The sequence below is a fragment of the Rhinolophus hipposideros genome (genome assembly GCF_964194185.1).
Source record: "Rhinolophus hipposideros genome assembly, chromosome: 19".
In the NCBI taxonomy this organism is placed as follows: domain Eukaryota; kingdom Metazoa; phylum Chordata; class Mammalia; order Chiroptera; family Rhinolophidae; genus Rhinolophus; species Rhinolophus hipposideros.
In genome coordinates, this window is record NC_138065.1 from 5254700 (window position 1) to 5376595 (window position 121896).

General features: G+C 45.7%; 8 protein-coding genes and 2 pseudogenes across 19 annotated transcripts; 8 read left to right on the plus strand and 2 right to left on the minus strand.

Moving 5' to 3' along the window:
- Positions 1–28406: 28406 nt before the first annotated feature.
- Positions 28407–33302, plus strand: HJV (hemojuvelin BMP co-receptor; the record flags this gene model as incomplete). 3 transcript variants are annotated; one of them, XM_081025281.1, is made up of 6 exons in its annotated part: positions 28407–28540; positions 29770–29956; positions 30312–30886; positions 31359–31598; positions 32402–32456; positions 32650–33302. In XM_081025281.1, exons 2-5 carry the CDS (start codon positions 29860–29862, stop codon positions 32441–32443), a joined length of 954 nt encoding a protein of 317 aa, XP_080881407.1. In that variant the 5' UTR covers positions 28407–28540; positions 29770–29859. The 3 variants fall into 3 exon arrangements, with proteins under 3 accessions (XP_080881407.1, XP_080881406.1, XP_080881408.1); XM_081025280.1 differs by lacking the exons at positions 32402–32456; positions 32650–33302 and having other exon boundaries at positions 31359–31982; XM_081025282.1 differs by lacking the exons at positions 28407–28540; positions 32650–33302 and having other exon boundaries at positions 29612–29956; positions 32402–32618.
- A 5383-nt stretch (positions 33303–38685) lies between these two features.
- On the plus strand, positions 38686–39297 carry LOC308487249 (mitotic spindle assembly checkpoint protein MAD2A-like; annotated as a pseudogene). The gene has a single exon. The product of its transcript is annotated as a mitotic spindle assembly checkpoint protein MAD2A-like (transcript).
- Positions 39298–44350: 5053 nt separating this feature from the next.
- On the plus strand, positions 44351–49400 carry TXNIP (thioredoxin interacting protein). Its single transcript, XM_081026453.1, has 8 exons — positions 44351–45133; positions 45625–45697; positions 45822–45969; positions 46174–46276; positions 46403–46659; positions 46761–46917; positions 47022–47173; positions 47304–49400. Exons 1-8 carry the CDS (start codon positions 44884–44886, stop codon positions 47337–47339), a joined length of 1176 nt encoding a protein of 391 aa, XP_080882579.1. The 5' UTR covers positions 44351–44883; the 3' UTR covers positions 47340–49400.
- A 7546-nt stretch (positions 49401–56946) lies between these two features.
- On the minus strand, positions 56947–64046 carry POLR3GL (RNA polymerase III subunit GL). Its single transcript, XM_081026923.1, has 8 exons — positions 63935–64046; positions 61441–61608; positions 60976–61105; positions 60045–60113; positions 59642–59698; positions 59348–59421; positions 59103–59216; positions 56947–58796 (listed from the first exon to the last, which is right to left on the minus strand). Exons 2-8 carry the CDS (start codon positions 61564–61566, stop codon positions 58710–58712), a joined length of 657 nt encoding a protein of 218 aa, XP_080883049.1. The 5' UTR covers positions 61567–61608; positions 63935–64046; the 3' UTR covers positions 56947–58709.
- Positions 64047–65988: 1942 nt separating this feature from the next.
- Positions 65989–69178, plus strand: ANKRD34A (ankyrin repeat domain 34A). Of its 3 annotated transcripts, none has more exons than XR_013991812.1 (3): positions 65989–66185; positions 66734–66895; positions 67707–69178. XR_013991812.1 is itself a non-coding variant. In XM_081026924.1 (3 exons), the coding sequence occupies exon 3, from the start codon at positions 66850–66852 to the stop codon at positions 68332–68334; it is 1485 nt and encodes a 494-aa protein (XP_080883050.1). In that variant the 5' UTR covers positions 66011–66185; positions 66286–66349; positions 66734–66849; the 3' UTR covers positions 68335–69178. The 3 variants fall into 3 exon arrangements, 2 of the variants coding, with proteins under 2 accessions (XP_080883051.1, XP_080883050.1); XM_081026924.1 differs by adding an exon at positions 66286–66349 and having other exon boundaries at positions 66011–66185; positions 66734–69178; XM_081026925.1 differs by having other exon boundaries at positions 66734–69178.
- Positions 69179–70639: 1461 nt separating this feature from the next.
- LIX1L (limb and CNS expressed 1 like) lies at positions 70640–89209 on the plus strand. The gene is made up of 6 exons (XM_081024716.1): positions 70640–71020; positions 79262–79425; positions 81857–81997; positions 86178–86273; positions 86590–86667; positions 87011–89209. Exons 1-6 carry the CDS (start codon positions 70729–70731, stop codon positions 87251–87253), a joined length of 1014 nt encoding a protein of 337 aa, XP_080880842.1. The 5' UTR covers positions 70640–70728; the 3' UTR covers positions 87254–89209.
- A 2707-nt stretch (positions 89210–91916) lies between these two features.
- Positions 91917–93745, plus strand: RBM8A (RNA binding motif protein 8A). Of its 3 annotated transcripts, none has more exons than XM_081024787.1 (6): positions 91917–92046; positions 92320–92379; positions 92506–92583; positions 92758–92894; positions 93303–93439; positions 93550–93745. In XM_081024787.1, exons 1-6 carry the CDS (start codon positions 91980–91982, stop codon positions 93593–93595), a joined length of 525 nt encoding a protein of 174 aa, XP_080880913.1. In that variant the 5' UTR covers positions 91917–91979; the 3' UTR covers positions 93596–93745. The 3 variants fall into 3 exon arrangements, with proteins under 3 accessions (XP_080880913.1, XP_080880914.1, XP_080880912.1); XM_081024788.1 differs by having other exon boundaries at positions 91944–92046; positions 92509–92583; XM_081024786.1 differs by having other exon boundaries at positions 91956–92083.
- A 95-nt stretch (positions 93746–93840) lies between these two features.
- Positions 93841–99086, minus strand: LOC308487250 (gonadotropin-releasing hormone II receptor-like; annotated as a pseudogene). Its single transcript has 4 exons — positions 99072–99086; positions 98367–98870; positions 94662–95067; positions 93841–94540 (listed from the first exon to the last, which is right to left on the minus strand). The product of its transcript is annotated as a gonadotropin-releasing hormone II receptor-like (transcript).
- PEX11B (peroxisomal biogenesis factor 11 beta) lies at positions 98913–104714 on the plus strand. Of its 2 annotated transcripts, none has more exons than XM_081024784.1 (4): positions 98913–99567; positions 100370–100485; positions 100896–101097; positions 103510–104714. In XM_081024784.1, the coding sequence occupies exons 1-4, from the start codon at positions 99512–99514 to the stop codon at positions 103913–103915; spliced, it is 780 nt and encodes a 259-aa protein (XP_080880910.1). In that variant the 5' UTR covers positions 98913–99511; the 3' UTR covers positions 103916–104714. The 2 variants fall into 2 exon arrangements, with proteins under 2 accessions (XP_080880910.1, XP_080880911.1); XM_081024785.1 differs by having other exon boundaries at positions 99390–99567; positions 100324–100485.
- Positions 104715–105577: 863 nt separating this feature from the next.
- On the plus strand, positions 105578–120653 carry ITGA10 (integrin subunit alpha 10; the record flags this gene model as incomplete). 3 transcript variants are annotated; one of them, XM_081024783.1, is made up of 30 exons in its annotated part: positions 105578–105629; positions 107103–107214; positions 107435–107544; positions 107756–107847; positions 108060–108174; positions 108885–109012; positions 109165–109313; positions 109989–110139; positions 110344–110509; positions 110626–110699; positions 110917–111061; positions 111249–111397; positions 111617–111760; positions 111897–112100; positions 112915–113045; positions 113450–113616; positions 113716–113858; positions 114218–114331; positions 114527–114612; positions 114763–114904; positions 115079–115171; positions 115331–115407; positions 115553–115642; positions 116027–116111; positions 116262–116375; positions 116610–116690; positions 116834–116947; positions 118290–118385; positions 118664–118777; positions 119052–120653. In XM_081024783.1, 30 exons carry the CDS (start codon positions 105578–105580, stop codon positions 119115–119117), a joined length of 3504 nt encoding a protein of 1167 aa, XP_080880909.1. In that variant the 3' UTR covers positions 119118–120653. The 3 variants fall into 3 exon arrangements, with proteins under 3 accessions (XP_080880909.1, XP_080880908.1, XP_080880907.1); XM_081024782.1 differs by lacking the exons at positions 105578–105629; positions 107103–107214; positions 107435–107544 and having other exon boundaries at positions 107762–107847; positions 111900–112100; XM_081024781.1 differs by lacking the exons at positions 105578–105629; positions 107103–107214; positions 107435–107544 and having other exon boundaries at positions 107838–108174; positions 111900–112100.
- Positions 120654–121896: the final 1243 nt, after the last annotated feature.

The window sequence follows — 121896 nt, forward strand, 5'->3', positions numbered from 1 at the left end:
GAGATGAGACCTTCCTGAGTGTTGTTCCCAATGGCCCATAAATTATGAGTAATCCAGTCCAGCTGGTAGGAGCGAATATGACTTCCTGTGTGATCTCAGCCTGTGGAGAAGATGTAGGAGATAGATCATGATCATTGTCATGGGCGATTCTGGATCTAAAGGTAACCTGAAGTGGGCTTGGTCTTTAATGTGACTCAAAGGAGCAAACCGAGTCCTGCTTCGTTGTGGTGAGTAGCCTTTCAGGTAACAGTAGGACTCCAGCCATGGTTTTTCCGAATGGAAAAATGCGGCGTGGCACACTCCCCTTTTTGGTTCCAACAATAAATTTCGCGAAAATAACAGGCTGTTTCCGCCCGGTTTCGAACCGGGGACCTTTCGCGTGTGAGGCGAACGTGATAACCACTACACTACGGAAACAAGGCTTACGAGCCGTCCTAACGCTGTATCCCTGAAAACTTTAGGACCTGTCACAACTACCGTATTCTGGCCCATCTTTTTGAAATGAAAAACGCTCGAAGTATCGGTGATTCCTCAGACCAGGAGATGGGGGCTCCTGAGAGGCCCTTGATTGGGGTTCCGCGCCTACCCCCGAAGCAAGGACCCTGGGGACCTCTCAGTTTGGCTTTGGGATCCCGCATCGAACGTGGGTTTCCATTCCTGAACTCATCCCGGTGGTGAGGGGCACAAATCGCCCCCGCTGGTGTCTCGGCTCCCGGCAGCTGCAGGAGCCAGCGGGTTGGGTGCGTCTGAGTCCCAGGCGCACCCGCGCCGCCCAGCAGTGTGGACACCGCCCTCCCGGGCTGGGGCCACACGCCGCCCGGGCCCTGTTCACGGCGCCGGCGGTCAGAGCTCCTGGCTCTTGACGATCGGCCGGTGCCTGCAATCTACCCAGGAACCGGAGGTCCCGCTCTCCCCGCCCTCCTCTCCTCTGCTAAGACGCGCGGGACCTGCGCGCTCTTTCCACGCAAGCCCTTGCGCCTCTGTGCTTCTCCGGAGTCCTCTTGACAACAGTATGTGTGTGTGTGTTGGGGGGGGGTGTCTATTTGGTATACTTTGGGTAAAACGGACCCCTCCCGGTTCCTTCATGGGCTGCTTGCTCTAAAGCCATTGACAGAGGCCTGTGGCCATGACCATCTAACAGATCCAGTAAAATCTAGGGCAGGGAATGGAGGCATGGAAAGCAAGCACAAGAAACCGTTTTAAATGGCACAGAGCTAAAGAGTGGCATAGCCGTGACTGGGAAGGGAGGGTTATCACCTGACACTCCTCATTTCATAGGCACCTATTCCTACCTGGAATTTCTGAGTCTGAGACTTGAGTGCGCTGCCCTGGAGTAATCCTCTTTGGCTCTGCTGCCAGACCTGAATAGGCTAGTGGTGACACTTGATGTGACCACAGCCACCTTCATCGATGCAATTAAGAATTTAAAACAAGGTGAAGACAAAAGCCCTAGAAAAACAGATTTTTTTTAGGTTGTTTCCTCTTTTTTTCTTCCAAACAAGGCACAACTCAAAGTGGCCCATGCAGGGATCGAACCGGCAACCTTGGTGTTAGGGAGGCTCTCTAACTAACTGAGCTATCCCACCACTCTTAAGTTGTTCTCTCTCCTACGTCTGAATGCATGTATTACTGTGTGATATTGATTGGATTGTACTTTAGCACAACCACTTTTCTAATATTGGGCAGTTTCTCTTTATATTTTTAAAGTTATACCTTCCGTTACCTGGTAATATTACTTCTATTTACTTCCCATGAAAAATGAATGTGTGCATCAAAAAAGGAGGTTCTACAAAAACATAACAATGCCATTTGTAGTAGGCAAAAACTGGATAAAACTCAAATGTACATCAACAGGACAAGTGATATACAAACTATTGTATATTCACATGATAGATCAATACTCCCTCGTTAAAACAACCAACTATGGATCAGACAATAATATGGATAATTCCCTTCAAACAGAATGTTCAGCAAAAGATGGCTATCAATAAATATTTTTGCATTATGCTAAATGAAATAAGTCAGTTGGAGAAAGACAAATACCATACGATCTCACTTATAGATGGAATCTAAAGAATTGAATAAATGAGCAAAGTAAACAAATAGTCTCAGAGATACAGAGGAAAAACTGATGGCATAAATTTTCAGTTCTTTAATTAGGGATTACACAGCACAAATTCGTAAGTAAGTACAATATTACCATGGGGATATGAAAGACAGTTTGGGGAATGCAATCAATAATATTGTAAAGATTTTGTAGGTATCAGCTGGGCGCTTGTCTTATTAGTGAGACCTCTTCATGGATGGTGTAGATGCTTGACAACTGCACTGTACACCTGAAGCTGAAAGCTGAATAATATTGTATGTCAGCTATAATTTAATATATATATAGTCACAGGATATGGAGTATAGTATAGGGAATAGAGTCAATGGAATTGTGATAGATATATATGATGTCAGAGGGGCAATAGATTGGGGAAGGGGGGTTATCACTTTGTGAGGGATGAAATGTCTAACTATTGCATTATTTGGTACACCTGAAACTAATAAAAAATAATTATTTTTGAACACTTAAAACATATCTATTTTAATGTACCTGTCTGATAGTCCTATGTGATTCCATGTCCGGGAAGTATCAGAATAAAAGAGTGATTCCCTCTTGGAGATATTTTGACGGGAAACTTCCTGGGTTGATAGAAATGTTCTATACACCCATCTGATACTTACAAAGATTTATACATTTATCACATTTCACTGTATACTTTTTATATTTATATTTTTGACATAAAAAATAAGGTCAGTTATTTTTAAAACTAGAGAATTCTCAAAAAGAACAATTGTTTTAGGTTTTGGTTTTACTCTGAGATATATGTATATGTAAAATCTGTGCAAAAGATTTTGATATAAATTAGAACTTTTTACATCTCCTAGGCAATGCTAGGACTTTGGGACATCTTAATTCCACTTATTCTCCTCCTAATTTTTGAGCTATTGACACTGATTTTATTTCAACATATATGTATTTAAAATCACATAGGCATTATTCTTATTGTTCAGAGGGCAGTATTTGTTTGCTCATATTTGACCTATCCATTGCTCTTCATTCCTTCCTTCCTTTTTCACATTTCCCTTAGGATCATTTATTAATAACTTCTGCTTAAAGAGTGGCCTTTTGCATTTCCTTTGGTTAGGGCCTGCTGTTACCAGGTAAGACTTTCATTTCACTTTCCTTTGACAGGTACTACTAGGTCAGGGATTAGGAGCCCCATGGTGGGCTGGAATTACACTACGGTAGCCCTTTTAAATACATTTTTGTTTTATTCTGGGGAATGTTTAAAGTCAGAATGTTGTAATGAGAACGTTAAGATCTACTCTTTCAGTAACTTTAAAGTATACAATACAGTATTATTAGTTACATGGCTATACTGTACAGTATACTCCCAGGACTTATAAGTGAAAGTTTCTACCTTTTGATCCCCTTTACCCACTTTGACATCTACCCCCACCTCACACCTTTGGCGACAATGAATTCACCAATTGAAGGACTAGGAAATAGATAGGCGTGGGAGAATGCATTCCCTGAGAAACATCCTTCCCCTCCTGCCTCGTCCCACTTTTCTTCGTACTAGAGGATGTTTCGAGATGTGCTGTGGTCACACAACAGCCTAGCCCACTGTCCCTTCATGTCTTACCTTAAGGAAAGAAGAGTCTGTGAGATTGTGCCTTTCTGGGACTCTGTTCCATCCTTGAGTTTACACATTATGTCTCTCTGGTCCCCAAAAGATGGTTTGCAGCCAAAGCCGGGTAAGATATCTCACGGGAGATACAACCTAAGCCATGCGGAACCGAGTGGGAACCCCCAATGAGTTGCCTTAGAAGAATATGGGAAAGGGCCTTGTCTCCCCTTCCTCCTACCTGGGAAAGTCTGTTACGGGCCCTGGCTTTTCCCTCGCACCTGTTTGTGAGAGAAGTCATGAGGACAATAAAGATCAGTTCTCTCCACTTATCTCAATGGAGCTGTTACAATATGAGAGACTTGACCCTGAGAGGGTACATACCTTAGGTAAGACATCATGGGACCTTGTGCTTCGGCTGTTTACAGACAAAGGGTGATTGGAATAAACATATGTCTACTATGACGTATGAGTCTCACAGACCATGTGAAAAACAATGTCACTTTCTTGTAGTTGTATACCTGTCAATAAAAGACTTCAGTCGGCCTTATTCTGGGCTCCAGTCCTCTGAGACTGAGAGACCCCTGGCCTTCTGAGAGATTTAACAGCATTAAGTCTCTGTTTGTTTCTTTCTTAAAAACTTAACCCAAACCGCCCCTTCTCGCCTCCTCACTGCCCTTGTTGTGCCAGACGCGACAATGTGCATGTTTTCTTTGGACCTGAGCTTGTCTGCAGTACCGGCAGGATGTGCCCACCCCTGTGCGCCGTTCTGGAGGTGGCCAGGACAGCCGAAGTGCTCCTTCCCGAGAACCACCGCCTTTTTCTTGGTTGAGTAAGGATTTCAGCCGAATTATTATACATTCCCCCAAACTTTGTCGGTCAAATGTGAGTGGTGCTAGAACGGAGGTTCCTTAAATTTAGTCACCACCACCTCGGGGTCGTTCTGGGTCATCCTAAGGCCTGCACTGCCCAGACGTCGAGGAACCGGCTGTGGACGCTCAGCAGCCCCACGTCGGAGCCATCTCATTCAGTGTCCTCACGACCCGCAAGTCTCCTCCTGACCAGAGAGAAACGCATCCGTGCATCCGTGCTTCTTGCGTTGATGGAAAAATATACTCTGATCTTCCTCTGAGACTGTGGAAACCCATTAGAATGTTCTGCTGGCATTCATTACATGCAACGGGCGGAGGAGGGCAGAGGAGCGATAGGAAGGAAAGATGGTGAAGTGACGGGCTGGGGCAAAGGGATGAGGAGAAAGAGAGCAAGAAAAGAGAGGAGATGAGAGAGAGGTGGAGCAATAGAATGGGAGGTGGAGGGACAGGGAAGAGGAGGAGGAGGAAGAGTGACATTCCCAAGGTAGTTCAGTTCATGGGCCCCATCACAATAGCTCCCACCACCACCACATCCCCACCTCTGACCTTGGGCTCCCAGACCCGACAGGCCCCTCAAGGGCAGTCTCCCCATCAATCGCAGTTCTCACCTCATTGTATTCTCTCCCTGAGAGAGCCCGGTTCTCCGACTTTCCTGGCCATTCTGTGATCTTTCAACACCCTTCCAAGAGATTTATTTTCTTCTTAAATGAACCAGAGTCCATTTCTGTTCCTTGCAGTCATAAACCTTGACTGATCTTAAAGTTCTTTTGGAGAAGATCTTTGTGGTTTGTTATTGCTCCACTTCTTGGTTTTCCAGAAGGAAATTTCGTCTTCTGCAAGTTTAAGGAGAAAAAGTTCATCTCCATAACAAGAGTAGCCTCTGTGCCTTCTTCCTCCTTGATTCAACCTTCATCTAGTCTCTAGGAACAAAATACCTCTTCCAGTAACACCGGGTGTCTTTCTGTTTTTTACTCAGCAGATTTTTCTTCTTTTAATGCTAATTTTTCTGTTCTGTGTACTAGGTAAGGGAAGAAATGGCTTTGGGATAAAATAAGTAAAGGCGAAGTGAAATACACAGATTATTATTTTGAGATATAATGTAAATTTATATCTATTATACATGTAAATATTTAGATTGGTGTATTTTGTGTACATAAGTATTATATACACTGTAAGACAGCTTAGGTATACATACCCTATGGCCCAGCAGTGAATTCCATGAGTACCTTATTTTAAAAAATAACGTTCATTTTAAAAAAACAAACATGCAATTTTCAGGTCATGATGTATTGAGAAATTGAAATGGAATTAACTTGGCCAAGCTCTCAGAAAACAATCTGTGGCTGTATAAAAGTTGATGGTATGTAGTTGTTTTTGAGTCACTACAGGAGAGTATGGCCTGGTTTGTCTGAGTGTTTTATATGAATGTTAAATGGTTGTGGGGACAGAGCCAGGAGTGCAGTTTCCAGGCTCTCAGCCTCACGTGGAAAGGTGCTGGCTCAGGTAGTAAATGGCCATCAACTGTGATTGGATGGCCATCATCTGTGGCTAGTTGGCCATCAGCTGTAACCAGTGAGCTGTTGGCCACTAATATAACTGCTGTGGCTACGCTAGCAGAAAATGGGGGCTAGCAAGAAGATGGTGGCTGAGCTAGCAACCTCGGATTGTGAGAGGCGGATGCCGCCAGCGAGAATGTAGTAGTGTAACTCCCCATCTATGGCTCCGTAGGTGTTCCTTTTTGGCCTAGCCATATCCTGTGTTCTTGTGTGGGGAGCGGGAGCTGAGACCACGCAGGCCGTCCTGCATGACAATGGTTGATTAAATTGCATTGTAAATTTAACAAATGTACATTTGTCATAAGAAAAAATTACAATTAAAAAAACCCAGACATGTATGAAGAACTCTGCCTCCTAATCACTCTCCACTGCCGACACACCTTTATATATCGCACGTAGGCTGTTACGGTGGCTTTAGAGTATGATGCGTGTTATGTGGCCAAGGGACTCAAGAAGTCCCACGTCCTGCTCTGGGACAATCATCTGCCCTCTCTGGGCAGTGGGAAAAGTCTGAAAGCAACGAAAAGGAAAATAGCATTATTATTTTCAGAAAGTTCACCTCAGGACAGGAAACTGGTAAACTGAGGCAGAATATGTGATTTATGGTGGAGGCTTAACGGGCTCTTCACTGGCCCTAAGCAGAGAGTGAATTTTACCTCATTTCCTGAAGTGCAAGTGAAATGACAGAACTCAAAGGAGAGAGGCAGAGGAAAAGCAAGTTGATAATCACCCAGGCAGGTCAACTTACTTAAGTCTTGTCTAATCAGTAGAAGCAATGCCTCGGAATTGTCAGTAGAAACTATGGGTGCTAAACACAGTAACTGCTTATACATGTCTGGTAAGTAAACAAAGGGCTCCTGACAAAGGTGGTATTGCATAATGGTAAGCGTTCTGGACTCTGAGTTCAAAGCTCGGTGGGGGCCTTTCCCCTTAGTTAAAATAAGGACTACTTTTTACTTCTCAAAGAGGGCCTTGCCTTTTCGCCCCCGCGTCCACCCTCGGGTCCTCTTTCAGGGTGTCCTCAGAGTGGCGCGGTCCATAGGGACATGGCTGGGAATGCCGGTGACCGAGCCTGTGGGGCTTCATGCAGCTCCGCCTGCTGCTGAGCAACGGAGGCTCCAGCCTAGCCACCGAGCTAGTGCCAGCCTGTCAGGGTCACCCTCAGGCCTCGGGGATAAAAAGCAGGGGCTGCGTCCACTGAGTTCTGGCCCGCGAGGGGTCTGCACACGGCACATTGTTTATTGCGCAGATTGTCTACGAGTATATGGGAAGCTTGAGACACTGTGACCTGGCAGTGCTATCATTGGTGACTTTAAGTTTGGGAGTCCAGGATTCGAGACGTAAATTGGAAGTACGGTAATTTAATTAAATGACCTATTTTGTTCTGAATTTTAACTTATTTTATTCTGATTTATTCAGATTTTATTCAGACTTTCTAGCCCTTAGTCTCCATTGGACACTAAAGCCACCATCACACTAAACTTGGTAACCTGACTCCAGGCCATCTCATCTTTGGTCCCCAGCTTGGGGACTATTATAAACAAAGCTGCTATGAAGTCCCTTTTGTGAACATGTTTTATAAATTCCATTTTTAATTCTTTAATACTAACTTATTTTGTGAATGGATGTTCCATTGACGATACAAAACTCATTTAAATGTTACAAAAGCCTGAAGCAGAAGTCTACAATTTTTTGTTATATTTCATAATGTAAACAATAATATAAATGGAACTGGAGCTGTCTTACCAGAACCATCTTGTACATCTTATGTCTCAAATCTTTAGACTGTTAAAACAGCAAAATAACCTCTGGGCTGGGCCTAAAGCAACCTTGTGCCTTGCAAAAGAACTGTTCACAAAGAACAAGAAAGCAGATATATTATGATTACTGGAGTGATGACTACTGAACTGAAAATTTAAAACTTTGTTTAGAATTAACATCACTATATTATGTGTGTTATCTGCATCAATAGAAATTTCTTCCTTCTATTGATGGAATTGTTCCCTTTCATTTCTCATAAATACCATTGCCTTTGTCTTCTAATTGGAACATTGTTTGGGCTTCTGCCTGACTCAATGATTCCTGAAGAGCTATTTGTATTGATCTCAAATAAATGCTTGTTTGCCTCTGACTTTGAAAGGCCTTTTTATTTTTAGGTTAACAATAATTAAAGGGAAAAAGCTTATTTTGGATAGTTTCCTATCAGCACATACTTAATATAAGCCATACACTATGCTAGGTGTATTATTATTAGATTATCTCAGATAACCTATGCAATTGTACGAAGTACTTAATATTGTTATTTTCATATGAGACTTGCAAAACTGAGCCCTAACATTAAGGACCTGGCCCAAGGTCAAACAATAGACAAGTGGTGGAGCCAGGACTTGAAAGGAGGCCTCCCAGAAGTTGTGCTAACACAAACCCAACCTAATGTCTCTGTAATGACCTCAGGATGTCTCACAGGCCTGAAAACCAATATCCAACCAGTATTGGTCTGCAACTTTTGGTCAGAAACTCCTCCATCAGGGATCCGAAACATAGTGCAGACAGCCCCAGGACTGAGGAAATCCTTAAAAATCCTAAAAACCCAGTGTTCTCAGCAGTAAGGCACTAAATGTTGACTTCTCGGTTCAGATTTGTACATATTACATGAACAAGGAAACCTCCCGCTGCTGGGAGTTCATGCTCTTCATCACACTGGATAGGTCCATAGGACATACAGTTTTCTACTGGCAATGTCCTGAATACTCGATAGGCTTCCTATGTGTCTTAGTTGGTTTTCTTTGGACTTACCCTTATGTGCCACCCGTTCCACATCCCGGTGCCCACTCCCAGACCCGCGAGGGTCTCAGCAGTTTCTGGGGCTGAGCGGACCTAGGGGTGCCGTCTGCGAAATAGCCACGAGGGGGCGCGATAGTCCCTCCTGCGTTCCTTCTTTTCTGTTTGGACAGATATTTTCTATTTGCTAGGACACAGTGGATCAGAAGAAAGTGAGGTTAAGAGAACACACCCCGGGAAATGCCCACAACTGCCAATACTGGACCTGAGCTTTTCTTCTAAACTAGCTCAATATTCCGACATTTTCAGATAGGAAAAAGCTAGTTATTTCTCACAGTGAAAAGAAAGGTGTTATTAAAATTTCTACTGCCATTAAGAAGGGATATTAAGGAAACTTCCTAATTTTGCCAGGCTACTGATGCATGTCAGTGCAATTTGGAGTCTGAGAGCGCGCTACTGTTTCCTGCTTGTGAAAGTCATGGGGAGGGCCTGAGAGAAGAGGTGCGGGGAGAGGAAGCTGGAGCAAGAAGCATGAGGAGGTTGCTTTGGGGTGGGAAGGATGAGTGGGCTGGTGTCCAGGGAACTGGCTGGCAATGGTGGTAAGGGTTCTGGAAGCAAGACATCAAGCAAGGCGGCTGACACTCAAGAAAAAAGCCCGAGAAAAGATCAGACATTTAAAGGGCAAGAGTTAGGGAGAAAGACCGCCCAGTTGCAGCCTCTGCACAAGGTAGGCAGGTGAGCATCTGGTCTGGCTCCTCGCAGGACTTCCTGTCACATGTTTCTGGGAGTATCCCAGGGAATTCTGTCAAGACTCACATCTGACTGCCACTCTGAGCCGCTTGGCCGGTCCCGGGCACCTGGGTCGGGCTGCTCCCTACTGGGCAAAATGTACGTGTTGTGTTTCCGCGTGAACTTTCCTTGGGCCAACGGCCCTCTAGATGCTCTTACCAAGCTTTCCGAGTGAAAAGCACTGAATCCCGCCGTGCGCACAAATCGCGAGTATTAGCTCAGACGAAACAACCCAAAGACACCCTGCAAAAGCTTCGCGAGAGTGACTTCGCAAGCAATAAGCACCTGCAGTACAGTAAGTCTGTCTTTGAACCTCAAGATCAGGGGAGAGCGCGAACGCAGTCCCCCACTACCACAAATTATGCAGTCGAGTTTCCCACATTTGGGGAAATCGCAGGGGTCAGCACATCCGGAGTGCAATGGATAAGCCTCGCCCTGGGAAAACCACCTTCGTGATCATGGTATCTCCCCTGCCAGGTAAGTATGAGTTGTACACCTTCCGCCCCAACACAGCCTCATACCCTTACACTGTTCACGCACGGTCACTTTGCTCCCCGCACCCCGGAGCCTCCCTAGCCCTTCCGTACAGCTAGGACACGCAGTTTCAAGCAACAGTCCGGGACTCGCTCCCGCAGCACGGGAGATCGTGCCGTGTTCAAGCAGCAGATGCCGAAACAGCAGCCCCCGCGCTGCCACATCTACATAGGGCACGCCCTACCCGTCGCGTCACCAGTACAGCCTTTCCCTTTCAGCCCACGTCCCGCCCTTGACCGCTGCTCTCTCCTGTCACGCCGGCCACCAAACCAGCTGGCCAAGCAGTTTCAAGAAAGACATCGGCTTCAACAGTCTCGGACAAAATCCTGCACAGGACAAAAAGGCAAAGAAGCCTGGCAGAGAGGGTGGGAGGGAAGGTGGGAGAGGCTGACGTCACTTCCCCCACCGGCCTGCCGAGGGCCGAGGGCCACGAGCAGGGACTATTCCGGTGACGCGACGGGTAGGGCGTGCCCTATGTAGATGTGGCAGCGCGGGGGCTGCTGTTTCGGCATCTGCTGCTTGAACACGGCACGATCTCCCGTGCTGCGGGAGCGAGTCCCGGACTGTTGCTTGAAACTGCGTGTCCTAGCTGTACGGAAGGGCTAGGGAGGCTCCGGGGTGCGGGGAGCAAAGTGACCGTGCGTGAACAGTGTAAGGGTATGAGGCTGTGTTGGGGCGGAAGGTGTACAACTCATACTTACCTGGCAGGGGAGATACCATGATCACGAAGGTGGTTTTCCCAGGGCGAGGCTTATCCATTGCACTCCGGATGTGCTGACCCCTGCGATTTCCCCAAATGTGGGAAACTCGACTGCATAATTTGTGGTAGTGGGGGACTGCGTTCGCGCTCTCCCCTGATCTTGAGGTTCAAAGACAGACTTACTGTACTGCAGGTGCTTATTGCTTGCGAAGTCACTCTCGCGAAGCTTTTGCAGGGTGTCTTTGGGTTGTTTCGTCTGAGCTAATACTCGCGATTTGTGCGCACGGCGGGATTCAGTGCTTTTCACTCGGAAAGCTTGGTAAGAGCATCTAGAGGGCCGTTGGCCCAAGGAAAGTTCACGCGGAAACACAACACGTACATTTTGCCCAGTAGGGAGCAGCCCGACCCAGGTGCCCGGGACCGGCCAAGCGGCTCAGAGTGGCAGTCAGATGTGAGTCTTGACAGAATTCCCTGGGATACTCCCAGAAACATGTGACAGGAAGTCCTGCGAGGAGCCAGACCAGATGCTCACCTGCCTACCTTGTGCAGAGGCTGCAACTGGGCGGTCTTTCTCCCTAACTCTTGCCCTTTAAATGTCTGATCTTTTCTCGGGCTTTTTTCTTGAGTGTCAGCCGCCTTGCTTGATGTCTTGCTTCCAGAACCCTTACCACCATTGCCAGCCAGTTCCCTGGACACCAGCCCACCCATCCTTCCCACCCCAAAGCAACCTCCTCATGCTTCTTGCTCCAGTTTCCTCTTCCTACACCTCTCAGGCCCACTCCTGACTTTCATAGGCAGAAAACAGTGGCGCTCATCCTTCTCGGAATAAGGCTTTTAATAATATAGAACATTGAAAGTTACAAGATAAATTCATTAATTTCAAATCCGAAGGCTACCACAGTCTGATGGCCCGGAGAATGAGGTAGCTAATTCTTAAGCTGGTTGGCTGAGCTTATCCCAACCCACCTCGCAGGCCTGTACCCCAGAGGACCCTAGAGTTGACGTGGACAAAAACAAGAAACCCTGGGTTCCTCCAGTCTCAGAGAAATTGAAACTACTGGACATTATTATTCCAAACAGAAAAAGTAGTGGTCCCTGGGCCAGTTCCAAAAGGAAGGACTACGCGCCCCTTCGTGGCCACCGCGGGTACCCAATCCAAAGAAAACCTAATAAAACGCAGTGGCCGCTGGGTCACGCTCAAAACCTTGAAATTAGGAGTCGTGCGCTCTGCAAACTGAGTTTTGGATGACGCGAAGAGGGTGAGCTTTTCCCCCTTGCAGCTTGGGGTCAGTTGCCCAAATGTAAATTATCTGAGCCCAGACAGAAAGCAGACTTGGTGCATTGCTGATGAGGAAAAAAGATTTGTACAGTTTGCTCCCGCCCGGGCCTTCTGATCAGCACTAAATCACTGTCCAGGCCTGCGATCGTCCTACTTCTGAGTTCAAGCAGAGACCCGAGTGGTGAACTGAAACTGCTGCGCCCAAGTGAGGTCGGGCCTTTTAGAATGGGCTCTCTTAGTGCTCATTTCCACCCAGACGGACCCTCGGACGTTCAAGAGAAAAGGATCTGTTTCAGTCCATCCCAAGAGATCCCACCAAGACTTCCCACGGATCCACCTCCTTGGTCCTGTAACTGGAGTTTTCCAACTTTCCACGACAATCGTGGGTGCTTTTCTCCAGGGTCTTTAGGCACAAGAGAAAGTTCATAGGGCGCCAAGTGCACTTTCTGTACCTCAGCCCTGCGCGTTCTCGCCTCTTCTCTAGGGGCTGTTGGGGAAATGAGGTATCTAGACTCAAAGGAACATGCATATGGATAGGGTACTAGCTAAATTTATTATTGGAGTAAAAAGTATCAGAATGCACGCCTGCTGGCAGCCCGCACGAGGCTATAAAGCTATAGGGGACCTTCAGCTCTATTTATGTGGAATTACACAGTTGTCATCGTCCTACTCTTAGTAAACAGCGTTACTCAGCTTGCACCAGTAGTGACATTCAATTTCCTCTGACGTTCTGTTCTGTACAATCCTTTATTACGTAGTATCTCTTACAGTTCCCTCCAATAGCACGTCTAGATGGTACAAATGGTCTTGTCACTTTCTTCAACAGTCCCCTGCAAGGCACGCCCCGGGGGGGCTGGGGCGGAGTCAGGGTCCCCCTTGAGGATGCTTTGCAGCCTTTCCTCCCCTCCTGCGGTACCCCGGCATTGTGCGTCCGCAACGCAGGATCGCAGGTGCCTCGCCCGCCTGCTCGGAGGTATGGGCTCCGGAAGTCGCCAGGTTGAAGGGGTGACATCTCAAGGCGTTGCCGTCTTTAACCACGCGAAAAAACATCGTGTTTCGGACTCGAAAGCATACACCGTACACGCTCACGGTCGGAGCGGTGGTAGACAAAAAGACGGCAAGGGGCGGGTGATCGAGTTACTTAATAAAATTGGCATGTTAGGGTTTTTGTTGGCCTTTTTCTTTAGTGGCTAGAGCGCTCGCTCGCTCTCCCTGCCCCTCACCAGCCCCCACTCCCCGCTTTCTTCTCTGCTGCAGTTTTCCCTGTTCAACACCCGCCCCCTTGCACCCCCCACCACCCCGAGGACCGACGGTCCCAGACAGAGGCAGCGTCACGGTCTAGGGTAGGGAGCTCAGTTCGGTCCCAGCACGCACGTATCCAAAGTCGGGACCTTTGCTGTGCTCTCAGTCAGCTCCGGGAATAAAAGCGTGTCTGCCTTGGAAAAACCTTTCTGGTTTTCGCATTTCGGGGTTCCTCGTAGAACTAAAAAGCTCTTGGTTTCCCTAGGAATGCATTCTTCCTCGAGCATTTATTGAGCGCCAGACTCTCCTCGGGGAAAGGGGGTGCGGGGGCGGGTTTCATCGCGAGCAAATCCCAGGTACTGCTGGCTGGAGTCCTAGAGGCATCGAAGCCGGGAGAGCGGGGGTGGGGGGAACGGCACAGGCCGTTGGTGTCCTTCCCACCCGCGCCCGCCAGGTCCTGCGGGGACCCACTGTTGGCGCGAAGGGTGAAGCGAAGCTAAGAAAGGGAGATGAATGACTTCAGCGGGAGAGGCTGCCGTTGTCACCTGGGGCCCGGCGACTGAGGCGGCGAAGAGCGGGCGGCGAGGTCGTGGATCCCCCAGCTGACTCCCGCCAGGTATCAATGTCCAAACGTGCTCAACGACACGACTCTTAGTCTCGGCGTCTGCCGCGACCCCGATTTCTAGAGTATTAGAATGAGGATGTCCCCGGCCAGGAGTTGGAAAGAAATTTATGCGATCAGGGAAGGAATTTGAGAGGCCAGTGCTTTGTGTCTCTGTGGCGCAATCGGTTAGCGCGTTCGGCTGTTAACCGAAAGGTTGGTGGTTCGAGCCCACCCAGGGACGGTCCCTTTTACTTCCTCTAAATCCTTCCTATTTGCAATCGTAGGTACTAATCTCTGAGTGACTTTACGCTTGGAGTCCTCTGGACCTCTGTCCGCTTTAAATCACACTCCAGATTATGCGGTCCCAAGACGCAAGTTAAAAAAAAAGTGCCTAAGAAGGAATTTTTCAGCAAAGGTTTTTTTTTCAAGGGAACGGTGTCTCGGGCTTCAGAGCTTACACCCCAGAGCCACTGCGCTGATTCCCTCACTTCCTGAAGCTGGGCTTTTACAACTGCACATTCTGAAACCTGAACTTCCTAAGAATTGGGAACAAAACCCCAGTCTTCACTTGTGGTGAAGCTTCAAGTTATGGGTGGAAATTTTGTTTTTTCCACGATGTGATTTTTGACCCAGTTATTGAATTATCTGTGCCTCAAGTTCTTTGTCTATAAAAGGGGGCAAATAGGAGTACTTCCCTCATGGGTTAATCTAAACTTTAATGAAATTGACACATAAAGCATTTGACTACTCATTAAATATTAGGTACTATAATTCTTTTCAATGACATCTCATCACTATTTTCATTATTTACTTCCTCTTTTTAAACAACTGCATATCCTTTTGTGGTATCGATGGCCCATTATTAATTTAAACATTCCTCAATAAATGGTCATGACATTGGATCTAATGTTTATTGTTACAATAATTCCTTAAGAACATTTTTATACAAATATCCTTATCACTTCCCTAAAACCGATTCCTGGAAGTGAATTTACCTGATCAGAGCATTTATGCGTTTCTAAATTTGCTAATTCCTGACTACCCTGCAAAGAAGTTGCACCTAGTCACATTCACACATTCACACATTCTTTGGCAACCCTACCTGGCATGTAATAGTACAAACCCATCACTTTGCTGGGGGAATGTATTGCTTGTTGGTCCCACACATTGCTCTGACTCTTGTAGGTGAGGGGCTGGGGCTGTGATGGTCTCCTTTGTTCTCTGGATCCCTGGGGATTCTGGGGAAGGGGTTCCAAGGTCGGAGTCAGCAGACTGTAGAGGCGCTCGCTGTCCCCAATGTTCCCATGACAAAGAGCCCAGGCTTGTCCTGCTGAACAAGAACCCAGAACAAACTCTACGGAGTGGGACCTTCATGGTGGGTCCTGAGCCAAATACAAACTGGAAGGCGGGTACTTGTAACATTTTCCTCAGATTGAGATGTTAGATAATGGATCTGATTTTCTTGTGGCGGCTCTTCATAAGACTCCTACTGTCATGTTCTGGGACGGTCACAAGGCCCTCTGACTTGTAGTAAGATTCAGAATAGCTTCAGGTCAAGCCTTTGCCTGTGTGGTCTGTGTGAATATATACGAGATCACCTGGGCTCCACAGCAGAGCCATTCCCGATAGGAAATTCGAAAGACAACAAATTGGATTTATTTGTTATCAAACTTACATATGCACATAGGTTAGAGTCAAACACGCTTACAAAGTTTGTAATGAACAACAGTTCCCTGACTCCCTCTCTGACTTCCTGCTTCCTAAGGGTAACTACTTTAAATTCTTTTAATCAATGACTAGCTATTTACTTCCATTTCTGTAAATAAATATTAATTCTTGATTTTCTAGTTTTAGGCAATTTATCTCTGCATACTCCTCCTACAATTACCACTCCATACACACACACACACACACACACACACACACACACACTTCCCATTCCTCTGTTTTCCCAATTGTGATGGTTAATTTTATCAGTCTGGATGTTCTTGTGAAGGTATTTTTTAGATGAGTTCAACATACATCTTGGGTCATGGTCCCCCAGTCTCAAGGACCTGTTACTCGAATCCTTGGCCCGGATTACTCTTTTTTGTGAATAGAGGTAGTTCCTGAAATCATTTACAGAAGTTTAAAACAATAGTGACCACAAAGGCTAGTTAGAAAGCAGCTGATGTCTGTCGGAAATTCAGTAACCACACGTCGGAAGGAAAAACGAACTGCGCCCAACGTGGGGCTCGAACCCACGACCCTGAGATTAAGAGTCTCATGCTCTACCGACTGAGCTAGCCGGGCGCCGCTGGGAAAACCTTTCTTTTATTGGTATACCTTCTTTTAAGGGACCGGATGTGCAGTCACGATGTACACTGAGTAGAGTGAAAGAAATCTCAGGATGCAGAATTTTGTAGACGCAACACCAGCCTTTACCACCAAGGAACCCGAAGTTTCGACAGAGTAATGGGACTGCGCAGAGCCAGGCGGGCTTGCGGAGGACGCAGGGTCACTGGTTCCGACGCCTCGATGTTTCCGCCAATTTTTTTGGACGCGGTCACTTTGAGAAGAACCTGGCATCTGGGACCCGCAGTCCTGAGGAGGCGGCGAAACCGCGCGAGGGAACCGGGATAAGAGGCGCGGACAGCCGCGGGACTCGGAGCGGCGCCGGGACTAGGGCTCGCAGCCTTGGGGCTGCATGCAGGCCCTGCTTCCTTCTTCTCCACCCGAAGCCCCTTTTCTCTCCTAATCTTGACGACCTGGGGTGTTGACACGACACTGTGGAAAACAGATCCAATTCGCTCTTCATCTGGGGCACGAGTTTGGTTTTAAATACCAGAATTTTTAAATACCATGTTCATTGCATGCGGAAGTACCGCCGATGTAAAGGCGGACAGGATTCAGAGCCGCAGGCGCCCGGGCTCGCGGGAGGTCTCCCCTCCCCCAAGCGTTCCTTTCCCCAACCCCTGGAAGAGGCGCTGAGCGGGGCGTCCCTGCTCCGCTCAGGTGAAGCCGAAGGTACCTGACTCTGCAGCCAGGCTCGCCGCTCCAAGGCCCGGGATCCCGCCCTGAACACTCTCGCCAGGACTGGTTCAGTTCCCTTAGGTTGGCGAGCCGCGGCGTGAGCCGAGTGGAGACAATTATTCACCCACTGCATTGGCTGCACTTCTGGGACGCTGCCTCGCGCAAAAGCGGAATTATAAACGTTTCCCACCCTTAAAAAGTTAAAATACACAGCCGCCAAAGCCAGCTACACCCATGTGCCGTGACTCGGATTCGAACCGAGGTTGCTGCGGCCACAACGCAGAGTACTAACCACTATACGATCACGGCGCGCCACCCGCAAAGCGGCGGACTGGGGCTGGATTCAATGCCTTTTGAGACAAGTACATACTTTGCGCTGCTATTTTACCTGTTCAGTTCGAGAGATCCGTTTAGGTCAAGATCCCATACAGACGTTTCCATTCTGCAATCTCCAACCCCCGACGCCTGAATCTGGTTCTGAGCCCCTGAATCCCGCGGGGCCGGCGCCAGCATCACCCGCTCCGCGGGGCGGCGGCGCGCCCAGGTCCTGACTGCGGCCTGAGAGCGGCGGCTGCGGCCGGGGGACAGCGTCCCCAATCGCCCCTCCTCATGGATCTGTCTCCTCTCTATCCCCTCCAAAGAATCAAACCCACCCGGAGGATTTCCCTATTTACATCTCCAACTTGGACTCTGGACTTGAGACGTCTGTCCCCGGAATGGCGGACCCGGAAAATAAGTGGAGCTGGTGAGCTGCGGAAGGGGGTGATGGCCACCCTTTATTTTTTCTTGCTTCCCGAACTGCGGCAAGGAACTCCGCGAGCTCTGTCTCGGGAACGCGGGCGCTTGAGCTGACTTCCTTACTCTGACTCAATAAAACAGAAACTTTGCCTCCGAGAATTAAGTAAAACAGACCTGACAATCCTCTATTGCAGAAACTTCCTTAAAGACCCCCCCAAAAGACAATTATCATAAACTGGGGCGAAGCCAGCGGCCGAACTCAGCAGACGGACTTGACTTGGGGGTGCAGCTACAAAAAAAACTGGAGATTCACTCTCGGAAGAGATTCTCGCAAGGACGCACAGGGTGGTCAAAGACCTTTTTTGGGGGGGTCTACTCAATTTGTGAGAAAAGCGAAAAGCTAAGGATGCGTTGGCCGGGAATCGAACCCGGGTCAACTGCTTGGAAGGCAGCTATGCTCACCACTATACCACCAACGCACACAAGAGGCATTGTTGGTGTGATTGCTTATGAGGACTAGTTCGTCAATTCTTGATCCCACTTTTCTTTCCTATTTTGAGATTCATGTTAAGAGGAATTTTCAACACAGAGCCAAAGAAAAAGAGAAAAAGAAGCTCTAGAATTTCTTTTATAATCCTAATGAAAATTCTGTGGTAGTTTCTCATTTCACAGGTTTAAGGAAAGTCAATTCTAGTTTATCGTTTGAAGGGGATCTCTGAAACCCAGGGGAAGAATTAAGGCTCTACTGCACGCGAGTTATTTCTGTACACTTGTGGTTACGCATTTGAGAATGTTTTCTTAGGACAAATGCATACTGGTAAAGTTTCAGTTGAAAACATATGCACATTTTTAAGCTTTAGATACATATTACAAAATTGCTGGGTGGCGAGAGATCACCAATTTTCACTATTCGATGAAGTATTACCAAATTACATCAGTCAACTGGATATCGTCACTCTTCATCTTTACAAAAATGCAAGATAAAAATATGGAGTGCCATTTAATATTCATATATTCTATTACTATTGAAGTTGATCATTTTTCATACCTTTACCAGTTATTTGTATTAGTCTTCACACTTACTAAGTCATATGCTTTGTCTATTTTTTCTATTGGGTATTTGTTAATATAATTACATTTATATTACTGATTATACCAGTTTATCATTTGTCTTTTCAGATTATTTATAGGATTTTTAAATAAGCAGAAGTTTCCTGTTTTTATGTGCTCTGATCTGTCAGTTTTATCCTTTATAATTTCTGTTTGCTTTTTTATCTTGGAAAAGTCTTCTCTGGCCCAATTTTAAGTAATTAATCCTTTTTTTTGTAGCTTTTGTTTTAGTTCTTGCATTTAATGCTTTAAGCCATTAATATGAAGTAGTAATTCCACTTCAAAGAATTTTAAAAAATATCTAAGGATACACACAGAGATATAGCTACACAATGTTCATCTAAGTGTTATCTATAAAAACAGAATTTTAGGGGGTGTGGGACCTAAAAGTCCAAAAATACAATTGAATAAATCAATTTTGATGAAAACCCACATGAGTTTTTTTTTTTAATGATTTTTGACATTGTCCATTGCTGGTGGGAACGTAAATTGGTCTGACCTCTGAGGAGGGCATACTGGCACTATCCACAAATGCGCATACCTTTTGAACCAGCATTTCAATTTCTCACATGTATTTCCCACACGTGCAAAATGACATATATGCAAGGTTATTTATGGCAGCATTGTTTGTAATAACAAAGGTTTATAAAGAACCCAAGTGTCCATCAATAGGAAGGTGGTTCGATTAATTATGGAATATTCATACAATGGAATACTATGACATGAGACAGAATGAGGAAATTCTTTATGTCTAACCTGGAATCAGTTCTAAAATACATCATTAAGTGAAAAAGGAAAAGTGCAGAAAAGAGTGTATAGATTTGATATCATTTATGCAAGAGGAGGAACATATTTAAATATACACGTATTTATGCAGGTACTCCATTTACATAAAATATTAACGACATTATACTTAACGAAAAACAATACTAATCATTTAAAAGGAATGCTATAGATTAGTATAAGAACAAAAGAGACTTGTTCCCTGACCGGGAATCGAACCCGGGCCGCGGCGGTGAGAGCGCCGAATCCTAACCACTAGACCACCAGGGACGCTGGTGGCAGCCTCTGATAGAGTGTATATAGTTTCAATTCTGTGTTTCCATTTGTTCTTGCTGATATTATTTTAATTAGGTAGGTTTCTGAGATGTTTTTTTGTAATACTTGGGCCTTCCCCGTGTCGAAACTTTCTCCTATTTCTTTTTTGGAGTAGAAACCCCGTGACAGAACTGCTAGGCCTGGCTCCCAGAGCTGAGGGAGGATCGTGTACACATGATCAGTCCCCACAACCAGAGACAAATGTTCGGAGAAAAGAGCAAGAAACTGAGAAAGGAAGCTCTCAGCTTCACGTAGTTGCAATGATTCCCTGAATTGTGATCAGCAGGAAAATAAAGGTCTCCAGTTGGGGCTTTGACAATTGACCAGGAACTTTTCCTTAAGGAATATAAAGGCTGTTGTGTGAGTGACACTGGGAGAACCAGGTCTCACACCAGCTTTTTTCCATCTGCTGTGAATTTAGACCAAATTCTGTTGGCCAAAGCGATATTGACAAGTGAAGTTGCTCATCCTAAGGATGGTGGTCAGCAGGATCTGAACTTTTTAATTAAGAAGAAGGAAGAGAGGGAGTGAAGAGAAAGAAAAGAAAACTGGGGTGCATGTAGGCATGTAGCCTGGGGAATGAAGGAAATTTTAAGACCAAACCCATCAATGTATGCAAATTAACTTCATGAGAGAGAAAAGAATGCAAATGTGGAACAATGTTAGCTATGAATCCAGAAGGAAGATGAATAATGAACTAATTAAGTGTTCATTAGTCTATCCTTTCAGCTTTTCTGTAGGTTTGAAATTTTAAAAAATAAAAAGTTGAGAAAAACAAAAATGAAACAAATAAACAATCAAAAGTCTCCATTAAGGTCTTGTTTGGTCAGATGACTGCACTGTGATTAACTCTTTGCTCGAGTTCGAATACAAATTTTTAAAGGCAACATGCCCCCCACCTTAACATCAGAAAATACTTTTGATAATAAATGAAAAAGAGGATTCACAATTAAATCATCAATGATGTATACATATCAGCAGGACAAAAAATGGGTGGTAAGATTATGGGGTCTTTGTGGGAATTTTTTGTTGTTTTGTTTTGCTTTTAAAGTATCAATGTTAAAATTTTGTTTAGGAAAAAGTAATCCTCAAGTCATCCAATCTTCACCTTCCTATGGGTTTAAATGCCAAAAATTAGGGAAAAGAGTAACTAAATGCTAGACATTTATTTTCACAAAAACCAAGTTATCCTGTTGTTACATGTCACCAAGGAGCCTAAGAGAACCTACCTCCTCTTACTCCAGCTCTGTTCCCACTGGACAGCTACCTGTAGCCCCCGCCAAAAAAAAATGCATAACCTTCAGAGTTGCATCTTGGAATTGTACCCAGGCCGGGTACAAGGTAACAGAATTTATTTCCCCATGTCAGAAATCAGCCTCTTTAAGTTGTGGTTCATTTTCATCGATTATTCTGCCACCTGCTGGTAATTTTTGGTAACACATGAGAACCTAAGAAAGCTCTGGGAGCTAGACCCTTTCAACATCAAAGCACCAAGAGTAATCTCATCATTCCGGATGGGATTTAAGCCTCCTCTTCCTGGCACTGCACACCTAAAAATGGATGAGGGGGAGTGTGATTCATTCATTTTATTCCACCATCTGTTTTATTTTTTCCTTTTTTCAAGCATTTACAGGTTATGTGCCAGACTAGGTACTGAAGATACAAAAATATACTTAAAAGAGCTCACAATCTAATGGAAAACAAAATAAACAAGTGAATAAAAGAAAACAGATCAGGGAAGACTGATTAGATATATTTTTCTCTAGTCCTCTTACTACCATGTTTCCCCGAAAATAAGACCGGGTCTTATATTAATTTTTGCTCCAAAAGACACATTAGGGCTTATGTTTAGGGGACATCATCCTGAAAAATCATGCTAGGGCTTATTTTCTGGTTAGGGCTTATATTTGGAGAAACATGGTAATACAATGAAAAACTCTGGACACTCCATATGAAATAAACATAAGAGACTCTGAAAGATGGAGAGAAAGAGGAAGACCAGCTAAGGGCCTCAGAACTCAAGGAACCACACAGTGGTGATTTCCTGGGGTTGGTTTATTGTTTGGTTTTTTTTTGTTTGTTTGTTTGTTTTGCCTCATATATCCCAGACTTGGAGCTGACGAAGCCAAAAACTTGGAAATGTAATGGGTACAGCAAAAAAAAAAAAAAAAAAAGAAAAAGAAAAAAATAGAAAAACAAACAAAACAACGAAAAGCATGCTCTCTCTAGCCAAAGGACCAGGAAATAGACAGCCTAGCAAAACTGAAAACTTTTAGATAATAATCACTCTACTCCAGCCAAACACCACAGAAAAAAATGTGGCTCACCCCTACCCACACCAGCAAAAACAGAATGGGGTGCCTAGACTTCACCCTCACCAGGCCTATAAAGAGATGCTTCTCCCCTTCCCTGCTGGATTGGTATCCAGGGAAAATTAGTAGAGAGTCAATACTTTTACCAACACCTGGTGATAACAAGGCCACCCCCATTCCCCAGTCAGTGGAGGCCATGTAGGGAGCAATAAAGAGGCACTCATCTCTCTCAGACAGGCTGGTATCAATGAAGGCCTAGTGGGGAGCTGCAACTCCTACTCTGCCCAGCAGTAATAAGGAACCCCTCTTCTCAGGTGTAAATGGAGGCCAAATGGGGAGCCTGGACATCTACATCTACCTGGCACTCCCTTCCCCGCCCCCAACACACACATTTCCTCTGCCTAGGCAGCATCAGAGAAAGCCAACTAAACCTAAACTTTTAAATATGATCCAGAGCACAAAATGCTCAGGTTTTAATTAAAAAACACTCAGCATACCAAGAATAAAAAATATCTCAAACTGGATGAAAACAGACAATACCTATATGAAAGAGATGTTAAAATTATCTGACAAAGATTTTAAAGCAGTCATCATAAAAATGTATCAACAAGCAATTACAAACATGCTTGAAATAAATGAAAAAAATACACTGGCCCAGCAAATAAATTAAAAGTTTCAGCAAAGAAATAGAAGATATAAAGAAGAACAAACTGGAAATTTTAGAACTGAAAAATTAAAAAACATAAACCCACCTCAATGGATGGGCTCAACATCAGAATGGAGGGGACAGAAGAAAGACTCAGTGAACTAAAGACAGAACAACGGAAATTACTTGATCTGAACAACAGATGAAACAGAATGGAAAGAAAAGAGCAGAGTGACAAGGACTTGTGGGATTATAACAAAAGATCTAACACTTGTGTCATTGGATTCCCAGGAGAAGATAAAAAGAATAGGACTGAAAAAAGACTATAAAAAGTAAGGCTGACAACTCCCCCAAATTTGCAAGAGGGACAAACCTACAGATTCAAGAAGCTGTGGAAACCCCAAAGAGGATAAACCCAAATAAATTCATGCCAAGAAACATCATCATCAAATTGCTGAAAGCTAAAAACAAAGAAAAAATCTTGAAAGCAGTGAAAAATGACACCTTATCTGTGGGGGAAAAACAATTTGAATGACAGCAGATTTCGTATCAGAAATATGAAGGCCAAAAGAAGTGGCACAAAATTTTTCAAGTGCTGAAAGAAAAGACCGTCAACCCAGATTCCTATACCAGCAAAAATATCCTTCTAGAATAAAGGGGATACAACTCAAGAACAAAAAGACAAGCAATTCATTTTAAAAATGAGTAAATGATTTGAATAGAATTTCTCCAAAGAAGATATTCAAATGACCAGCAAGCACATGAAAAGAGGCTCAATGTCATCAGTCATTAAGGATATGCAAATCAATACCACAGTAAGATACCACTTCACACTTTCCAGGATGGCTGTAATTTTTTTTAAATGGAAAATAACAATGTTAGTGAGAATGAGAAATTAGAACCTTTGTACATTGCTGGTGGGAATGTAAAATGTTGCAGCTGCTGTCGAGAACAGTTAGGCAGCTCCTCGATAAGTTAAACATAGAACACAATCCAATAATTTCACCCCTATGTATTTATTCCAAAGAACTGAAAACAGGTACTCAAACAAATAGTTGTACATGCACATTTATAGCACATGCTATTCACAATATCTAGAAGGTAGAAACAACCCAAATGTCCATCAAGGAACGGACGGTTAAAAAAATTGTAATATATACATGCAATGGCATATTTTTTGGACATAAGAATGAATAAAGTACTGACATGCTACAACTAGGATGATATCCAAAGCATTATGATAAATAATGAAAGAAGCCAGACACAAAGGTCACATATTATATGATTTCATTTGTATGAAATGTGCAGAATGGACAAATCCATTAAGACAGAAAGCAGATTGGTCATTGCCAGAGGTCTGGGTGTGACTGCATAATGGGTACATGGTTTTCCTTTAGGGCGATGAAAATGTTCTGGAACTAGATATTGGTGATGGTTTCACATTTTGAACGTACTAAATGCCATTGAATTGTACACTTTAAAATGGTTAAATTTATGTTATGTGTATTTTACCACAATAAAAAAATTAGTAAAGCGAAAATCCTAGAAAGATTTCTTTTTAGATGTAGACAAAATTATTCCGAAAGTTATATGGAAAGGCAAAGGAACTAGAATAGCTAAAACAAATTTTGAAAAAGAATAATTAAGTGGGAGGGATCAGCTTACCTGTTTTACTCAGGATTTTACCCAAGACTTATTAAAAGGCTACACCTGTCAAGATGGTGTGGTAGTGGCAGAAGGATAAATACACAGATCAATGAAACATAACAAAGGACCCAGCAGTAGACCTACAAAAATATGTGCAACTGATTGTTTTGTTTTACAAAAGTACAAAAAGTAATTCAATGGAGGAAGAAGAGCTTTTTCAATACACATTGCTGTAGAACTTGGACATCCATAGGCAAACAAACAAAAAACCCTCCCTAAGTCTCAGAGCTTACATAAAAACTAACTCAAAGTGGATCACGAACTTAAACGTGAAGCGTAAAACTTTTAGAAAAAAACTCTTCATGATCTAGAGCTAGACAAAGATTTAACATCAAAAACATTGTCTGTAAAAGGAAAATCTTATAAAATAGACTACATCAAAATTAAAACACATTTGCTCTGCCAAAGACCGTTATGAGGATGAAAAGACAAGCTAGTGATTGGGATAAAACATGTGTAAACCACGTATCTCAGGAAGGAGTACTATCTAGAATAATATATAAAGAACTCTCAGACTCAACAGTAATAAAACAACCCAATAAGGAATGAAGAGACATTTCACCGAAGAGGATATATAAATAAATAAGCACATGAACAGACATTCAGCATTATTAGCCATCAGGGAAATACAAATCAAAGCCAAAATTAAATATCGTTACACACCTATCAGAATGGCTAGAAAAATACTGACAACATCAAATGCTGGTGAGAATAATACAGAGAAGCTAGATCATTCATATATTGCTCGTGGGACTATAAAATGGTACAGCCACTCTGGAAAACACGACGGAATTGAGTTCTACCCAAATAGTTAATAGAGAGTTTTCCCCTCTGCAAGACCTCAAGATAGAAATAAACGTAAACCAAATAAACAGAACAAAATCTATGAAGGCACACAGTGTAATGGAACTACTTGATGGTCAGAATAGAATTACTTCAAAGTCAATGTGAAATACTCTTGGAGCTGAAAGAGCAGAATCTGTTTGCCTATGGTTCTATTACAGCTCTGAGCTAAGTATTCACTGAGTACTCAAGGTCGATTTAGCAAATGTCTACCTTGCCCTCACTGCTAGCCACAGTAAAAGGTGGTTCCCCGGTGATGCAGTGGCTAGCAGAGGTGCCCTCTTCATCTTTTTTCTTTCTTCCAAATTACTGTGTTAATATAAGTCCCAGTCTAATTTTACTATAAGACTGGGTCTTATATTAATTTTTGCTCCAAAAGATGCATAAAAGCTCATGGTCCGGCTAAGTCTTATTTTCGGGGAAACACGGTCTGTTGAAGAACCCAGGACATTTGTGCTCTAGAGTATTCCCACAGTATGGATTTGCACCATTTGATGTCTCCTGTATTTCCTGTAAATTAGTAGTTAGCTCTAGACTCGAGCTTGATCAGATTCAGACTGAAGGGTTTCTTTACAAGGGTACCTCATAGGTCGAATTGTTTACTGCACCTATGACCAGCAGGACATAATGTTTGTTGCTTCTCTTCTGATGGATAACAGCCATTGTTGATCATTGCCTAGCATCATTAATTCAGTAGAAGTTACAAAAATACTGATATTCTAATTATGCCATTTCTTCTTCATTCGTTTGCTGGAAATTTTCTATCAAGAGAAATTTCCCCCTCATCTTGAGTTCTCACAGGGAAAAAACAGGATCGATGCTTGATTCTTTCCAATTACTAGCAGTTTTCAAAATAATGAGTTGATCTCCTAGCATTCTCCAACAGTGACTAATAAATTTGTATTTTTAAGTATCACTGTGATCTCACAGATTTAAACATATCAAATATGTTGCTGATAGTGTCCATTTTGACACTCAAATTGCCCATGTTTGGCTAGTGGAAATTATTCTAGAAGCTTCTGAGTCCTTTTGATACAATTTTAACAGTCCATTGAAAGCTTCCTTGCTTATCTTGGACAATTCCTGCCCCACACCTGAAGTTAGTCATTTCTCCAAGAGTTCCTTTTAGTGAGAAATAGTATTTAGATAGCTCAGTCTGAACACTAGGCATGTTCATTGCTGAGTTATTATTTTTAGACCTTTTTAGGATAAAGCTGGGAAATGCTTTAGGATAAAAACACCATGAGCTCCAAGTTATATTTCCAATTTAAATTCAGAATTATAGACTTTTTACTTACTTTCATCAACCATAAGTCTGTGTCTCTTTATTCTACACCAAAAATCCTAGTTCACAAAGACACTAATATTAACACTCATTCATTTTACCCCACAACACGTCCACAATAGTTTCAGAATAATAATACCAACACTACCACCAACAATGTGACTACTTTAAAATATTTTCACATTTCTTTTTGTCCTTGGGTATATCTCACTTGGGACGACATGGTCAAATTATTGTGTTTTGAAGTCACTTCAATAGTTGGACTGGGGGGCATTTTACATTTTTGTGATAAAAGCCTTATGATATGGCCTCATGTGGTTGAGAGAAAAACTATATTTGTCAGATATGTATGTATAATAAAAAGAAGGGACTTGTGTGGGCCTCTAGATTCCGAATTAAATGTAGAGTCAATTAATGCAGCGGCCTTAGTGACACTTTCTGGAATCAGCCCTTGTGTTAATTTCACTTGGCAGGTACTAAGAGATGATCCCAGATGCCTATGGCTGCAAAAATATGACATGGCTGAATTCTTTGGGTTCAAGTAACTTCACAAAATCATCTTTCTGAGTCTCGTTTTCTCTCAGTTTATCTTACCAAGTCCACTCCCCTGTGAATTAGCAACCTTCAGAAAATTATATCCCTATTCCTTCTCCACCTCTTTGCCCCTGTTAGTCTCCCCCTACCCTCACTCCTAGCCACTCAGAAGGTGTGTGTGTGTGTGTGTGTGTGTGTGTGTGTGTGTGTGTGTGTGTGTGTTGGTGAGCAGGAGGGAAGAGAAATTTGCTTTACAACTAAGGGAATGAAATGGAGGCAGTAGGGGGATAGACAGCTGCAAGGACCTGAGCTGGTGGACTGAAACAAACCCTCATCTTAAACAACTTACAGCTCAGATTTCTTCTTTGGACAGCTGGCTTTTCCAGTCATTCTGCAATATTCTGCAAAGATGGGGGAAGGGCTGTGAACTATACCTCTGCTACCGTGTTTCCCTGAAAATAAGACCTAGCTGGATAATCAGCTCTAATGTGTCTTTTGGAGCAAACATTAATATAAGACCTGATCTTATATTATACTAAAATAAGACCGGGTCTTTTATTAATGTTTGCTCCAAAAGATTCATTAGAGCTGATTGTCTGGCTAGGTCTTATTTGCCGGGAAACACAGTATCAATCGTATTTAAAGTCAGCTACCTCCTAGATCTACTCCGTAGAAAGTAAATGCATATTCAATATAGTAAGAATGACAGTGGTGAACGAAAGGCATACAAAATTGCCCACTCTAATTTTTAAAGGCCGGGAGCTCACTATTGACCATGCTGGAGGGCTGCCTGGAGTAGGCAATGACTAGTCTCATATAAGTTGGAATGAGATATCTGACTTGCCTGTCCTATTTCTGTCCTCCTTCCCCCGTGTGGCACCTTATACTTCATATTCTCTCTAATCCTCCCATCCTCCCCACTCCCACACCCTACCCCCACCAACACTCCTGGAATTTTGGACTTAGCTATTTTTAAAACAGTCAACTCAGTAGCCACCTCCCTCCCCCACTCAGCTGTCCAGTGCTCCTGCCAGCCATATACTCCCCCTTCCCCCCCACACCAGACCTCCTCTGGCTCCCTGACCTCACTGAGATTGCAGCCGATTTGGAGACCTGGGGGAGACATGGAGAAAGACGGGGATCCCCTGACTGGAGATGCCTAACAGAATAGGCAGTCATGGCTGGAGAACCGGATATCAGAGTAATGTTTGACCTCTGGAAACAGTAAGTCAAAATGAAATTGCAATTCCTTTAATAAGCTTTTGGTTTGAAGTTAAGACTTGCATAAAATTGCGACATCTACCTGGATGTCTCTGGTCCAAAAGCTAGGATCTCTTCCATGCTAAGGTGCCCCAATCTCCATTTCTCCTTCTGTCTCCTTTCTTTCTGGCCTCGGGCCTCTGCCCATTTGAAGTTTAATCCTCCAGTTCTCCTCTGGCAGTCTGAGCTCTCTTCTCATCTTGTTACCTCAAGACTTCTGATGAAGTGTCCTTCTTTCAGAGGAGTTTCCCACATCCCCCAGTCTGTGGTTTTCTCACCAAGGCCAAATATAGCCTCAGATGATTAGTCACTGATACTCTACCTTGCCCCTGCTTAGCAGTGCCCTCCACTTTGGGCTTCTGAGGGTGGGGGCCACTCCTTGTTGTAAATGATTTCTCCCCACATTCTAGTCCTGCCATCGTATTCTCCCTCCTGCATGACTGTTCCCCCCATCATTTCCTTACCCTAAGGGAGCTGGCAGGAGTGAGCTGACCCCTCCCCAAACTCTGTCCCCATCCAAAGCCTGAGAACGTCCAAATTTTCCAAGGGAAGATTAATGGAAAGAGTGATTCTTCCTGTCAGGTTTGAAATATTCAAGAACTGCGTGCTTGGGTTGCATCCCATTATCCCGCGAGAGAGGGAGACTTATACTTGCAGCTCTCTAGAATAGATGAAAGAGATTGGTTCCCTTTTCATTTGAATACGGAGGAGATGGCTATTCCACCCTTACTCCTTCTTGCTCAACATTCTGACACAAATGAATAAAAGAAATGAATGTTCCCTGGAAAGTGTCCCCTCCTGATGGGGAGGAGCAAATAAGAGGTATGTTTCTGAGGTATTTCCAGATCTTTATTCTACTGGGAAACCCACTGGAATGACTGAGATCTGATCGGTCCCCATGATTCCTCCTTTTTTGATATTTCTGCTGTTTGGTAGCTCAGAATGGGGCAATACAGTGGACTCTGCCCCTCCAGTCCACTCAACGTTCCTTCCACCCCCACCTAGGGGTATTGCATAAGGGACCTGAAAGTGGCCACAAGAACAGGGCACAGAGGCTTAACAGCCACACTTACAGTCTGCTTAACCTCTAGTCTGTTTATCCTCTTCCTGATCTTTCCAGATTCTCTTCACATCATCCTGAACAATCTTCACCTCTCCCCTTTCCTCATGCCCAGCCAAATTTCTTTTTTCAGACACTTACAGGTCGGCGGGTCAAAATTCACTAGGTAGGAGGGCCATCAGCTGGAAAGAACTGGAGCCCGGGGGAACCTGGCTGGACAGGTATGGGGGAGCCAGGCCAGTCCCCTAGTCCGCGGTCCCCCCATGGCAGTCCCCCAACTCTAGGCGCTCTCACTCTCCTGCTGCTGCTCTGTGGACATGGTAAGGCAGGGCTAAGGGAGGGTTTGGGATGCTAAGGGTAGGCTGTGTGGAGGGGTGGGCGTGCGTCAATTAAGAGATGGGTGCTGAGGTCTCACGTGCCCCACTCTCAAACAGGAACATGCTATTTCCCATTCAACTTGGGGAAGGCCACTAGGAAAGACCTGGGTGGCCAGGGACAAGAGATCTAGCGGGTTGACACACTTTTAGCAAAACTGAGTGAAGACAGGACTAGGGAGCTGGGGAGTGGGGACGGGAAGACCTTCAGTGGTTCTCGGAACGGATGGAACCCCCTGATGAGAAGTGGGAGAGCAGGGACCTGGGGACCGTCTCACCATCCTCTCCCTCCTACCCTCAGCTAATTCTCAGTGCAAGATCCTCCGCTGCAACGCTGAGTATGTATCGTCCACCCTGAGCCTCAGAGGTGGGAGCTCCCCAGGAGCGCTGGGAGGCGGAGACGGAGGCGGCGGCCGGGGCGCAGGGATGGGCTCGGGCGGCCTCTGTCGAGCCCTCCGCTCCTACGCGCTCTGCACGCGGCGCACGGCGCGCACCTGCCGCGGGGACCTGGCCTTCCACTCGGCGGTGCACGGCATCGAGGACCTGATGATCCAGCACGGCTGCTCGCGCCAGGGCCCCACGGCGCCGCCCCCGCCCCGGGGCCCCGCCCTGCCTGGCAGCGGCCCGGTCCGCTCGTCCGGCCCCCCCGCCCCGGACCCCTGTGACTATGAAGGCCGCTTTGCCCGGCTGCACGGTCGTCCCCCGGGCTTCTTGCATTGCGCCTCCTTCGGGGACCCCCACGTGCGCAGCTTCCACCACCACTTTCACACCTGCCGTGTCCAAGGAGCTTGGCCCCTGCTGGATAATGACTTCCTTTTTGTCCAGGCCACCAGCTCCCCCGTGGCGTCGGGGGCCAACGCCACCACCACCCGGAAGGTCAGGACTCGTGCTCCCCCAGGCCCTCGCATGGTGCCCCCACGGTGCCACTCCCTCCCACCCCCACTGGTCTCCAGCAAGGCTTCCTCCTCAACCACTCCCGCGTCGGGAACCACTCCCTCCCGCCAAGCACTTGCTCTTGCAAATCACTTCCCCTTGGTGGGAACTGCACTCAAATTCAGAAAACACTGAACAGAAAGTTGGGTGGGGGGGGAGCTGAGGAGCCCTGGGTTGGCGTTCCAGAAGGAAACCTTTTCCTTCTCCTGTGGGAGTGGCCCAGCGGGAGGCCAAAAGGCGGAGAGGGGGGTGAGCAGGGATGCGGCAACACTACAGCAAGAAAGAGAAGAAGGGATCCGGAGTGAGGGCCGTGCTAGGCCCGGCAGCTCTGCGGGAATCGGACCCCTGACTGGGGGGAGGGCAGGGCACGATGCCCTGCGCCCAGAATGACCTGCTTTCCCTCTTGCCTTCACAGCTCACCATCATATTTAAGAATATGCAGGAATGCATCGATCAGAAGGTCTACCAGGCAGAGGTGGACAACCTTCCTGCAGCCTTTGAAGATGGTTCTGTCAATGGAGGTGCCCGCCCTGGGGGCTCGAGCTTGTCCATTCGAACTGCTAACCCCGGGAGCCACGTGGAGATCCGCGCTGCCTATATTGGCACAACCATAATCATTCGGCAGACAGCTGGGCAGCTCTCCTTCTCCATCAAGGTAGCAGAGGATGTGGCCAGGGCCTTCTCAGCTGAGCAGGACCTGCAGCTCTGTGTTGGGGGGTGCCCCCCAAGCCAGCGACTCTCTCGCTCAGAGCGCAATCGTCGGGGAGCTATAGCGGTTGAGACTGCCAGACAGCTGTGCAAGGAAGGGCTGCCAGTCGAAGACGCTTACTTTCATTCCTGTGTCTTTGATGTTTTAATCTCCGGTGACCCCAACTTTACGGTGGCAGCACAGGCAGCTCTGGGGGATGCCCGAGCCTTCCTGCCAGACTTAGAAAACCTGCATCTCTTCCCCTCAGATGCCGGGGTTCCTCTTTCCTCAGCGACCCTCCCAGCCCCACTCCTTTCCGGGCTCTTTGTTCTGTGGCTTTGCATTCAATAATTAGGCCAAGCCCATTTGGAAATGATTTGGGGGAAGAGATTGGCAGGGAAGAACACAAAGAATCACTGAAGGAAACAGTGGGGCCTAGGAGACGCATGAAACAATGACATGGGTCCAGAGTCAGATAAGGCTGCAGCCCGGGGTGAAATGACCACAGAATAAGGATTCTGGATAAGGTTTCTGCATTCCAGACCTCTGTAGGGATTCTCCACCACTTTCCCCAGGCCCCTTCACAATAAGCAAATTGTTCCAGTCCATCCACTCCTGAGCGTACCCCTAGAAGTTAAGAGGTTATGGGGGTCCTGATGATCAGCAGAAAATGGAAGGATGGAAACTTTTAAGGGGAAAGAACTGAAAGAGGAACACACGACTGTTACCTGTAAGAAACTCAAAATCTAATGAGATTTTTCTCTTGGAAGGTGGAAAGAGGAGGAAAGGATTCTGGAAAAGAGTCTATTTGATGAACATATGTGGGTAAGATGTGTTCTGCTCTCTCAGATCAGAAATGCAGTGGGGCTTGTCTGGGTCTTAGGTGGAGGGAATCTCTGCCTCTGGAGAATGGTACAGACAGGAGAGAAACTACCATCCCCACCTCTAACTAACCTGTTATTAAAACTATGAACTCTTCACATCCTCCTCTGTTGCCTTATGTTGAATCTCTTTACAGGTGCTTGGCTTGGAGTGAAGGCAATGGATTCACTCCACTAAGAGGGCTGAGAAGCATCAGATACCGTTTCTGCCCTCAGAAAGGTTACCAGCTGGTAGGGAGACAAAACTGACGCACATGAAGGAGGGATGAGTGTGTAAATTATTCACTAAATTCTACGCGACTGAGAATTCAGATGGGAAGATGGTGGATGAGAACTCAAGAAATAATAAGTAATAAGAGGTGGCTGAGGAGATGGGATTTGAAGTGATCTTTGATGATTGGGGAGGGTTTGAATTATTAATATTAAGGACCTTCCAGGCAATGGAAACCTCTGGAGTTATGAATAGATCCATGACCCAGTGAGGAAACCCGCAACACTCAAATGAAGTAGAAAAGAAGTAATGGGATGGAAGGGCAGAAGCCTGATTATGAAGCTCCTTGAAAGTGGGGCCAAGGAGTTTAAATTCAATTAACAGCTAACATTTACTGAGAGCTTAAAACCTGCCAAGCAATGTTTTGAACACTTTTAAATTATTCACTCATTTAATGCTCACAGCTCTCTAAGGGGGTTAATATTCTCCTCTCAATAGAAGGAAACTGAGGTACAGGAAGATTAAGCAACTTGCCCACAGTCATACAGCTAATAAATGGTAGAGCCAGAAACGAAACCCAGCCATTTGGCTCAAGCGCCTTAACTCTTAACCACTACACTACCTTGTCAGGGTTCTCTGTCATGCTTGTAGAGCTGGGCAGGAAAGGGGAGCTGCAGCGGTGGCTGCCACCACACAAAAGCTGCTTTTTCCTTGTCATATGAAACCCAAAAGGGAGAACTCAGGGGCGGGGAGGGAGGGGACCCAAAATTGAAGGACTCGAGTTTGTAGAAGAGAAGACTGAGAGTAGAGGCTGTTCTAGTCCGAGATGCTCTAGAGTGACAGTGCTCTCTCTATAAGACTACGAAGGATGTAACTTGCACATTCAGTATTTCCCCCTTTTTCCAGGCCTCAGTCTCCCCCTTCAGGGACTCCACCATCTAGGGCCTGCCCTTCATCTAATCACATACTGACGCTTATCTTCGCCCTCTTCTCTCAGTCTCACTCAGCTGACCATATACACACTGTCCAGTGCTTACCAGACAGTGGCACGCTACCTGCTCTGCCACTTCAAATTCCCTTTGCAATTCTTCATCCCCCACTCTCTCCTCTCCACGTCCTCTAAGGACCACAGCCACTCTGCCATTTCCTCAAAGCACAGTCTCTCTACTTTCTGAAATGATTGTCAGCTAATCTAGAAAACAATCTGATGGAAGAAAACGGGAGGAAGACTACCTAGGGCTCTGCCCCCTTCACTAACAGATAACATAGGCATTCTGATTCAAAACATCTTTTTTCAGAAACTGCTCCTTATATTGGTTCTCTTAACTCAAAAGTAATTTTATCCCTCAGGTGTAGGAATTTCAAGTAAGTTAAGAAGAATTCATAGCCAACTGGTGAATGAGATTCTTTTATGGCACCTGTCATGTAATACTGCTTCCTTTGCCAACATTTAGGGTTAGCTCTGTTACCAATGGAGCATTTAAAAGGGGTAGCTCAAAATAAGTTACATGAAAAGATGCTCAACATCATTAGGCATTAGGGAAATGCCAATCAAATTAAAACCACAATGAGAAAATACTACAAAACCACTAGAATGGCTAAAATTAAAAAGCTTGACCATATCAAGTGCTGACAAGATATGGAGCTTTCACATGCTGCTGGTGGGAATGTAAAACAGTATAACCACTTTGTGAAACAATTTGGCAGTTTCTTTAAAAGCTAAGCATACACTTACCATACATTCTAAACATTCCACTCCGGAATATTGGCCGAAGAGAATGATGACATGTATCTGTACAAATGTTCATAAAAATCCTGTCTGTAATTAACCAAAAACCGGAAACAAGCCCAATCTCCATCAACAGGTGAATGGATACACCTGTTGTAGCAAATCCATACGGAGAATACAACTAAGCAATAAAATGAAATAAACTACTGATATACAAGTACACAACAACATGATGAATCTCAACATAATGAGAGTGAAAGACGCCAAACAACAACCAAAAAGAGTACATACTGTTTGCTTGATATAAAATCACAAAAAATGAAAACTGTAGTGACAGAAAAGAGATCAATGACGGCCTGGGGTTGGGTGGAGAGAGGGGGGAATGGATTACAGAGGGACATGAGGAAATTTGGGGGAGTAAACATTGTTCATTATCGTGAGAGTGGCAACAATTTCATGGGTATACATATGTCAAAACCCGTGACATTATACGCTTTAGACAGTGTGGTTTATCATACATAATGTATGCCCGATAAAGCTGTCATTTTTAAGAAAATGGGCAGCCCACCTTTCCCTCTTCCTTTGGTGGGTCACAGGAAGGCTTAGAATGACCGGAGCATAGAAAGAAAGACTAGAACAGACTTTCCTTCTTCTAGGAAAACGGAAAAGAAGGGGATGACGGCGTAAGGGCAGAGAATGTTTAATGATTTTACATTCTTTCTATCACAAGGATTATATTCCTTTCTCCAGACTGTCATTCTCTAGGTCAGAGACCATAGAAAAGACATATTCCGGTTTAAAAACGTGCACCCTGTGCCTCATAATTCTGTCTTTCCACTCCACCAACAGTCAGCAGGTGGCGTTGGTGACTAAGAAGAATTAGTGGGGATGGAGTAAGTCTCCAGGAAAAAGAAAATTAATTTCTTAGCTTATCTGATATGTTGCCCATTTGAAAGAAAATATTAATAAGCATTTGGCAGAATTGGCATTTCAGAAATAAACTGAAGATAGGTTCATAGGAAACTAAATGAATTGTTTAAATAAATTATAACTTCACAACAAAGGGTTGTTCAAGACACGAAACAATCAAAATACTCTACCTGGCTCCACATGGATATTATTTACACAGTGACAATAATGTAAACACTGCCTATTGATTTAGTCAAAATTGTGATATAACGATTGGGAGGATGAGGGAAGAGAAAAGGGAAGGTAGGGATACAAGGAGATGTAAAATGCTTAACATTTCAATTACTATAACAAACAAAAAAACAATAGACATATCTAATATTTCCAAACTAAGAAATGAAAGAAGGAATATATGGTTTAGAAATACGAAGTAAATACCGGATGAAAAAGCTGAAGGAACTGGAAGAGATGATCTCAGTCAAGGTACCGGAAGACTGCTGGTTTTTGTATAAGCATTAAACACTACGTGATTTCAACTACATTATAGTAAATTATTTTGACCTTTAAAAGGGAGGGTATTTCCACCTTGGATGTCCTGAACTTTTCCCCTTCACTTCTTAAACTTGTGGCCACCTCAACCACTTCTCAGATCCACCCAACCCTTCCCAACTCACTTTACCTCACCTTGTATGCTTCATGGCAAGTTCTTTCCCACATTTCTTCTCAAGGAAACAGAAGTCATTTCCATGGTCTGCAGCAGCACCTGAGGAGAGGAAAAGAAGGCAGAACATTACAAAATAAAAGGCCTTCCTTAAGTTTTCTGCCTGCTTCCAAACCAAGTTATTCCTCATCCTCCCAACAGTTAAAGGGAAGGAATAAATTAAATATGTTTCCTGAGATAAAATTTGTGTGTGAATGGAGAGTGGGAAAGTGAAAGAGAAATCAGGAAGGATAACTAGATTCTCCACTATGGGCTATTTTGTAATCATTCTTTGCTAACGCTGTATCAAAGAACTAATATTTTTAATATCCAGCGTTTTGTGTAATCAGTCTTTGATACAGCACTTTTCTTCTACTCTGACCTCTGAGAAATTAGTAAGTCAGATTTAAAAAAAATTAATCAGCCTTTTCATTTTGCCTTCTCATCCCACCTTACCCCAGCCAAGAATTGAAAGGCCGTTTACTGAAATAGAAAATGTTCTGTCATGGTTTTATGTTCTCTTTATGGAGGTCACTGACCTGGACCTACCACAGCCAACCCTACAGCCAGGGCAGTACCGTCAGCTTCAGAGAGAAACCAAAACCAGAAGGATGAGCAATGGCATGGGTTATTTATGCTACACATTAGCTGATCAGGCTAAAATAATCCTGTGGATTGATTTTTGACCCTTCTGTAGAATTTTTGAAGCACCTAAACTATGCCAGACCCTAAGACAACATGGTTCCCACCTTTGGGGAGCTCAGTTTGCTGGGAAGGAACAGACAGCTAAACAGATAATCACAAGATAAGTGATCAACATCATAACATACAGAAGTATGTCCAACATGCTGTGGGAATATAAAAACGGTAACAATTAAATCTGCTTGGAGAAATCTTTACCAAGGAGATGACTTTTTAAGAATCAGAGCTGCTCTAGTGGAAAGATCTGTGAGCCACAAATCAGATGATTTTTGTCCTAGCTGTGTGAACTTAGGCAAGTCATTTGAGCTCTGTGAATCGCAATATACATTCTACAAAACATCTGCCTGCCTATCTAGTGAGAATCAAATGTTTGTGCAATTGCATCATAACACACATGCGTAGCTGGCTCTACGTACACTGTAAATGTTAACAAAGAAAGTATTGTTAAATGTTAGTCTGGATAAAAAACAAAAAACTGTTTTAATATGTGGTTTCTTCCTCTCAGTCGTAAACACCACATTCCTTCCTCCACTTCTTTTTCTCCTAATCAAAGAATCATCTTCACCACTCAGAGGAGCAGTTTGGGTCAAGTTTCAGGTCTCAGAAAAGTTTGTGTGTTTTTGAGACAATTCTTGGACGAAGGATCTTGACAGTACATTCATTTACCCACTGGGTGGCAGGGCTGAGCCAACTGGATCACTGAATTGTGTAAGAAAGAATTTCTCAGAAAAAGGGAAGTCGGGCTAAGTACGAAATGTACCATTTTCCTCATATTTATAAACATCAGCACAGTCCAATTTTCCCCTCATAGAAAAACAAGTCATTACCTCTCACCTCCTTACCGCCCTAGGCTTTGAAGAGGGACTGGTTATAAGTTACAGTATAGCAGAAGGAACTCAAATTCAAGTTTAAAGCCTAACACTGATAAGAAACAATACTAAATTCTGAATGAGTGGCAGATTCTACTCCCGACACATACCTCTATTTATCAATTCGATTTGTAGTTAATAATATATTTACTCTATGAAATGTACTCTGCTAGATGCTATGAAGAATACAGAGATAAAAAAAAATACGGACATAGTTCCTGCTCTCTAGGAATTCCTTATCTAAGAGAGAAAAGGAAATTTACATGTAAGTTCTATGTGAGAAATATAAACAACGTGCTATCGAGTACTCAAAAGAGAATGAGATCCTATTTGGTCACAAGGTGAAAGATGAAGGGATTGGGAATCGAGAAAGGTTTCGTAGAGGAAAAGTCATTTAACTGTCTACTGAAGAATGGGAAGGATTTCAAAAAGCAGAGATGGGAGGAAAGTCAGGCATTCCAGGTACAGAGAACAGCATTTTTAAAAAAGGCAGAGAAGGATATATTAGGGGAACACTGAGTACTCAGTGTTAATAACATTTATAGTGTATGTGGAGCCAAACACTGAAGTTTGGCTGAGACATAGGGTACATACAGGAGGAAATAGTGGAAAATGAGACTGAAAGTTCCGTTGATGCCAACCAAATGTGAAGGCTTCAAATGCCAAGTTGAAGTATTTGAATTCAATTGTTAAGCAATGGGTTTTCGAGCCTCGCAGAAACAGACTGGAACTCAATTTTGTTAGATTAGTCATAAGGCTATAAATTATAGCAGAAAGATCAGTTAAAAGCTATTAAAATAATCTCGGCAAAAACTAACAAGAACATGAACCAGAGTGGTGGTAGTGGAATAAGAAATCAGAGATGCATTCTAGAAACACTGGAAAGGTGACCTCTACAGAATTTCCTTTGCTAGTTGACTGGATGTGGGGAATGTCAGAGAGGAAGGCATCAAAGACAACTCCTGGATTTTAAGCCTTGATAACCGAGGGAATGTATAATAGTTCCATTTGAAAAACAAACAAAGCAGGGAGCCCTGCGGTTGCCATCTGCTCATGGGGCCTGGCCATGGCACTGTAGCTCTCCTGGGAGCAAGGCATCACACCAAAATCGTAGCAGAATTCTTCTCATTTGGCATCAACGGCATTTTAGATCAGTGTGACATACGCATACGTCCATCTGAAACCTTTACTCCAGTGCAGAAATACGGACTCACCTTACTTGTAACTACTGATCCTGAGGTCATGAAATACCTAAATAATGTGGTGAAACAACCAAAAGATTGGTTACACAAGTGTTCAGTTCAGAAACTGGTGGTAGTCATCTCAAATACTGTAAGTGGTGAGGTCCTTGAAAGATGGCAATTTGGTATTAAGTGTGACAAGAAGTCAAAGAGGACAGTGCACCCAGAGAAGTCTCAGAAAGCTATCCAAGATGAAACCGGTTCACTGATCAGACAGATCACAGCTACCGTGACATTCCTGCCACTGTTGGAAGTTTCTTGTTCATTTGATCTGATTTATACAAAGATTTGGTCGTACCTGAAAATGGGAAGAGTTGGGACCACAGTTCATTACCAACTCTGAGCAAGTCTGTGTTCCTTCCTCGCTACCACAATCCACAGAGTAAACAGCATGGTGACCTGCAGAATCCCTGTGAATGACTGAAGATGAGATGAGAACAATAATGCAATTCTCAAATGTGCTTTTCCTGAAACCAAGTCAAATGTAGTTCATATGTTTTATTTCATTGGTTAATTTTTAGATGTGGAAAACTTAATGCATTTTACTGAACTGTGCATAACTGTCCCATTTTTTGGTACCTGTTTAACTTTCCAGAGTGTTGACATAATTTTTTGTATACTGTTCAAAAGGGAACCAGCAGATTACATCAGCACTGTAATGTCAATTCCTTTTAAAGGTGGTCACTATAGACGGAACTTTTCCTATAAAGCTAAATGCCTTCCTAAATCAGAACTTATGGTTAAGTAGTTTGACTCAGAATATAGGTAGGGAGATACCTAAATATGAAACACCACAAAACAAGTCTGAATATTCAGAATGTTTGTTTAGGTCCTAAAGTAACAGATAAGCCATAAATAACAAAATATTGCTATTAGGTCCTTTTGTCATTTACTTCATTTGTATAGTTTCCATATTGAAAAAACACCTCCAGTTATTTGATTTTAATTTATATAATTACACCTACAAAGCTATCAATATTTCTGCTATTTAAATTCTGGTGATACAGAACTCAAAAATGTCTTTTTGTTTTATACAATCAAGCTTTAAATGACAATGACAAATAAAGTTAAATATGTATGTTCAAAAAAAAAAAACAACAACGAAGGGAAGAACTGAGTTTGAGCACAGGAGGAAGATTATGAATTCCATAGTGGACAAATTAAGTCTGAAATGCCAGCTGGAATTTTGGAGACAGACTAAAGGTATAGATTTTATACAAGTGGTGTACAAATAGGCTGTACCGAAGAGCAAACTTAAAAACAAAAAAGGGAGAAGGACCAAAGACAAGCCCTTGAGTAAAGCTTTCAGGGGGCACAGAAAAAAGGAATTGCTACAAAAGGAGAAAAGGATAAAATCCAAAATTTTTGAAAGATGGCAGTTTTCAAATTATACAGGAGTCAAGGAGAATGAGGCCTAAGAGACCACTCTGGTTTCCTCTGGAAACCCTGAAAAAACCATTTCAGTGGTAGAAGTCAGACTACAAAGGGACAAGTTTAATCAACAGAGAAAGTGGTGTAAGTTATTTATTCTCTTAAGAAATGTTACAGGAAAGAAAACAGATGTCGCGATAGCATTGAGAAGGTATTAAGATTTTTTTAAATATAATAAGGCAACTTTAACAAATATCTTAAATGAGTCTGCAATAGTTCTGAATAAATTAATTCATCTCTTCTCCCCAGCTTTCTCTGAAGTGGGACAACTCCTAGACCTCCATTCTTTCCTCACCGTAGTAGAGAAATAGACCCAATACACATGAAATTTGGTCTTCCAAATGAGGTGGGTTTTTCGGGGGTTTTTTTTGGTACAGTAAACATACGTATTAGTTTCAGGTGTACAACATAATGATCCAATATTTATACATATTGTGAAATGATCACCACAATAAGTCTAGTTAACATCTGTCAATATAATTACCGGATTTTTTTTCTTGTGATGAGAACTTTTAGAATCTATTCTCTTAGCAACTTACAAATATGCGATGTAGTATTTTTAACTGTTATACATTACATCCCCAAGACTTATTTTATAACTGGAAGTTTATGCCTTTTGACTTCCTTCACCCATTTCACCCAGCAGCCCCCCCCCCTCCTGTGGCAACAACCTACCTGTTGAGATGAGGTTTTTAATAATTAAAGCTAAACTGAAAAAATAAAAATACCCTCACAAAGTATCCTAGAGACAAGAACTCTAGATTAAGTATTAAGAAGCCTGGGTTTGGAGAGTGACTCCACGAGCTGTTTGTCCTAGGGCAAATCGCTTAAATAAAATAAGGGAACTGTTGTTGTTTTTTAAAGAATGTTAGTGTCGTCTTTATCTCTAGAGCTTTATGTCTTGCCCTGAATCCTTTATACTGAAGATCAAACAAGATACCATGTGCTTGAGCACTGCTCAGGTAGGACAACATATTGAAAAGAGTACATCCAGTGCTTTAGATCAGACACACCTGGGTTCAAGATCTTGCTCCATTTACAAAATCTGTGACTTCTGGCAAAGTACTTAACCCTTTGAGCCTGAATTAATCACCCCTGAGTCACAGGGTTATTGTGAGAATTAAATGAACAGTGTAACCTTAAATCCTTTCTGGAACAACATGACAGATGAACTTACAAATAAAATATCATTGACATAATTATGTAAAGGACTTTGTCCATTACAGGTGCTCAATAAATGCATTTTGAACTCAAGATGCCACACAATTATTAATGCATTCTTATTTGTCTGAGTTAGAGGCACACACACACACACACACACACACAGTTAGGGAGTCTCAGTTCCACACTACCTTTCAAACCTTTATTTGCCTCATATCTGGAGGTGACAGAAGTGATTTAAAGGACAAAGAAAGGGGTTTGTTTTGCCTTAGGAACCGAGTCTTTAGAGGTCTTAAAGGTTTTCAGGCCAGAGGTTAAAGAAAAGAGAAGTGCAACCAGCCTCTTGTCTCTAACTGGTGACAGAGTGCTGAGGGCACTTCCCTCCCTTTGGCTTCACAACTCAATCACCTCTGGGAAGGCAAACAACAGTCACCACCTTGTTTCCTGTTGGCACTGGGACTGAAGAGAGTGGGGAAGGAACAGGTAAAGATGATCTCACTTGCAAAACTCCTGCACTCAGCTCTACTTAGCTCCTGTCCCTTTTCTCCCCTGCACCCCACAAGTGTTTGCACCCTATTTTCAGGACAGGAGTTTACAAGATTCCTTCTTCCTTCCAATCAGGAACTGAGAAAGAATCAGGGGGCAGGCTTTTATCAGAATACCGGGCTACTAGGTGAAAGGTCGTGAACAACCCTGTCCAAGAGAGCTCCATTTCAGAACATGCCTTGGCCACAAGCCTGGTAAGGCAGCTGCCCGCTGCCAAAACAAAATAGTTTTTTGGCATTTAAGGGAACCCAGACATAACAGAGAGCAAACAAGTAATCTGTACTGAATTCTGCAAAATGGGAAAGAAAGAAAAAACTGAAGCCCAAGAGAGGAGCTTAGAGCAAGACAGAATCATACTCAGATTTTTTAAAACTCAAAAATTCAGCATTCAGAGATGTGCCCAAATAAATATCAGCATTCACTTTTTCTAAGATGTCCCAAATCAACATCACCCTGATCTATTAGGTTGGTGCAAAAGTAATTGTGGTTTAAAAGGTTAAAAATAACTGCAAAAACGCAATTACTTTTGCACCAACCTAATATTACTACTCTGGCTCTCCTCCCATCCTCTCAAAATGTACATGGGTACATATCACAGAGTTTAACAATATTGAGTCATGTATTTCTTTGTAAATATTGTGATATTTCACATTTATGTACACTTTCATACCCATCAAACTAAAAATTCTCCCAGAAGCCATAATTTTGAATTTTAAAAATTCCTTTGGTGAGTTCCATCTTCCCTGCTCCAGAAAATTCAGTCAGTATTGCATACTGATTGAAAACTCAGGCTTCACTGGTTAATTGTCTAGAACAGGGTGTTGCCTCAAACCCCCACACTCTAAGGATCAACATGTTCCCTTTTCTGTTGGTGGTAATTGGGGTGTGTGTGTGTGTGTGTGCGCGCGCGCGTGCGTTCTCCAACAGTTTTGATGCCTGATTCTTGGGCTTGCTTAATATTGGGGTTGAGCTATAACTTGTTAGCCATAGGGTGTCCACCCAGTAGGAGGTGTGAAAAAGAAGGATCTTTAAGAACCACCAATAGCCTTCTTTTTGCTGAGAGGGTAGGATTTCTGTATATTTTAATGCTTCTTTACTTCCCCATCTTCATTTTGGGGACATTATCTTCCTCTTTCCAGAACAAGAAATGAGGTAATAATCTCCTGATGCCCCACACAGAAATGAGAGGGGCTCAGGAATCAAAGAAAAGGAGAGGAAGAATCCCTGTATCTCTGCAACTGTCACCTTCCTGCATGTATGAATAAGTTCTCAGGAGTCAGCTCCCAAGACATCTCATGGCGAGCTAGGGGACAACCCTTCTGACAGAAAGCCAAATGACAATTGCACAGGATGAGTCAGGGTCTCTTTTAATTGGAACGTATGATGTTCTAGTGACCCACCTCTCTTCTTTCATTTCTTACGGATTTCTAAACGGCTTAGGGAGAAAAAACTTGGAAAAGAGAGGGAAGTTCTTCCTTCAAACAGGAACACAGCTATCTCCCCACTGACACTTGTTATAAACAAGAGACCCTTCCTGCTTTTAATTAGAAGGCTGAGAGGTGTGAGGGCTACAGATACACACGTACATGCCATTGATGTAGTGAGTTGGAGAGGGAATGAAGACAAAGAGTGAAAGAAACTCGGAAGAAAGTGAAAAGAGTGAAGCACCCATCCCTCCCTTCCTTGAGATGGGGGCGGGGGGGGGTGGGAGTGCGAAATAATCAAGTCTTCAGAACGCACCTTACTAAAGAGGTCAAAAGGTAGTTAGGGGAACATAAACAATGTGTTCCCCAACTATGCAGGTAGAAACTGAAAAGATGAGGGAATAAGCAACAGGATGTGAACACGCCCTTACTATTTCCGTTCGAGAGAACAGTCTGGAAAGTACAGGGTGGGGGGGGTGAGAAACAGCACAGGCAAGAGGGCTAGAAAGGGAGGCCGATCATTTACACACAGCCGCTTTCCCAGGAGGGCTGAAGAGAGGCTTCAAATCTGGGACCAGTTCTGCTTTGTTTTGTTTTTGAACACAGATGCGGAGCAAGAGGACAAAGGGGGACCTTCCCGAGCAGTAACATCAACATTCCCTGTCCTCCACCCCATCCTCAAGTATTCTTGGAGCTCTGGGGTTGTTTTTCACACGACTAGCGATTTGTGGGCCGGGAATAAACCGGCGCTTCTACATTAATTGTGCTGGTTAAGGCGAGGCACGAAATCCCTCATAAGCACCTTCTCCTTTTACCTTCAAACACTGCTCCCCGCCCTGCATCGTCTGCACCCGCCTTTCGAAGGCCCCTGGCCCCGGACACATTTTTTAGGGTCATTGAGGTCCTCCTTCCTCCGGGACCCAAGGGAAGCCGCCCCGCAGCCCTCCGCCCCCTCCCGCCTGCGAGGCAGCGATGCACAACAACCATTTTCCCCGCCAGGAGCACACCGTGTCCACGCGCCGCTGCGACGTCGCTGATTGGCCGGGCTCCTGGTAAACAAGGACCGGGCAGCCAATGGGAGGGCTGTGCACGAGGGCAGCACGAGCCTCCGGGCTAGCGCTCGCGTGGCCCAGCCAGCCCCGCTGCTATATAGAGCTGTTTCCGGATCTCGGTTGGAACTCCCCTCTCATTTTTGCAGACGGAGTGTCCTCAGCCAGCCGGCCAAACCCAGAGCGCTTCTCCAGCTATTGGGGAAAGCAAGCTTCTTTTTCTCTTGAAATTCCGTGGCATACCCAGCCGCTTACGTTGTTTTTGACATCTTTTCAAAAATTGAGTAGAATCGAAGAGGGAAATAATCTTAGATTATTGCAAAGGGTTCTTGGATTTAGGATTTGGTTTTTTTTTTTTCCTTCTTTGGTTTCTAACCCTTAAGCCAACCCAGCCCAATCATGGTGATGTTCAAGAAAATCAAGTCTTTTGAGGTGGTCTTTAACGACCCTGAAAAGGTGTACGGCAGTGGGGAGAAGGTGACCGGCCGGGTGATAGTGGAGGTGTGTGAAGTCACTCGAGTCAAAGCTGTCAGGGTTTTGGCTTGCGGAGTGGCCAGAGTCCTCTGGATGCAGGGATCCCAGCAGTGCAAACAGACCTTGGAGTACCTGCGCTACGAAGACACGCTTCTCCTGGAAGACCAGCCAACAGGTGAGTAACCCAGACATGCTCTGCTGGAGGGTGAAAGCTGATTTGAGAAGAGGATTGAAATGAATAAATGGAGCCTGTACTAAATATTTTAAGTGGCTCAGGTTGAGTGCTTTTGAGTTCTGTGCTGCGGCTCTCTTTTAGTTTTAATTTGCAACCACCCCGAAAAAGTGATGAATACAGCTTCTTAGGGTGCCGTGTTCTGGACCTGCAAGGATGTTGCCTTAGGTCTTTAAAAATATTTTTTGTGTGTGCACATAAGGTGCTTATTCTTTGTTTCCTGTTTGAGGTGATAGTAGCTTAACCCTCAACCTTGCAGGGCTTTGCAATTTTCTGCCCAACAACATGTATCAGAATTTCTCGTTTAAAAATAGGAGGGGTGAAAACTAGGGTACTACAATACTCTTGCATGCCACCTAAGAATTCCTGATCACAGAGATGCATTTTAAGTGTAACAAGAAACCTAATGGCTACTCACTTTTCTCTCCCTTCAGGTGAGAATGAGATGGTGATCATGAGACCTGGCAACAAATACGAGTACAAGTTCGGCTTTGAGCTTCCTCAGGGGTAGGTATCAGCTAAATGCATCTTTGCACTTTCAGTCTGTGAAAATCTTCCCCTCCTTTGATCATCTTCTGTTCTTGGAGAGCATATTTAACTTAATTATAATATTTGTTTTTACTTGACACAGGCCTCTGGGAACATCCTTCAAAGGAAAATACGGGGGTGTAGACTACTGGGTGAAGGCTTTTCTTGATCGCCCCAGTCAGCCAACGCAAGAAACAAAGCAAAACTTTGAAGTGATGGATCTAGTGGATATCAATACCCCTGATTTAATGGTGAGGTTCATTTGAAGATTGTATGGGTCTCAGGGATAAGTCAAATGTCTTGGGCATTAGATTGAAGCACCTCAGGGAATCAAGTCCTAAGTCATCAAGGTGGGAGGGTTGCCTACCCTAGGTAGGCAGGGGAAAGGAAAAAGAAGCAGAGAAAAGAATCTCTAGAAATTCTCAAAAAAACCTTTTCTCCTCCATTCTACTTAGGCGCCTGTGTCTGCTAAAAAGGAGAAGAAAGTTTCCTGCATGTTCATTCCTGATGGGCGGGTGTCTGTCTCTGCCCGCATTGACAGAAAAGGATTCTGTGAAGGTAAAAACCTAGAGCTTAAAACAGTAGACTGATAGAACAGAAACCATGGGTTTGGGGGTGAGGACAGGGATAGAAGAAAAGTCATTAACTTTACTGAGCATCCATTTTTATTTTTCTGATCGCTAGGTGACGAGATTTCCATCCATGCTGACTTTGAGAATACATGTTCCCGCATCGTAGTTCCCAAAGCTGCCATCTTAGCCCGCCACACTTACCTTGCCAATGGCCAAACCAAGGTGCTGATGCAGAAGTTGTCATCAGTTAGGGGCAATCATATTATCTCAGGAACTTGTGCATCATGGCGTGGCAAGAGCGTTCGAGTGCAGAAGATCAGGCCTTCCATCCTGGGCTGCGACATCCTTCGAGTTGAATATTTCTTGAGGGTGAGTGAGTGGGGCTAGAGAGAGAAATTGTTCATCTGTCAAAAGACAGGGATGTCTTCTCTAGACCTGTAGTCTAACAAAGTGCCTTCTTCCTTTTATAGATTTATGTTAGCGTCCCTGGCTCCAAGAAAGTCATTCTTGACCTACCCCTGGTAATTGGCAGCAAGTCGGGTCTGAGCAGCCGGACGTCCAGCATGGCCAGCCGTACCAGCTCTGAGATGAGTTGGGTGGATCTAAACATCCCTGATACCCCAGAAGGTGAGCCAGACATCATGTCTTTTCTTCCCCTCTGGCCTGCTTGGGTTTGTAAAATTGTGAAAATTCTTGGCCAGGCTTCTTATCCCCATACTTTTTCTCTCCAGCTCCTCCTTGCTATATGGATATCATTCCTGAAGATCACCGATTGGAGAGCCCCACCACTCCTCTGTTAGATGATACAGACGGTTCTCAAGACAGCCCTATTTTTATGTATGCTCCTGAGTTCAAGTTCATGCCACCACCTACTTACACTGAGGTGAGAATTGTCATTTTACCACTACGTTTATCCCAGGCCTTCTATAGGATGATAACTTGGAGGGATTGCTAAACTGGGGTTTTCTTTTATTTCTAAAACTAAAGGATCTTTTGTCTTTTTCTCCCTGCAGGTGGATCCCTGTATCCTTAACAACAATGTGCAGTGAGCATGTGGAAGACAAGAAGCAGCTGTACCTACGTGTTTCTTTCCACCTCTCTTCCTGGACTCGAACTTTTTCAGAGACTGAACTGAACAGTCTCTACAATGGGCGATGGGTCCACCCTAACCTCTGACTCCCGAATGTAGGAGATCAGCAGGCAATCTCCTGGGCCTTAAAGGGTGTGCACTCATCCTCAGCCAGCGAGATGTGATATCGGGGTGTTTGCTAGGTGGGTTTAAAAACGCTAGAAGAACTCAGGCCCACCCCTCCTCTCAGATCTCCTTGAAAATTGAAGCATCTTCAGTAGTTTCGAATAAGGGGTAGAAATGGCCTTCTGGCATGGTCTTCCCAAGTTTTTTTGGAGGGGAGTATCGATCGTTATCACAATATCAGATCTTGAACTTTGTACCATCAGGAGCACGGCCAATTTAGCAAATGGGGAAAATGAAAAAAATCATGGCCAAAACTTTGGAAAAGGAGGTTCTTAAAATCATTGTTGCCCTTTGTTTCTACACTTACAGAAAAAGAAAGAAAAACTTGGCCTAGACTTGGGGGAGAGCTTCTTATGTGAATTACAGGGAAGAAGCTCTAAGGTTGTCTTTGCTTAGAATGTACTTTAATCTGGTTTAAAGTAGCTGTAACTATGCCCCACCAAAGGTCTTAAAAGCCATTTTTAGAGCCTGTTGCACTGTGTTCTCCTGTTGCAAACATCTTCCTGTGGGAGAATGTGTTTTTCTTACCATGTGACTCCTTGGAATTGATTCCGAGGGGATGTTTTTAGCACTTTAGTTCTTGTCATATATTTTTTAAATTTTTTTTTACTATCTCAAATGTAAGCTAAAACTGGTCTACTGTGTCTCTAAGGGTAAGCACACGGACAAAAAAAAAAAAAAAGTATTACGCATTACTTTTGAGACTCCCAGTGTACAGAATTCTGTAATTGTGACTAATGTTATGAGAAGGGTTGCTGCTATCAGCCATCAGCTGTGCCCACTGTGACGTCTCTAAACCTTAGGAGGAACTCGAATCAAGATGCTCCAACACTGATCCTCCAGCCTTGCCATAAGAAACTAGAGGGCAGGTGTTCACAGAAGCCCCAGGGACCCTTTCCTGCTCAGTGTTAGGGGGCCTGGGATGTTGACAGCCCTCTCATTGCAGCCGCTAGCACTTGGAGTCCCCCTTAGCCTTAGCACTTTGTTCACTAATCTGTGTCAGCACTGAGCTTCCACCCTTTTCTGAGAAAGTATGTGGGCTGAAGGTGGTTTAGTTTTTTGTTTGTTAATTGTGTACCTTTTTGTATGATAAGAAACTATATTTTGTACTTTACCAGATATATTTTCACCCCAGGTGGGGGTATTCTTTGTAAAAAAAAAATAAATAAAAATAAAGGTGTTTTTTTTAATGGCAAAAACTTGTTTTTTTGTCTGTGAGATGATGCTGGAGAAGTTTATTAGCAAGTGTGCCCGAAGGAGCATTTCCCTATTTCACAATTCATTCTTGAAAATTCTGTAGAGAACATTACAGAATTAATCCTAATGATTCTAGTCAGTGAGGGGTGGAAGGTGGAAAGGAGGAGGAATCTGAGCTGCATTTAGTCTTTCCAATTCACTAAAGAACTAGCGGGATTCTGGTGGTCTCAGCTATTTTCTACATCCATAGCTAATCATTACTGAATTCCTTCAATTGGAATGTGTGAGCTGACTTCTTTAAAAGGAGCTCTTGAAATACAGGGAAATGAGGTTTGTGAGGGTGTTTGGTAGGAAAGGTTTACGGTTCCATGTTTTACAATTTGGCTTCAGTTTCCAGTGTAAACCTGGTTTATACACAACAAGACGAGGTAATTACTTACGACTTGAGGATTTAGAGTTAGGAGTATTAAATTATTTGAAGGCTGCTCCTGTTTTTATCTCTGCAGTTTCTACCACAGTTCTATCTAAGCACATAATCACAACTCAGTAAATGTTTGTTGAATATTCAACCACACCCTAATCCCTTAGGATATGTATGCTTCTGCAGTTCCTATTTCTTCCTTGTAGGGTAATAAAAATAGGTTGATACCACAATCCCACCTCTATTTGAAATGATTTTTATTCCTAAAGGAGTGACTAGGATGAGAAACCCTGAGATGGCAGGAGTTAATGTACTTTCTAATTTCTGAGTCGTTTAAATGGGAGATCCAGTCCTAGTCCTTGAGTGGGGTTTGGCTTTTCTGTGGGCCTCCACATACTAATTCCAAACATCAGACTTCTGGAAGTTCATAAAATCTATGTGAATTGAACAGAAAGTGAAATTGATTCTTTTCCACTACTATCTTTGTTTCCGTCTCATTCTCAGTACCTCTTTTGCCCTTTCCTGGCTCTTTGTCGGTTTTTCCTTACCAAGGTATCCCAAGTCTCTAGCTCTTACCACCATGATGACTCTCACCTTTACTCTCATCTCTGCTTCCTTCTTTAACTTACCTATTCAAGAATTTAGTAGCTCCTCCCTTTTCAAATCTGTGACCAGGAAACTAGGTCAAAGTTGTTGGAAAAGTTTCTTTCTGCAGCTGATTTTGCAGAGTCTGGAGGGGTGGAACAAATACAAGAGCAAGCCAGAGGGCAGGACAAAGGGATGGAGACACCATGGCATAAATTGTTGTGTGCATGGCCTAGCTACTGGTACTTGATCTGAGAAGAGGATGGCATGGAGAGGGTAGATAACATACACCCAGGTCTGCTAGAGATTTGATCCTCCAAGGGCCAGAACATATGCATTCTCTCCTGATACCTAATACCTCAAATCCAGTACCCTATGACAGAACATTCGATGGTGATGGAAATGTTCTATATTTGCAATAACACAGTAGCCACCAGCCACGTGTGGCTAATGAGCTCTGAAATATGGCTGCTGTGACTGATGCACTGAATTTTTTTTTTAATTGGGGAATATTGGGAAGTGTTCTTTTCCAGAACCCATCAGCTCCATGTAAAGTCGTTTTTCAATCTAATATGTTTCCCCCAAAAATAAGACCTAGCTTGACAATCAGCTCCCATGCGTCTTTTGGAGCAAAAATTAATGTAAGACCGAGTATTATATTAATTTTTGTTCCAAAAGACGCATGGGAGCTGACTGTCTAGCTAGCTCTTATTTTGGGGGAAACGTGGTAGTTGCGGGGGAGCACAGCTCAGCTCCAAGTCAAGTCATTTTCAATCTAGTTGTGGAAGGCGCGGCTCACTGGCCCATGTGGGACTCAAACCGGTGATCTTGGTGTTAATGAGCACCACCCTCTAACCACTTTACCAACCTTTTGCCCACCTGTGGCTCAGCTCCAAGCTCCAGCCGTTGCTTCTCACCAGGCCATGTGGAAATCGACCGGCGACCTTGGTGCTGTGAACACTGTTCCCTAACCATACAGAGCCAACCGGCTGCTCTGAATTTTTATTTTTGTTCAACTTCATTAATTTACATTGAATAAGCTCCATGTGATTAGTGACTACCATATTGAACAGTGCGGCCAAAATCTGAGGAAGGAAATAAGTAGCTCTAGCTGTTCACCCAGAGGAAACTCACCCTTCCTTTAGAGCACAAAAGGCCCCACTAGACTTTCTTTGCCTCCTATACACAGCTTCTACCTACCCCAGGACTTTTCTTGCATATATGCTCACTTAAATCCACTTTCCTGGGTACTGGCCCGGCGGTTTCTCCACTACCGAAAGTGGGCAGATATTTTGGATCTTCCTTCTCCATGCTCTTCTCATATGCCTTTTAATTTTTAAAGTGCTATCACTGGCATGTACAGCCATTAGAGGAGATCCAGTTCTTGGTATCATTTATTCATTAGGTCCAATCTGGTATAGGAAGATTTGAGAGAGGACAGGAAGAAAATTACCTAAAGAGAGAAGAGAGCTAGAGAAAGTGAAATGAACAACAGAAGGGTAGATACTTCCCCATCCCGGGTCCTTGGCTACCTGGATATTCCAGAACAGACTGGAAACATAAGGATGTAATAACTTGGCTAAGGCACAGGGAGACAAAAGTGTGTGGAAAGGATCTGACTGAGAATCTGGTCAACAAAAAACAATCCTGGGAGCTGAAGTGTACAAAGTGGGGTGAACGAGTGACTTTTGTGCAGTTCTTTCAACAGCATACAGCGCTTTTCCTGGCATTCTTCCTTGAACCATCTCTAGATGACGGAATGCATAAGATGGACATGGAAAATATTTTACCGACCTTCCAACGGCTGAGTCCCTGTCCCAAGCACCCCGACCTCAATAGTTTGGGACTGAGAGAGCAGAAACTTGTGTCCCATTCTCTGTTCTGACTCTACATCTGCTTCCCTTTCCTAAGCTGAAAACACAACAAAACAAAAACTCCTCAGAGATGGCTGCAGATCCAATAGATAAGTCTATAGCCTAGAAAAAGTCCAAGGATCAGCCTTCCTATGCTGTTAATATTAAGGAGAGATAGTGTAGTATGGTAGTTAAGCACATGTACCCTGAGGCCAAACTGTCTAAATTCAAATCTTACTTCTACCACTTGACAAGCTGTATGACTTTGGGCAACTTTTTAAAGCTCTCTGCTACAGTTTGTCTGTAAAACGGGTGATCGTTACAGTACCTTCCTCATAGATTACTGTGAAGATTTTAAAAATATATGTGAGGTGTTAGAAGAATAGCAAGTACAGTGCTTGTTATCTAAAATAAAAGAGGAGGGATACCCACCACCACTGGTACCTTGATGAGTTCACTCCCAAATTGTTCTTCCCAAATTGTCCCAAATTGTTCTTGCTCTCTGACCTGTCAGAAGCAAGGCCATTCTTTCCTTGTTCCCCTGGATTCCCTTCTTGTGTTTGGGGGACAAAACAGTCTGAGAAGAGGTATAGAAGCTAACTCAGCCTGGAGTTTATTTGGTAGGGGACAGGTCGCCCACTGTTGGGACTGCCATCCCCAGGCAGGGATGGGCCCTCTACCCACCCCTGGCATCTCATGGTATGTAGATCTGGGGGCACTCGAGTGTTCTCTCTCATACTCCCAGTGTGCTTCTCAGGCCCCTGGGACCTTCTGAATTTAACTAAGCTTTCTTAACTTTTTAGTGTACAACTCCAGGGGAAAGCTTCCCACCATTTGGAGTGATAAACTGAGGAACAGAGAGTGTTGCTTATACAATGTGACACTACAGAGAACTCTCAGACTCCTTATTTGAAGGTATTGCATCTGGTTGGATTTTCCCCCCTGAGGTGGACTAGACTGAGAAGCACAAAAACCAGTGGAGGTGAGCCCACTGATGAGACCCAAGTTAGCCTATTTAGACTATTTCTGTTTTGTCATGACCTTGCCCTGGGCTTGACCCTGTTGTACTCGCCATTGGGCCTGTTATGTAAGAAGAAAAAAAATAAACAGACTCTGAAGGCTGGGATTTTTCTGATTACCAAGTGTTTGGTCATCTCCGCAATGAAGTGATGGGAGAAAGAGGAGGACGGAAAACACAAGACATCATTGTGAATCCCACGTGCTTTGAGCTCTGGGATGCCAAGCAAGGTCTATTCTCATTCCTTATTGGATGACGAAGCTGCTGACTATCTTTCCAAGTCAATCAAAGGGTCAGTAAACAGGTTCTTGGAAATGTCTGGCTGGGCGCCTAGTTTGGATATTTTTAACCTCCTGGACAGATGGACAGATGAAGGGTTTCGGTTGCTGGGAGGGGAGGTGGGGTCAGGGTCGTGAGAACTGTGTTTCCCTTTTATGGCTCTCTGGCTCAAGTGCCCTCCATCTCCACTTCACCTGACTAAAATTCGGACTTCCTCCTTCATTTATCCAGACTCACAGGATTTCTCTCCATTCCTGGTTTTTCATGCTTGACTCTCCTTCCCACTGTGAGGAATCTTTGATTTCTGTTACAGACCACAAAATATGTTTTCAGCTCCCTATCCGTGTAGATCAAGGAAAGGGTGGTTGGGCAGTGACCCATGCTCCTTTGCTCCCCTGGATAAAGGTGTAGCCTGTCAGAGGCTTCTCTTCAGCTCTAAAATCTCCAAATTCTCCTGCAACCTCACGCACCCCACTAACTCCCAACTCGTGGGAACAGAATTTGAAACCTTGGGAGCCCAGATTTGGGCCTCATATTCCTTTGGAAAGTAGAAGAAATGTTGGTAGAGGTCAGAGGCAGCAAACAGGGGGTCCATAAATGGAATCAGCTTGCAGACATTTAGAAACCTGTACAGTTTCTCCCTAAAAATTTCAATTCGTTATAAACATTGAAACACCAAATTTCACTAAACTCTACTGTTCGGGCTTCTCTTAAATGGCAATCATTTGCTAACACTGAGCCCACATTCCTTCATAGCATCAACCTGCGGGAGCTGAAGGGGCCAGGCAGGCTCTTATTTACAAGTTCTCACGGCTCCCTGCTGCGTTGCACTCACCTGCTTCACTCCTTTGTACCTACCTGCCCGACTCCTGTCTGGTGCCTTAGATTTGTCTTAAGTTGTCACCTCTGCTCTAAGTCATGCTTCTCAAATATTTCCTCTGAAGGACCCCTAAAAGTAGGGAGAATGAACTATTTTCCCCGGGGCTTCCAGAGCAGTCCAACGTAGCCTGTCACAAGCCAGAAATGTCTTCGAAATATGTATTTTAGGTTTCAAAAGTGCACTATTTAATTTATGCCATATAATGTATTTGTGTAGTTTAAGTATAAATATACTTTATCTCCCCCACCAAATCTCAAACGTAAAATTGACATTCTGGAAGATGGGCCATGTGTATTCTGTGGCTCCAAGTATTCCTCACCACGTCATCCATGAAAAATCCACTTTAAGCAACACATGAGGCAAAGACAGGACACTAAAGACATGAGGCAAAGAGGGACATGGAAAGAAAGACATGGAGAGAGAGTGGAGAAGAGGAAAAGACTCTCAGTCATTAAGGATGAGTCTGAGAGACACGCTCTCTCTCTCTGGCCATAAGTCACTCCTCCTGGCCTGGCCCAGGCCAGCTCCTGAGGGGTCCGTGGACACCCCTGATATCTCTGGACAGGTGTTAGAGTGGTTGCTCAGAGTGAAAAGCAAGTCTCAAAACAGAAGCCAGGCCAAGTAAGGGAAAGGTGAGAGGCCAAGAGCAGCCAAGTATGATTAGACAGGAAAGATTGTCTAGGGGTCAGGAGAGAGGCTTGGGGACGGAGAGGAGGGCCTTGAAAAGGGATGGTCAGCATTTGCCTTTTCACCCACTGAGCCCGTCTTTGTTTCATTTCCTCTTACCACCCCTGCTGGAGAAAAATGAGGTAAAAGAGTTACTTTGACCACCTTAGATGAGGTAATTTCCTCTCCAGAATGGCTACATCTCTGGCCATAACAGAGCTTAGGAGGGTAAGTCCCAGGGCATCTTTCCCTGTCCAAATGGGATTTCATCTATTCTCTGCTAGATAGGAGTCCCCCAGATCTGTGTCCTGGACTTAGGTGAATTCCTCCCCGCACCACATCCACCCCCTTCCCTTTTAGTAAGACTAAGGCAGGTCTAACTAATCTCCCTCCTATTCTAGTACTTTCAATGCCGCCCTGAGTGTAACAATGTCACGGACAGGGTGGGGATATTTTCTCCCTTTGTCTATTGTATACCAAGAGAAATGGAATCACAGGATGTGAAGATGCAAGGATAAGCAGGGGTCAAGGTTTGGGAGGTCCAGCCTACAGCTGAGATCTGGGAGGAGGGAGATTTGAGAACTGAGACTAGTCCCACACTCAGAGGTCAGGGGGACACAGCCCTACCGTGCATTGGTCAGAACGAGGTTTGAGGAATCTCTGGATTCCTCCCCCAGAGTCCTGGGTTCCCAAGGTGATCACACTTAGCCCCTCAGGTCCTGCATTACGGTTGTTTGATTGTTTTCACAGTGATTCCCATTGGGTTTCCAGGGGCACCCTCCCTCCGTTCCCTCCAGGATACAAAACAGCAAATTAAGTCCTGTTGGGTTTTTCTAAGGTGATACTAGGAAACTGGAACTCTTATTTCCAGCTTTCTCATCTCAAACGACCTTGGGGAGAAAGTGCACCTCACTAGGGAAAAGGTTAATAGAGAAGGGGTCACCCCTGGTCTGGCCAGACTAGGTAACTGAGCTACAGCATTCCTGTCTGACTCATTTCTGTCCTATGGCCAGATATGATATATGAGGGAAAGAGAGAAGACCTGCCTCGCCAGCTCCCTCCTTCCTCAGTCAGAAATATCTTGGTGGTCTGCTTAATTTGAGTCGTGGCCTGAAGATCATGACCTTGAACTCTTCTGCAGGAGTTATCTCCTTCCTTGCTAGTTGATGGAATTGCTGATCCTCCTGCTACTCAGGCTGAAGCAGGTTCTTGGAAAGGACTGGCTAGATGCCTGAGTTATCTTTAGCTTGCCCAAGCTGAAAATAAGGTGGGAAATCCAGTGGATGGAAGGAGTTCAGCAAAAGCTGGACACGTCCTGACCTTTGTCCTCTGAACCATTTGGACTCTTGCAGGTGGAGCAATATGAACTTAAAGGATTCCCAGTGGACATTCTAATCCAAAATATGTTTCATACAGGAGGAATTTGAGACTTGGAGACCTGACATGACTTTCCTGAGGACACAAAGCTATCGAGCGGAGAAGCTAGGACCATAAACCAGTGCTTTGCCCAGCTGAGATGGCAGCCCCCTCCCTTGGCTTTGTTCTTAACCAGCCTATTCCTGCAAGCCACCCTTCCTTCCATTCAAATTGTCTTTTTCCTCACCAAACTGAGGGGTTCCTACCCACTGACATTTGACCCTCAAATTTGCTTTGGTCTGCACTCCCAATCTTCTAAACTGCACGTTGCTTCCAGGTTTCCTATTCAGCCCTGAAACTACTTGGGTCCCTGCACTTAAATTTGCAGACCCCACTCTCAAGCTTCCTGCCCAAGATGGGAGGGGGCCAGGAGGCTAGGAACATAGGGTAGGGAAAGAAGATTCTTGCCAGAGAACCTACCCTGGCTGGGGCCAATGCAGCCCAGCCTACAGGCGTAGGAGTAACCTGTTCAACATAAGCAGGCCCCAGCAGGTACGTAGTACAGGGCTGAGCAAGCACTGCGTGGGTCCTCTCGACATGTTTACAAGCAGGACCTCAACCTCTGCCCTCTCACTTGGTTCTCCAGAGGAATAGCAGCCCTGTCTGACAGAGCCTGTGGAAAGTGGGGGAAAGGTCAATGGAAACAGTCTAGCCCGTGGTGGGAACGGCTCTGGAATCTGGGAAGCTGCTGGGTCCCATGTCTCTGGCTTTGTTAGCAAGGTCACCTGACAGGAGGTGCAGGAAGCCAGATAGGAAAGAGTCCAAAAAAAGTCCCATCTGTCCGATGCTTGGTCTCTGAGGCAGTACAACTGATCTCAAGTGGTAATTGTAACCTTTGTCCTCCTTTCCCCCATTTCATGGGAAAAGGGGGGTGGTGTATACAGGTGGGGGGCAGGGATGTGTTCTAGTTCTCCTCTACTGTCTCTTGTCAAGAATCTTCTTTGTTCCCATTCTTTTAAGTTCCCAGGCTGGCATTAGGTGGGATTTAGAGGGCTGGATATGACCCCAACATGGACAATCATATGGCTAACCAGGTTAGGACTGGTATGTGTGTGTGTGTAGGAGAGAAGGGCAAAAGGAGATTTTCCAGGTCTTTTACTTTTGTTTCTTATCCATTTCTCCTTAGCTGTAATCACAGGCTATAGTGGGATTGTGGGGAACCCCAGTGACAGGTTCTCTGGCCCTTCCCCCCACACACTTACTCACAACACCTCAGAGACCTAAAAAGGGAAACACATCAATCATCACAAATTGCTCAATAACTCTGGAACGTTCTATTTCTATCCCTGTTTTCTTCTGTTCTCTTGGCTTCTTCTACCGGAACACCTACCACCGTACCCATACCAGGCTTGTCAAGTGCTTTCCCTCAATGGAGTCTGAGCCCCTATTCATTCTGTACAGTGGGATCAGAAATATCTGACATTAGATTGCCAGTCACTGTCACTCGATGCTGTAGGGAATTCAGTTTGCCTGCCTGAATATGGGTGGGGAATTTCTTGAAATTTCTCCTGCATCCCATCATCCCGGCTTTCACAGGTTTAGTAGGGTTGCTCTGACAGCTTCCCAGCTATCAGCGCCTGCCTTCCTAGTCAGTCCCTATTGTGGACACGCAGCTAGCCCGTGACTGCAGCATGTCAAGTGGCTGGAACCAATCAGCTCATCGAGGGCTTCTTCAGAAGCCAATCAGAGCTCAGGGAAGTGACCTCACCCCAGGGAGAGCTGTGTGGGCGAGAAATCACCTCTTAGAGCTGTGAGTGTCCCCAAGTGTCCCCTCCTCCCTACCCTCCTTACTTCCTGTAAAGCAACGCTGCCGACCCCCTTCCCCCTAAGAAGGGAGTGAACTAACTAAAGCCTAACTAAATTGCAGAAAGGAAGAACCAAAAGAGAAACTGCAACTCAGCCACACAGTGGCTTCTAGAAGTGGACAACAGAATATTTAGGGGGCTCCCTCTGCACAGACGTACCTTTCAAAGTGGGGTCTCCAGGGCCCGGAGTGTGCTGAAGAATCGGCACCTCCTCCCTATTTCCTCCCCGCACCTGGCTTTCTTGACTCTCCCCACAGAATCAGCTGCAATCATTCTTTGTAAACAAGGACAAGATCAAGGTCACATGTGGGAAAGAAAGGGCCTGTGTCCTTGTAAACACATGCGAACAGACAATCGTGTCCCCATGGCCTGAGGACCAGAGGCTCAGACACCAGCTGGTCTTTAGGGCGTGAGCTATTCTCTTCTACTCACTCTGCACATCCCTGCAGCTGAGTTTCCCGAATGTTCTGGGCAGGGCTAGATTGGGAGCAGGTGTCAGAGGACAGGAAGGGGCAGAGGACAGGAAGGCTGTAACCCCCCCAGGGTGTCACACTGGACTCTGACAGGTAAGGAGAGAATGGTTCAGCCAGGCACCCCCTTCATTCCTCCAGCTCTCTCCCACCAGGCCTCACCCTGCACACAGAGACAGATAAAAATTCTTTATTTAAAAATATAAAACTGGCCTTGTTTCTCCTAACTGCTCCCACCCCCAGTGATCTTCACAAAGAACTATAAAAAAAAAAAAATGGGTAGGGGCTGTCTCAGCTCTAACAACTCCAGTTCTTATTTCAACCCTCCCTCTCCATTTCATACATTTAAGACATTGGTTCTCTGTCTTTTCCCCAAGACAGCAGAGGTGATACAAAGGTAGAGGGAGGAGAAAGGGAGAAAAGAGAGCTGCCTGTCATCATTCTCCATTTCTATCTCCAGGGACTCTGAGCACATGATTTGCTTGTCCACAAAACTAAGTAAGAGGGACAATTACTCTCTGTATCCTAAATCAAGAAAGATATGAAGGTCCAGGCTGTTGTTTAGGGTCCTTCGTCAGTATATAGCCTCATCCATGTTGTCATCACTGTCACCCCCAAAGTCCTCTCCGTTGTCGAAATATGACATGATGTAATCGGTTTCCTGAAACAGAAAATAAAGAAAAGTCAGGCGCATGTTCGGCATTCTCCTTCCTCCCTGTGTACCAGGCCCCCTTCCCTCCTAATCACACCCTTCCAGGCTTGGAAATCCCTTCCCACAGTCCTTCGCTCTTGAGAAGAGCCTAGGGACAGATAAAGCGGAGGGCACTGTCCTTTGGGAGCATTCTCTCTTATGGTCCTCCCTCACTGAAGAGAACACTCCTGATTGATGGAAAGAGCTGACATCCCTAGAGCTTGTGAGGGCAAGAGGGCAAGCGAGAGGGAGCAGGTGAGAGGAAGTTCTCTTCACCTCTTCGTGTTCTTCTTCATCATACTCTTCCTCCTCCTCCTCTTCCTTCTCTTCTTCTTCCTCTTTCTCCTCATCTTCCTCTGAAGTTACTTCTTCCTCCTTCTTCTCCAGGGTCTTACGTGAAGGTGAATAGGAAGACAAACTCAACCTCAGCTCCCAGAAGGGAAAAACTGAAACACACACCGGCCAGAGCGGAGGAAATGGATCTGGGGCTCAGGCGGTCTCTACGCACATTTTCTCTTTACCTCTAGTTTCTGTATTGTTTCCTCCTTATCTTCTGGGGTCTTAGGGGGCCTCTTGGGGAGTAGAATGGTGGTGCCTGGTGAGGGGATCAAAAGGGGAACATCAGAGAGCAAACCTTGTTTGCTTCCTACCCACCTTCCTGTAGAGAACATGTCGCTCTGCTGCCCTCATGTGGCCACCATGGCCACCAGCAACAATACTGGGTGGTTTGGGTAGGAATTGGGAGGGCGGGCAAGACCACCAGCAGTCTGGGCCCTACAGCTCATGAAGGAAACCTGCTTTTTCCATGCACTCACGCTCCTTCTGTAACTTCCGCACTCGGATCTTCAGCTCCCGGGGTAGACGTCGCCAATCTGGGAATAGTGGGAATGTAAAATTCAGTAAGATCTTGTCTGGGGTCTTCTAAAAATGGTGACTGGTTTTAAAGGAAAGATAAGGGTTGGGATGAAGGTGAGAAAGAAAGGAGTTGGGTCAAAGTTTCTTGGAACAAAACTGTGTCTTGGATGCCTCCCTGGGAGTGAGGGCTCTTTAATAGGTTTTGAGGTAGAGCCTGGGAGTGTTTATAAGCACATCTAAGGATTGTAAATACTGAATGGAGTGGAGCAGGGACAGAGGAGGGTGCATGGGCTGGTGGCTTGTGGCTTGAGGCATCTCAAACATTTGAAAGAAGGGCAGTCAATAAAAAGGCCCATCACCTACCAGGGTTCCAATCGATGGCATTGTCAATCGGCCCTGACATCTGATATTTGTCTGAGTAACGCTCCACATCTGAGGGGTCAGAAGCCAAAGGTCAGTTTTATCTTTTCAGAGCCCTAGAACAGGCCCAGCCCTCTCAATATTCAGGAATTGTCTGTTCCCCCTCAGCCCAAACCCAGAGCCCAGGGTATCAGCTTCAGTGAGGACTTTCAACACTCTTTGCCTGTCCCTTTGCCACCCCAAATTACAATGTTTTTGTTATCTCCCTTAACCCAAAGGCATAACCATATTGAGGGGTAGTGTAAACCATATTGTGGGACAGTGTAAAGTATACGAGAGAGCAAGAAATCAGGGTTTCTGTCTTGCCTTTATTCCTTGTTAATGGGGCTAATTTAGACAAGTCTTTCCTCTCTCTGAGCTGCAGCTTCTAGGGCTTCAGAAGGAAAGAACCGGTTGTCAATAAACTGAATGACTATACTTCCACAGAAGTTGGTGAATATCCACTACCCCAAGTGGCCCCTTCTCCAGTCTCTTCTGGTCCCCCTAACCTCTCCACCACCCACCAACCAAAGAGGTAATACTTTAGTTTGCAGGGCTTCTCAGAGACCCAGCGCTTGCCTCCCTTCTGATTGGTTGGTGCCTGTAATATCCAGATTGTTAAAAATTATAATACATCTCCCCCATTTATACCTGTGAAATGGATGTCTTAATACTTAACCTCCTACTGTCCCAAGACGATTGTGAGACTCAAAACAAACTATGGATATTGTCATGCATTTCAAATGCAGGGGTAATTATTATGATCTCCCCAGTTAGACGGACTCCCCCATTAGTCCGGCACCTCTTCTGGCATCTCTGGCCCCCAATGGTACTGAATATAGGGCACTGCTTACAGAGGCATTCAGAACACAATGACGCTAGGATTCCAACTGACCTCTCTTGGGGACAGCTGGCCGGATGAAGTAGGGAAGCTGCCTCATGGCCCCTCGGAGCTCTTGCTTCAGTGCTAGGACATATTCCCCTTCCTCTCCTGAGGGCAGAGGCACTGGACGGAACTCCAAGGGCTAACAAGGCAGGGACAGTGGTCAGTCCAGGGAGAAAATGCCAGAGTACAAATCCAGAAGGGTGTGTAGCACAATTCAATCCAATGCTCCTACTGAGCAAAGGGCCAAAGGAAAATGGGGGGGGGGGGCAACACAGCATTGTGAAAGCTGGGGAGCTGGGAATGTGGGAAGTAAGGGTAGACACTTCCTTGCCTGGAAAACATCCCGTGTGAGTTGGAAGCATAGAGACACGGAGGGGCAAGATGAGGATGGTTTTATGATGGCCCAGGAGAAACCCCGGATCATAGTCAGCCAGGGGTACTTGGGAGGGTTGGGAAGGGAGAGAAGGCACTCACCGGGAAAAGTGGAGAAGGTTGCAGGGTAGGTGGGGGCAGAGCATCCCCCTTCCCAATGCCCACAGCCTCCATGTTGAAGGTCAACTGGCCCCGGCCCCGACCCCGGCCCCCGCCCCGGCTGGCCATGGTGGAGGGGGCCTGGATTGTCAGAGATCCAGTGAGAAAAACCTGATAAAGACAAAAATTAAAAGTACAGTAGAATGGATAGGAATCCAGGGAGGTACAAGACACTCAATCTTTTCCCCCTTGGACCTGAAAAATTTTGACTGAGAAGGCATAGTGTCAGGCAGGGTATTTCTGGAACTATAAATGTGGAGACATGGTCCCAACAGGACAGATAATTGCAATATAGTATAACTGTAGCACAAAGGGAAAAGTGATTGGATCTTTGGATAAAACTTCCGTACATCTCTAAGAAAATTTGATATTTATCACCATCTGCATATCTACAGATGACCTTTGAATTCTTTCTCTCCCTGGCTCTTCAAACCCAACCAGGCCCCAATTCAATCCAATGCAGTGCATTTCAACTAAACATTTATTAAGCATCTACCATGAAAATAGTAGTGTGTGTCAGGCATTGTGGGGACAGAGGGATAAGTTGGTCTTGCTGTCAGTGAGAAGGGGGAGCAGGAGTAGGGAGAAGAACCATTACAATCAAATTAACATCTTTTTAAATATCACTTAGAAGCACAGAGTCTTAGAATTGGAAGGACCCATCAAGTTATCTAGTCCAAACCCCCTCCCAGTGCAGTAGTCTATTCTATAAGTCAGTCAGCTTGTGGTGACATTTTCCTAAAGAGATGGGGTCCAGTCTTCCCCATTCCAATGTAATCAACTGCTGAATTGAAAGTTCCTCTTGCTGCTGAATTGAACTCTGCCTCTTGTCATCAGTCCTGAGGGGCCAGTCAGAGGCAATCCTGCTTTAAAAAAATAATCTCCCCTCAAGATATCATCAGATACAGAGGTATAAGTGTCAGGATGCTCATCAGAGAGCTATTCATGGTAGTAAAAAATCTGAAATAATATAAAGGGTCCAAGAAGAAAATAAATGGTTCAGATATCCATTTTAGACTATTATGTAGCCATAAACATGACTTCAAATAATATTTAAAGGCAGAGAAATGTTCACAGTTTAAAGTGGGGGGGAAACATAAAATTGTATTTATTGTATGGCCCTAGTTATGTAATCTACACACACATACACATATATGCAGAAAAGAAATTGAAAGGATACATGTGAAAGTAATAATGGTTATCACAACATCATGGTTGCAAAATAATAGGCATTTTTATTTATATTTTTATGTTTCTGAATTTTCTAGAATAAATGTGTATTACTTCTATGATCAGAAAACAAAAGGGATGGTTTTCTTTATTTTTAAGAATGCTATCATTAGGACAGCGCTCCCTCTTTGACAGTGGAAGTGTGGAATGCATTTCATTGAGCTATTATATTTGTTTAGAATATGTTTGATATTAACTGAAGGACAAATATCCAAAAATGGAATGATGTGCAAAGCAAGATAAGGAGTTCTCTTACAAAAGACATTTAAATAGAAGTTAGATAACAATTTACCAAACATGGTTTATCAGAGGAAGGATGAATGTCTACTGTAGAGGATTCACTATGATCCCCATTGTCTAGCATTGTGTCTGGCATATAGTAGATGCTCAATAAACATCCATTGAATGAATGAATACATGGTTTCTAAGGGCTATTCCAAACTTGAGACCTTGTGATTCATAAAGCCTCCCTTCACCATCCCAATCTTCTTAGCTTTCTCCTTTCTCTGAACTGTGGGAGCAATTATATTATGAACCACTAATTTAAGAAATCTTAATTATATACTATATTGCATTTTATTTTGTCTTTTATTAATTGTTCCCTAATTACGCTAGGAGTATAAATTCTTCATCCCCAATCAATTCCATTCAATTAACTTTTATTGGGCACTGTGTATTAAGTACTAGAACCTGCCCTACAAAACCTTGTATTCTAAGAATAGTAACATTAAAAACTGCGTGCACTTAAGTACTGTCATACAGGTATGCATAAAATGCTACCATCAGACTGGAAACAATTAATTCTGCAGACAGGGTGGTCCAGGAAAGCTACAGGTAGGAAGGAGGTAATCTTTCAGCTGAATCTTGATAGGTAACAGGAGTCTATCAGACTCTTAGACAGGGGACAAATATTAACAGATTTGGGGGAAGGTGATGCCATTGCAAAGAGTCAGAGGAACAAGAATAAATCTTTCTCACTTTCTGCTTTAATATCATTCGCCTATGCACAAAAGAAAACTACAGCTCTCTGGTATGCAATCAATGCAGCAAGTGGGAACCCAGAGGAGAAAGGGTAGGGAGCCAGAAGGGGGCTGATCCAACAGACTGCCAGAAAGCGTTGTCTATGTATCTCGCAGCTTTGCCCTGGTGAATTAGTTCGGGAAATGTGGGACCGAACCGGGTCAGAGCCACCAGATCGGTGCCTTACCTGCTGCTCCTCCCCCACGCGGAGCCAAAGCCGCAGCCAACTTGAAATTTCCTTGTCTTCCTCAAACGGGTGGCGTTCTAGGTCCGCCTCCCGGAGCTCCCCATTGGTGAGTTCTCCCGGCCAATCTAATAGAAGCCGAGGAGGGAGGTCCGCCCACTTCCAGCCGAGGAGAAGGAGGGAGGAAGAGAGTCGCCGGAACCCAGGCTTAGGGAGCCCGGCACGGAGAGAGATGGGATTGCAGAATTAACCAGGGGTCAGTTATTTCGACCTCATCTTGCATGGAGGAGACCCTGGCTCGAGAGAGTTCACAAACGGAACCTGACACTCAGATCTCACCGAGGGACTCAGTTGAGAGAGCTCCCACAGAGAAATGAACCCCTAGGCAACCTGCTCATTAAGGAACAGTCTTTTTGTGACTCTGGTTTCACAGTTTGGCCTCTCCTCCATTACTCCAACCTTCCCTTCAGTCCTACACTGCTTCCCTCTAGCACCACCAATCAATACTTTTTTAAAAAAAATGTTTCCCCTGTGGGTTGTTGTCTGTGAGAAGTTGGGAAGAGGGTTTGCGGAAGGAAAAATTAGGAATCAGAACCAGAGTTGGGGAGGCAGAGCAGGAGCCCAGTGTTTCCTGCATTTCCCACTGCCTTGCAGCTTCTCCTGGCCCTTGGCAAAGGGGGGCACGGCGGGAGAAGGAGTCCTACTTGCACAAAAACAGAAAGAGGGAGTTAGTCAAGAAGAATATCTCAGATGTCGAGGAAACGGCCCTGGAATGAAGCCTCTGGACTTGGAAGGCTGTATGCAGGTGTAGTGACAAGTGCCCAGTCTTTGGAACAGGACAGAAGCAGAACTATGAGGCTTTGAAGAACTTGCTTAGCTTTACTAAGCCTCAGTTTCTTCATAACAAGAAGATAATTCCTACCGTATAGCGTTGTGGGGATTGGGTATCATGTATGTAAAGTACTTGGCACATTGTTAATGTCCAATAAATGGTAGCTAGTAAAAATGGGTAGCTGCCCTGCAAATAGTTCTCTCTCCCCCTTCTTCAGGAACATTATTTGTAGTATCTTATGTCTGTTGGCCTCCAGCCTCTGAATTCTCTCAGGTCAGTTTTCCAAATCCTTAGGATTTTTTTTCTTCATCCCCCCACTCTCCCTGATGCCTTCCAGCTGGACACAAACTCATTCCTAAAATATGCAGATGGAGCTATGGTAACCATGGAGACAGGGCAGGTGGCAAGAAGACGCAGAGACAGAGTGAGAGAAACCGATTGCGACAGATAGGGAAGGGTGAAGACTTAGGGAGCGATTTGGACAGAGACTTTCAAGTAAGATGAAAAAATAATGAGACTAAGTGAGACGGAAAGTAAAGAGGTGCAATGAGAAAGGATGTGTCACAAGGTTCTCTCTTTTCTCTTCCCCTTTTCTATCCCCCACCCCGAATATGGGGAGGAAACATCTGAAAGCCCCTTGCTGTACCTACAACTGGCCCCAGATATCCTCCTCATACTTATCAAAGATGTCTGTACAAGGAGCTGAGGTCCAAGTTTATCTGTATTGTGTTTTCCATTTGGGGGGAAGTGGAGTGAGGATGTACCGCTGTGTCCGACTCCAGCTCTCCCTGACATTTAAACTATGAGAAGCCAGCCACATCTCTTGCCTCTTTCCGCACATTATGGACTCCGTTTGTGGATCCCAACCGCCTCTCTCCACCCCTCTTCAGTGTGCCCTGTGCGGTTTGTGGTAGGTCAGGTCAGGCGCACAAGCGCACATAAACACACCAAGCGCGGAGAATGGGGATCTGAAGCTCAGCGAAGAATTGGGGTGGTCCCAGGCTGGGTCGCGGAGGAATCTCCTAAGGAACATCTAGGTTTGTTGGGGCCGAGAGGGAGGTCGGCTAAGCAAGAGAAGTCAGGATTGGAGCTTCTAGGTTTAGAGGGTTTATATGTGCATGGGTGGGGGAACGGTTTGGTGCCCGACGCCCCCACCCGCAGAGACTAGGCTATAAATAGCAAGGCAGAGCTCCGCCCTTCGCACCCCCCCCCCCCAGCTTCTCTCCTCCCGAGCCGGCGCTGTGCCCGGGGCGCACCGGGAGGAGGGACCAGGATCCTGTGCCTGGGCGCAGATACTGACACCAAGGGAATCCGGGTGCCCCCCCACGCCATGTGGGCCCCTGGGAAACCGGCTCCACCACCCCGGTTGCCCGGTGGCCCTGGCCTCAGTCCTGGCCGGGCGGAGATTCTGCGGACATTCAGGTATCTATTTGGACTCACAGCCTGGGAGGGGAAGAGCAAGGAGTGATGGGGAACATAGCAGGGCAAAAGAGCCCCCCAATTCTCCCCCCACCCGTTTTAGGTCCCAAATGCAAGCTGCTTCCCTCCCCCCACTCAATTTATGGGGCTGTGGCAACCTAAAAGAGGTTAGGAATTGGAATCTGTGTGTGAATGTAAGGGTGCATGTGCGTGGGTGGGTGGCGTTCAGCATCCTAGAAAGGGGGATTCCAAGTGCGGATAAGAAAAGGGGGATGCTGGAAAGGTCTGATAAGCCGTGGGGTGAGGGTGGGGGTGCGGATATCTCTGCGCGTGCACGTACGCATTTGCACGCGCGCTCGTTCTTTAATGCGGGTGCACCCTTCCCACCTCCTCAGGCATGCGCTGGGGGGAGGGGTCGGCTCAAAGGCATGAGTTAGTAGAAGGACCGTGTGCCTTGCAGTGAAGATCTCCCCCGCCCCACGCTGGGTCCTTCCACCGGTGCCTCAGTTTCCCTGCCTGACTCCATCAATAAATCTCTCTCTTTCTCGCAGGGATTGGCTTCGCCATTGAGCCCTCAGGCCTCTGCCATCCACCACCCCCACACCCCTAGCCTTCTTCGGCAGGTCCCAGTCCCGGTTCCATCGGTGCTGTCGCCCCAGCCGCAGCTATGCTGCACACCGAGGGCCACGCTCTTCTTCGGGCTGTGGGTCAGGGTAAGCTACGCTTGGCCCGTTTGCTTCTGGAGGGGGGCGCCTACGTGAATGAGGGTGATGCCCAGGGGGAGACTGCGCTAATGGCGGCCTGTCGGGCCCGCTACGATGACCCCCAGAACAAGGCGCGTATGGTACGCTACCTCCTGGAACAAGGCGCGGACCCCAACATCGCAGACCGCCTAGGGCGCACCGCGCTCATGCACGCTTGCGCCGGGGGTGGGGGCGCCGCTGTAGTCTCGCTGCTCCTCGCCCACGGCGCAGACCCCTCAGTCCGAGATCACGCGGGCGCCTCGGCACTTGTCCACGCCCTGGACCGCGGGGACCGCGAGACCCTTGCCACGCTGCTGGACGCTTGTAAGGCCAAGGGCACCGAGGTCATCATCATCACCACCGACACCTCGCCTTCGGGCACCAAGAAGACCCGGCAGTATCTCAATTCCCCACCGTCCCCGGGGGTGGAGGACCCCGCCCCCGCTCCTCCTAGCCCGGGGGTCTGCACGTCACCTTCGGAAATCCAACTGCAGACTGCAGGAGGAGGACGGGGGTTGTTATCCCCTCGCACCCAGGAAGAAGAGGAGAAGCGGGACGTATTTGAATTCCCTCTTCCTAAGCCTCCCGATGAACCCTCCCCTTCTGAACCGCTCCCCAAACCACCCCGTCACCCTCCGAAACCACTAAAAAGGCTCAACTCCGAGCCCTGGGGCCTAGTGGCTCCTCAACCGGTCCCACCCGCGGAAGGGAGGCCGGGGATGGAGCGCCTGACCGCCGAATTTAATGGCCTGACCCTGACAGGCCGACCCCGTCTTTCCAGACGTCACAGCACTGAAGGCCCGGAGGACCCGCCCCCGTGGGCGGAGAGAGTGATGGGTGGAGGTCCCCTCTCTCGCCGAAACACCGCACCAGAAGCTCAGGAGTCTGGTCTCCCTTCAGGGCTGAGGCAGAAACTGAGCCGCATGGAGCCGGTGGAGCTCGACACCCCCGGAAATCTTTGCCCTGACTCGCCGGAGTGCAGCCGCCCATCCCTGGAACGCCGCCGATACAGCGCCTCCCCGCTGACCCTCCCTCCGGCCGGCTCGGCTCCCTCCCCGCGCCAGTCCTTGGAGAGTCTGCCGGGGGCTGTATCTCCGCTGAGTGGGCGGAGGCGAAGTCCTGGGCTGCTGGAGCGGAGGGGCTCCGGGACATTGCTCCTGGACCATATCTCGCAAACGCGGCCAGGTTTCCTGCCCCCGCTCAACGTCAGCCCCCATCCTCCCATCCCCGACATTCGCCCCCAACCCGGAGGTCGGGCGCCTTCGCTGCCCGCCCCTCCCCAGGCGGGGGCGCCAGGCTCTCCCAGGACCAAGAGAAAGTTGGTGAGGCGCCACTCCATGCAGACTGAGCAGATCCGCCTGTTAGGAGGCTTCCAGAGTCTAGGCGGGCCAGGGGAGCCAGGGCGCTGAGCAGAGTGAAAGGAGCCAAGGAGGGTGGGGGGTCAGGACTTTGATGGACAGGCGAAAGAACCAGTCACACACACACCACGGACATAAGGGTCTCTTGCATGTGCTCCTGGGCACGGTGCACGCACACATGGGCAAACGTGTCCACAAGCACAGTTACTCTTATTTGCAGGGAAGGGTAAGTACTCTATTTATTGGGCATATAGATACATGCATTCATGCCCTAGTCACTTCACATGCATATGGGATTAGTTGGGTACCAACAGGCACTGCAAACACTGGGCCACTTGTGCTAGGGCCCCAAATGGGTCCCATACTCACTTGCATTTTTGTTCAGAAGCAGTACGGAACCCCTACTTATGGATAGTCTCCAATCTCTTTGCTCTCCCTACAGAAGCAATCCCTTGTTTTCCATATATGCCCCGCAACACACCCCACTCATGATTTTGCACACTCTACCCTCTTCGTGAATATTCCACCCTGTTCTGCAGGTCTTGCTTCTCTTTCCAGCCCAGGCTCCTTATTCACACCCTGCTTCTAGCCCTCACCGCTGTTCAAGATATCTTCTTCACTCTCCTTGGGGGTTTCCAGCAGCAACCCCTAGCCTCAGTTCTGCTGCTGCTCTTCCTACTCTCAGCTTTACTTCTCAACTTCCTGCTTTGTATTCCCACCCTGTTTCCCCAGCCAGTACAACAGGTTGTCTCATTTTCCCCGGGGGTGGGTCATGGGCTCTAAGCTGCTCTTCTGTGTGTCTGAGCTTATGAACACCCCCACAGGTAGAAGTGGGGAGTAATCCTAAATCACTCCTCTCTCCACTTGACATATCAAATAAATGTGTTCAGAAGTCTCTGTTTTGTCACTTCTGCCTGGGGGTGTGGGGTGTGGGGAATGAGGAATGGGGAAGGACGGTAATGCTAACTATAATGAGCTAGGGGATACTTAGAGGTCCCACTCACTTTCTTTCCAGGAAACCAACTAACCAACTGTGGTTGTAGAAGAAAAGGCAAGTGTCCGGTGTCCTGGAGGTTTTAAGGCATTTGACAGGCTTTCATTTCCCCCAGTATCCCCTATGTCCATCCTCAAATTCTTTAAGATTCCTACGAAGAGTCCCTCCCTCCACCATCAGCAGATGTATCTCAGTAGATTAACTGTCCCTCTTTCAAGCATCCTATTTCTTGAGCACTCCTTAGTTTTTCCTCAGGGTTCTAACTTTCATCTCACCGGGTTCATTTCATCCATTTTCTTCTACTTCTGCCTTCTATTTCCTCATCTTTGATTTCAGAGCCACAGTGGGGTAGAGAGAGACATATTGAGAGGGAGAGAGAGGAGAAAAAAGGAGTTACTATAACCTGACCTAGGTAAAAATGGCATGATATGGTCACCTGACAAAGGATGTGTGTGTGTGTGTGTGTGTGTGTGTGTACACACGTGCATAAGAATCATCAGAGGACCCTAGCCTGACAAGTTCTATGAACAAGGGTACCTGTCTCAGTCTGCCCCCTGGACCTCTCAGTTTGCTGGTTTTCTGCATATATTCTAACTCTTCCTCACTCTAACGGGAGGTCAGAGAGCAGCCCATTTTACTCTTTCTTACTCCCCCAACTTAAAACAGATGAAATCAGAAAATTACCCAACAATGTGGCATAATGAAAAGATCAAAATATCGGGCATCAGAAGACCTATGTCTGACCCTCCCCTTTGCCATCTCCTTGCTATTAATTTTGGGCAATTTTATTTAGTCTCACGGAGTATCAGTTTCCTTATCCATAAAACACTAAAATCTAGTTAGTGATTGTGATTATTAAACAAGACAATGCACTAGGTGCATTGCATAGTGCCTGACATACAGTAAGTAAATATTGGCTCATTAAATGCCAGCATCGTTCGTTCATTGCTTTAACTCCACCACCAATTGCATGTGATGTTGGACAAGTCACACCACTTCTCTGAGCCAGTTTCTTCATCTATAAAATGAGTAGTCAGACAAATGATCTCTAAGTATCTTCTCACTCTACAATTTCCACAGACTTGCTTCCAGGCCTATTTCCCCCCCCACGCCCCAGCCTCGCCCCAGGGGTCAGCAGGCTTTCTAGTATTCCCAAAGACGGCGCCCAAGCTAAGCTTCTCTCTGGTGGAGGCTATCGCTTTCTCTCTTTGCAATTGGGTGCTCAGAACCTCCGCCCTCCTCAATAATTTGCCTACGGCTGAGCTGCAGCCCGCCAGCTCCCGCCCCCCTTTGGTGATTGGCATAGGACCTGGCTCGTCCCCGCCCCCGCTTGATTGACGGCTGGGTTTCGGCACCGCCTTCAGTCCCTGGGCGCTAGCTGGCGGGGGTGGCTGGGACCGTTAGCTCGCCAGGCTGGCAGGCTCCCGGCCGCTACTCCACTGGCGGCAGGGATGGAGACTATGCGAGCTCAGCGGTTGCAGCCTGGAGTGGGCACCAGCGGGAGGGGCACTCTGAGAGCACTGCGGCCTGGAGTGACTGGGGCCGCGGCTGCCCCCGCCACACCCCCCGTGGGCCCCCCGCCGGCCCCACCGCCCCCCGCACCGCCCCCGCCGCCCCTGCTCCTGTCCGGGGCCTCCGGGCTGCCACTGCCTCCCGGCGCCCCAGGCAGCCCGGCAGTCCTGCGGGAGGCCGTGGAGGCCGTGGTGAGGAGCTTCGCCAAGCACACGCAGGGCTATGGCCGAGGTGAGTGCGGGTCTGGCCTCCTGCGGGACACCCTCTGTACGGGAGCCTTGCTCCCACCGTCCTCTGGATCGCTTTTCCTGGCGCAGAGCCCTCACATGCATTTCCTTTTGGGGAGTTTCCTTCTGGGCTCCACACACACACAGACACACACACACGCACGCACGCACGCACACACACACTCATACACACGCTTAAGCCTCTCACCCCCTCCCCTTTATTGAGTTACTACTATTTTCTCCTGGGATTCCTTTTTACAGATAGAGCCCTCTTTTCTTCCCAACCTTTTCTCATTCAGAATATAGAATCCCTCCTGTAGCCTTAACATCTCTCTGCCTTTGAGGACGGCTACCTATTGTGCGGGATCCTATCCTTTATCTCAGATCCAAGACGTTTCTCATCCATACCGTCTCAGTCTTTCTTCTGTGATCTCAGCAATTCCTGGACTCCCCATGTACACTGACTCCATCTCCTTGATTTCTTACTTCTTTTCTTACTCATCGTCACTGTGAAATTTCCAATGCAACTTCAGATTTACTGGGAAATCGGTAGAGCCTTCACAAGTCACTTATAATAATTGTGTTTTTAAATCTGGACCCATACTATTGAGCTCACACCACCTTCCTGTGACTTAGTACCTCACTTTGGTGTCTTTTTAAGTATGGAGCCTCTCAAGTCAGGCCTGTCTGTCTGGCCCTGTTTTCCTGGCGCTTGCCCAGGAACTGAGGATAAATCCCAGGCCTTGGCTCTCTCCATGTTAAATTCTGTGGAAATGAGCCAGGCAGAAACCCGATTTCCATTAGAAATCTTCATTTTAAAGATGCCTAATTTCTAGGGCTTCTGAGAAGGGAGATTTGAGGATTTTCTTTGTTGTTTTTGTTTAACCAGTGCGGCATTTCCTGAGTTTGAGCTCCAGATCCATAGTGTAATAAGGAATATATAGTGAGGGGTGTGGTATATAGAATTTAGGTCTGGAATTTCTGATACATCACTTCTCTCTGGTTGGACAGGTCCTGCCTGACCTGGAAGTGACTATATCTTTAACTTTCTAGCTTAATAATAATGTAGAGAAAGGTTACAGGGCTTTCTCTATAGACAGTAGTTTTTTTTCCTCCTCTCCCTAAAAAAGTGTAGGGAAAAGAGCACACACATGGTTTGGAGTCAGACAAGTCTGGATTAAACCCCTGATGAAATTTCTGTCACTTGCCAGCTATGTCTTTGGGGAAGTGACTTAACCTCACTGAGCTTCAGTTTCCTTGTTGGTTATGTGGATTAAATGAGATATTGCACCTGACACTTGATGGATACTTGAAAAAATGATGAGTATTATCTCGAATTAACTGGTTCATAGTTCTTTGGGAAGAACATGTCTCATTTTGTCCCACTCTTAAATCCTGACAGTGTAAACCCAAAGATTCCTATGAAAACAGATTTTTAGATCCATTTTGTTATATGTGCCCAATGATACGTTTACCGTCCGTTTCCCTTTGTTCAACACTTTGAATTCCTGCCACGGGGCGGTCACTCTGCGAGGTGCTGGGAATACAAATGTGTATGATGCTGGATTCATCAGGAGGGAATACAGTTGTTTTTCTTGTTTAATTCCTACATTTAACAGGGCTGTGATGGAACTGCCATCATCTATTGTCCTGCTGCTTCAGGTTCCTTTGAGACCAAGGGAAGGTCTGCCTCAAGGAGTAGCCAGGAGTGGTCACTCTAAATGTGAATCCTTCCTCTTGGACACTTACAGGCGTTTATTAAAATTGTAGAGGAGTTACCTTTACCCTTTTTCTTGTCTGTGTTACCTGGAAAGCCTCTGGTTTGGCATCTACATTGAGTGTCCTGTAAAAACTTTTTCATTTCCTCAGAAAAGATGAGGGAACAAGGGGATGGAACTGACAAAGAGCAATCAGCCGAGCTTCAGACTCTGCAGCACTTCTCTCTTCCAACCTCCTTACCTCCCACCACAGTCCTCATTATTTTTGAGTTTCTCATTTCCAGTCTGGGTGTCCAGCCAGTACTTTGGGAGAGTTTGGCAGATAGTTCAGCTTCAGGCAAGCAGAGACTCTCCCGATTTGGCTCAGGAGTCCTTCACCACATGGAATCACTTATTCTGCTTCGATTAATAGGCAAAACTGCCACTGGCATGCACCCACATACCCTTGTGACTGATGGTATGGTATTTGGGGGCTGGCTCTACTCCCCTGAATATAATTTACTTTGGTCTTTGCCCAGACCATTCCCCGATCCAGCAATACTTTTACTACCTCATCTTCAATTCACATCCTTCATCTTCTGACTGTGCCAAATTCACCTTTTCCAGCCATGGTCTTCGGCTTTACCTCCACTCATGTAGGATCTCAGCATTTATATATATTTTAAAAACCTTCTGTTATTTCACCTGCTTGTCCTATATCTCCCCTCTCCTCCCCACCACAATATCCCTGCCCAAGATACACACATAACTCACTATGTTGTAGGATTGTAGTTTGTAGTGCGTGGGATTTGGAATCAGAGAACCTGGCCCTGTCGAGGAGTGGCTGTGTGATCTTGGATAAATTGCTTAATCTCTTTAGGCCTCAGCTGTTCCGCTCATTCGTCTAACGAATATTTATCGATCACCAGCTGTAGTGGTGAACAAGACAGACACTTAGTCCCTATCTTCATGGAGCTCACAGTCCACTTTACAGAGCATGGGCGAGGATTAATGGCGAAATAAAGCAGGGCAGTAGAATAGAAAGAGAGCTGGCTTTGCAGGCAAACACATAGTGGCTCTGAATCCTACTTCTGCCACTGTGGCCTGTCCTTAGCTTGTTCACTTTTTGTAAAATGGATTTTATAATACCTATCTTGATGGGTTTGTGTGGATTAAATGAGATAATGAATGTAAAGCCTGCAGCACAGCACTCAATGAGTCGTTGCTATTATGCATCTGGAAATGCTTTGCAGACTGTGCACATTGCAGCTATTGTTAGCATTACCATTCCCTGTACCCCGTTTTCCCACATGGCATTTAGTCCCCTTCTCCTAATGTTTGACAGCTGGCATGAATCTCTAAACTGGCATGAATGAGTTTCCTTGCTAGGTAACTTCTGCATTGCCCTATTCAAACCTGTTTTTTTTTTTTAATTATTGCTCTCCATGTTTATTACAATATGGTTATGTGATTGGAAATTCTGCCCAGCTTTCCACTAGGTTGAACAAGTGAAGCTTGTGTGGTATTCTCTGTTCAGTTGTTCCTTTTCCTCAGAATCACAGAACAGCTTCTTTGCCTGTAAGTGACCGTGGAGTTAAGTTGATTGGTCTGAATATTTCTAATTTTTGGAATGTTGCATTACACCCTGTATTAGTTTCCTGTGGTTACTCCAACAAATTATCCCAACTTTGGTGGCTTAAGACAACAGAAATTTCTTCGCTCGCAGTTCTGGAGGACAGAAATCCAAAATCAGTATCATTGGGCCCAAATCAGGGTGTTAGCAGGTCTGTTCTCCCTGCAAAGCCGCTAGGGAGTAATCTGTTTCCTTGCCTCTGCCAGCTTCTGGTGGCTGCCAGCAATCCTTGGCTTGTGACTGCATCACTCCAGTCTCTGCCTCCATGGTGACACTGCCTTCTCCTCTTCTGGTTTCATCAAATATCCTTCTCTAGGGACATCTGTGATTGTATTTAGAATCCACTTGGATAGTCCAGGATAATCTCCCCATTTTAAGATCATTAACTTAGTTACATCTGCAAAGTCTTTGCCACATAAAGTCACATTCACAGGTTCCAAGGATTAGGACATGGGCATCTTGGCAGGGTGCATTATCCAGCCTACCGTTGTCCTTTCCCAAAGTCACTGTCACTTTACAGTCCCTCCTTCCAAAGATTCTATGTACCTTGGGCTATTCAGGGGTACCTTCTACAAATTGAAGTAGGAAACATCAATGAAATATTGTTAACCAGCTTGTCTATTTTCAGAATAATGTGAATTAAGCCAGGATAGTTTATTCAGCCATCCTTCACCAGAGAGAATCTTCTCACTCACCTTTCCATTTCACTATCTATTAATCCATTCTCCTCCACCACAAAATTATTTTTATGATATAAAATTTTAGCTGTAATTTCCTGTGCTGTTGTAACATTTTTACTCTGGTAGATATGCAATCTGTCCCTCTCATCCCACTTAGACAGTCATCTGATATTTTATCTCCCAAGAGCAAAAGTGAAATTATTCTCCTTTGGTTGCTGTTCAACGTCATGGTACAAGTAATTAAATCTTCCTCGCTATCTCGGTCTTTCTTGTGCCTTTAGCACAGCGTCCATCAGTGACTCCCAAATAGCAATTGTAGCTGTCAGATATGTATATCTTAGTCATCACGAAACTCCTGCCTCCCTGTTCTTGACCCATCCTTCTGTAAACCATTATATCCATGGTTCCTCACTGAGAATCTTCTGAAAACTATGGGCACCACCCTCTCCCCACACACATATAAATAGTCATATGCACACACACATAATTTTGTTAGAGTTTTAGGGGACTTTTGAACCCCCCATGAAGCTCATCCATGCACTACACCTTGGGCCCTGGGTGTAAGATTCCCAAATTGAAAAAACATTGGCATCAGGATATCTCCATTCATGCCCCTGACTCTGCCACAGCTGTGTGACCTCAAGCAAGTCACTTACCCTTCCTTAGCTTGAGGTGGACTAGATGATCTCTAAGGTCCTAAAAATAAATGAGGCTATGAGCATTTTCATATGCAGATCACAATTAATTGATTTTTTTTCCTGAGCACGTACCCAATTTTCCATTTCATATTTATATTTCTGAAATAAGGCTCCCTATTGCCTTTGCCTTTAAGTAATCATGGAAAAAAAAATAGTCCTGTACTCGGTGCCAAAAGGGATGTAACTGGATATAGAATGGACATATGCTTTTTAGTGGGACCTTCCCCATTATAGTGGTCTCCTCCCTTCCCTCTTTATTTCAATATTCGCCCTGTTGTTTGCATGTCAGGAGAGCTGTCATCCAGTTCATTGTGCTAAATTGTCTCAAACAGAGAACTGGGGCTGAAAAGATCTCAATGGAAAGAACAAAGATGGCTAAGCTTTCTGGGCAGCAGTGACCTTTGAAGAGCCCCTGCCAAAACGAAGGGTGGGAAAGAGAGTTTCCTTTTCATGCTGTCTTTTAATGGAAGAATGAACATTCTAAGAAGTCAGTTTAATATAGGGTGTTAGAAAAGAGCTTATGCTGCTTTTCAAACTCTGGCTGGTACACAGAGGCCTTGCTCCAGTTGTAGAACAGGTGAAATAACAGTTATTATTGACCATTCGATTTTTTAACACCTTGCTGGCAGGGATGTGTTATTCATCTTTGCATCTCTGATGTCTCAAATTTTTGTGCTATTGTGTGCTCAAATTTTTGGTTAAAGTGCGTGTGGCAACCATGCAAATGTGCTGTTCCTATCTCCTGCTGCAGGGAGCATAATTGACTGACAGTCGTAAGCTGCTGTCCCCTCTAGGACCATCACCACGTGTGCACTGAGGCTGCATGTCCTACAGGCTGTTCCCAGCCAGTGACTGAGCACAGCAGGGGTTCTAACTCGGGCACATCCTGGTGAGATGTGGGACTCCTTTGGCTTAAGGACTTCCTATTGGCCTGGCCAAACCTTTCTTGGCACAGCACATTTTCATGGTTGCCACACACACTGATGCAGTCTCTCATATCCAAACCTCCTTTCCTTCTCTCCTTCCACAGGTGTCAGACCTTCTGCATGGTCTGAACGCTCTCCCTTCTCCTCCTTCCTCTCTAATAAATCCTTTGCATGTCTCCCTCATTTTAATGTCTTCTCCTTGGCTGACCTGAACTAACACAACATAAAAAAATGAAAGAGTCCTCATTGTAACTGAGAGTAGAGAGTGGTCATGTTGGAAGAGAGTGGTAACTTATTATGAGGCTTTAGTTAAAGCCGTTTGAAACATTAAAGTGATTCTTTCCAAAGGCAAACTGATATCTTCCTTCCTTCCATGTAAAACCCTCCAATGGCGGGCTGGCCCGGTGGCTCAGGCGGTTGGAGCTCTGTGCTCCTAACTCCAAAGGCTGCCGGTTCGATTCCCACATGGGGTGGTGAGCTGCGCCCCCTGAAAGGACAACAACTTGAAACTGAACAGCACCCTCCACAATTAAGATTGAAAGGACAACAACTTGACTTGGAAAAAACAGTCCTGGAAGTACACACTGTTCCCCAATAAAGTCCTGTTGCCCTTCCCCAATAAAAAAAAATATATATCTTAAAAAGAAAAAGTCTCAAGGAGAAATAGCAAACCTGAATATTCTGTAACATTAAAAGAAACTGAATCAAAAAGTTTTAATAAATAAATAAATAAAACCTTCCAATGGCTTTCCATTGTTCTTAGGATAAAGCAAAAACTTTATTTTTTAAATACTCTAACATGGCCTACAAGGTCCAACCTGGTCTGGTTCCTGCTTCCTTTTGCATCCTCATCTTACATTACATTTCCCCTCACTCTCTCTTTTCCAGCCACCCTAGTTCCTTTATTCACCATACTCCCTGCTGCTACAGAGCCTTTGTACATGCTGCTGTTCCTTCTGCTCGGAGCACTATTCTCTCACCTTCGCCTAGTGAATTCATATTCATAGCTACGCTTATAAATATCACCTCATCAGGGCGGCTTTATTTGGACCTTCTTAACTAGGTCAGATGTTCCTCCAACATTTCCCATCATCTAGCCCTCCTTTATAGCACGTATCACACCGGCTACTTTTCATTTGTGTGAGGTTATTTGGTTAATCTCTCTCTCTGGCTTTGGACTGTAACCTACATAAAGGAAAGGAACAGTATATGGTTTTGCTCCCGATTGTAGCCTAGCACCAGTACAGAGTCTAGCACACAGTAGGTACTCAATAGATAGTGGAATGATTGAGCCCAAGTATCGGGGGATGAGGGGAACTGTTCTGGAATACAGTGTCAGGGCTGGAGTTTGATTTTACCCTATCTACAACGAATGGGTTAGCCAGTTACTGTTTCACGGATGCTGGCAGAAGTCAAGAGACTGGATCAGAGACAAAGGACTTTATTACTCACAGCACAGCAAGTAGCATGAGCATTATGCTTGTTTGCATCGGTTCCCCTTGCCTCCCAAGCCTGATGTGGGGGCCTCAGGCAGACGCTTGCACAGGCCATGAGTTATGTTACACGAGAGGAATATTAAGTTTGGGGAACCTGACATTTTATAGCAAACAGTAAGCAAGCTTGTTCTTTGTCCCAGAGAGATACGTGACCTATCTGTCAAGGTTTCTTGCTGCATACACAGCCCTGAGAAATGGCCCAGATAAAGAGCAGTCAGGCCCTTGAAATCTTGGCAGGGCCAGCAAAATGGAAATGAACGCAAGAGACCTGTGGAAGAGTATCTCCCAATATACAGTTTCTCCAAAAATTATTTATGTCTAGGGAAAGCCTCAGAAGAGAAATTCATTTCTCTCCGTCTTTCCCTTCCCCGCTTCCTCTCTCTCACACATACTATACACACAGTATTCCAGGATGGAAAAGAAACCTGGCCATGTGTTTGCTCATCAGAAGCATAGGCTTGAGAATAGCTAATAAGACTGTATTTCCTTGAGTGGCAGAATTGCATAAAGAACATTGACTCTGGAATCAAGACTGCTTGGGTTTGAATTCTTGCTCTACTACTGTAGCTATTATATCCTTGGACAAGTTATTTAACCTTTCTATGCCTCGTTTCCCTCATCCGTGAAATGGGGATAATAAAAGTACGTGCCTCATAAGGTCGTTGTGATTAAATGGGTAAAGCACTTAGAGAAATGTGAAAGCACTTAGAGAAATGTGTGACGTACAGTAAGTGTTCAGTAAATGTTAGCACTTACGATTCTAGGCCAGCTGACCAATAGTGGAATAATCTATTTGCACTTCATCAGGCGGTGATAACGGTCTGCTGCCTTTGGAAACTCTGCCTCCAACATTAAAGTTATTCACCTTTGGTGTCTATGACTCATCAAAATGGGAACTAGAGAGGTGCGGAAGGAGGGCAGGCGTACTCTGCTCTTCCTATGCAAATAGACTTAATTACAGTCTAGGTTTATTAGTTAAATGCTTTCAAATGGTGATAGGTAGGGAGCTACGGAGGGTAGACGCAGTGTGGGTACCGGTTTCAGATACTGTGTGGAAGCAGCGCGTCCCTTCGAGGTGCTCTCATTGCTGAACTTCACCACTTCTCTTTCTGCAGTGAACGTGGTGGAGGCACTTCAGGAATTCTGGCAGATGAAGCAGTCCCGTGGGGCTGACTTGAAGAATGGGGCTCTCGTGGTTTATGAGATGGTTCCCTCCAACAGCCCTCCCTACGTCTGCTACGTCACCCTGCCTGGGGGAAGTTGCTTTGGGAGTTTCCAGGTAAGAGTTGTCAATCGGCAGTAGCAAGGATAAATGCTTAGGTGCCAGGAATGGCTTTCTCCATCACTTTGGTCATTAAATCTCTGTCTGAAATCACATATGTGAGGACCTGAACCAATTCTGGGCAAGTCATTCTGGTAAGCACCTGGGGTACATTTGACCACAAAAGAACTTCAGTTCCTGCTTTCCTTTCAGCCTCCAATACTTCAAACCCACTTTGAATGCGGGCAGTTATGAAAATGCCCTTACTTGGTATATCAGACTACCTAACCCATATTCTGATCTGGCTTTCCAACTTCCTGCCATCTCTTTTTGAGGACATAGACTAATATTCCTTATCAGTACTTTTTTTTTTTTTCATAGGCAATTACTAAGGAAAGCAATGTTTGAGTTCTCTAAGAGATCAAAGGGGAGGTACTGGGTGGTGGAAATAGTACTTATATAAGAATTAGACCCAAATTCTCATTTCCCTGACTTCCATCAAAGCAAGTCAGGTAACTTCTCTGGGCCGCAGTTTCCCTACCTGTAATATGAAGGAGATAGGTTAGATTGTTTCTAAAGTCGTTCTAGTACTAGCATTCTCCAATTATACGAAAGACCTGTACTACATGATGACGAAAAGAGAGATTGCTATTATAGTGGAATGAGAAATTTGACTAGTGTGAACATTATATCAAAAACAGATTTGTCATGTTGCAGATAGGAAGGTAGCCTTCTGAAATGTCACCTTAGAGTCGGAGTGGAATTTCAAGAAGAAAACAAAAGCGTCATGTGCTATGTGCTTCCATAGCACCTCGAATTCCCGTCATATCACTTATCACAACATATTGTAATTGATTGTTTCTCTCTCCCAGTGGATGATACTCCATGGAGGCTGAGACAGTGTCTGTCTTCTTCCTCATTCAGTTTTACATCCCAACCACCAAACTCACCACCCAGAGTGGTCACTTAATAAATCTATTGCACGAATCAGTGCCGTCGCAGATCAGTTCCTTTCTCAAACACAAACAGTCCTAAGGAAGCTTCATTTCAAATCAGGTGACTAAGTTTTTCCCCTTAGAACACCAGCTCTTTCAGAGAAATAAATAAATGTCCAAGGATGACTAATGTTTATGCTTTCTCTTCTAGAGAATCAGATCTTTCCTTCCTTCTCCCACCTCATCATATTGTTGAAGAAAGATTTGATTATTTTATGGTGATGCTCAAAGCTGGACCATTATAGTAATTTGATTTCTGTTATTTCCTGAAAGAGTAGAATTATCTGTCATGGCCCCTTTTAGTTGCTCTCTTTTATATCCACTTCAGCAGGTGACATTTCTCCCGCTGGTTTTCTTCACAGATAAACCTTTTCAGAAACAGCACTATACAGTAGAATGGGCAGCAGGTTAGTAAATAGAGAAGTAGAAACAGAGAAATTGAAGAAGCAAGAAGGCTTAGGATTAATGTGCGTCCATATGCTGTCTCAGAGAGACCTGTCAGTTAAAGGAAATTGGGAACTATTGATATTAAGGACGATTAAGTAGCGAACATGTCTTGGTCTACTTTTTAAAACTGTAATATCACTTGTCTTCCTTTTCTCTAATCCTAATCATAAACGACGAAGGGCACAGAGGCCTTTGAAGCAGGCAGTGAAAATGAATTATAAAGGAATACTACGGTGCGTAGAGATCTGAAGTCGAGTTATTTAAGACCTCTGAAAATCAGACTTGTTCTGTGACACCTACTCGTATGCTGGATACAATGTGAAAACATGATTTAAAACATTTTTTTTCTTGCTTTCCTTGGGTCAGCTTTCCTTCCCCTAGCCACTCCTTGCTTCTAAAAAAAAAAAAAAAAGACTACCAATTCCTTCTTCAGACCTTAGATTCTGTTCAGGGATAGCTCCTTGACTCACTACATTATTGGGGGAACTGCCTGCTCATAGCTAAAAGTCAAGTCCAAGAATCCCAGATGGGATGATAGAAACTCAGAGGTCTCCTCTGCAGAAGCAGCCTAGATGCAGCTTTGTTCTAATCTTAGGTTACCTAGAGGGATGAAAAAAATCTTGCCTGTCCACCGAACAAGAAAACAAGATGCAGATTTCTAACAAGCTGGCCAGAATCTGGCTTTTGGTAATTAATTCTGTTGACAGTTGAAACGGGGCTATTTTTCACATCCAGTGATTATATGCTGACTTCAGCAGCCTTCCTCATTCTGCATTTGAGCTACAGCCATCTCCAGTTCCTTAATGACTTCAGGATGTTGAATCAAAATTATGTTTCCAAATGCCCCGACTTTTTTACAATAAAAACTTTGGAGGGGGTGTTGAACAAACTGATTTAACCAAAGAATGTCCAAGTGTCTTCTGTCCCAAGTGTTTCCCTCCCATTGTTCCTTTTCTCTCTCTGATGCACATACACTTTTTTTTTTTCTTTCTCTCTACCTTCCCTAGTTTTGCCCCACGAAAGCTGAAGCCCGGCGGAGTGCTGCAAAGATTGCACTAATGAACTCTGTTTTTAACGAACATCCTTCCCGAAGAATCACTGATGAGTTCATTGAGAAGAGTGTCTCTGAGGCCCTGGCATCTTTCAATGTAAGTTACTTGGAGTTGGAAGGAAGGAGAGTGGGGATGGGAGAGCTGGCTGATTGGGAAGTCTTGTATATGACTGGGAAAGGAAGCATGAAGTATTGTTTTCTTTCCTATCTACATCTCTGTTCTTTCTGTTTATTTCCCCCCTCTGTCAAATCTTTTGTATTATATGCTCCATATGTCTCAGTCTCTGTTCTATATATATGTTTGTTTTTGCTGTTATTTTGTCTCTTGATCTAGAAACCTTCAATCAAAATTTATGGAAGTTTAGAGATATTCCAAAATAAAAATTGAATTTTGCTTTTCCCAATTTTGGTTGAAGACCGTAGTCCCTTCTTCCTTCACTCTTCTTTTCTTTTCTTAGATGACTGTTTTTGTTGTCACTTGTCTCCTGCCTCCATTACTTCATCTTATTAATAAAGAATACTTTATAATACATGGTCTTGTCTTTTTTCCTTTCTAGGAATGAGGAGGGTAATTTATTTACTCTCTTTAAAAAGAACATGTGTTCTTTCAGATGGTGATGACGATGATGATAAGCCATAGCGAATCCTAATTGAGCATTTACTTTGTGCCAGGGACTATGCTAGGGATTTATATGTATTTTATCTCTTTTGATCTTCACAACAATCCTATGAGGTATAAGTACTATTATTATCCCTGTTTCAGGGATGAGGGAACTAAAAACACAGAAATGAAGTTTTTACCGAAAGTGACAGAGCTAATAAGTGGTAGAGCCAAGACTGGAACCCAAGGTGACTTACAGGTTTTTCTAGCTTAGGGTACATTTTAGAAGTTAACACTGCCTTCTTCTTTCTTCCCACAAGTTCACTGACAGGGTGATACAGCCAGAGCAGTTTTCTGTTCTCTTTTCATTTAAGATGTAATGACATATTCTGCTTCAGTTATGTGTTTTGTGGATTAGTGTTGAATATTTTAAACCATACATTACTAGGATCCATCTGTTTTTCTGCCATTACTCTTTGCCCCAGTGAGCAGTGTCTGCAGGGAATAAATACATTTTTATATTAATCAAAGCCAATTAAAATGAAGAAAGTACATGTGTCACCCTTGTCACCTAATATAAAATGAAATATTAGTTTGGATCATAGAAAGTAGTGGTTATGAGCATTGGCTCTGAATTCGTTGTTTTGGAAATTATGGTTCTACTAGTTATGTGACTTTGAGCAAGTTACTTAATCTAAGTCTCAGTTTTCTCATCTGTAAAATAGGACAACAATTATACCTGTCACATAGGATTATTGGATAAAAGAGAACATATTCAAGCACTTAGCACATGTTATCTATTTAGATGCCTTTGGATGCAAGTAATAGAAAATCTCACTTCAAATTGACTTAAGGGAATAAATAAAGGAACTGAATGTATTATCTAGCATGGATAGGAAATCCAGAGTAAGGCACATTTCAGGGCTGGTTGAATCCATGGATCAAGAATGTCATTATCTACTGTCTCAAATTCTTTCCCTCTCTCCACTCATTCATCTTCTAGATATTGGCTTTGTCCTTGGGCTGGCTCGCCTCAGGGTGCAAGGTGGCTACAGAATTCTAGACATTAAATAGACATAACTACATTCAGAGACAGAAATAGACCGTCTTCTCTGGTGTCTTTAGTAGTAAAGAATCTTTTCCCAGCAGATCTCCCCCTTCTACTTCCCAGTGGCCAGAATTCCCACCTTAAAACCAATTACCAACTCTCCCCGCCGCCCTCAAAAACAAATTACAGGCAATCGCCCTATAGGGCATTAGGATTTACGCACTGGAGTTAGGATAAAATCACTTCCCTGAGACCCATGGGAGATGAGTAGACACTAGAACAAAATTAAGGTTCTAGAGAAAGGAAAAAGGAAATAGATGTTGGGTAGTTCACCAACAGTGTCTACTCCAAAGTACAGTGAAAGTAAAGAAATAAAAGTAAACTGTTATTATTCTCATGCCACTATTCCTCTTTGATTAACCCCCAAAACTGAGAACTTAATGGATTTCTCATGAATATCCCAATAGAATCCCCCTTCTCCAGAATAACAATTTTCATTTGGTCTTAACCATGGGGAAAGAGTGATGACCACATTCTTTGCTTTTCACTTTTGTTCTTCATAAGTCCTGAATCTGACATTATCGTATACTATGTCTTGACAAATCACCTAACCTCTGTGGGTCTGAGTTTCCTCATTGGTAAAATAAGTAGATTGAATTAAATGAACTCTAATTCCTTTCCAATTATATTCTAATGTGCTTACCGCTTATCAAGTATTCTGTGATTAAATGCTTATTGAACAGACGGAGTTCATTTATAACCATGTTAGGTATAGAAGTGTTATGTGAGGTAGAACTTTCCGACTGATGGGTCATGCCACTCTGGTGTACTCCAAATGGGTTACAGATGTGCCATAATGTTGATCCCCTCCATTCTCAGGGGACAGAACAAGGCCTGGAGCAGACAGTCTCCTCTGCCCCACAGCCTCCGCTGGCAAGGTGCTCTGCCAGCACCCTCCTCTCTATACCCAGCTGACTGTACAGATATGATCATTATTTTCTATGTGTCGTATCATGGACAATTTTGGAGGTACTGAATAAGGTATCATTTTGGACAATTCTAGACAAAAATGAAAATGGTTGCTTGCTTCGCAGCCTTAAATCCTAATAGTGAAGGTTATCTTTGTCCTTCCTCCCTCTGGCTTTTCACTTCTAAATCCCCAACAAAGATTAACTATGTGCAGCGTGGTTGTTTCTTATGAGCCCCAAAAATCACATGGGTTGCTCTTGAGTAGTTCTGACTTCTTGTTGATTCTAGCACAGTGAGAACAAATAATAAGTAATAATAGTAAGTAGTATACTTGTGGTGGACTTATTAAGTGCCTGGTGTTATTTTAGGTGTGATACAAATACAGTAAAACCCCATGATAATGTGCCCCACAATGTACCAAATTTGGATATAACTTAATTGGTTCCTGAACTCTACCCTGTCCCCTTTCTCAAAAACAGCAGAATAAAGTTCTTATCTTGGGAGGTTGGGGGTGTGGTGTGGAAGTGGCTAGAAAAAGCAGGCAACTTCTGAGGGAACAGGAGGAGGAAGTTGGGTCCCTGTGTTCCTGGTAGTCTCCTGGCCTTATTTTCCTTGGTTGACATAAGGGTCTCCAGTAAACCAGGAGAGACTCTTCTTTTGGAAGTCCCAGCCAGCCCCAGGATTTGGAATTATCCTCATTAATAATAAAGCATCACCAAATAGCACCAAACCAGAGCCTATACCAGAACGAATTTAGGTTGTGTAACTGGACACCAGGTCCAGTACAATAATGCACCCACATTTTATATGATTGGTGTTTTTAGACCACATTTATCGCTTTTTAAATTTAAAAAAATTAAATATATTTAATTCTCAAAACAATCCTATAAGGTAGATCTATAATTACTCCCATTTTACAGATGAGGAAACTGAGGAACAGAAAGATTAAATGACTTCACCTAGTCCACAAGAATAGTAGGAGCTCCAGTCCATGCTCTTAACTTCTATATAGTATTGTATTTTTGTGCACACTAGGCTTGCAAGTAGGACGATGTGTCTTAATTCTACCCCTGCAGGGTCATGTCACCAATAGAAGACACATGAGGCGAATGTCCAGGAGGCCAGACTGCTACCCAGAACTTGCCGTGCTTATGGGTCCTACTGTCTCCCTTTAAAATGCATTTGCCCAGTTGTCCTCTAGGCTATTCCAATGAACTCTCACTGTGTTATTTTTGCTAAATCAGGGCTCTTCTCCATGTCTCAGTGTTCCCCACTGTAAAATAGGGAAAATCAGATTGACTTTGCTCTATCACCCCAGTTACAATGTGCAGTGACTTTGGAGTCTTCTAGGTCTGCACTGACCAGTGGAATAGCCACTAGTCACATATAGCTACCGAGGACTTTGAAATGTGGCTCCTAGGAACGGAAATGTGCTATAAGCATGAAAGAGACACCATCTTTTGAAAAGTTGTACCAGAAAAACAATATAAAATATTTCATTAGTATTTCCATACTAATTACAGTTGAAATAATATTTTGAATATGTTAGGTTAAATAAAATATGCTATTAACATATATTAATTACATTTTTGTTGGACAGTGCTGCTTAAGGTGATAATCCTGATTGAAAATCTATCTTTTGCTTTTCTCTGTTACCAGGGCAACAGGGAGGAAGCTGACAATCCAAATACAGGGATTGGTGCCTTCCGATTCATGTTGGAATCCAACAAGGGCAAGTCAATGTTAGAGTTCCAGGTACTATTTCACCTACTTCCCTAGCTCTAGTAAATCTCATAACGTGTCAGCCTGTGTGTGTGTGTGTGTGTGTGTGTGTGTGTGTGTGTGTGTACACGTACGTGCCTCCTACTCATCCCTTATACTTTGATATTCAATTGCAAAGGAAGGGAGAGAGGCTGTTAGAATATTTTTCAAAATATAAATACCTTCCTTCCCCCAAGGGCATATCACAAGAGGCCTCCACAAATACATTTTGTAAAGGTTACCCCTGTAATTCTGATGCAACCTCCCAATATAAATCACTGTCCTGGAACTTCATATTTTCTTCCCCCAGGAGTTAATGACAGTTTTTCAACTGCTGCACTGGAATGGCAGCCTGAAGGCCATGAGGGAAAGACAGTGTTCTCGGCAGGTAAGAGATCCCATGGGTGAGGGGAGTCTGGCAGAAGGACTATTTTGAGGAGGCTGTTGTGTTAGAAATAAGCAGGCCTATGGATGGATACCAGGTAATGAATACCGAAAGCCTGACTTAAAATACCCTCTTCACTCTTATTTATTATCTTTCCTATTTAAATCTTAGCTGTGAGTCTTTTCGGCCTTGCTTCCTGCTCCAGGAAGTTTCCCTTAAGAATCTTCTTAGAGGACTTACGTTGACTTCAGTTAGGACTCCACGGCTGAGTTCCTAGTCCCACTTGGGTCAATGTGGTATGAACCTTGACCTTGTCGGTGATCTTCGCATTCCTTTCCCCCTCCAGGAAGTGTTGGCTCATTATTCACACCGGGCCCTGGATGATGATATTCGCCACCAAATGGCATTGGACTGGGTGAGCCGGGAGCAGAGTGTGCCAGGGGCACTGTCTAGAGAGCTGGCCTCTACTGAGCGAGAGCTGGATGAAGCCCGGCTGGCAGGCAAGGAGCTGCGCTTCCACAAGGAGAAGAAAGATATTCTCATGTTGGCTGCTGGGCAGTTGGGCAATATGCATTCTTCCAACTGCTAGGTATCCACCCACATACTCTCCATCCTCTCCAGGCCCTTTTTTATATGTCCTTTCTAAGACTTAGTGTGATTTCTGTACATACTTTCTCAATTTTATACTTTAAAATATAGATATATATATATGTGTATAAATTCTATACCTGGATTCTACACCTGGATTCCTATTTGCTAAGAGATCCCCTTTCTTACTTCTAGTTTTTGGATGTAGTTTCATTTGAAACATCTCCACACCACTTTACAAGAAGAGTAGGCTGTCTCTGGAGCTTTGTTGGCTCTTACATTCCTAGTAACTATGTAGTCATTTCAGTAGCATGAGGTGATGGACTAAGTGTTCATGTCTCCTCCTTTTAAAATTCCAGGGAGCTTGAATAAGGGCTATGTGCCCCCCACCCCATTCCTGCGTTTCTTAGACTCAGAGGGGGCAGGTTATGATGAGTCTGAAGCCTTTTGCTTTGGTTTATCTTGAGTTGGGCCTACTTGGTACAGAATTGTTCCTCCAGTAACGGTATTTCCTAACTTACACCACCCCTCCCCACCACTACCTTACTCCCCTCTCTGACTCCTATTGGTCTTTCATTTTGAGGCTTCTTTACTTTATTATTTGGAAGGAAGTGGAGATATGGTTTCTCGTTTTTAAAGCATTCCTGAGAAAGTGTCCAGGAACAAGAGGAAGTATAAGCACAATCTGTAGGGGTTTATCACCTAAGTTGCCTCTGGGGCATAGATACCATACCGGTAGTCCAGATGTCTGGACGTACTCTACACTACAGAAGGGGTCAGGGTTGAAGTTGCTTGTTTTCAGTATTTCATTTTTCCCTCCTCTTCCTCCCCTGCTCACACAGCTTACTTAAGCCCTGTATTTAGACCCTCCTGCCTGCAGAGATTGGTGAAAGGTAAAACCTATTTCCCTCTTCTCTCTCCTCCCATCATTTTGTTCTTTGGAAAAATGATCTGTCCTATTTGGAGAGGACCATGTTCTTCTCTCTGCCATGAAGTTGCTGCTGTCTACTACCTTAGATTCACATTTGTTTTCTCTCCTCTTCTTCCACACTATTAGAGCATGAGTAGATCAGGAAAATCAGAGAACACTTTGTCATTATGGCACTTCCTAATTGGAACCTTGGGAGACCGCAGGAGGGGAAAGAGAATCAATAATCAGCTATCAGTGATTTGTTTTTAATACCGTTGTCTCCGCCCACCTCTCTCCTGGGTGGAATAGGAGAGATGGGATCTGGAGTACAGCTAAAGCATTCACCTTTGGGAGTATTTTTTGTAGGTCTTCTAAGATATAATTCCCCCTTGTTTCTGTAGTCTCCTTTATACTATAGTATAGCTCAATGCACTTTCTAAACTGAACTTGGGAAGTATAATGTGCTTACAAGTAGACTTCCCATTTAACAGTTATACACTTTGCTTTCAGAAATAGGTTAGGAAACAGGCCACTGTTTGTTCTTTTGGATCAGACAGGGACAAGATGGAAGTCAGCTTTCTTGCTTTTGAAATCATCTTGGTGACCAGTACATATGGATGGGATCAGAGGTAAGGACTCTAGCAACAATTGTTATTAGTTCTTGAAAGGGACTTCCTTGAATTCTTCACACCCCTTCTCTCTAGTCCGTGAAGCACATGTAGGGTTGGAACAGGCTCCGTTAAAAAATAGGTGTGTCTATTCAGTTTTTATTGATATTTATCATCTGGAAATCACAAACCCTCATTTATCCTATGCTCCTTTCTCGAGGAAGTGTTAAGGGGTGTGAGTTGTGGGAAGAACTTGTCCTTGCACTTCCTGGATTTGTTTTTCTAGAATACCAACAAGTAAGATCTCAAAGGACTTGAGAAAAATTGTTCCCTGATCTGTACACTTTTGCTGTTAAAGATTTTACTTACCTTTTTAGTACTTTCTATGTATTTTATATGTATAATTTTATACAATTAAAAATAGATTTTTGTCTAGTGAGCCAGATTGACTCTTTCTTGAGATCTATGTATCAGAGGAGTTCGAAAATAACCCTTTCTCTTACATATAGGTATACTAAAAAAGAATTTTTATTAGTATTTTGTTGGGTGGTAGAAATAAAATTGTACTGCTGGGGGAAGACATCTTGCCTCCCCTCCTCCAGACATTTGAGGAGCCTGGATTTTGTCTTTAATCCTTTCTCCTTGAGCTCTACCCATCACCACTGGCAATCTCACCCATTATGGTGGTCTAAACTGTATCATACACGATTCTCAAATCTATTTCTTCCACCCCCAACTTGTTTTGAGTCTTAACATCTATATTTCCATATATTGGACATCACCACCTGAATATAACAGAAGCTCTGTGAGCTCACATATCCAAAATAAAATTCAATTCTCCATATATGCTCCTGATTCCCCAGATCTGTTATTGGAATTATTATCTACCCAGTTATCTAAGCTAGAACCCCAGATCCATCTTCAACTCTTCCCTACCATCATCTAATAAGCCACTTACTGTTGCGTTTACCTCCTGTGTAAACATTCTAATCTGTTTTGTCTATATTTATTGCCTTAATTCAGTCCTTTGTCATCTCTGGGCTGGACCACTGCAATAGTTTCCTAATTAGTCTCTGCCTTCATTTTTAACATCTTCCACATTACTGTCAGATTTCTTTCTAAAATACGACTGTACCATTCCTTTGCTTAAATGATCACTTAGCTATCTTCACCTTTAGCAGTATTTCCCAAAGTTTTATATGAGAACCCTTACTATTACCTGTGATGACTTTGGGTGGTAGATGGGCAAACATTTTTCATTTTTACTAGTTATGTTTTTATCTCAATTTGTAGTAAAAAACATAGGTTTTCCACTTATGATAGTGATATCTAAATGTAGTGTAAATTTGTTTAAAAAGTCAGTCTATTTCAGGAAAAATGCCAATAAAAATAGAATAACGCCCATTTACAAATGTTAAAAATAATGAATATGCAAATACTTGAAGTAGGGAAATTTATTTCCTTCAGGATAAGTTCCAGAATCCTCAGCATGGCATGCAATTTGGCCTTAAACTGTATTTCCAGCTTTATTTCCTAGTCACACAGCATCAAGCATACAGAATTCCTTGCTATTCTGATAATCATTAATTCAGTAAGTAGCAAATGTCTACTTTGAGCCAGGCACTGTTCCAAACTTTGCGAATGTAGTTGTAAATATGAGTCTCTTGACAAAAGGATTACATTCTAATGGGAAAAACAAACATTAAACAAATTAGAAAGTAAACAAGGTAATTAAGGATTCTGATTTAAGATCCATGAAGGCATAAACAGAGTGAAGGATAGAATAGAGAAGACCCCTTGGGGTGACCATAGTATTTTAGGGAGACACAAAGGGTGGGGTTGAACTAGCCAGGTGAAGAGCTGGAGTAAGACCATCAGAAACAGAAAGCTGCAAAAAGTCCTGAGATGGGAAACAGTACAACACAACAGAGTGGAGGGAAAGTGTAGGGAGAGCTTAATGTACGCGAGGGAAGAATGGTGATGGAAGAGGTTGGAGACCGGGCACGGTGTGAGTTTGAACTTTATTCAAAGTGCAAAAGTAATTCAAGGAAGGGTTTTTAATAGGGATGTGACCAACTAATTTTGAAAAAGATCACACTACCTACTGTGGAGAATAGATTAGTGTCTCCTGGTCTCAATACAACTGCATTGACTGGAAAACGACCAAATCCTAAAGGCTCAGTTCAAAACCCAAGCTGTCCCTTACACGGACTTTCCTCACTCCCAGTCCTATTAGGCACTTTCTTTGCACTGCTGGAGTCCTTTGTGATAGCAACTATCACTTACAATTGTAATTATGATTGTTGATAATGCAATTATTTTTCCTTGTATTGCCAGCACCTCCTCTAATATTAGACACACACATATATAGGCACTCATAACTGTTTGATTAAAAAATTAATCTGCAGTCTACTATTGTTTCAGGCCTATGTCGGGGTTCCAGAATTTGGGGACAATATGGGTTTTGCCTCTTCTCCTAGGTGTTTAAACGTGAAATACCCGCACGCTCCTCAAAAAAGCTAAAGCGCCTATTTTGTTTGAAGCCATGGCTTTCCCCCCCCCCCCCCTTTAATTCCCAGAGGTGGTGGGAAGCGCTTGGGAGTTTAGCTCTTAAAAAAAAAAAAAAAAAAAAAAAAGTTGGCTTATCAGTCTCACCAATCCTGTTTCAAGACAACTAGGTTTGTTAGTTTCTTTAAGAGACAAATTCGGTGCCGTCATTGTGTGTTCCAGAAGCAGCTCTTTGAGCCAGCATTGCTGACTGAACCATTTTTTTAAAATGCTCCCAGGAACAGGGTACAGGCCTGGAAGTTTAGAGAGAAAAACCTTTTATCAATTTCCATTTCCTAGTATGGGGTGAAAACAGACGGAGGGCAGCCATCTACTAAAGAAATCAGGCTGAGCTCCATCGTCAGTAGTTTTTCTCCAAGGCAGCCCTAAATAGGAGGAAGCCACCACCTCCGCCTACCCCTAGCTTGTCTCTCACGGCAAAACTGTTTCCAGCTCACGACCCGCTCAAAATGGCTACAGGAACACTTCCGGCTCTTCCCGGACTAAGCCCGCCTCCAGGGCGTATTTTCACCGCACCGATGGGCGGGACTTAGAGTAGGCTTTTGATTGGTTATCTTGACTGGCGACCTTTCCCCTCCGCGACAGTTTCCCGAGATGCTTAGTTCCTGAGCGGCACAGACGAGAATTAGAACGAAGGCAACATGGCGGACGTGCTGGATCTTCATGAGGCCGGGGGCGAAGATTTCGCCATGGATGAGGATGGGGACGGTGAGGACGGTGGAGGCGGCTGCGGGAAGCGGGGAAGGTGCGACAGAAGGGAATACCAGGAAAACAATTTCCATTCTTCCCGGCAGGGAGGGTGGGAGCCGGGGAACCGGGTTTCGGTTGGAGTGGAGACTCCGCCCCTTTCGGGGCGGAGCCTGGGGGCGGGACCGGGAAGGGACTGGGATTGGAAGTGATGGGGGTCCGCTTTCAGATATTGTCTTGGGAGAGAGACTATCGTGTTGTTTTTGTTCCTTACTCTTTACTTATGGGGCGCAGAAAGCATCCACAAACTGAAGGAAAAAGCGAAGAAACGGAAGGGCCGCGGCTTTGGCTCCGGTGAGTGTTTGTGGGGAAAGTGGGGTCTGGAAAGGCTAGAGCTACGGGTTTGGGAGTCCCCGTTCTGATTCACGGGGAACGGTGGGAGAAGGGATTTGCGGTGATCTCGTGTATGTTTCTCATTAGAAGAGGGTTCTCGAGCGCGGATGCGTGAGGATTATGACAGCGTGGAGCAGGATGGCGATGAACCTGGACCACAACGCTGTAAGTAAAATGGAGCCTGTAGGTATCGGTGTAGGAATTAGGGACTAATAAAATAAAACCAGTAGGAAAGGGGTCAGCGATAGCTTAACCAGCCTCTGGAGTTCACACCCCTGTGGTCTTGCTTGAAGTGTTTCTCTCATGGGCGCAAACCACCTCCCTCCTTTCCCCCAACAGCTGTTGAAGGCTGGATTCTCTTTGTCACTGGAGTCCATGAAGAAGCCACGGAAGAAGACATCCACGACAAATTTGCAGAATATGGGGAAATAAAAAATATCCACCTCAACCTGGACAGGCGGACAGGATACCTGAAGGTCTCCTAAGTTACACTCCATTGCCTCTCTTCCCCCATGACCCTTAGACAGCATTGTTAGGTCTCCCATGTTTGGTGTGGTTGGCCAAGAGCAAAGCTGAAATAAAAAAACATTGGAAATTGATTTTGTTACGACAGAAACAGACAGACATATTGTAAAGACAGTAGGGATATACTGGGGGCGCCAAAAAAATGTATACACATGACTTGTATTCATCTTTTGTTATCGGTATATATTGAGTATTACAATTTTAATACAGTTTTTCCTTAAAATGTTTATGTATATTTTTTGGCACCCTCTGATATACATTCGTTGATTAAAGTTTATACACATAGACTGTCCTACTTGAGTAGAAAACAGCTTGGTGGAGTAGGAGGGTTTTGATACCTGCCTTTTCACTTGCCCTAGGGCTATACTCTAGTTGAGTATGAAACATACAAGGAGGCCCAGGCTGCTATGGAAGGACTCAATGGTCAGGATTTGATGGGACAGCCAATCAGCGTGGACTGGTGTTTTGTTCGGGGTCCACCCAAGAGCAAGAGGAGGTAAAGTGGAGAGGGCAAACACTGTCTTGGGGAAGGGAATACGAGTGAAGCGGAATAAGGACATTGTATCGTGTCCCTCTGATGGACCTCCCCCCGTTCATTTTCCCTAGAGGTGGCCGAAGACGCAGCAGGAGTCCAGACCGGAGGCGTCGCTGACAGGATGTCTGTTGCCCGGGTGTTCTCTCCAGAGATTCCAGCCTTGGAGACATAGGGCTGGGGTCGAACTCACTGTTTGTATTTAATCTCTTACCTTATTGTTTGGTGTTTCTTTTGAGTTACGAATAAATGTCCTGTTCTCGTTTTCTACATTGAAAATTACTTTCCTGTTCTAACATTGTAAGCTCTGAAGTGCTATTTTCAACAAGGTAGTATGGGTCACTGTAAAGATACTTCTCCCAGTGACTGAATTCTGTGTGAATTTCTACATTAGACATAGTCTCAAGTCTCAAAGGGTCAAAGTAGAGACACTGCTTAGTATTTCTTTTCCTTGGAAGTAAGAATAGGAAGAGCAGTGAGATGTTCTCATGATGTTAAAGAATAATTATTCTGTTCCTATATACTCTGTCCGGAGCAAATGGATGTTACAGGAATGTTTTTCATTTCTGCTGCTGTTGCTGCCATGTTTGTGAGTACTTCCATCTGTCTAAGGGTCTGAATGTCCCGTCGGGGAGTTCTTCCAGACCCTCCTTCCCTGGAGGAGTCTATACTAAGTTCTTGGTGCCCTCTTCAGCATTCAAGGGCGAATGCCCCATGGAGGACAATCCAGAGCAGCATTGAGGAGACCAAAGAGGAAAAGGATGTGGCTGAGGCTGGGCGGCACTGCAGTCAGCATGGCAGGAGAGACCCAGCAGGTAATAAGATGTCCAGCAGAGGCCAAAGGTCAGCAAGCCAAGCAGGGCCAGTCTCTGGGCCCACAGACGAACGCAGGGGCGATTGTTTAGACAGAGTGGCAGAGGGCATATTCCCCTGACCTGAGTATAGGATGAATTCATGGATGGGCAGAGATAGTGAGAAGGAGCTCTTTCCCTGCAAGGAAGGGAATGCTGCAAACCCTCTTCCCCTTCCCAGTTTGGGACTGTGTGTTCCTCTCCCCCCCCCCAAGATTATGACACATGCTGGAGAAAAGGTTTGATTGAGGTGCTGTGTCACATGAAGCTAGTAAGTCTACTTGAAGACTTGATGGTGTCCCAAGAGTCAAGGAGAATACTGATCACCTCCTTACCCCTTGACCAACTGACTCAAGTTCAGAGGATGGCTAGAGGCTGGTTGGAATTGAAAGCATTTAGTAAAATTGGGTGTAGCATCAGGTACTAGAAGTATGGTTAGGCTCTCGATTTGACTTGATAAGTAGCTTTCATAAATGAGGTAGCGGCAGTAGTTCCAGGGTACGAATTCGGGCCTGGGGATCGGAGTCTCATCTTCGCTCCCCTTCCTTGTCTGGAGACTAGACACACTGAGGACATTGTGGCTGTAGCAGATAGTCGTGGCAGTCAATGGCAGCAGAAAGAGGCAGGAGAAGGTGAAGAGGTTATAGGTAGTCTCTTGCCGTTGAGCTTTGAAGTTGCCTTTGGTGACACACTGAGTGAAAGGGACTGGGCCCCTCAACCGGTGCGGTAGAACAGGAACAGCTGGAGTGGGCTTGAGGACTATTAGAACTGGTTCCCCTTCCACCTCCTCCCAACCTACCCACCCGTGTCACACTGTTTCTTAATTCATCCTTGTATTTATGCAGAGCAGTACAGAGTTACGGTGTGTCAGTGGTGCCATATTTAATGGTTAGAAATGTATCTTGAAAATTTTTATCTTCCCCTTAGGCTGTGGAGCTAACCATTAAGTTTGTTATATCCTGGGACTTAAAGAATCCTGCCTTCTCAAGTACTATTTGAAACATTGCACTTATACTTATAAAAGGATAGCTTTACCACCTCACCAACATTTTTAGCTGATGTGATTTTCCTGATGTGTTTGTGACTAATTCTTTAGAAAAAAGAAATCTCGGATAAATAGGGTGCTGCTAAAATTTCAGGCCATTTTGCAGCCACTCTGAAATGACCTTTAGGAGGAGTATTATGTACAAGAATTATAATGGTGAAACTGATAAATAATAAAATTTAACATTTTCCAAATGCTGTTGGCTGCCCCTCCCCCCTTTTGGTAAATTGCTGGGTTTTTGGTTTGAATCAATAAAGTATTTTTCAGTTTTGAGCTTGGTTCAGGTAAAGTAGGTTGAGTCACTTAGTTTGATAAAAGACAAGCTCTGTAGCTACCAGGTTCCTAGATGTTAGGTATTTGGAAAGTGATTTCAACAGGCATGAGGGACTTTTAGGAAAGATGGTAAAATGTCAGCCATAGACACGTGGTTTTATGAAGTGCTTGGAGTTATGTTGGTGCTACTCTGAGCTACTTGGGGAATGGTCTTTCCTTTACCCCTATCTTGAGTTCTTAACATTTCTAGGTCTTTTTGGTTTGTTTCTCTTGTTTTTGTGCACTATGCCAAGATAAATATTTGACACATTGTGAGGAGGGGTTTAAAAATCAGCTAGGCTCCTAGACTTAAGTTTGATGTATGTTCTACTTCTGCCTCTTCTTTTCCCTGTTTTCTACACAATTTACCACCTATTGTAGAAACCTACCTTTCAACTGTTTGATACTTGGAAACTTGAGCCTATAAAACTAGTTTCTAATTAGCCCAATACTCCCTCATTACACTAACAGCACACTTAAAAAATTTTTTTTTGCTATACAACTGTTGCACCTAGACAGACAGTCCTTCAGGCCCTTCTAGGCTGATCTGGACTGTGAGTAACCCCTCTTTTCCAAGTTCTCCCAGAATAAAGGTTTCCTTCAGGAAAAAAAAATTTTTTTTGACACTAATATTTTAAATACAACACATATGGGCAATGCAGAATTTACACAAGAGGATACTAATTTGCAACTGAAAATATCACCTTTTGCACATGTATCATAATGTTACCACTAGTTTGCCATTGAAGCACATGGAGATTGCAACTGTTAAGTTGTCCAAACTGTAAGAAAGGATGAAGTTCATTTCCTATTTCATCATCTTGTCCAGGGGTTTCAATGATTTAGCCAGTCACAGAGCTAGTTAATGGTAGAACCTAGACTCTGAAAAATCACAGCAAAGTAAAACAAGCAAGCAGTGCAACAAAAACAGGCTTCTAACTCCCAGTCCCCACCTAAAATTTGCTTCATATAAATAAATAATTCCTTTTGTACTTGAGGCAACAAGCTGCTTTTTAAAGTTTGGGGTAGCAGAGGTCCTGTTTGCAATATACTTTTGGAAGATGTATGTCTTAGAACTATTGTCGGACTAACTTTTTGGTAGTTAGATTTCTAATAATGTAAGGATTTACGTACGGATCACATTTTAAATCTGACTACAAGAATAATGCATTATCACTCAAGAGTTTGAAATTTTAGCCCCCTTCCAGACATAATCCTAATCTCGACGTGCTGCTCTACCCATCCCCCATGGTAGTAGTGGTTTTTGTTTTGAAGAAAATTACTTCATATTTAGCTTTTTTCTAGATTCTAGTTTATTTTCATAATTGAGATTTGATTAACTGGTACTCAGGTTCAGATGCTCCCTTTTTTTTCCAGTTTTGACACCCAGTCCACAATAAAGCCAGAGTAAAAAATACAAATCTGATTATGTCACTCTACTTTTTACTTTAGTATCTGTCCACTGCCCTCAGAGTAAAGTACAAGCTTAATATTTGTGATCTGACTTCCCCCTCCAGGCTCATTACTTACCATTTTCTAGCCCTCAACTTTAGCTGCAACCACTCTTGAGATCCACTGCCCCCCCTCCCTAGCATTCCTCCTGTTTTAACTTGTCTGACACCTACGCGTATCTTTCAAGAATCAAATTTTAGCATCTTTGGGAAGCTTTTCCTGACTTTCCAAGAGGGGGTCAGACACTCCTCATTGTTATTTAGCTCCTTATGCTCACCTTTAGCATAACACTTCACTGTACACTGTACTGTACTGGTTTGTACTGAATTGTCTCCTGCACTAGTCTACATTTCTTGAAGGCAGGACTTTGTTGCTCTATCTTTAATAGAGCATTTGAATGTACCTGGGGATGATGCACATTATTTTTTGAATCATGAATGAATATACCACAAAATTTTCCCAAAGTCTCTGGCTTCACTGTCTTCTTTCTAGACCCCATATATGTTTCCTCCCTGCTCTAGAGTTTTGCTGCAACAATCCCCTGTGGAAGGATACAAAAAGGGGGAAGCGAAGTAAAAGCTGAAGGGAAGAAGCACTGTGGGGACAAAACCCCAAAAAAGCAGTTTCCAGGCTCTCGGCCTCACATAGAAAGGTGCTGGCTCGGGTAGTAAATGGCCATCAACTGTGATCAGATGCCAGCAGCTGTGGCTAGTTGGCCGTCAGCTGTAACCCGTAGGCCATTGGCCACTAATATAACGGCTGTGGCTACGCTAGCAGAAAGGAATGGGGGCTAGCAAGAAGATGGTGGCTGGCAAACACGGACTGCTGTTAGGCAGATTATGTAGATCCTACTTCCTGTGTCTCCAGCCCAGCCGCCAGCGAGAATATATTGGTTTGACTCCCCTATCTATGGCTCCGTGGGTGTTCCTTTTTGGCCTTACCGTGTCCTGCGTTCTTTGGCGGGGAGCGGGAGCTGAGACCCTGCACGACAAATGGCGCAGCGAGCAGGGTACCCCGCACGACAAGCACAGATAAAGGGTACTGCTTTTAAGAGGTAGGCTCTTAACAAGTTAACATGCAGTGATCTTAACTAGCAAAAGAATTATTAGATGCTCCCCCCCTGAGGATTAATGGCTGACCACTGCCAAGCATACCCTTTGTCTCCGTAGGCTCATGTTGCGTGCCCAAATTTTTGTCCAATTTAGCCCTGAGTCCAGACAAGCCACTCAACCTGGGGCAAAGCAAGCAGGAAACTAAGTCCCCTGGCCGCCCCCAGAAGTTTCCTTCCAGCTAAGCGAGGTCCAAGTGGGTGGAGCATTGCTGCCTGGAAGTCGAGCCCATTGACCACAGGCCCTGCAGCACAGAAGCTGCAGCATACGTGGCCGTTAGTTTAGGAACACAAGTGTCTGACATACGATATTCCCCGCCAGCCATTGAACAGCGATATTCCGGGTGATATCTAGGGGCATAACCACAAGAGTAAACCGGCAGCTGCTAAATGGGCAAACAGTCGCCCTGCTGGAGAGGGGCGAAGCTGGCTGCATTGCAGTTGTCACACAGCACCGCCAGTTCCCTCCACCGGAAGAACAAACAGCACAGTGGTCACTCCCACTCGGACCTTGGCCGCAGCAGAGAAGGTGGGCAGCTCTGAACCCTCCACCTCCACTCCTGATCCCGCCCAGCCCTCTCCTCCCGCCCCTGCCACCGCTGCTGACCCCCAAAGTGGTGCCACAGCCTGTAGACATGGTGACTTGGAAGGGGAAAGGGGGGATGAAGTGTGAGTTTGAAGAGGTTAGCTCGGCCACTGATTCGTCACCCTCCTTTTTAGGGTCTGGAGCTGGTTATTGCGAAATTCTTCCCAAAGCCTCTGGACTCTCCATCTGTATTCTGGAGGTCACCTAAACCAACTGTCAGGGTTGTGCGGAGAGCCTGGTACTGCCTCTCCTTCCATAGGCTTGTTCAGCCCCCAAATCGCTGGACTTGACCCGAGAGGCGCGCGCGCGTTGGGGGTGCTCTGCTCGAACCTCCGCGGGGTGGGGGGGGCCTCCGTCGGCCGCCGCGGCGAGACCACTACGGCGCCTTCTTGCCCCGCCCCCGCCCCTGCAAGCCCCGCCCTTGGTCCAGACTATTTCAAAGAAAACGTGCGGCTGGAGCGTGCCAAGGAAATAAGGGACCCCTGGATGAGACGGCCGACGCAGACAGCACAAAAACACGCAGGCCCACCCACCCGCGCGTCTCCTGCTGAAATTCCGCTTCGGGGGCCGTCTCCACGCGCTCTTCTCCGGCGATGTGTGTCCCTCGCGAGGCACCGTTGGCTCGTCCGGGAGGCGTGCCGAGGGGCGGGAGCGGGGCTGCGGAGCCTGCGCTGCTGCTGTCATGGACGCCTGGGTCCGCTTCAGTGCTCAGAGCCAGGCCCGGGACCGGCTGTGCAGGTGCGGCCCCACGAGGCATGGCGGGAGGGCGGGCCAAGGGAGACCCTCGTGAGCGAGGTCAGGTCACACTACGGGGGTCAGCCAGGGTCAACTCGGGCTACGGGGGCCCGGACAGACCGCGACAAGCGGATTGGAGCCGGCCGTGCGGAGATGATTCGTTTCTGCTCCCGGGAAAGATGGGGAAACTGAGGCACGAGTGGGCCAGCGGGAGGCCGCTCAGGGTTGCCTTGTCCACATACGACCAACACTTCCCTCGTTGGGCGGTGAAATGTGGAGCCTTCTCCCCGCGGTGGATTGCGACCCGGACTCTGTCCCCAGAGCTGAGGAGTCGCTCCAAGTTTCGGTGTCCCTCACCCCGCTGTCACCGGGGAGCTCCTCTGCCTCCGCCTTGTCTTCTGGGCTCACTTCAGCTCGAGGGCCTTGAAATCTCTTAGTTCACCTAGTCGGAAGAATCACCTGCCCCCCGACTGTCCCCCACGCCCTCACATATCACAGACGTGTCACGCTGCTGTGCTCGTGATGGACCCCGCTGCTTTCACTGTCCCCTTCGGTTCTCATCATTGTTGAGTCTCGTTTTCTCACCTCTTTAGTGCAGCCCACCCCCTCCTGGCTCCTTTTTATCCTTGTGCCTTTGCCTTCCCCTGGCCTGGAGGAGAAGCGGTGAGTTATAGACCTGAAGAGGAGGAAAGGGAGTGGTCTCCACCTGGGAAAGGGGAAGTCCACGGTTGCCTTTTGCAGGACATTTTTGAGGGGGAGGTTCGGGGGGTCTCCACCTCACCTCGTCTGTCCTCTCCTCCTCCAGGGCCGCCCAGTATGCCTGCTCCCTTCTTGGCCATGCGCTGCAGAAGCGTGGGGCCAGTCCTGAGTTGCAGAAACAGATTCGACAACTGGAGGGTCATCTGAGCCTAGGAAGAAAGCGTAAGTAGCTGTGCGTTTCCTCCTATGACTTCTACGCTCCCTCCTTCCCCAGCTAGTCTCCCTGAGTCCCTCCTTCCTGTTTTTGACCTTCTCCGCCAGTTCTTCTCCCTCATTTGGCTCTGCACGTAGCCTCTACCCAGGCCTCCCACTTGAGATAAAAAGAACGGGAGCAAGAGAATAAGGAGGGATTGGAGAGACTAGGGCAAGTTTGATAAAACTAAACTGGGACACAAATTCCTTAAAATTTGAAGTAAAAAATACAAACTGTTTCTGCCCTTTTTAAAAATTGTTTGTTATTGTTGTTTCCGCCACTTGCTCAACTTTACCCTTTTGCCTTGTCTCTTTCTCTATGTCTTGCTCTTTGTTTGCCTATTTCCAAATCCTTACTTTTTCTTGCTAATCCCCACTAGTTCTACGCTTGGGGAACTCAGCAGATGCCCTGGAATCAGCCAAACGAGCTGTGCACCTGTCAGATGTTGTCCTAAGATTCTGCATCACTGTTAGTCACCTGAATCGAGCCTTGTACTTCGCCTGTGACAATGTCCTGTGGGCTGGAAAGTCTGGACTAGCCCCCCGTGTGGATCAGGAGAAGTGGGCCCAGCGTTCGTTCAGGTTTGATATTCTTTTATCCTACAAGACCTTTTGTATTCTGCACACTGCATAGCTTGCCTTTGATGAGAGAAAACTCTCTCAGGGTCTTCCCAGAGTATGCACGTCTTAATCAATCACTTGGCTTCCAATCTTCCTTTATATCTTACACTATCAGAGAATAAGGAATGGGGACAGATGGAAGACAAATGCTCTTCCATAATGAATAAGATTGGGCAAGATAAGACATTATACGGCTTTAATTCTGCTTCTGTCTGTACCATTGGGTACGCCCCTCTCTACCTGATCATGCAGTCATTCTAAAAATATTTAGTAAGTGCTTACTGTGATCCAGGCAATAAAGCAAAGAGCCAAACAGATACGGTTCATGCTCTCACAAAGCTTCTAGTCTAGTGGGGAAGTATAAAAAAAAAAAAAAAACATAACTGCCCATCCAAGTATTTGTAGAAAAGTACAGGGTGTTATGAGATATATAACAAGAGAAGCTAATTTAGATTGAAAGATCAGGGAAGAACACTTTGAGAAAGGAACATTTTAGTTCAGACCTGAAGTTTGAGTAGAAGGTAGACAAAGCGAACAGTAGCAGAGATGACCTTGCCAAACAGAAATTAGCATGTTCTAAGGCCTTGAAGCAAGAAAGACTCTGGGGAATTAGAGAAACAAAAAGAAAGCCAGTGTCATGGACAGTACTGAGTAAAGAACACAATGTTCAAACTGGAGAGATAGGCGGGGGCCAGATCACTTACTTTTAGTCAATAGTAAGATTTTTTCTGTTTAGTTTTTTAAAACTTTTATGCTAAGTACCATGGGTTCTGAGCAGGGCTGTGACATAATTCAAATTGTGTTTAAAGAAGATCTTTCTTGCTGCAGTGTGGAAAATGGATTGCAATAGGGCAGGAGGAGATGGCCTATTATGTCCAAGAGTTGATATTGGCTTGGAGTAAGGACCTAGCTGGTAATGAGGATGGAGAGAAATATGATTTGGGAATAAAATGGTCTGTATACGACCATCTGTATTTGTTTTTTGTTTTAGATTATATTAGCATCTTTCGCTCTCTCTTTGTGTGTTGCTTTTCTCTTCATCTCTCTCAGTGATTTACAGGTATCACATGGCTTATGATGTATGAGGGCTGAGGATGGAGGCCTGGCTGGAGTAGTATGGGAAAGCAACTACCTAGAAGAGTTTCTATGCCACGTTTATTCATTTCATTCATTTATCGAGCTCTTCCTATGTGCAGGCACTGGTGTAGACACAGGGATACAGTGGTAAAGCTGCTATGGTGCTTACGTTGTAATGAGAGGAGACAAAGATAAAGAATAAATAAGAAAAATGTCAGGTAGTGGTTAAGTGTTATGCAGGAAATTAAAATAGGGTCATGTGGTAGAGAGTAAATGGCTCGCTACTTTAGAATGGGGGATCAGAGAAGGCCTCTCTGAAAAGGTGACATTTAAGCTCAGACCCAAAGAGCAAGAAAGAGCCAGGTATGTGAAGATGTTTGGAGGGAAACTATTCCAGGTGGAGGCATTCAGTAGTATAAAGCTCCTAAATCAAGAACAAGCTTGATGGGATCAAAACACAGTGGTTGATGGAGAGAATGGTGTAAGGTGGAGTTAGAGAGGCAGGCTCACGTGGTAAGTTCTATAAGCTTGTCTCAGATATCTAGATTTTATTCTAAATGTGACAGGAAGGAAACCATGGAGAGCTGTAAGAAGGGGAGTAATAATGTGACTTATGTTCATGCCAGCTACCACATGAAATTAGATTGTTGGGGGCAGGGGGCAAGAGTGATCATCAAGATACCAGTTAAAAGACTGAAGTTTTAGTTCAAGCAAGAGATGACAGTGGCTTAGACTGTGGTGGTGGAGTGTAATGGAGATGCTTGAATTCAGGATGTGTTTTAGAGGTAGGACAATTATATTGAGTACTGCTGTCGGGGTGGATTAAAAATTGAAAAAGAGTGTTCTTCAGGAGTTTCTAATAACAGATTTGGCAAGCTGCTTAATGCCTCTGGGCCTTTTTATTTTTTTAACAAAAGGATTGAATTTAAATTATAAAATGTCTGACTCTCTGGAACAAGTGAAGCTTGTTCTTTCAAAATAAATTCGTATTACTATAGTTCAAGTTGAATGTGTATGTGCTAATGGGTTGCCGAGTGGAAAAATGAAATTTGAGGTTGGTGTTGGACGATTTGATGATGCTCGTGAATTTTAAGCCAGGATCTTAAGGTACCCAGAAACTCCTATTGGTTATAGAAAGGGGGGGGGGGCATTTCTAACAGTGGGTACTACCGTTCTTTTCTGGTGTTCTAATGTGTAATCCCTTTGCATTATGGGGGAAGAAAGGTTTGACTGTTCTATTGGGTAAGCTAAGTGGGTACACGTGCCTTTCCTGAACTTTCTTCCTGTGTATCTCAGGTATTATCTGTTTTCCCTCATCATGAATTTGAGCCGTGATGCTTATGAGATTCGCCTACTGATGGAACAAGAGTCTTCAGCTTGCAGCCGGCGACAGAAGAGTTCTGGAGGAGGAGTCCCAGGAGGAACTGAAACCGGGGGACCTGGGGGTCCAGGGACTCCAGCAGCAGCCCTGCCCCGACTGGCTCTGAAGCTTCAGGTCCGAGTCCTGCTCCTGGCTCGGGTCCTTCGAAGCCATCCCCCGCTTCTGTTGGATGTGGTCAGAAATGCCTGCGATCTCTTCATTCCACTGGACAAACTAGGCCTCTGGCGCTGTGGCCCTGGGGTTGTGGGGCTTTGTGGCCTCGTGTCCTCCATCCTGTCTCTTCTCACCCTAATCTGCCCTTGGCTACGACTCAAGCCCTGATACTCTGGTACAGGATAAGGAGGGCACCTGAATTGGTAAGATGGAGTCTTAGATCGTCTCCAACGTACCAGCCTCCTTGGTTAAAGTTAAAATCCAGAGAGTTTGGGGTAGAAGGAAGAGCTTTGTGAAAAATGAGGTGAGGCAAAGTAACTTCTGTAGTCAGCAGGATGATTCTAATGTTCAGATCTGTGGGAGCTTTTGTTCTTTTCCTCCTCCATTGCCTCGTCCGTGTCTCTCTTGACTCTTCACTTTGTCTCTCATAAGTCTATTTAAGATTCTGTCTCGGCACCTCTTTTGTGCCTTCTCAGTCCCCTGTCTCAGTCCTAGGAATCTGGTCAGCAGCAGAATTACTTTTTGGTAGGGGAGGTAGAAGGTGTGGTCTGTAAAACTCTAATTGCCTTCTTTTTCCTGACAAAGGTGGCTTGTGGCAGATTTTACCCTTTTAAACGCCAAATCATAATTGAAAGGCTTTATGTCCCAGCGGACTCTTCCCTCGTGCACCAGAATGGGTTTAATGCTTCCTTCACCTCCCTGATGTCTACCTCACCAACCTCCCTTGTGACTTGGCCCGTATGTTTCCCACGACTCACAGCTGCAGATTTCTGCATACACTTTCATTTCAGGGCTTTGTTCCTAGCCCGTTCTTACCCCTTCTTTGCCTATCCAGAATGATGCTGTGTCTAGCTAGCATCTTGCTGTAAATATTGTACAATGATTCTGTGTAAATAGTTGGGACCCGTGCCCACAATGGAGAGCAAGCCTTCTAGGTCAGCAAATTAAAGATCAGTTTGCTTATTGATGTTTGGTTTGGTCCTATGTGTTCTGGTTATCTGAGGCCCTGATTCCTGTTTCTTTAGGTTTTCCGTAGAATTAGCCATGGCATCATCACCCACAGACTTTCATTGAGCTTCTAAACTATACAGAGCATAATGCTAGATGGTAGAGCTACAGAAAGCTAAGAAACGCCATGATTCCAGCTTCAGACATTTATAGCCTACTTGGGAAGATGGGGGGGGTGGGGTCTAATGTTAAAGTCATTATACTGATTCCACAAAGAATCCCCCACATCAGTTCATATTTTATAGTCCCTTCAAACACTGATGTCACAAGGCAGCATAGGCTAACAGCCACAAACAGAACTAAGTGGAGTGGGGCTGGTAAGGCTTAGTCTGTGTCTTCACATTGGGTCTCCCCTGGGTGGGTGGGGAAATGATATGACTTACCAGCTCTTTCGTTTTCCATATCTCAGATTGACATAAATAAGGTTAGGAAGTAAAAAGTATCTATCCCCCACTCCTACTTTCTATTCCAAACCCAAAGAAAACATGATTACCTGGCAACAATAAAGGATAGAACAAAAAAGGAAGAGAAAAAAGGCAACAACAAGAAAAAAAGGAAACACCACCGTGTTCTCTGGATTTTGAGATGACGCCTCCAGGGGGCAGCACCGAGGCAGAGAACTAGACTAAGATCCCTTAGCCCTTCTTTGCGCTTGGTCTGGGGCTCCTCACAGCTCCCCACCATCACTCCTCCCATTCCTTCCAACTTTATTTTTAGCTGCCAGTGGGAGGGGGCAGGATGGGAGGGAAAGTAAAGAAAACAGAAAAGGAGAGAGTGACAGAGGCACAGAGGACTTTTCACAGGGACAGAGAACAGCCAGGCATGGAGCGCCCCCTCATCTCTCACCTGTTCTTGCCCCTGATGTTCCTGACAGGTGAGGAAGGATAACTTCTTGGTTTCTGGTGGGAATGAAAGATGTGTGGATTGTTTGTCATTGGGATCTTTAAGGTTGAAATTCTTCGGGAGTTCGGGTGAGAGGTTAACACTGGTTCTACGTCTCTGTGTGTGTGTGTGTGTGTGTGTGTGTTTGCGTGTTTGCATTCTTATGCCCACACCATATGACTGCTTCCATACTGAGACTGGGACAACCTTGTGTAAGATTTGTGTCCGATTGTCTAAACCTTTGTCCTAAACCCTGGAGAAGTGAGGGGACCGAGAAGAAACATGATGTGAACTTTCACGTGGCTAGTCTGATTCCTATTACCCTCCTCCCTGCTTCTCCCTACCCTTGGTGGTCTCTGGGGCCTGAGGCATAACCGACTGTGTGGTCAGAATTCTGGGTTTAACCAATGAGCTACAGTTCCTGGTCATACAGCCCTGCCTGTTTCCTCGATGCAAAAAGGCTCACATACAAAACACCTTTCTGAAAAGGCGCATGATCTGAGACAGCTGGAGCCATTGGTGGTGGTGGTGGTGGGGTGGCCCGAGAGGGGGTCACTGAGAAGGAAGGAGCAACACACAGGGAAAGAACCATGGGAGGGACCAGAGGCCTGGAATTTTTCCTCACCAGTGCCCTGTAATCTTCGTTTCCTAAAATACCAGCTCTGATTTGAAAGGGATCGAGGTTGGGAGGGAAGAATCAGCCAGGACATGATTGGGGGGTCTTTAGAGTGGGTTGAGAGTTAAGGAAGAGATTCAGGTAAGTAGGGGGCAGTTGGGAGGGTGGATGAGTTAGAACAGAGGGGAAACTTTGGGGTGAAGGGACCTTTGGTAAGGATGGATGGCAAACCATGTGTGTGGGCAGGCGAGTGACCCCACCCAGTTAATTGCCACAGAGGTTTCCAGAGCTGGAATCAACCAGAGGCCTAGACACTGGAGAATGAAAGTGAGCATGTAACAATGACACCAGGAGTCAAGAAGAGATGGAAAGAGAAGGAGAGACCCAGACGTGTTGTGCCCCCTGGTCTCCTCTTGCTCTCCCAATGCTCCTGGGTTTGGGGAGAATTTGGAAGGAATAGTTGTAGGCTCCAGAAATGCCCTCTCCCTCTTTTGACCCTCACAGTTTGGCGAAGAGGGTGCGTAGGAGGAATGATGTGGAAAAGAGGAACTTGACCCTTTCAGACATGTCTGTAAATGAGATTTCAGGGCTGGGAATGGAAATACAGCTGTGCGCTAGCATGGCAGAGGGCCCCAGGTTAGACAGCTGGACTCAAACACAGGAAGGAGATCATCCTTGCTTGGAACTCTGAACACATGACGTTGACAGAGGCCAGGACAACTGATGAGTAATAAGCTGGGCGACAGACTGACATCAAAGCATTCCCTTCATGGCGTCTCTCTGGTTGTACCCGTCTGGGCATTCATTGGCCTCTCTGCTTCCTGCTAACCTACCACCCTGGCTCCCTAGGTCTCTGCTCTCCCTTTAACCTGGACGTGCATCACCCACGCCTCTTCCCAGGGCCACCCGAGGCTGAATTTGGATACAGTGTCTTGCAACATGTTGGGGGTGGACAGCGATGGTGAGGAGGAAACCAGAGGGCTGTGGGATTGGGACCGATAGAGCTGTTACAGGGGAGGCGAGGTAGATGGGAATCTAAACTAATCTTTTGGAAGAGACTGACGGATGTTTGGTCTTTTGGAAAATACCGGAGCTCTAGATTTCCCACCCCCATGCCCTTTCCCTCTGGCCTATCTCAAAGTCATGCTCACCCCATGCTTATATTCATGTCCTCCTCCCAGGATGCTGGTGGGTGCCCCCTGGGATGGGCCTTCAGGAGACAGAAGGGGAGATGTTTACCGATGCCCTGTAGGGGACTCCCACAATGCCCCATGTGCCAAGGGCCACTTGGGTAAGAAGATGCCTCAATCTTCCACTCCTAACCCCTAACCTGGATACACTAGTAGCTTTGACCCCTTATACCTCACTTTATTCAAGCCAGTATCCTACATACTCCCTGTCCCTGACTCTATCCTGATCTCATCCTCTTCCAAAATCGCCCTGAACTCAAGGACCCCATCTGTGACCCCATGACCTCATTCTCTTCCACCCCCTCCCACCAGGTGACTATCCACTGGGAAATTCATCTCGTCCTGCTGTGAATATGCACTTGGGGATGTCTCTTCTAGAGACAGATGGTGATGGGGGATTCATGGTGAGCTAAGGAAAGGGTCTCTGAAGGTTTGTGGCAGAGGATAGAGCAGCATGGTAAGGGAAACTGGTCTGTGTGGCGGGGTCAAGGAGTTAAAAACTCTAGAAAGCAAGGAGGGGAATCTCGGGGAGTGGTCGCAATGCCTCCTACTGGGAGCATGTTCTGAGGGTGCTCTCCCAAGCCTGGAAGTAACTGTTTCCCCCATCCATCCCCAGGCCTGTGCCCCTCTCTGGTCTCGTGCTTGCGGCTCCTCTGTCTTCAGTTCTGGGATATGTGCCCGTGTCGATGCTTCGTTCCGGCCCCAGGGAAGCCTGGCGCCCACTGCGCAACGTGAGCCAGAAGAAGGGCCTGAGGACTCAGTCCTCAGAACGGGGTGTAGGATGGGAAAAAGATGGGGCAACAGCATATGATGCTTGACAGGGGGCCTGCATGGCTATCCTCACTGCTACCTAATGTACCTGCATAAGCTCCATGTTTCCTAGCAGATTAGAATTCAGACTCTGCCAGGGCAGCAAGACTCCATGAACTGGTCAAACCAACTTCAAGAACTCAGCTCTCACTACATCCCTTCCCACCCTTGGCCATAGCGTTTACCTCACCATTCTCCAGTGTGTCATCGATTTTTATACCTTCAGCTCCTTTTGTTGCAAGAGTTCACCCAAATGCCTTTCCTCATATTCTCCTCAAACACCTTCAGTCTCCAATATCTTCTTAGTCGCTGTCTCCTTTGATTCCCCACCATCAGAACTGACCCTCTTTTGTTCTCCCACAGCATAGGGTGGAGCTATATTTCTACCTAGTGTTTAATTCTTTTTTTGTTATTTTAGTAAATTGCACGTATGCCCCTCTCCTCTTTTATTCCTTTCTACATTTACCCAGAGCCTGGCAGACTCTCTTCCTTGCATGTCTGAAGTGCCTAATAAACGTTTCAATTGAATGTGTCCTCCCCTTGGGAGGGAGAATGTAACCTCTTCTCTTGATGGCCTCATGCCCAATAACCTTGTACCCCTCTGTTCTCCATCACGCCCCCCTCCTCCTAGGCTGCCCCACATACATGGATGTTGTCATTGTCTTGGATGGCTCCAACAGCATCTACCCCTGGTCTGAAGTTCAGACTTTCCTACGAAGACTCGTGGATAGACTGTTTATTGACCCAGAGCAGATACAGGTAAGCGAAGGCAATATGGACGGGCATGGAGGGGGAGAGGAGTTAAGTGTAGGCAGTGTTTTCCAGGTGCTCATCTCCCCTCCCTCGCGTGCTTGCTTCTCCCTCCCCACCTCCAAACACACATTTCATTTGACTGCACGTTTTATTCTCAGGTGGGACTGGTGCAGTACGGCGAGAGCCCTGTACATGAGTGGTCCCTGGGAGATTTCCGAACCAAGGAAGAAGTGGTGAGAGCGGCAAGGAACCTGAGTCGGCGAGAGGGACGAGAAACAAAAACTGCCCAAGCAATAATGGTGGCCTGGTGAGGCATTGGAAAGCGGTGTGTGGGAGACCAGAGTGAGGAGGGCCTAGAAGGGTTAGGGGAGGGTTTAGAGGGCAATGTGTACTCTAGGGTTCAGTGTGTACCCAAGGTGCTTTGCGCGCTCATCTTGGCATGCACACTAATGGTGGGTGGGAGAAGGCTGATTGGGCTGTCATTGCACTCCCTCTCGTCACATTTCTACAAATATGTATGTCTGTGTCTCTCCATGTTTCTGCTTTATTCATCTCTGCAGACAGAACTCTCTCTTTCCTTCCACTCCCGCTTTAATCTTGACCCTCAGGTTCTCCACTACTCATGACCTAGCCCACTTTCCAAACGTGGTTCAAACTTTCTGGGGAGATGCACGTGACCTAACCATTCTCCTTTCTTCTACATTCCTTTGTTATTTCTCCGCTCAAATGCAATATTTGCTGAATGAATCTAGCAATGAATGGATTTTGTTCTTATTTGCATTGATGATATGCAGCTCTATGCGTTCAATAACACTCAAGCATTGAGCTCCCACTGTGTGCCAGTCTCCACGCTAGCCACCGTGGGGGAGATGGTCCAACAGGCAAGATGCCTGACCTCGGTGAACCGCTGACGGAGTTAAGTCCTGCGTGTGACTATCTGCCTACACCTGATCACACCTTACTCTTTTCTCTCTCTTCTTAGCACAGAAGGATTCAGTCAGTCCCATGGGGGCCGACCAGAGGCTGCCAGGCTGCTGGTAGTGGTGACTGATGGAGAATCACATGATGGAGAAGAGCTTCCCACAGCACTAAAGGCCTGTGAGGCTGGAAGAGTGACACGCTATGGGATTGCTGTAAGACTCTACTTTGGATCTGGAAGGGTGGAGGGGGTGGGGACGGTGACATTGAGAACTGGGAACTTGAGGGAAACAGGCAGGAACCACTCCCCAGACCTCAGCCACATTTCCCGTCCTTCGATGAGTTGGCTGTGTTCTGTACTAGCTCTAACATCTCACTCCGCACAGCTAATAGACCCCACCTTGACTTCCTGACCCCAGGTCCTCGGTCACTACCTCCGGAGACAGCGAGATCCCAGCTCTTTCCTGCGGGAAATCAGAGCAATCGCCAGTGATCCAGATGAGAGATTCTTCTTCAATGTCACAGACGAAGCTGCACTGACTGACATTGTGGATGCACTAGGAGACCGGATTTTTGGCCTTGAGGGTAATGATCACCCTGGAGAAATAGAGGCCAGGGTGGGGTGCGGTCTTAGAGTAAGTTCAGTAGGTCAAAGGTGGACCTGTCTTCCCTGATGTTGCTGATGTTTCCTCATGCTCAAGGGTCCCATGGAGAAAATGAAAGCTCCTTCGGGCTGGAAATGTCTCAGATTGGTTTCTCTACTCATCGGCTAAAGGTTGGACAGACTCGATTCCTCTATAACCCCTCTCGACCTCTGACTCCCTCCAACCTCTGGCCCAGATAACTTCAACCCCAGGGCTCTTCTAGATTCTTCCTTTAACTATATGCACGCTGACCTGCTCATGCCTTTCCAACTGACCTCAGCATACCCTCAGTGACCCTCTTACTCCCAGAGAGTCTTGTCAGTGACCCTTTCTGGTTCTGTCCTACAGGATGGGATTCTCTTTGGGATGGTGGGGGCCTATGACTGGGGGGGCTCGGTGTTATGGCTTGAAGACGGTCACCGCCTTTTCCCCCCACGCACGGCCCTGGAAGATGAGTTCCCCCCTGCACTGCAGAACCATGCAGCCTACCTGGGTAAGTAGCAGAGTGCAGGCCATTGGGAGGTGGGGGAAGGCTCCCATGGAGGAGGGTATGAGGTACGCCCTCTTAAATCCTGAAGTTTTTCACTGATCTCCTGCTACTCTCATCGAGTCCTCCTCCAATGCCTTTAGGGACCCTCCCAATTGACCTGTCTTCTTTCCCTTTCACCCCTGATTTCTAGGTTACTCTGTTTCCTCCATGTTTTTGCGGAGTGGACAACGCCTCTTTCTTTCCGGGGCTCCTCGGTTTAGACATCGAGGAAAGGTCATTGCCTTCCAGCTTAAGAAAAATGGGGCTGTGAGGGTCTCCCAGAGCCTCCAAGGGGAGCAGGTAGGGCATCCAAGGAAGGGTGGGACCCTCGGATCCCTCCCGAGGAAATCCAGCTGTGGGGGAAGAGAGTAGAGGGGCAAGAGTGGGGCCTGAAGAGTCTGTGCCGAATTCTGGTTGGCTGAGTCTGTCAAGGGTATGAGGACCTGATTGACAAACTGGTGGGTGCTTCCCACTTGTCCACAATCACCGTCCCTTTCCTCTGGAATCACCACTCCCCAGATTGGCTCATACTTTGGCAGTGAACTCTGCCCATTGGATACGGATGGGGATGGAACAACTGATGTCTTACTTGTGGCTGCCCCCATGTTCCTGGGACCTCAGAACAAGGAGACAGGACGTGTTTATGTGTACCTGGTGGGCCAGGTGAGACTTGCTGGGCTCCCCTAGAACTTATTTGCAAGGGGTGGAGGGAGGCAGGAAGGGAAGGCACGTTTGAGGGCTGGCTGTGAGGTGGGGACTATCGCATCAACATCTTCTTTCTTTCCCTCATCTCTCCCAGCAGTCCTTGCTGACACTCCAAGGAACACTGCAGCCAGAACCCCCTCAGGATGCTCGCTTTGGCTTTGCCATGGGTGCCCTCCCTGATCTGAACCAAGATGGTTTTGCTGACGTGGCTGTGGGGGCGCCCCTGGAGGATGGGCACCGTGGGGCACTGTACCTGTATCATGGGACCCAGCATGGAGTCAGGCCCCGTCCTGCCCAGGTCAGGCGTGCCCACATAAAGCAGGGGCATGGTGGGGGGAAGGGAAAGGGAACTGTGCTCCCCAGGACTTGAGACCCAAACTGAACCAGTGCTTTTTTATCAGTACAGTAGCCCCCCGTATTGATGGGGGACCCCCAGTGGATGCCTGAAACCGCAGATAGTACCAAATTCTCTATATACTGTTACGTTTTTTCCTATACAGACATACCTATGATAAAACATAATTTATAAAGTAGGCATAGTAAGAGATGAACACCAATAATGAATAAGAACAGAATAATTATAACAATACACTGTAACAAAAGTTATGTGGCTGTGGCATGATTAAAGAAAATAAGGCTTGCTTGAACACAAGCAGTGCCATGCCGTAACAGCTGATCTGAGAACTAAGATGGCTGCTAAGTATGTAACAGGCGGGGAGCGTATCCAGCGTGGATATGCTGGACAAAGGGATGATTCATGCCCCAGGCAGGACAGAGTTGGACGGCGTGAGATTTCATCACTCTACTCAAAACAGTGCTCAGTTTAAAACTTATGAATTGTTCATGTCTGGAATTTTCCATTGAACGTTTTCGGACCATGGTTGACCATGGGGAACAGCAGAAAGTGAAACCGTGGATAAGGAGGGACTACTGTAGACAAAAAGGTGAGGGAGTGGTGGAGGATACAGGTTGCTGTACTAGGGACTCCTGAACACAGGCAAGTTTCTCTAATTTCTTCCCATGCCTGATGGGAGGATTAGAAAGAGCCAGGTAGGCGGCCTGGGAAAGCAGGTGTGTGAGTCCCTGCTCAGTCTCCCCTCTCTTCCTCTCAGCGGATTGCTGCTATCTCCATGCCACAGGCCCTCAGTTACTTTGGTCGGAGTGTGGATGGCCGGCTAGATCTGGATGGAGACAGCCTGGTGGATGTGTCTGTGGGTGCCCAAGGGGCAGCCATCCTGCTCAGGTGAGCGGTGCCAGCTCAGGTAGCAGTGGACCGCATAACACAGCAATGAAAAGCAAGGGCTTTAGAGGCATAGGCTTCGATTTGGATTTCTTGGTCAACTTACTCTGTGCCTCCATTTCCTAGTTTACAAAATGGGAAGAATAACGTACATAACGAACGTGTAGGCTTATTGTGAGGATTAAGTGCGCTGATCCCTATAACAATCTTCACACAGTGCCTTGCTCATGACAAGTGCTTATTAAATGTTAGCTGTTATCTGACTTCTGTCAGAGGTTCAGGGGTGGGTGGCACGTGCTCCTAACCCCTTATCCTTTCCTTTGACCTCAAGGAGGTAAACACTGAGAGTGGCCTTTCTCCCAGACTTTCCTCCTACTGCTAGAATTTCCTTCCCACTCTGTTCCTAGCTCCCGGCCCATTGTCCACCTGGTGCCTTCACTGGATGTGACCCCGCCGGCCATCAGTGTGGTTGAAAGGGACTGCAGACGCCGAGGCCAGGACGCAGCCTGCCTTTCTGCAGCCCTGTGTTTTCGAGTGACATCCCGCACACCTGGCCGCTGGGATCGCCGTTTTTGTGAGTGACTTCCATGTATCCGAGGCAGCTGTCCACCCCTTCCCTACCTGCCTTGGTCTCTGGACCCTCTCCACCCTCACTCTTGCCTGCCCCATTCAGATATGCGGTTCACAGCGTCACTGGATGAGTGGACCGCTGGGGCCCGTGCAGCGTTTGATGGCTCTGGCCAGAGGCTGTCCCCTCGGCGGATCCGGCTCAGTGTGGGGAATGTCACTTGTGAGCAGCTCTATTTCCATGTGCTGGTGAGGAGGGGACTGGAACTGCTTTGCATCAGGGCCTGGCAGTGAGGGGAAGGCTGGATAAGAGGAGGAATTTCTGCTGGATTAGCAAGAGAGCCAGGGAAGTGAGAAAGTTCAGACTTTGGAGTCAGGCTGACCTGGCAAGTCACATAACCTGCAAACCTCAGTTTGCTCACCTGCCAAGAGGCGTTAATAATAATAACTATGTCATAGGACACGTATTAGAAGTAAATGTGATGATATTGACAATACCTTAGGACAGTGCCTGGCACACAGAAAATGCTCAATAAATGATCGGTGTCATTATCACATTCCGCCAGGGAGCCTGGCTTCCCATGATCTTTGCCTCTGGTTTCCCTCAGGATACATCGGATTACCTTCGGCCGGTGGCCTTGACTGTGACCTTTGTTTTGGACAACACCACAAAGCCAGGACCTGTGCTGGACGAGGGCTCGCCCACCTCCATACGAAAGCTGGTCAGCTGCACCAAGCCCTGTCCCCGAGACCCAATACTGCCCTTCTCAGTGAATTCAAGAGAAAGAGGAGGGAGGAGACATGAGATCATAGTGACATCTGACCTGGGCCCCTACACTTCTCTTTCCACTTTTCCCCAGTTGCATTCCTTTCTCCTTGCCTTCCTCTCAGCCCTCAGCCTCTTCCCTCTCCTCTAGGTCCCCTTCTCAAAGGACTGTGGCCCTGACAATGAATGCGTCACAGACCTGGTGCTTCGAGCTAATATGGACGTCAAAGGCTCCAGGTGGGATGGCCGTGAACTGGCCAAACCAGGGTGACCCGAGCCAGACAGGAAGGGGCTTGAAGGGAGCTGAAGGGTTGTTTCTTGCCCAGGAAAACAGAAGTAAGGTTTTTGGCACCCTGTCCACTCCTGAGCTCTTATCCACCCTCCTAGGAAGGACCCGTTCCTGGTTCGAGGTGGTCGTCGGAAAGTGCTGGTATCAGCAACTCTGGAGAATAGGAAGGAAAATGCCTACAACACTACCCTGAGCCTCAGCTTCTCTAGAAACCTCCATCTGGCCAGTTTCACACCTCAGGTACCTTTGGGGGAGAGGGTTTGGGAGGAGTTGGGGAAGGAGGAGGAAGGAGATGGGGGTATTATTGTCCTCAGCTGCCAGGGGCTCTAGAGAAAGGCTCAGTGTTGAGAGGCTGCACACAGGAGAGCAGCAGTAGCCCCAGCTCCAGCCTCCACCCCCATTTCTCGCTCTCAGAGGGACAGGCCAGTGAAGGTGGAATGTGCAGCCCCTTCTCCTCATGGCCGGCTCTGCAGTGTGGGGCATCCCGTCTTTCAGACTGGAGCCAAGGTAAGTTGGGGTCCAGGATGAGAAAGGGGCTCTGGGAGACCAGGGGCTGGAATCGCTGGGGCCTGGGAGTTTGGGGAACGAGGCACACAAGAGCTTCCGTTCCTCTGCCGTCGCCCTGTGAAGAGGAATGTACCCTGACCCCATGTCCCTGGCCCCCAGGTGACCTTTCTGCTAGAGTTTGAGTTTAGCTGCTCTTCCCTCCTGAGCCAGGTCCTCGTGAGGCTGACTGCTACCAGGTGAGAACAAAGGGCCCTCCTCCCAGCTGAGTCTTGGGGTTGGTCATGGTAGGTGTGTTGGGGGAGGGGAATGAACAGCACTGACTCCTCTACTCCAGAGAGGGGTGTGTGAGAGGGATGTGAGCCTCTCCCCCTGACTCTACAGCAATAGTCTGGAGAGCAATGGGACCCTGCAAGATAATACAGCCCAGACCTCGGCCTACATCCAGTACGAGCCTCACCTCCTCTTCTCTAGGTATGGCTGAGCTCCCCTCTGGGACCCCATTCTGACCCCAGACTCGTGTGGTTCAGTGTCCTCCAACCCTTGGGGTTGCTCCGTCTTTTTGCCTTCAATCCCACTCATGTGGAACCTTCTCTTTTAAGCGTCTTACTTTCTTCCTAGGTATAGGGCTTTGCTGGGCCCTGGGGAGTGGAGCTGGAATGGGGGGATATGGGATGTAGCCCTAAAGTTTGTGCCAAGTCTATGTCATGTCCCATTTCTGTCTTCTCTGTGTATCCCCGTCTCTTTATACATGTGCTGGCCTTGCCTTTCCCGAATCCATGGATATGTGCTGACCCTGTGCCTCTGTGTCTCTGTCATGGCTGTGACCTTGGACTTCCTGACCTGGTATCCACTCAGTGAATCCACTCTTCACCGCTATGAGGTTCACCCATATGGGACCCTCCCAGTGGGTCCTGGCCCTGAATTCAAAACCACTCTTAGGGTGAGAAGCTGGAGGGGGGCAGCTTGGCATAAGGAGGGGGCAGGGAGGAGTCCTGGAAAAAGACAGGAAGAGTCTCTTAGATTTCAGTGGTATCCAGGGTGAAGGGGAACAGATGAGGCAGGGTCTTCCCATTTCCCATCCTCTTCTCAGGTTCAGAACCTTGGCTGCTATGTGGTCAGTGGTCTCATCATCTCAGCCTTCCTTCCAGCTGTGGCCCATGGGGGCAGTTACTTCCTGTCACTGTCTCAGGTCATCACAACCAATGTGAGTCTGGGCTAGGGTTATGTGGAGCCCTCCCTCCTCGATCCAGTGGACTCACCAGTTCCCTGTCTGCTGGGTCACTGCCCTCAGGGCTCCTCCCCCTGGGGACCTTTCTTTGACACACATGACTTCTTTGAGAAGAAAGGGATTCCCCCACTGTGGGCGGTATGTGGCTGCTCAGCCTGGCATGGCTGTCCTCTCCCCATCAAGAGTCCCTCAAGTTGTATCTTCCCGTAGGCAAGCTGCACGGTGCAGAACCTGACTGAGCCCCCAGGGCCCCCAGTACATCCAGAGGAACTTCAGCACACAAGCAGACTGGTATGAGTCATAAGGTGGTGAAGAAGGTGGCCAGAGTGGGGGAGCAGCAGAGTTTGGAGCCTTGGGATGGCGGCGTGGAGCTTGGAGTGGGAAGTGGGGCCTCTTTCCACCCCAGCACCTGATCCGTCTCTCTCTTCTGGTAGAATGGGAGCAATACGCGGTGTCAGGTCGTGAGGTGCCACCTTGGGCGGCTCGCAAAGGGGTCCGAGGCCTCTGTTGGACTACTGAGGCTGGTTCACAATGAATTTTTCCGGAGGGTAAACTTTTCATTTCCTATTACCCTCCCCTTCTGCTCCTCTCTGGACCTTGAGTGTAGGCTTTGGACTTAAACCCATGTTTAAGTCCCAGTTTTGCCTCTTGCTAGCTGTTGGACCTTGAGCGAGTTATTTCATCTCTCTATGCTTCTTTCTGTTCATCTCTACAATGGGGAAGATAATACCTATTTTAAGGGGTTGTTGTAAAGAAGAAATGAATAATGAGATGAGCTCATTAAAAGCTAGTTATTGTCATTGTATTTTCCTCCATTTATCATCCCTTAGTGCTATATCAATAATCAATCAACACTGATAGGGCATCTAAATCCAATCAATAATCCACCTAGAATCTACTTTATAAAAGGTCCTATGCTAGGTGGACACTCTCTACCAAAGAGAAATAAAGAGAGAACCAGACTTAGAGAAGGACAGTCCTTCTCTCCATTACATTTAGTACCGTGCTTAACACATTGTGGGAACTTAATACGTTTTTGTAAAATGAATGAATACATAGCTGATATCACATGCAGGATATGTATTGGAGAGTAGCTGGAGGTAAGATTATATAGTTGATAGGGATTTGGATTATGCAAGTTCTCTAGGCATTGAACTTAATATGATTGGCAGTCAGGAGTCAGGGTGAATGCCTGAGCCGGAAATAACACCTAATTATAACACGTACTTGGTACTAGGGGTTTTACTGTGTTTCCCCATAGACCATCTGCTTTGACTTACACAAAATCCCGAGGATGTACTGGTAGGCCTATGTTTTTGGGAAGTTAACTCTGACAGACCGTCCTCTAAGTCTGGTTCTCTCTTTATCTCTCTTTGGTATCCTTTTTTCCATTCATTCATCTATCCTTTCAACAAAAATTTATTGAGAAATCGCTAGGTATTTGGCACTGTGCTAGGCTCTAGGCACTAGGGACACATACTTAATGAGACACAGCCCTTGACCTCAAGGATCTTATAATTCAGTGGTGAAAGCCAGCAAAGTAAACAGAACGTTATGACCTTATCCAGGGTGGTGGGGGTTAGGAGGAAATACTTCCCTAAGTCCCAGAGCAGGTGACATCTAAACTTCAACCTAAAGGAGGGGTAGGGGTCAGCCAAAGAAAGGGGAGTTGAATACATGACAGGTAGACCAAACAGCATATATGAAGGACCAGTGATTTTCCATCTGTGACCCTTCTTCTCTGTCCCCATTGGTCTCCGACCTTTTCTTCTGGTCTTGAGGGCCCTGGAAGTGGTGCATGTCCGCCTCTTCTTTGCTTTTGGGGTTTCAAGAGCCACACCACCTGATGATGGCTCACTTGAAATGCCTTCCCATTCACTTGTTCCACAGGCCAAATTCAAGTCTCTGACGGTGGTCAGCACCTTTGAGCTGGGAACGGAGGCGGGCAGTGTCCTGCAGCTGACGGAAGCTTCCCGTTGGAGTGAGGTGAGGCTGGAGGCTGAATCTGAGAGCTGTGAAAATAGTGAGGGTGGGGACGGGGGAAGGGTACCCGTGGGCTTTTGCACAACAGGTGTCTTCATTAGGCAGCAATCGGGGAGCCAGAAGTGATACATCAGAATTGTTAGGGTCCCACTGCCTCCATTCCTGCCTCAGGTTTCTTTGGCCTTGTATTCTTCTGTTTTGAAGCTGGCTTTGCTCTAAGGTGGGGTGCGGCTCGCTGGGTGAAAGGGTGCGAGTTAAAAACAACTCTCCTCTGCCTACAGAGCCTCCTGGAGGTGATTCAGTCTCCCCCCCTCCTCATCTCCCTGTGGGTCCTCATTGGCAGTGTACTGGGAGGGCTGCTGCTGCTGGCTCTCCTTGTCTTCTGCCTTTGGAAGGTAAGCACTGTGTTAGTGGCGAGTAGGGGGCATGGTGCCCACGAGTTGAGGGGTCCTTGATTACAGCAGGGAGAACTGGATTAGTTAAGCCGCCTGTGGATTCCCTTGCCTGTACTCCGCAAATGTTGGTTGAATTAAACTAAGCCAAATAAAATAAATTTGAGTCTCATATTTGGAAGCAGAACAAAAGTGAAGACTTCAGATATGTCTGAGGGCTGTTGGCAAGGTCCCCAGGCAGGGCATTTGACGATGACTCTTATCTCTTCCTCTACAGCTTGGCTTCTTTGCCCGTAAGAAGATCCCCGAGGAAGAAAAAAGAGATGAAAAATTGGAGCAATGAATGTAGAATAAAGCCCTCGAAAGTCCTCCCTGGCAGCTTCTGCAAAAGACTTGCATAAGAGTGGAGGCTTCGTGGCTCACATGGGACAAGGAGAAGCCTCTGGACTCTTCTCCCCGGACCTGCAACCTGACTTGACTTTTGAGTCATGAGGACTCTGTTGGCAAGAGATGAGGCCTTACCTCAGACACGAAGGGCTGGCACCCACACCAGGAACACTCCCACCTTCTGCTTTCCTCCTCATGATGCTGGTTCCACAGCCAACACTGGGGGGCCCCTTTTGCCCTATCCCCAGGAACCAAGAAAATTTTGCCTACGTCCCTGACTCCTTTCAGATTCCCTCTACGTCCTCCCTGACAATTTGGCAAGAATGAGGGTTATCTTCCTCCGTTGCCTGCCTCTCACCTTCCAGCCTGCTCCCCACTCCACAGGAGGGAGCTGAGGTTGGCTTGAAAGAAGTAAAGTCAACATCTGCTGCTTTCCTGTGGAGTCTGGTGATTCAGAGAGCCGGATGGGGAGAGTCAACAGGAAAAAAGGAGGGAGGAGGAAAAGCCACAAGAGACATTCTGTACAATTCCAAGGAACAGAGAAGCCTTTAGACAGGCAACTGCCATCCCCCTGAAACCTGAGACTTCGTGGTGCAGTCGCCCGCCCTCAGGTGCTAGTGAAACAGCTCCCCGAGGCCGGCTGGGTATGGCTTTCCCCACTCACACCCTTTCCCAGGAGCAAAGCCAGAGCCGCCGGGTGCCCGATTCCCTGGAGCCAGGGGCCCCCACGTGGCTAGAACTGGAATAGCAGAGAAGACTTGCTACCCCAAGCAGTGTTTTCTCCTCTCAGGCTGAACACACTTTGGAGCCCTCCTTGGGGCTTCCTTACATAAACAACAAAGAAGGAAGAAGATTGCTGCTTGGTGGTGGGAAACCCTTTCACCTTACCAGCTCTGGGAAGCAGCAGCCCCAAGGGGTCTGAACAAGTGGGGTCTGCATTAAGGAGGAAGCCAAAGTGCGTGGCAGGAGGTCTCTGGGGAGCAAGCCTTTCCTTGCTCAGCACTGGTTGTGTAGCACAAATAGCTCCTAGGAGAATGTTCCTGGGGCAACTCCAGTCCTACCTGGTAGGGCTTCTCTGGTGAAATCAGCTTGTCAGCCCTGCCTAATGTTTACCAGCAATTCTCAAGTGAATGTCTATCTCTGGACTCCCCTCCCCGCTTCCCATTTTTTGGTCATGGCCAGTAAAGAGAATTTGATTTCTCATTGACAACTGGGTAACATATTTCTTTGGATACCAAAGCTGGTTGTGGGTCTCCAGAGTGCAGCTCTGACAGCCACTGGGAGAATCAGCACCCATTTAGAGCTGAGAAGAGACCTGATCAGGCAGTTGACTGGCAGCCACAAAACCTGTCCTCCAGGGGCATTCTTGAGGCCTGGCCACAATATTTATTTTGGCATGTCTCTGGCCTTTTGCAGAGGGCATTGTCTCTACTTCCCAGCAGGGTGGACGGCATATCAGAAGGCCAGAACAAATAAAGTTCAGTGTCAAATGACTGCTGGTTCTAATCAAGTTCCCTAGCATATGGACGGCTCAGGAATGGTGAGAGGCGAGTCTTGGTTCTCCTGAGAACTTATACAGTTGAATTTCTAGAAGGTAAAGTTATGAAGTATTTAAAATGTTTTCTGTGACTTTACCACTGGAAATGTGCTCTAGCTTCCTGCAAACCGCACCTACTGAAGTGACCACAGAGTGTAAAATGTGCAGATTTGGGAAGCACATAGGCCTAGATTGAAATCCCACTTCTGCCATGTATTCGCTATGTGGTTTTGGGCAAGTCCTAACCACCCCAACGCTCAGATAACAATAACAGGCTGTGTAATACAGCGGTTAAGAATGAAGACAGACTTGGGTTTCAATCTAAGCTGTACTATTAGCACTTGTTTGACCTCGAACCGATTTAATTTCTCTAAGTATTGGCTGTCTTGTCTTTAAACTTAGGGTTGTGAGGACTGAATACGATGATACAAGTAAAGTGAGCATTTAGTATTCAGTATGAGTATTCAGTAAATGGTCGCTATCGTTATAAAAATAGTTTGTTATTACCATGTGTTGTGAGGGTAGTGAGAAGGTATGTAGAAGCACCAGGTGGTGACTTGGCCCGGTTCACAGAGTCTGAAGATTTGTTGCTTCTGTGGTATCGTCTCCTCGCACTAAATCTTACCCTGTGCCTCATCTCTTTTGAAAGAAGCCCTCATGCCCTCTAAGGTATTGATCAGCTAATTAACTTAAGGTTGGAATGGTAGAAATCAAACCTATTTGATTTCTTGGACACCCAGGGTTCTTCTGCTGGGTGTGCACTCAGTAGAAGGGCCATGTGCACTCCTGCAAAGGACTTTTAGAGACCATGTCTCTGCCTCTGTTCCCTAACCCTGAGAATGGTGGCCTGTCCGGCCTATTAGGCAGGGGCAACCATTCTGTGGCATGCTGGTGAGTTATTTTGTGGCAGGAAGGAGTGCATAGTGGCCCTGAGTGCACCTCATGGAAGCTGTAGCTTGATTCACCTTTGTGGAGCGTAGTGTTTCTGGGGCTGGGACCGAGGCCATCGTTATGGTGACAGATCTCCCCTCTTCGTCCCCACTGAGCTTCCAAAGGGAGATGGATTTCCTTGAGGACTGGTTCATCTAATTCTTTACCCACATGATTAAAAGAGCACTTGTAATATTTTTGTCCACCTAAAGATCCCTCTCTATCCCGCTGCTCCAGAGTGGGACTTTCTCTAACCCCAATCTATTTT

Excerpts from the sequence above, each read along its gene's own strand:
- TXNIP (XM_081026453.1), top strand. The coding sequence starts at position 44,884 with ATGGTGATGTTCAAGAAAATCAAGTCTTTTGAGGTGGTCTTTAACGAC. Across the intron at positions 45,698-45,821 it reads GGCTTTGAGCTTCCTCAGGG|GCCTCTGGGAACATCCTTCA; the intron begins GTAGGTATCAGC and ends TACTTGACACAG. Across the intron at positions 46,277-46,402 it reads CAGAAAAGGATTCTGTGAAG|GTGACGAGATTTCCATCCAT; the intron begins GTAAAAACCTAG and ends TCTGATCGCTAG.
- POLR3GL (XM_081026923.1), bottom strand. The coding sequence starts at position 61,566 with ATGGCCAGCCGGGGCGGGGGCCGGGGTCGGGGCCGGGGCCAGTTGACC. Across the intron at positions 59,422-59,641 it reads GCGGAAGTTACAGAAGGAGC|GCACCACCATTCTACTCCCC; the intron begins GTGAGTGCATGG and ends TCCCCTCACCAG. Across the intron at positions 58,797-59,102 it reads ATGAAGAAGAACACGAAGAG|GAAACCGATTACATCATGTC; the intron begins GTGAAGAGAACT and ends TTTCTGTTTCAG.
- ANKRD34A (XM_081026925.1), top strand. The coding sequence starts at position 66,850 with ATGCTGCACACCGAGGGCCACGCTCTTCTTCGGGCTGTGGGTCAGGGT.
- LIX1L (XM_081024716.1), top strand. The coding sequence starts at position 70,729 with ATGGAGACTATGCGAGCTCAGCGGTTGCAGCCTGGAGTGGGCACCAGC. Across the intron at positions 81,998-86,177 it reads AGGCCCTGGCATCTTTCAAT|GGCAACAGGGAGGAAGCTGA; the intron begins GTAAGTTACTTG and ends CTCTGTTACCAG. Across the intron at positions 86,668-87,010 it reads AAAGACAGTGTTCTCGGCAG|GAAGTGTTGGCTCATTATTC; the intron begins GTAAGAGATCCC and ends TTCCCCCTCCAG.
- RBM8A (XM_081024786.1), top strand. The coding sequence starts at position 92,002 with ATGAGGCCGGGGGCGAAGATTTCGCCATGGATGAGGATGGGGACGGTG. Across the intron at positions 92,895-93,302 it reads GGCGGACAGGATACCTGAAG|GGCTATACTCTAGTTGAGTA; the intron begins GTCTCCTAAGTT and ends CACTTGCCCTAG. Across the intron at positions 93,440-93,549 it reads CCACCCAAGAGCAAGAGGAG|AGGTGGCCGAAGACGCAGCA; the intron begins GTAAAGTGGAGA and ends CATTTTCCCTAG.
- PEX11B (XM_081024785.1), top strand. The coding sequence starts at position 99,423 with ATGTGTGTCCCTCGCGAGGCACCGTTGGCTCGTCCGGGAGGCGTGCCG. Across the intron at positions 99,568-100,323 it reads GCCCGGGACCGGCTGTGCAG|GTTCGGGGGGTCTCCACCTC; the intron begins GTGCGGCCCCAC and ends TTTGAGGGGGAG. Across the intron at positions 100,486-100,895 it reads TCTGAGCCTAGGAAGAAAGC|TTCTACGCTTGGGGAACTCA; the intron begins GTAAGTAGCTGT and ends AATCCCCACTAG.